This window comes from Drosophila kikkawai, chromosome 2L, assembly GCF_030179895.1.
Source record: "Drosophila kikkawai strain 14028-0561.14 chromosome 2L, DkikHiC1v2, whole genome shotgun sequence".
Lineage (NCBI taxonomy): Eukaryota > Metazoa > Arthropoda > Insecta > Diptera > Drosophilidae > Drosophila > Drosophila kikkawai.
Genome location: NC_091728.1, coordinates 26881373 through 27025551, shown reverse-complemented (window position 1 = coordinate 27025551; position 144179 = coordinate 26881373). Strand labels below are relative to the sequence as shown.

Genomic DNA, 144179 nt, shown 5'->3' with positions numbered 1-144179 from the left:
AGAGGGATGAAAAAGGTTTCCAACGAGCCTCGTAGCAGCCGGGATCTGAGCCATCATCAAGCCAACCGGTGAGTCCGTTCCGTGAAGCGCCGTCTGGAACCGGCAGGTTTTTGGTACCCATATTTGGGGACATTGATTGGCTCTGCCCCTTCTCAAAAAAACGACGTGGCCGTGGCTCCGAAGGGCCTTCTTTCCTCGGGCTTGCGTCGCCATCAGTTGCCGCGATTCCTGGCCACTCACGCCACCGAAGCCTTTTACGGGTCGCCCATAGTGCCTTCTCGTTGCTGCAATAGAATAAAATAATTATTGTGCTGTTGTTCATGTTAGGTTAATTTATTTGTCTTACTCGAATCGGTTCCGTGTGCTTGTTTCTCCGCGTCTCTTATCTTGGGTCAGGGATTTGTGCAACACGTGTTCTGCAGAATTGAGGAACGGCTTAGAAGAAGAGGATATTCACTGAAGATATACTTACCCATCCCCTTTATTATATATATTTAAAGAAAAGGGAATCTAGAGTACTTCTCCAGCCAGTTTGTGGCTTTTTCCTTAAGCGGACCGCCACTTCTTCTCCGCTGCCGCAGTCTTGGCGCGAGCGCATCCCGGGCTAGGGTGACGTTTCGCCGGGAATGAGTCCATTAGGAACTCAAGTGTACTCTGCCAATGCACAGTGGTTCCGTCAGAGGCCAAAAATCAAAAAAACCAATTTGAAAATATTACAATTAAATTTACACAGTTTGTCTCTAAAATGTCCAATCTACCAAGTTGCAAACCGCTTTTCGCTGGAAACCCAACGGTACATTCTAAAAATAGAATCAAAAGCATGAACACGTGTTCATTTCAACAGCGCATCGGAGCTGTGGTGAAATATTTCGAAGCAAAAGCGCACTTTAAATCTGTCTGGTAACTGTTCAAGTCGATAAATTAATATTATTTAAAATGGATTTTGAAGCTCAAGGTATTTATTTTACTTTATGAAATTAATTTATACTAACTTGATATGAAATTAACAAAATCTAACTTGATATGTGAAACCTATTTGTTTGTACCTGTTTTGTGTGTCTTAAATTTGTTTACCTAAAGTTTTAGTTGTGATCCCCCACGATTCCCAGAAAGGATTTTATTTTTTTTAATTTATTAGAGTTTTAAGATGTTAAATTCGTTAAAGTTAGGTGCGGAAAGTTGCGGATGTAGTTGTAATCGTTAATATTCTAACACGACTTCTTATTTTTTTCAAGGTCAAATTATGCCAGCGCCAATAATCCGGGTTGATAAAAAATCGGGAAAAAATGTTAAAAATAAAAACGTCATCTGAGTACCTCGGGGCACGTATCCTTTAGTGAATACAATATATTTTTTTGATATCGGATGTTTTTGTGGACAGTTAGGATAGGATGTACACCGAAAATAAACTTTTTTTGTGGGGGCTCAGGAGATTCGCTATTACTCGTAAGCATGAAAATATTTTTTAATACAAAAATTAAAAAAAAAATTGTTCAAATGTTGTGTTATTATATGGTATTTAATTCATTAAGCTAATTTTAGCCGTTCCGTCACAACATTTTTTTTAAAAGTAGTGAGTTTTGCACCCAATTAACCTTACCCCCCCTTAAGCTGCGTACGATTGTTGCTGAACAAATTAAACACACAATATATAAGTGAATATTTTTTTTTTACTTTTGGGCACTTATATTTCACTAACGTTCTCATTAAGAGAACAAAAACTTAAAAATTAAAGTTAGGTCTTGGAAAAAAAATAATTTAATAAAAATTTTGTATGGGAGCTATACGATATAGAGATCTGATTTTAACCAAAGTTGGTAGGAATATATAAACCTGTACCAAACATATAATCTGTAAAATTGGTTAAGATATTTTGAAAAACAAAAAAGTTTTTCATACTAAATGTTGATTTTTAACAGATTGTTTCTATGGTAGCTATATGATATAGTCGAGCAATATGGCCAATTTTTTGTGGATATACTTAAAACATTTTTCTAGATTTTTGGTGAAATTTTCATAGCGATAGCACATCTAGAAGTAATTATGGCCGCAGCTCCATACAAGCCGAACCACTGTGCAATGTTAGCCTTAAGTACCTAAAATTTATAACGTATTAAAAGCAAACGCAATGAACAGTGAGTAAAACGTATTTACCTGGGGAGATGGGCCGGCCGTCGAGCCGCCTGGATTAGACTCCGGTCCGCCGGAGATGGGTGGTGCCCCTAGACACACCGGAGGCACCACAGGTTGGGAGGGAGCGTCGTGGCGACTCCATCTATGCCACCATTCCGCAAAAGTCGTCATTTTTTTGGTTTGTTTACATTTATTTGTTAGAGATGTGTTATTTGTTAGTGAGGAGTTTTGTTGAGACGTCCGATTAATCGGTATTTTGTTGTGCGGACTGCGGGCATAGGTTCCTACCCCCCCTGGGCATCCACTGAGCTAGTCCGGCATTGCCCAGGGAATATGCAGTTCCGTAACAAAATGCATTTAATTTGTTGCTTTATTATATTTTTTACTCTTAAGTAAATTGGGTTTAGGACCTAGTTAATAACTAGCCTATCTTGATTAGGGATTGTATAAAAAGTACATCGTCGAACTGCGCATTTGAGCGGAAAAGAAGTACAAAACTAATTCTTTTTCAAAAAGAGCATTAGGAGATTGCGAATTGGAAGCCCGAATCGACCGGCGACTTAAATTAATGTTGACAAGTAATTTGGAATTTCGCTTAATAAATTCTGGTTGGTCCTGTTGAAAGGCAGCCTAGGGGTCCGGTTCGACAAAGGCGGCGGGGAAGAGTCCGGTTTTGGGAGTACGCGCATGCTTGCCCTTGTACCAGCGGTTCTTCTGCTTGCGCTGCACGTAGATTATGTCGCACACATGCAGCTCCAGTTCGATGTCGCTGTTGGGTGGATACGGCACAATGCACCTGAAGCGACTGCAAATACAGAGATCATCAATTTGTCACCCATCTCCTTAGTATCTCGATGAAATCTTACCTTTCCCTTGTGCAGTAGGCTGACTTGGTGGTGGCACTGGCCTTGATGACTGCCTCGGTGATCACATTGCTGCATTGGACACAGCACATGGCCCGCATCCAGGCTAGATCCGGCTAGCTCTGTCCTCGGGCCGTAGGTTCCCTAACCCTTGCCCGTCACACACACAACAATAAACATCGAGAGTCGACATTTGACAACACTATAACACGCGCGGCTTACATTTAAACACACAAAACCAATTCAATGGCCTCTCACACACACTGCCCTAAATACTCCTCCTGCTGGACTGGAGGCCACATGCTCATCCCTTCCCTACCGTGCAGTCTGTTCGCATGTTCTTTAATGTTTTTCTTTTACAGCTGCCCCTTGACAAACACACACACACAAATTTACCCACTCATTCCCCCGGTTCACCCTCTACCTCCCAAATTAAATTCTATTCCATGTTCATGTTTTCTATTTCAGCTTATATTTATGTTAACAATCATTATTTTTAAATTTTTGTATTCTTGATGCCAAGTATGGTTTGCTTTTGAATTATATGTTGATTTCTTGTGTATATATATTTAATTGTTCATTTCATACGGTGCACTTTGTAAATTAACCAAATTCCCACTGTAAAGATATGCCGACCTACCCGTAAGAGCTCTCAAGGGGGTTTCGCGGGGAAAAATATTCATATATAGAAGACAAGAGAAATAAATATGCCACACAAAATTTCACCAACAAAAATTATACACTGGTTGTTTGCACACCAATTAAATAAATAAATAAATCTGGCAAGAACATAAATTAACATAAATAAATAAATAAATATGGACAAATAACAAAAATATAAATAAATAAATGAATATGCCCAAATAAAAAAATAAATAAATAAATAAATAAAAGTTGATAAATAAATACGCAATTAAATACTATATCCACAATGAATATTGGAATAAAATATTAATTAAAAATTGTTGCGAATAAATATATCTATAAAAAAATATTTGATGAAAAATACACAGAAAAAAAATATCTACACACTGAAACTGGACCTAAAACTATACAAAAAAAATTCTGAAGCCTTCTGGCTCCCGGTGCCGCCACTTGGGAGGCGTGTCGGGCTTCCACGACGAAAGAAACGAAGAAAGGTCTACTCTATAGGCCCTCTTGCAACATGAAAAGTACTGGAGACCGCTCTAGGGGCACCTATGCCTCCAAATTAAATTGTCGGTTTCGCCGCCGTTGGGGTTAGGGCATGCCTATATCTTGAAGTCCCTCCAATCCTCAAGAATCCTCAAAAACTGGGCCAGGTCCGTTTAATGACCTGGCCAATCTCGTCCTGCGAGGACTGGGTCTGGTCGAGTCTGGAAACGAGAGCCATTGGGTGAAAACTTCATCTCCGGACCACGACGACTCACCTTTCGGTTTCCTCGATCCGGCTTCCCGTCCTCGCTTCCTTTCTTGTCCCTGGGTTGGTGGTTGGAGTTAGGTTTAGAGTTGCACTAATCTCGTTTTTTTAAAAAAAAAGTTGTTTTATTTAATATATAATATTAAATTTTCCGCGCACCCGCGAAAATTTTCAAATTTTCGGCCGTACGCACTGCGCCTATTCGCTCCCGCTGAACCGATTTAATCAGATAATCCCCTCTCTTCGGAACGGGGTGGCATCCCTGTCAGATATTGCTTACGTCGTTACACGATATATCGGCAGGCACCGCTTAGCTCTACCCCGATTATTTTAAGTGGCCATAACAATATGTAATAGATATATACATATACAGCTTTTATATCATTTGGCTGCATACTCAAAACCGGTGGATATAGGAAATATGCTACTTTGTGCCATATACCAATATTAGGAAACCATATGTCGTCAGTATTTTTAATAAATTGTTCCTTTAAATCTAAAATAACTGGTATTTCATCAATGGTTGGCTGATATAGATATTTAATTTTGAAAATTCATGGCAGCACATAGCACAGCGAAGGAGCACTGCAAAGCTGAAGTTTTTTAAAAACTATTTCGAAATTTTCGCACATTTCAACAACCGCTTTTATAATATTTATATTATTGTGCAATAATCTCAGGCTTTGCTCGTTCTGCATCAAAAAGGTGTTCATTTCACCCCAATTGTCAATAATCTTAATATAAAATAGTTGGAGTTCCAACGTGTTGGGCATTGACTTTTAAGCGAAGTGGTAAGCTGATGCTGCAAATTAGATTTTTTGAAATATTTAACCACTTTTTTACATGAATCCAACACATCTGCGAGCTCTGTGGTGGCAGAAAATGACTTGTCCAAAACGTTGTTCAGCAAGTGGCTGCTGCAGTTTAATCGGGTGTTGTTTTTCAAGGCTTTCAATATGTTTGTTCCTCTATCGGTAATGAATTTAATTTTTTCAATATTTGAAATATTGAATTCATTGAATAAACTTTTTAGTTTTCTTAGGATATTCTCGCCTGTTGATCTTTCAAAATCCATCGACTTCATTCCCAAAACCAGGTCGAAGAATTTAAAATTCTTCTGGTAGTGGAATGTTACTCCCAAATAGTTACGCTTGATGTAGTTGTCCGACCACATGTCAATTGTTACTGACGCGTAACCACTGTTGACAATCTTATTAATTTCGGTCTTAAATCCCTTCTTCTTTTCATTAGCGCATTTCGAGACTTTCCGAGAAATGGTAGTTGGATCTGGTAGCATGTCCTCTACGCCGACGTGCTCCCCGTAAGTTGCGCCAATTTTAACAAAAAACTTTACTAGTTTAACAAAACCAGAACCGCGGACTGCTAAAAATGGCCAACAGTCTTCTGTTATCCAATTTGCGCATTTTTCAATGGCCTCGGTTTTGTCCAACGGACAAACAGTTTTTAAACTTTGTGATAGTTTTATGTTTTTGCAGCAGCTGTGTCTATTTAAATTTAAGGCCAATAGGTTGCATATGTCCTCTAATATTATTATTTCATTGGCAGTAAATGGCAGAGGGGCATGTGCACTTTTGAAATCGCTTTGTTTGTTTGAATAATACGCTGTATCATAAAGTAAAAGCTGTTCCATCTAGTTGGCGTTTCCTGCAATAAGCTAAGCGGTTTTTCGGTTTCTTGGGCTTTTCTAAATTTTGCGTATGCAATACAGCTTTTCTTAAAATATGTGACGGTGGTCTTACATATTGAAAATAAGTTTGCCAAGCTCAAATTCTTGTTTTCAATTTTCAGACCGTCATGCACAACAAGATTCAATGTGTGTGCAAAACATGGCAAGTTACGAATCTTCAAAATTTCACATGCTTTTAGCATTGAGCTTGCGTTATCGGTCACAATGCACACTGTTTTGTCCAAAACATTGAATTGCTCTTAGACACCTTTCGAAGTGTCAGCAATATTTTCTGCCGAATGATTCGTCTCGTCTTTTAATTTTTCTGTGCTGAGTGACGCTGTTCGAAACTGAAAGCAATCTATAAAATGGCAAGTCACAGTTAAAAAGGAATCATTTGCGCATGATGTCCAGCAATCGCATGTCATTGCAATACTAGTTGTTTCCTTCAGTTTGGTTTTTAGGGTTAGAACAGCCTCGTCAAATATACCCTTCACCAGCACATCTCTTGCTGGGAATTTTGTACCTTGGGTCAAGGATTTAAGAGTACTCGATAAAACCTTAATTTTCAACTATATTGAAGGGTTGAACATCCTTTGCGATCAACTTGGCTAATGCACGATCGATGTCCCTTTTCCGTCTAGAGTTGGAATCATAAGTAATTGCTCGCTTGAAGTACGAAGAGATCGTGTGCATGCTCGATCTGGTGCTGCTGCTTGATGATGCAGGTAAATTTGAGTCATCTGCTGGTTCGGCAACAGCGCCATCGATGCCTGGATGAAATCATTTTAAATGATCTCTTAAATTTGACGTGTTGCCGCTCGTCTTGTACTCGTTTCCGCAATTCAGACACTTCGCCAGTTTCTTGTCGTCCGATCGCTTAAAATACTTCCACACCTTCGATATCCCTTTCTTTCGCTTAAGGGCTTCTTCCGAGTCAGCGCTGCTGCATTCACACGCTACTTCGACGTCGCTGCTGGGAGTAGAGCTGCGTCGTTTTGCTTTAATTGAAAAAAAACACGTGTTCAATACTTAGAATAAAACTTACAAATACGCTTGCACTTACCTTTTTCAACAATTGTTAGGAACATGTTATAACATATGTTCCGCTTTCCACTTTCAATTAAATTTTTACTTTCAGCTATACTTTTGCTTTTCACTATATTTTTGGGTTCCACTTTCAACTTTATGTTTTCATTGTGATGTGAGAAGCCGAGTGCAAAACTATCGATAGTTCTAGGCTGCCATCGATGGCGGTGCGATAGTGCCAAACCATCGATAGTGTCGATAGTGCCATCGATAGTTCTCCACCTCTACGTCCCACCAGAAGGGGCACAGCACTATTACTACACCCGAGAGGACCGATTCTGGTACCAGCGAGGGTCGTGGGCGAATCATACGATCTACGAAACCATCCAGGTCGAGGTCCCGTGGCGGCCCCCCGAGAGCACGGGCCAGCGGTTCCGGCGCACCTGGTGACCCACGTACGCACCCGCCGCTGCCACGCCAACCCGGGTGACCGAGGATAACATCCCAAGCCCAGCCCTCGAAGTCACTGCCGACGCCACACTCCCACCAGCGACAACAAGGTCCAGCCCCCTCAGCTCCGCGATGGGCATGTCGCCAGGGACCATCGGTCAGCTCCTAGACCAGATCCCAGCCGAGGTCGAGGAGCTGATCTGGGCCGTTCCAGAGCAGTGGAACCCCGATGGTCTCGTCAGTCTACCCCAGGATACTCCCGGCGAACGGGAGAGGAGCCCAGCGCGCACAAGCCAGGACCCTCCGGAAGGCGAGCGCTATCCGCTTCCGGACGGATGGGAGTACAACCAGCCGGACCGCCACGTTCCTGCCGTCGTGTGGCAGACCATCTCCGCCAGACAAGCCGCCGCCCAGCATACCCGCCAACGTCGCGGGCCGATCGATAAGCGCGACGCGTCGCTTAAGTGCGACCACTGATTTTTTCATTCATCCTCTTCCGTTTCGAGAACTCGCCGAGGACAGACGTGCGTCCGATCGCCGCATTCTCGCCGCCACGCGCAAAACCGAACACGTGCCCGTATCAAAAGGAGAACACACCCCCGACTTGCAACGCCAATCCGTGTTCCGTCGCATCGGAACTACGCCCGCTCGCTTGCTCGCTTGCTCCTCGCCGAACGTCGGCACCGCGAGTGTTTACCACGCGTATTCTCCCCCTTCCCCTCGCGCCAGAACGCGATAACCGCGTCGCCAGCAGCAGCAGGGCCCACCACAAGACAACGAATAATTACAATAAAAGAATATAAAGCTAGAGTGAAATAGATTTGTTCTCATTTCCGTAGTTTTTGGTATCCCTTCTCTCCCCCTTTTCCTTCACCTCGACCGAGACTGACGCTTGTGTCTGTTTCACATTCGCGAGACGAAGTTCTGGTCGAGATTTCCTCCCTTCCTCTGCATGCTCTAACCCAGAAATATAATCCCGTAGCCACCGAGTCCATCCGGAGCAGTAGATTCCCCGTAGCCTCCGAGTCCATCCGGAGCAGTAGATTCCCGTAGCCCGCGAGTCCATCCGGAGCAGTAGATTCCCGTAGCCTCTGAGTCCATCCGGAGCAGTAGATTTCCGTAGACTCCGCGTCCATCCAGAGGAGTAGCCCTGCTTCCCCCCTAGCTCCGATTCCGCTACCGTGAGTCGCTGCGACGACCAGCACGCGTTTTTCGGTAGAAAGCGCCACCTAGCGGGCCGAGCTCTCTCACGACCAGCACGCGTTTTCGGCCGACAACACCACCTAGCGGTCCGAGCCCTCTCACGACCAGCACGCGTTTTCGGCCGACAACACCACCTAGCGGTCCGGGTTGTGAACCCACGATTGGCGTGACCCCCGTCAGAGGGTGCTGTCCCCCGAATTTACGGACGATCGCTGTACCAAATCAACCAAGTCTCACCTCCGCGGTGCGATCGCCCCTGGCCGGCAGACGGCGCTAATCGGGCTCACGGCGTTCACCCACCAGGGGGCGCTAGAGGCAATTTCCCTGAGTTTTGCCACCTGCAAGCCTCATTCGAAGCCTCATTCATTTACCCGACAGGTGGTGCTGAAGGCCCACATTTTCACTGTATGGTTCGCCTCGTTTCTAGGTACTTTGCCACCCCCATACACATTCCTACTACAGGTCCCATCCCTCTATATAAATTTTCTTGTATAGGCTCCTTGGCCCCGACTGAGATTTTATCCCAGCCAGAGAACTACGTGACAATATATAGCAGTGAGAGTATATAGAAGACTATATGCAAAGTTTCATTCAGATAGCTTCAAAACTGAGGGACTAGTTTGCGTAGAAACGGACAGACGGACGGACGGACGGACGGACAGACGGACATGGCTAGATCGACTCGGCTGTTGATGCTGATCAAGAATATATACTTTATATGGTCGGAAAGGTCTCCTTCACTGCGTTGCAAACTTCAGACTGAAATTATAATACCCTGCAAGGGTATAAAAAAAGCTGAAAAAAACGGAATTCAATAAAGAAAAAACTAAGAAAAAACTGATTTTATAAAAACCACTTATTGTTTGTTTAAGGCTAATCTGACGACGAAAATCCGCTGTAACAATTGTGATAGCGGCCAAACTCCATATAAAAAAACGGTGTGAAAAAAGGAAGAAGAAGAACTTTTTGACTCGTCGATTTTTTCGGTACTCTGACGACGAAGATTATACCTGCTAAAATTGAATGGCGTTGCCAGATCAAGAGAGTAAACAGCTGATATGGTGCTATAACAATAATTCATTTTATTTATTCTTACACCCCTAATGGAGGGAAAGTTCAAGGAAAAAAGTGGCATTGATAAGGGCTGTCAAGGCGAAGCCCATTATATGGGATTTAACCCACAAAGGGCATTTTAATGCCATATTAATTAACAAATTTGTTTACAAACAGCTGTCCAGTGTGACCTAAGAAAAGCCTTAACCGCCATAAAAGGTACATTTTCATGGCGTTTCATGGCTTTTCCTTAATTTTTTTTGGTCACACTGGTTACAGAGCAAAATATTCAGCGATTCTGCTAGAACACATGTTACAGCGGATTTTCGTCGTCAGAGTACTAGCCTAGTACTACTAGGCTTTAACTTGGCGGAACACCCGAAAAACCTCGGCACTTGACCAGGGAAGGGTCAGCATTTCTAACGAAACTAATGCCTGTTCCTTAAAGAGGCAGTTTCCGCCACTGTCCCTGTAAATTAGCACTTTATTCCAAAAGCTAACAGTGTCGTCGACATTTTGCATTGGGATTAGTTTTGATGACATCATCATACTGGCGTAACGGCATCATGGAAGACGCGGCAAATTTAGGTGTGAACTTTTGGATGATGGTATTCGATATAATTATATATCGATACACCAAACACATTTAAAACAGCACTTAAAATGTATTAAAATTAAAATTAAAGAAAAGGCGCTCAATTTTCTAAAAAAGCTGGAATTCCCGTTGCCCGCTGTTTTACAAATTTTCCCGCAATCACACTTCAAAAACAGCTGAATTTGACGGGAAAAAAGCGGAAATGACATCACTGGTTGAGAGATGACAATTCGTGGCGTGCTCGACGCACTTGTCGATCGAAGATCTTTTCCTTTGGAAGTGGAAACCGAGCTTCTGATTCTTGGACTAGCGGACTTTGCTGCTGGCAGGGCTCGAGTGGGCCGCGGAGAGGATGGGTCAGATTTGGCTGGGGCAGATATTAAGCTATGCCCTATGACAAGGAAAGCCTGCACTCCGCAAAAAGCAAAAAAGTGGAAGGAAAAAACCGGAAAAACTGTAAGCGCTGTGGAAACAAAACGGCCGAAAAGGCAGTAGATCGCAGAAAATAACGAAAAAAGAACTAAATCGAGCTATAAACACGCGACTGAAACTGAGGGAACAACAACAAAAGAATGCGTATAATTATTTTAGGTTATTCTTTAGGAACTCACAATAATCAGGCCTGCTTCGGTAATCGAAAACGGGAAGATTTTTTCGTTTTCGTTTTTGAAAACGAGAAATTGGAGCTCCCGTAATCGAAAACAAAAGATTTTTTCGATTCGAGTAAATGACTTTTTTTATATGAAATCAGATCTTATTTACAAAAGGAAAAAAATAGTTTACTCAGTGGTCAATTGATGTTTATTCCACACCACCATTTGGAAGGTAGTTATTTTATAAAAAATGTATTTCTGACCCCACCTCAGATTTGACAACAACATTTTTGCGGTGTTCAACAAGTTTTCTCGTTTTGGCGATAGGTCGATAAGTTCACGGCAAAAAGTTATCACCAAGGTTGCCATATTGTTGGTGGAACAAAAAAGCCAGTTAAAAATACTTATAAAATATAAATGAATACATTAATAACTTTAAAGGAGCGCCAAAATGGTTGTTTATAATTAATGCTATTTAATGTAATTACTTAAATGGTCCAAATAATTAACCAAATAATTATTTGAGACCACCGGAATTAAAAGTGTGGCAGCATCTTAGGTGCATAGATTTACTTAACTCTACAATTTTTGCCTTTTTCTGGCTTATAAAAAGCGCAATTGTAAATATAATAGGCAGTACTTTACGTTGTTTGCTTCTTACCAAAAACACAAGTTAGCTGCTTGAGCAGTAAGAAACGATGAGAAAACGAAACATTCCGATAGCAGAAATTTGCCGAAAACCGGAGCAGCTAAAAACGAAAACGGTTTCGTTTTCGCCCAAAACGAAATCGAAAAAATCTTACGATTACCGGAGCAGGCCTGAATATCGTAAAAAATTATGTAGAAAAAAAAACACCAAAATAGTTTAAAAATGGATACAGGTGGCCAGTGAAGATAGCAATACTTTAAATTTAAGGAACCGCACAAAAAAAATACAACTGTGTTACCCGCCAACAAAAAATATAAAAGAAATAGCTAAAAGATTGGCTTGACCAATAAAAGCTAGCTGGAGTATAAAATAGGTAAAAAGCTAAACAATTTCAGCTAATTTAAAATGTTGTTCCCGGAATTATTTTTATTTATGTCGTGGGTGCAAGATATTTTCCCGTTAGCACTGTGTCACCGTTCTTTGCCTGTTCGGAACGTATAGGTACAGGACCTGTACTACAGATGTTTGTGCACGCTTTACGAGCAAAGAGGAGATAAAGAAAATTGCAATGTATGAGGGCTGAAAGAGCTCCAAAATAATGAGAAGTCTTCATTCGTTGAGTTTTTGTAAGAAACTAGCTTATTTCATTCCAATCCTAGCTTATATAGCTAACATGAGAATGTATTTTGATCTTAGTTTTAGACCCACGCATCGGACAGTTCCCGATCGTGAGAAATATTTTAAGTACGATAAGGGTGCAAACAGTCACCCCGAAAGAACATATCTTAAACAAACCCAGACCGCTCACAGGAGGTCATATTTCGGGTTACTTGTTACATAGGTTCAAGTGGCGGTTTCTTATAGCTATGCACACAAGTGCTAGACAGTGCACTGCGGCAGGGACCTAATTGCTAACAGATGCGTTCTTATCTATATAAACGTGTTAATGTTTGAACAAGGGCCCTTATACTGTCTTCCCACACAGCACATTTGTGAGGAACGTTTGGGATTTTTCACAAATGTGAAACTCGTGTTCCCACACAACGTCAAAGCACATTCAACATCCTAACAGCTGACCGATCAGCTGTGGCCCATGAAAACGTAAACAAAGGCAGTCGAATTGGCAGTTGCAAATTTGAAATGGAGCATTTACCAACTATTTTGGCTGTTGTACAACAGCAAAAGGCACAGATTGCGTCAGAATTTATCCGCACTAAATTTAAATGAATTAAATGACATGGAATTTTAGTTTTTCTAATGGTTTTTCTCTAACAAAGAGCAAATTCCCCGAAGAGTGTCTATAGGTGGTATAGGCATCCAAAATCTTTAAAATAAGGTAGAGGTAGGCGGTTTATATTAAATAGTAACAATTGGGGACATATTGGGGCAAGAATATACAGAAAAAACGCCAACAACTATTTTGGGCATGCTTGTAGCTTTGGCGCCACGTTTTAAATTCCATATCTCATTTGTTCCTCGCCAAGTTTGTTTACATTTTCGTGGTGAATGGTCAAATTAAGAAGAAGAATCAGAGTTGGGAAAATTCGGAACGGCAAAACCTTATGGACCGTTTGTTCAACGGATGTTGAATGTGCTGTAACGTTGTGTGGGAAGACCCTATTAGGCAGACTTAAGAATATATGTATATTCTTATGTCCCTTGAAGGACCTGTGTGACATCCGGCTAGCTCTGTCCTCGGGCCGTAGGTTCCCTAACCCTTGCCCGTCACACACACAACAATAAACATCGAGAGTCGACGTTTGACAACACTATAACACGCGCGGTTTACATTTAAACACACAAAACCAATTCAATGGCCTCACACACACTGCCCTAAATACTCCTCCTGCTGGACTGGAGGCCACATGCTCATCCCTTCCCTACCGTGCAGTCTGTTCGCATGTTCTTTAAGGGGTTATATACAGTTGTGATAGTCGAAAAAATCGATTTTTTTTATTGCTTATTCTTAAAGTATATACTGTTGAGAATACTCTCACAAAAATTAATAACGATCGGAGCATTAGAACCGAAGTTGTAGCTATTTATAGCGCACGACCTGCACGTCGGCCGGAACAAACTTGAAACTTTAAACGCGATTATCTCAGAATCTTGTTTTTTCGAAAGTACCTTTGCGGTGGACACGATTACTAAAAACCTATTAATCCGATCGACACCAAATTTTGACCACTTATTTATTATCTCAAAAACTAGTCCGTGAACGAAGGATTTTAAATTTTTTTAAAAACTTCCTTTTTTAGAGCATAAAAACCGAAAATTTTACCCCTTAAAAAGGACATTTTTTGTTAAAATCGTCGCCATTTTTTTTTAAATCAAAATTTTTACAAATCCTTCGTTCACGGACTAGACAATTCAATATACTAACGAAATGTTTTTGAATTTTTGATTTCTGATGAACCGTTCTCGGGATATGATGTCCACCGCAAGTCACTATCGGAAAAAGAGGGTATTTGAATTCGGCCATAACTTGTTTATTAGTTAATATTTTTTTATAAAAAAAATTTTAATAAGTACCCAGAAAGATGTATTAAACAACCCCGCCAAAACATTTTTAATAAATATTCTTTATGGTGTCAAAAAAAAATCGACAAAACTTCATATTTTTGTGGGGTACAACTGTATATAACCCCTTAATGTTTTTCTTTTACAGCTGCCCCTTGACAAACACACACACACAAATTTACCCACTCATTCCCCCGGTTCACCCTCTACCTCCCAAATTAAATTCTATTCCATGTTCATGTTTTCTATTTCAGCTTATATTTATGTTAACAATCATAATTTTTAAATTTTTGTATTCTTGATGCCAAGTATGGTTTGCTTTTGAATTATATGTTGATTTCTTGTGTATATATATTTAATTGTTCATTTCATACGGTGCACTTTGTAAATTAACCAAATTCCCACTGTAAAGATATGCCGACCTACCCGTAAGAGCTCTCAAGGGGTTTCGCGGGGAAAAATATTCATATATAGAAGACAAGAGAAATAAATATGCCACACAAAATTTCACCAACAAAAATTATACACTGGTTGTTTGCACACCAATTAAATAAATAAATAAATCTGGCAAGAATATAAATTAACATAAATAAATAAATAAATATGGACAAATAACAAAAATATAAATAAATAAATGAATATGCCCAAATAAAAAAATAAATAAATAAATAAATAAAAGTTGATAAATAAATACGCAATTAAATACTATATCCACAATGAATATTGGAATAAAATATTAATTAAAAATTGTTGCGAATAAATATATCTATAAAAAAATATTTGATGAAAAATACACAGAAAAAAAATATCTACACACTGAAACTGGACCTAAAACTATACAAAAAAAATTCTGAAGCCTTCTGGCTCCCGGTGCCGCCACTTGGGAGGCGTGTCGGGCTTCCACGACGAAAGAAACGAAGAAAGGTCTACTCTATAGGCCCTCTTGCAACATGAAAAGTACTGGAGACCGCTCTAGGGGCACCTATGCCTCCAAATTAAATTGTCGGTTTCGCCGCCGTTGGGGTTAGGGCATGCCTATATCTTGAAGTCCCTCCAATCCTCAAGAATCCTCAAAAACTGGGCCAGGTCCGTTTAATGACCTGGCCAATCTCGTCCTGCGAGGACTGGGTCTGGTCGAGTCTGGAAACGAGAGCCATTGGGTGAAAACTTCATCTCCGGACCACGACGACTCACCTTTCGGTTTCCTCGATCCGGCTTCCCGTCCTCGCTTCCTTTCTTGTCCCTGGGTTGGTGGTTGGAGTTAGGTTTAGAGTTGCACTAATCTCGTTTTTTTAAAAAAAAAAGTTGTTTTATTTAATATATAATATTAAATTTTCCGCGCACCCGCGAAAATTTTCAAATTTTCGGCCGTACGCACTGCGCCTATTCGCTCCCGCTGAACCGATTTAATCAGATAATCCCCTCTCTTCGGAACGGGGTGGCATCCCTGTCAGATATTGCTTACGTCGTTACACGATATATCGGCAGGCACCGCTTAGCTCTACCCCGATTATTTTAAGTGGCCATAACAATATGTAATAGATATATACATATACAGCTTTTATATCATTTGGCTGCATACTCAAAACCGGTGGATATAGGAAATATGCTACTTTGTGCCATATACCAATATTAGGAAACCATATGTCGTCAGTATTTTTAATAAATTGTTCCTTTAAATCTAAAATAACTGGTATTTCATCAATGGTTGGCTGATATAGATATTTAATTTTGAAAATTCATGGCAGCACATAGCACAGCGAAGGAGCACTGCAAAGCTGAAGTTTTTTAAAAACTATTTCGAAATTTTCGCACATTTCAACAACCGCTTTTATAATATTTATATTATTGTGCAATAATCTCAGGCTTTGCTCGTTCTGCATCAAAAAGGTGTTCATTTCACCCCAATTGTCAATAATCTTAATATAAAATAGTTGGAGTTCCAACGTGTTGGGCATTGACTTTTAAGCGAAGTGGTAAGCTGATGCTGCAAATTAGATTTTTTGAAATATTTAACCACTTTTTTACATGAATCCAACACATCTGCGAGCTCTGTGGTGGCAGAAAATGACTTGTCCAAAACGTTGTTCAGCAAGTGGCTGCTGCAGTTTAATCGGGTGTTGTTTTTCAAGGCTTTCAATATGTTTGTTCCTCTATCGGTAATGAATTTAATTTTTTCAATATTTGAAATATTGAATTCATTGAATAAACTTTTTAGTTTTCTTAGGATATTCTCGCCTGTTGATCTTTCAAAATCCATCGACTTCATTCCCAAAACCAGGTCGAAGAATTTAAAATTCTTCTGGTAGTGGAATGTTACTCCCAAATAGTTACGCTTGATGTAGTTGTCCGACCACATGTCAATTTTTACTGACGCGTAACCACTGTTGACAATCTTATTAATTTCGGTCTTAAATCCCTTCTTCTTTTCATTAGCGCATTTCGAGACTTTCCGAGAAATGGTAGTTGGATCTGGTAGCATGTCCTCTACGCCGACGTGCTCCCCGTAAGTTGCGCCAATTTTAACAAAAAACTTTACTAGTTTAACAAAACCAGAACCGCGGACTGCTAAAAATGGCCAACAGTCTTCTGTTATCCAATTTGCGCATTTTTCAATGGCCTCGGTTTTGTCCAACGGACAAACAGTTTTTAAACTTTGTGATAGTTTTATGTTTTTGCAGCAGCTGTGTCTATTTAAATTTAAGGCCAATAGGTTGCATATGTCCTCTAATATTATTATTTCATTGGCAGTAAATGGCAGAGGGGCATGTGCACTTTTGAAATCGCTTTGTTTGTTTGAATAATACGCTGTATCATAAAGTAAAAGCTGTTCCATCTAGTTGGCGTTTCCTGCAATAAGCTAAGCGGTTTTTCGGTTTCTTGGGCTTTTCTAAATTTTGCGTATGCAATACAGCTTTTCTTAAAATATGTGACGGTGATCTTACATATTGAAAATAAGTTTGCCAAGCTCAAATTCTTGTTTTCAATTTTCAGACCGTCTTGCACAACAAGATTCAATGTGTGTGCAAAACATGGCAAGTTACGAATCTTCAAAATTTCACATGCTTTTAGCATTGAGCTTGCGTTATCGGTCACAATGCACACTGTTTTGTCCAAAACATTGAATTGCTCTTAGACACCTTTCAAAGTGTCAGCAATATTTTCTGCCGAATGATTCGTCTCGTCTTTTAATTTTTCTGTGCTGAGTGACGCTGTTCGAAACTGAAAGCAATCTATAAAATGGCAAGTCACAGTTAAAAAGGAATCATTTGCGCATGATGTCCAGCAATCGCATGTCATTGCAATACTAGTTGTTTCCTTCAGTTTGGTTTTTAGGGTTAGAACAGCCTCGTCAAATATACCCTTCACCAGCACATCTCTTGCTGGGAATTTTGTACCTTGGGTCAAGGATTTAAGAGTACTCCATAAAACCTTAATTTTCAACTATATTGAAGGGTTGAACATCCTTTGCGATCAACTTGGCTAATGCACGATCGATGTCCCTTTTCCGTCTAGAGTTGGAATCATAAGTAATTGCTCGCTTGAAGTACGAAGAGATCGAGTGCATGCTCGATCTGGTGCTGCTGCTTGATGATGCAGGTAAATTTGAGTCATCTGCTGGTTCGGCAACAGCGCCATCGATGCCTGGATGAAATCATTTTAAATGATCTCTTAAATTTGACGTGTTGCCGCTCGTCTTGTACTCGTTTCCGCAATTCAGACACTTCGCCAGTTTCTTGTCGTCCGATCGCTTAAAATACTTCCACACCTTCGATATCCCTTTCTTTCGCTTAAGGGCTTCTTCCGAGTCAGCGCTGCTGCATTCACACGCTACTTCGACGTCGCTGCTGGGAGTAGAGCTGCGTCGTTTTGCTTTAATTGAAAAAAAACACGTGTTCAATACTTAGAATAAAACTTACAAATACGCTTGCACTTACCTTTTTCAACAATTGTTAGGAACATGTTATAACATATGTTCCGCTTTCCACTTTCAATTAAATTTTTACTTTCAGCTATACTTTTGCTTTTCACTATATTTTTGGGTTCCACTTTCAACTTTATGTTTTCTTTGTGATGTGAGAAGCCGAGTGCAAAACTATCGATAGTGCTAGACTGCCATCGATGGCGGTGCGATAGTGCCAAACCATCGATAGTGTCGATAGTGCCATCGATAGTTCTCCACCTCTACGTCCCACCAGAAGGGGCACAGCACTATTACTACACCCGAGAGGACCGATTCTGGTACCAGCGAGGGTCGTGGGCGAATCATACGATCTACGAAACCATCCAGGTCGAGGTCCCGTGGCGGCCCCCCGAGAGCACGGGCCAGCGGTTCCGGCGCACCTGGTGACCCACGTACGCACCCGCCGCTGCCACGCCAACCCGGGTGACCGAGGATAACATCCCAAGCCCAGCCCTCGAAGTCACTGCCGACGCCACACTCCCACCAGCGACAACAAGGTCCAGCCCCCTCAGCTCCGCGATGGGCATGTCGCCAGGGACCATCGGTCAGCTCCTAGACCAGATCCCAGCCGAGGTCGAGGAGCTGATCTGGGCCGTTCCAGAGCAGTGGAACCCCGATGGTCTCGTCAGTCTACCCCAGGATACTCCCGGCGAACGGGAGAGGAGCCCAGCGCGCACAAGCCAGGACCCTCCGGAAGGCGAGCGCTATCCGCTTCCGGACGGATGGGAGTACAACCAGCCGGACCGCCACGTTCCTGCCGTCGTGTGGCAGACCATCTCCGCCAGACAAGCCGCCGCCCAGCATACCCGCCAACGTCGCGGGCCGATCGATAAGCGCGACGCGTCGCTTAAGTGCGACCACTGATTTTTTCATTCATCCTCTTCCGTTTCGAGAACTCGCCGAGGACAGACGTGCGTCCGATCGCCGCATTCTCGCCGCCACGCGCAAAACCGAACACGTGCCCGTATCAAAAGGAGAACACACCCCCGACTTGCAACGCCAATCCGTGTTCCGTCGCATCGGAACTACGCCCGCTCGCTTGCTCGCTTGCTCCTCGCCGAACGTCGGCACCGCGAGTGTTTACCACGCGTATTCTCCCCCTTCCCCTCGCGCCAGAACGCGATAACCGCGTCGCCAGCAGCAGCAGGGCCCACCACAAGACAACGAATAATTACAATAAAAGAATATAAAGCTAGAGTGAAATAGATTTGTTCTCATTTCCGTAGTTTTTGGTATCCCTTCTCTCCCCCTTTTCCTTCACCTCGACCGAGACTGACGCTTGTGTCTGTTTCACATTCGCGAGACGAAGTTCTGGTCGAGATTTCCTCCCTTCCTCTGCATGCTCTAACCCAGAAATATAATCCCGTAGCCACCGAGTCCATCCGGAGCAGTAGATTCCCCGTAGCCTCCGAGTCCATCCGGAGCAGTAGATTCCCGTAGCCCGCGAGTCCATCCGGAGCAGTAGATTCCCGTAGCCTCTGAGTCCATCCGGAGCAGTAGATTTCCGTAGACTCCGCGTCCATCCAGAGGAGTAGCCCTGCTTCCCCCCTAGCTCCGATTCCGCTACCGTGAGTCGCTGCGACGACCAGCACGCGTTTTTCGGTAGAAAGCGCCACCTAGCGGGCCGAGCTCTCTCACGACCAGCACGCGTTTTCGGCCGACAACACCACCTAGCGGTCCGAGCCCTCTCACGACCAGCACGCGTTTTCGGCCGACAACACCACCTAGCGGTCCGGGTTGTGAACCCACGATTGGCGTGACCCCCGTCAGAGGGTGCTGTCCCCCGAATTTACGGACGATCGCTGTACCAAATCAACCAAGTCTCACCTCCGCGGTGCGATCGCCCCTGGCCGGCAGACGGCGCTAATCGGGCTCACGGCGTTCACCCACCAGGGGGCGCTAGAGGCAATTTCCCTGAGTTTTGCCACCTGCAAGCCTCATTCGAAGCCTCATTCATTTACCCGACAGGTGGTGCTGAAGGCCCACATTTTCACTGTATGGTTCGCCTCGTTTCTAGGTACTTTGCCACCCCCATACACATTCCTACTACAGGTCCCATCCCTCTATATAAATTTTCTTGTATAGGCTCCTTGGCCCCGACTGAGATTTTATCCCAGCCAGAGAACTACGTGACAATATATAGCAGTGAGAGTATATAGAAGACTATATGCAAAGTTTCATTCAGATAGCTTCAAAACTGAGGGACTAGTTTGCGTAGAAACGGACAGACGGACGGACGGACAGACGGACATGGCTAGATCGACTCGGCTGTTGATGCTGATCAAGAATATATACTTTATATGGTCGGAAAGGTCTCCTTCACTGCGTTGCAAACTTCTGACTGAAATTATAATACCCTGCAAGGGTATAAAAAAAGCTGAAAAAAACGGAATTCAATAAAGAAAAAACTAAGAAAAAACTGATTTTATAAAAACCACTTATTGTTTGTTTAAGGCTAATCTGACGACGAAAATCCGCTGTAACAATTGTGATAGCGGCCAAACTCCATATAAAAAAACGGTGTGAAAAAAGGAAGAAGAAGAACTTTTTGACTCGTCGATTTTTTCGGTACTCTGACGACGAAGATTATACCTGCTAAAATTGAATGGCGTTGCCAGATCAAGAGAGTAAACAGCTGATATGGTGCTATAACAATAATTCATTTTATTTATTCTTACACCCCTAATGGAGGGAAAGTTCAAGGAAAAAAGTGGCATTGATAAGGGCTGTCAAGGCGAAGCCCATTATATGGGATTTAACCCACAAAGGGCATTTTAATGCCATATTAATTAACAAATTTGTTTACAAACAGCTGTCCAGTGTGACCTAAGAAAAGCCTTAACCGCCATAAAAGGTACATTTTCATGGCGTTTCATGGCTTTTCCTTAATTTTTTTTGGTCACACTGGTTACAGAGCAAAATATTCAGCGATTCTGCTAGAACACATGTTACAGCGGATTTTCGTCGTCAGAGTACTAGCCTAGTACTACTAGGCTTTAACTTGGCGGAACACCCGAAAAACCTCGGCACTTGACCAGGGAAGGGTCAGCATTTCTAACGAAACTAATGCCTGTTCCTTAAAGAGGCAGTTTCCGCCACTTTCCCTGTAAATTAGCACTTTATTCCAAAAGCTAACAGTGTCGTCGACATTTTGCATTGGGATTAGTTTTGATGACATCATCATACTGGCGTAACGGCATCATGGAAGACGCGGCAAATTTAGGTGTGAACTTTTGGATGATGGTATTCGATATAATTATATATCGATACACCAAACACATTTAAAACAGCACTTAAAATGTATTAAAATTAAAATTAAAGAAAAGGCGCTCAATTTTCTAAAAAAGCTGGAATTCCCGTTGCCCGCTGTTTTACAAATTTTCCCGCAATCACACTTCAAAAACAGCTGAATTTGACGGGAAAAAAGCGGATATGACATCACTGGTTGAGAGATGACAATTCGTGGCGTGCTCGACGCACTTGTCGATCGAAGATCTTTTCCTTTGGAAGTGGAAACCGAGCTTCTGATTCTTGGACTAGCGGACTTTGCTGCTGGCAGGGCTCGAGTGGGCCGCGGAGAAGATGGGTCAGATTTGGCTGGGGCAGATATTAAGCTATGCCCTATGACAAGGAAAGCCTGCACTCCGCAAAAAGCAAAAAAGTGGAAGGAAAAAACCGGAAAAACTGTAAGCGCTGTGGAAACAAAACGGCCGAAAAGGCAGTAGATCGCAGAAAATAACGAAAAAAGAACTAAATCTAGCTATAAACACGCGACTGAAACTGAGGGAACAACAACAAAAGAATGCGTATAATTATTTTAGGTTATTCTTTAGGAACTCACAATAATCAGGCCTGCTTCGGTAATCGAAAACGGGAAGATTTTTTCGTTTTTGAAAACGAGAAATTGGAGCTCCCGTAATCGAAAACAAAAGATTTTTTCGATTCGAGTAAATGACTTTTTTTATATGAAATCAGATCTTATTTACAAAAGGAAAAAAATAGTTTACTCAGTGGTCTATTGATGTTTATTCCACACCACCATTTGGAAGGTAGTTATTTTATAAAAAATGTATTTCAGATTTGACAACAACATTTTTGCGGTGTTCAACAAGTTTTCTCGTTTTGGCGATAGGTCGATAAGTTCACGGCAAAAAGTTATCACCAAGGTTGCCATATTGTTGGTGGAACAAAAAAACCAGTTAAAAATACTTATAAAATATAAATGAATACATTAATAACTTTAAAGGAGCGCCAAAATGGTTGTTTATAATTAATGCTATTTAATGTAATTACTTAAATGGTCCAAATAATTAACCAAATAATTATTTGAGACCACCGGAATTAAAAGTGTGGCAGCATCTTAGGTGCATAGATTTACTTAACTCTACAATTTTTGCCTTTTTCTGGCTTATAAAAAGCGCAATTGTAAATATAATAGGCAGTACTTTACGTTGTTTGCTTTTTACCAAAAACACAAGTTAGCTGCTTGAGCAGTAAGAAACGATGAGAAAACGAAACATTCCGATAGCAGAAATTTGCCGAAAACCGGAGCAGCTAAAAACGAAAACGGTTTCGTTTTCGCCCAAAACGAAATCGAAAAAATCTTACGATTACCGGAGCAGGCCTGAATATCGTAAAAAATTATGTGGAAAAAAAAACACCAAAATAGTTTAAAAATGGATACAGGTGGCCAGTGAAGATAGCAATACTTTAAATTTAAGGAACCGCACAAAAAAAAATACAACTGTGTTACCCGCCAACAAAAAATATAAAAGAAATAGCTAAAAGATTGGCTTGACCAATAAAAGCTAGCTGGAGTATAAAATAGGTAAAAAGCTAAACAATTTCAGCTAATTTAAAATGTTGTTCCCGGAATTATTTTTATTTATGTCGTGGGTGCAAGATATTTTCCCGTTAGCACTGTGTCACCGTTCTTTGCCTGTTCGGAACGTATAGGTACAGGACCTGTACTACAGATGTTTGTGCACGCTTTACGAGCAAAGAGGAGATAAAGAAAATTGCAATGTATGAGGGCTGAAAGAGCTCCAAAATAATGAGAAGTCTTCATTCGTTGAGTTTTTGTAAGAAACTAGCTTATTTCATTCCAATCCTAGCTTATATAGCTAACATGAGAATGTATTTTGATCTTAGTTTTAGACCCACGCATCGGACAGTTCCCGATCGTGAGAAATATTTTAAGTACGATAAGGGTGCAAACAGTCACCCCGAAAGAACATATCTTAAACAAACCCAGACCGCTCACAGGAGGTCATATTTCGGGTTACTTGTTACATAGGTTCAAGTGGCGGTTTCTTATAGCTATGCACACAAGTGCTAGACAGTGCACTGCGGCAGGGACCTAATTGCTAACAGATGCGTTCTTATCTATATAAACGTGTTAATGTTTGAACAAGGGCCCTTATACTGTCTTCCCACACAGCACATTTGTGAGGAACGTTTGGGATTTTTCACAAATGTGAAACTCGTGTTCCCACACAACGTCAAAGCACATTCAACATCCTAACAGCTGACCGATCAGCTGTGGCCCATGAAAACGTAAACAAAGGCAGTCGAATTGGCAGTTGCAAATTTGAAATGGAGCATTTACCAACTATTTTGGCTGTTGTACAACAGCAAAAGGCACAGATTGCGTCAGAATTTATCCGCACTAAATTTAAATGAATTAAATGACATGGAATTTTAGTTTTTCTAATGGTTTTTCTCTAACAAAGAGCAAATTCCCCGAAGAGTGTCTATAGGTGGTATAGGCATCCAAAATCTTTAAAATAAGGTAGAGGTAGGCGGTTTATATTAAATAGTAACAATTGGGGACATATTGGGGCAAGAATATACAGAAAAAACGCCAACAACTATTTTGGGCATGCTTGTAGCTTTGGCGCCACGTTTTAAATTCCATATCTCATTTGTTCCTCGCCAAGTTTGTTTACATTTTCGTGGTGAATGGTCAAATTAAGAAGAAGAATCAGAGTTGCACCGAAAAACTATCGCCTAACTATCGCCAAACAAACCGTGTTTAGATTTTAATGTTGATCTAACGGCGGTCCATTTGGGAAAATTCGGAACGGCAAAACCTTATGGACAGTTTGTTCAACGGACTTAAGGGGGTCTTCTCATTCAAAAGCTGTTTTTTGGACCCTTTTTAAAAAAATTCTTATTTGAAAAAGCAAAGAATAATTGAAAACTTTTTTTATTTATTGTATTCAAAAATGTTCAAAGTAACTAAAAAAGTTGTTCTTGCCTCGATACGAGGGTTGTTCAAAGAGTAATGAGACTTCAAACTTGGTGGTCGAAAAAAAAGGTGTCGTCCTGGCGGCCACGATTCAGGGTTTCCAGAGCGTCCGAAATGAAAAATAAAAACGGGGTTATAATCAGAATAGATGTCATTTTCGGCTGACGGAACAGATTTTTTTAAAAAATTTTTTAAACAAAATGGCGGCCATTCAAAAAAAAATTCGATTTCGGGCGTTTTTTTTGTAGTTTAGTGTAAAAAAAAATAGAAAAAAAAAATTTTTTTTAAATCTGTTCCGTCAGCCGAAAATGGTGACAATTCTGCGTCGATTGCACTTTGTTTCATGAAAATCGGTTAAGTTGAACTGGAGATATCATGGCCGCCAGTTCGAAAAACGTGGTTTCGAGATAAACGCGTTTGAAGTTTGAAAAAAGCTCATTTTGCATAGATCTTGCTTCACAAAAAAGGCTGTATCTTCTAAAGTATTTCGAATTTCTAAAAATCCTTTTGGGGACATATACACACCATCCCAAGCTATAAATAAATGCAAAAAAAAAAAAATCGAAAAAAAAAAGTTGCCCAATGAGAAGACCCCCTTAAGAATATATGTATATGTAATAGATATATACATATACAGCTTTTATATCATTTGGCTGCATACTCAAAACCGGTGGATATAGGAAATATGCTACTTTGTGCCATATACCAATATTAGGAAACCATATGTCGTCAGTATTTTTAATAATTTGTTCCTTTAAATCTAAAATAACTGGTATTTCATCAATGGTTGGCTGATATAGATTTTTAATTTTGAAAATTCATGGCAGCACATAGCACAGCGAAGGAGCACTGCAAAGCTGAAGTTTTTTAAAAACTATTTCGAAATTTTCGCACATTTCAACAACCGCTTTTATAATATTTATATTATTGTGCAATAATCTCAGGCTTTGCTCGTTCTGCATCAAAAAGGTGTTCATTTCACCCCAATTGTCAATAATTGATCTTAATATAAAATAGTTGGAGTTCCAACGTGTTGGGCATTGACTTTTAAGCGAAGTGGTAAGCTGATGCTGCAAATTAGATTTTTTGAAATATTTAACCACTTTTTTACATGAATCCAACACATCTGCGAGCTCTGTGGTGGCAGAAAATGACTTGTCCAAAACGTTGTTCAGCAAGTGGCTGCTACAGTTTAATCGGGTGTTGTTTTTCAAGGCTTTCAATATGTTTGTTCCTCTATCGGTAATGAATTTAATTTTTTCAATATTTGAAATATTGAATTCATTGAATAAACTTTTTAGTTTTCTTAGGATATTCTCGCCTGTTGATCTTTCAAAATCCATCGACTTCATTCCCAAAACCAGGTCGAAGAATTTAAAATTCTTCTGGTAGTGGAATGTTACTCCCAAATAGTTACTTCAACACGTTGCAACAAGTACGGCAGAAAACGAATTCTTTTATTATAGTGTTGTCCGGCTTTATTATTTCTGTCAGAATGTTCCAAATAAAACTTCGTCCCTTGCGCTGGCCAGATAAGGTATAGTTTCCATTTTGTATGCTGTCAGCAACGCTCTCTGTCGATTCCATATTTACTTTATTTAGGCAACAGATTAAACTGCAAATAGTTATGCACGTACGTCCGAGACTCTGCTAAATTTCGTCAGACTGAACCGAACCACTCGGTATGAGCAAATTAAAACCGGTGTGACCAAACGGTATGATTGCGATCGGCCTGAATGGAAGCAGCAGTCTCGATCATTCTTTGTTGCTCACACAACGCGTACGATCAAACAAAATCATTCCCAAGTCAAGAGTGATCGGAAATGAATGTTCGCTTCGATTATGCTGGCTAACGATCATTCAATTTTGTTGATACAAAGTTTTGCGTCACAAAAATTTCGAGTCAATAATCGGGTATGATCGAAAAAATTTTGATCGTTGCAGCTGTCTAATATGTATGCTTGTGAAGCTTTAGATTTAGCCGTTCAGCGAAGAATAGCGCGAGGCTAGACAATATACCACCCTAGTCAAAATTTTTTTCACAACACACAATTATTTGCACATCCCAACTTCTTTTAGTTTTTATTCTTGTTGTTGTTGATTAATTTCCATGAAATAAATGGCATCGCCTAGCTTGATCTATGCTAAAGTAACACAGAAAGAAATGCGAAAGATAGCAGTTCATAGGACAGAGCTAAAAGCAAAAGAAAAAAGCTTATCAGTTGTCGAAAGTATTTACGCCCGTTTTATTCGCGTCAAAGTAATTTAACAACACTTAGTTTGATTTATATCAGCTTAATATCTAATTTTAACTAAAGATTTCTTTAATTTTATAAAAATACATTAGTAATATTTAGTTACACCACCTTTGGCATCAATGACAGCTTGTAGTCTTTAGGTATTGACCTTACCAAAGTTCGGGCAAATTCAAGGGTCAATGTTGACCAAATTTTTTTCTTTTTTTATCAATGGTTCTTTCATTTTTATTATATTAGCTCTGGGCTTTGTGGAGGCCAAGGAAGAACCGTCTGATTAATGTCGCTCAAAAATTTGGTCGGTACCCTACTCTTGCGGCATGGAACATTGTCCTACTGAAGAATCCATTCATAAATAGGAAAAGTCTAATACCTGACATAAAAGCATGGGTATTGAGGATTCCAACGTATCCGTTCTGGTTTAAAGTTCCTTCTATCGGTACGAGGTCTCCGAATCCATAATGGGAAAGGCATCCCCAGAAAATGACTGTGCCACCACCAAACCTATTGATTGGCTGGGCTGCCAAATGCTATTGGTTTTTCTTCAAATGCATAAAATGATGGCTGTAGGACAACTAGCCTCATTCGTCCATTAAACATCAAACCAAAAGTAAAGAGGCTTCTTAATATATTCCAAAGCAAATTTAAGGCGTTTTGTTCGGTTGGTGGGTGTGATGTCAATCACTTTACGGACAACATATGTATGTATTGAAATCAGCTTCTTTTAGCCTGCGACGAATTGTAGAATCGCTTATTTGTTTACCAATTATATTTTTGCAATTTTTACTGGACTTGCACTTGGATTGTTCACTACAACTCCTATTATGTGCCTGCATTGTCTTTGGTCCAACACAGGTTTTCAGACTGATCTTTTCTTAGTTTTTAAAGTGCCAGCTGTACCGATCTAGACATATCTGCGCGAAATTTTATACAATTTAGCGATTTTAGATGCAGAGATTCTGGCTTTAAACTTAGTAACACTTTCAGCCCGGAGCTCAAGGGTTAACTCCCTTGTTTTAGGCATATTGTTTGGATAACTGTAATTAGTTCAATTAAATTTTCATTGAATTAAATTTATTAGAGCAAACAAACCGCCACTTGTCGCTGCAAACCAAATACTAATGACGAAATTGCATTGTGAAAATAATTTTGACGCACCGATAACGTGTGCAAATATAATACTTCTGAATTTATTTTTTTTGCTTTTAATGGGATGTTTAGATTTGTTAATATTTTTCGTTTTTAATATGTTCAAAAATAAAACACTGAAAATAAATTGTTGTTTGTGAGTGTGTGGGTAAAGTTTTATTAAAAAATTGGTTTTAATTTGGGTGGCTGAAGTTTGTTCGATGTTTTTTTTGGATATGAATATTTGTAAATATTTTGTTAAATATATATGAAAGAAAAAAAAAAATCATTTGTGTGTGTTTTTTTTCTTTTTGTGTGGATTAATTTTTGTATTTGGGAGTATATATCTATATGTACGTAAAGGCTTTGTTTTATATATTATTAATATAATAATATAATTTGGAAAGCAAGTTGCAGTTGTGTAAATATGTGACATGGAATGTGAACTTAAGGCTGTAAAAAAATATATATTATACTGTCACATAGTTCTCTGGCCGGGATAGAATCTCAGTCGGGGCCAAGGAACCTATACAAGAAAATGTATATACAGGGATGGGACCTGTAGTAGGAATGTGTATGGGGGTGGCAAAGTACCTAGAAACGAGGCTAACCGTACGTAGAACCGTAAGAATTGCGTCGCAGACTGCGCATCCGGGCGCAGCACTACGTTGTTTAGTGCCAAGAGCGACTGCACGGACTCACCTGTATGGCTGATGGTGAAAATTGGGGTGCATGGCATAACGCCCAGTGTCATAGCGCCCACGGGCCCCAGAATTTGGTGCGTTACAATATATATATATGTATATACACTTGGACACCAGCGGATCAGAGCACGACGAAGTAGGGGGCCGATATTGGTAAAGTACTTTTCCACTTTAAAAAAAGTAGGAATTTAACGTGGCTGGCCGTGTATAAATGTATGCCTATAAATATGTCGGCGAGTTGGTTGCTAAGTGCAAATTTGGAATGCTTGTTGTCATGGCAACAGAATTATTCGGCATTCTCAGGTATTGGTAGCCCTGTCGGTGTCGCTGGCGCGCAGGCGCAATGACAGTTGAGTCGGTAACAGGACAAGGACAGAAGACTGTCTGTTACTGAGTGAGGTCTGTTCGTCTGTCGCAACAATAGGAGAGAGTGAGAGAGACAGCTTGAGATTGCCTAGGATTGACGTCTGAGTGAAAATTAAGAAAAGGTGAAAGGGCTACAGGTAAAGTGACGTGAGGACAGATTGGATTAGACAGCGCAGGCGAACAGAATTCGCTGGCTCGACTACGGTTGAACTAAATAACGGTTATCTCCGACAAATACATATTTTTCACTTTTCACTGTCACTTTGAACTTTTATCGGAAACGCCTTGAAAAAAAAAAATGGCGACCACGGACGAATGAACTTTGCACTTTCGTACTTATCTTTGGAAAATTCCGTAATGGGGCGCTGGAAGGATCAGGATAGATCCGGCTCGAATAAGCATGAAATGGAGTGGGCGTAGTAAATCCAAAATAGGTTCGTTTTCTTCGGAAGATGGTCGGCAGCTGCTGGAATTGTTGGCGGAAGATATCCCACGAAGTAGAGGCGAGGGGGGTAGCTTCACAGAATTCAGTTTTATTTATTTCACTTCTATTTTAATACTAACTTATGTCTAAAGGTAGGGCTGCAGGGACCGCGGAGTGGTCAATTTTGCCGGCTGGAGAGTAGCAAGAGAGAAGGAAGACGAGAAGACAAGAGCAGCGAACGAGCGTGAGTGAAAGCTTGAGCGCAAGTGCTGGCCGCTTACACTGCCGCTCAGAACTTCTCGCTCTTCTGAAGTGAACAACTAGAAAAAACAGAGTGGTTAACTAGAGGTCAACGTATAGGTTAACGGAACATAATATGTTCTTTTTATCATATTATGATAAAAAGAACGATATCATAGTACTGTACAAAATATACACGGCTACCGCCATGTCAGTACACATGTATAGATCGGACCAGTTAAATTTGGATATTAAGATATTTAGCCTTTGAAAGTTTGCTTTACAAAAGCAGTGAACTTTATTGGCTAAGCGATCAGATTTATTCTCTACGACAGTCCCCGATGGTCACTTCGAATGTAGGATGGTAAGGGTCTTCAGAAAGCGTCTATAAATCTTGTTAACTTTACACCTACAGGATCGGAGACGAAACACAGATCTAGTAAGTGATTTAATGAATTATGGCTCCAGGTACATTGAAGTATCCTAGATTTACTAGTTGGTTTCTATCTGAAAGGATGTTGGAAACGGCCTGAATTGCCGAAAGGTGTTTCCAATAAATAGGCTCTTCTGCAGATATATGGATAGCACTACCTGAATATGATAGTTTTACACAGATAAATTTAATACCTGAGAGATCGTCAATTAGAACCAGTTCGGAGATAAGGCTAGAGTCAACGGCAATTAATTAAATAATTAATATACAAATAAAGACGTTATTTGAAATCAAGAAAGAATGGCAATGTATTCCAAATTGTAATATAGTTTCTACGATTTTACCGATCAAAATTCGTAGGTACTAGTTGCAATATATATTTATTAGGAAAATAGCAAATGACTGCAATGTAAAGCCTTACCTCTGACCGAAGAAGAGAGTGGAACTGAAACTTGTAGAGAATTATTAGGCAGAGTGCTTAAGTTAATATTCGGCGAATAACTTAGCAATTTAAGACTTTTGAAGTCCAGGAACGTCTAGATAGCTTCTTGAATCCAGCCCCCAGAGACTTAAACTGAAGATGAGTTTTGCCTCATGAAAGTCCTCATATCGGATTTGATATGTATGCAGTTTGGGCACGTCCAATCCAATCCGACGTGATCTCGTATGGATCCGCGATTCGTGGGCCGATCTGCCCAGGATCGGCGAAGCCAGGGTGGGCGATATTGTCGCTGAGCCAACAATAGACAATGGATTACTTCAACACGCCGTTTTTTACTTATTTTACCCACGTAATCCTAACTACAACGTGAACTGGCCAACGAAGAACTCACCAGATCAAATTGTGTTAAATAGATCGAGGAGACACTTATCTTAAACTATGAGATATTGGCATATGAGAAATTACATTTTTCCACTTTTTCATTTTTGGCTTGTGTTTTGCCCTGTATATGAGCAAGTACATCTACCGATGCAAGGTCAAGGGCAAGCCGTAAAACAAATATTGTTTTTAGTGGAGGAACAGCGGTAAGGGTCTTTGGTAACGCAGCATTGCCAACTTAGTGATGCTGAAAACATCGATGCATCGAGCATCGATGTTTTTTTTAGCAATGTTTTCCGATGTTTTTTTTGATACCGATTTTAAGTTATGGTCTATTTTGAAAACATCGTCGGGCATCGACATCGATGTTTTCTGTCGAACTTGCACTATTGCCAACTTCGGCCAGTGAACCGGACCTTTTTTGACCCTGTTCAGTTGATACTATTTGTTTATAGGGTCTTCCCACACAACATTAAAGCGCATTCAACATCCGTTGAACAAACGCTCCATAAGGTTTTGCCGTTCCGAATTTTCCAAAATGGACCGGCGTTAGTTCAACATTAAAATCTAACCACGGTTTGTTTGGCTATAGTTTTTCGGTGCAACTCTGATTCTTCTTCTTAATTTGACCATTCACCACGAAAATGTAAACAAACTTGGCGAGGAACAAATGAGATATGGAATTTAAAACGTGGCGCCAAAGCTACAAGCATGCCCAAAATAGTTCTTGGCGTTTTTTCTGTATATTTTTTTATTTTTATTTATTTATTTTTTTTTCGCGCGGGGTCCCGCTTCCACCTCCCGCCCAACCGACCGAGGGGCGCAGCCGCGTGACGTACGGCACGAATCGCGAACTAGATAGACGCGGTAAATGAAAGAAGAAAAGAACGAGGAAACGTTACGAGAGTACACAAATAAAATTTACTAAGAAAAAAATATAATTTATTAATATATATATATAAGTAAAGTAAAAGTAAAAACGCATGCAAAATAAATATAAAAAAGTATAATATTATGTAACTAACTAATAACTACGATAAATAAATAAAAACGCATGCAAAATAAATATTAAAAAATTAATATAATGTAACTAAATACTACGATAAATAAATAAAAACGCATGCAAAATTAGATTAAGGTGATACATTACGAGCTAACTCAACAAGTATTAAAGTTTTTAGTACGGAAGGGCTGTCACTACGAGTTATAATGTCAGAGAGGCGGTTGTAATCCGTACATAAAACCCTAAAGGGTTCATGTACTTCAAACTCCCGCCTACAGTGATTTACAAATAAAGGGATTAGGGTTCTAGATGTTAGTCGGGGAACGTGGAAGTTAAGCTGCCCTAAAAGAAAGGGGCTATCAACATCACCGTTTATTAGGTTATGAAGGAATACGACACCAAGCATCGTTCTACGGTTAGCTAGGGAGGGTAAGTTAATTAATAGGAGTCTACTTGAATACGACGGTAGCCTCTCATCAGCATCCCAAGGTAGGCCACGGAGGGCGAAAAGTAAAAAGTTCTTTTGTACAGATTCAATACGGTTAATATGGATTCCGAATTGAGGACTCCAGACGCATGAACCATACTCCAATTTAGGGCGAACTAACGAAGTAAAAAGGGTCTTCGTTATATAAGGGAAATCGAATTCCTTCGACCACCTCTTAATAAAACCGAGCATGCCTTTGGCTTTATTAACCATGCACGAAATATGTTCAGAGAACGAAAGTTTAGGGTCTAAGCGAACGCCTAAATCATCAACAAGAGATATTCTGTCAAGAGCGCAATCATTTAGCATATATGTGGCAGACTGGGGAGTGACACGTGAAAATGTCATCAGCTTGCATTTAGAGCTATTGAGATGTAATAAATTAGCACGACACCATGCTTGAAAGTTATTAAGATCCGATTGCAGGTCTGACTGGCAAGAGCTGTCCTTATACTGCAAGCATAGCTTAACGTCATCAGCGTACATAAGTACTCTAGAATTCGTTAAAACCAGCGGGAGGTTATTGATAAACAATGTAAATAGCAGCGGGCCGAGGTGGCTACCCTGTGGGACGCCAGAAGTGACTCTGAGGAATTTGGATAAAGCATTTTTAAACAGAACCTTTTGAATTCTGTTACTCAAATAGCTCAAAATCCATTTAAGAAGATCGACAGGAAACCCGATTAAGTCAAGCTTCCTTACAAGAAGAGAGTGATTAACCGAGTCAAAAGCTTTACTGAAGTCTGTGTAAATCACGTCGGTTTGTAAGTTACGTTGGAAACCTCTAATAATGAAGGAGGTGAATTCCAGAAGATTTGTAGTGGTCGATCTTCGCCTCATAAAACCATGCTGACATGGTGAAATTACGGATCTGCATAAATGCTGCAAGTGGGGAGTAATTACATTCTCGAAAAGTTTTGGAATTGCCGACAACTTAGAGATTCCTCTATAGTTGCTGGCGTCCGATTTGCTACCTTTTTTGTGGAGAGGAATGATAAATGATTCCTTCCAAATAAGGGGAAATTCTGAGGTTCTAAAGATAAGGTAAACAATTTCAGAAGGGGTTTGCACAGAGCTCCGGCACAATACCTGAGCACGCAGCCTGGTATTCCATCGGGACCCGGTGAGTAAACTGGTTTTACACGATGAAGATCCGAACTAAGGGCCCCAATATGTCCCCAATTGTTACTATTTAATATAAACCGCCTACCCCTACCTTATATTAAAGAATTTGGGTGCCTATTTAATTCATTTAAATTAATAGTTGGTAAATGCTCCATTTCAAATTTGCAACTGCCAATTCGACAGCCTTTGTTTAAGCCTAGTACTCTGACGAGAAAAAACCGCTGTATAAATTTAGACAGCGGCCAAACTCCATATAAAAAAAAACGGTGTCGAAAAAAAAAGAAGAAGAACTTTTAGACACGTCGTTTTTTTCGGTACTCTGACGACGAAAATGAAGCCTGCGAAAATTGAATGGCGTTGCCAGATCAAGATAGTAAACAGCTGATATCGCGCTGTCTAAATAATTCATTTGATTTATTTAGACACCCCTAATGGAGGGAAAGTTGAAAGAAAAAGGTGGCATTGATAGGAGCTGTCAAGGGGAAGCCCATAATATGGAATTTAACCTACAAAGGACATTTTAATGCCATATTTATTAATATTTTTAATATTTTTTTTGAATATTTGTTTACAAACAGCTGTCCAGTGTGACCAAAGAAAATCCTTAAACGCCATAAAAAGTACATTTTCATGGCATTTCAGGAGTTTCCTTAATTTTTTTTGGTCACACTAGCTCGGTAGCGAAAAAAACAGCGATTCCGCTGTGTAATTTAGACAACGGGTTTTTCTCGTCAGAGTACTAGGCTTTACGTTTTCATGAGCCACAGCTGATCGATCAGCTGTTCGGATGTTAAATGTGCTTTAATGTTGTGTGGGAACACGAGTTTCACATTTGTGAAAAATCCCAAACGTTCCTCACAAATGTGCTGTGTGGGAAGACAGTATAAGAAGTCTGTCGACCAAAAGCTGATTTTTTTTGCGCTTTGGCGACTCGTTCTACAGCTTCATTCTATTAAATTGAGTGTCCAGCGCAGAGAATAGGCCATTCTCTTTGTGAAAATGGACCATAAGCTCATTAAAGTTAAAGACAAATTATTCCACTTTAAAATAATATGTTGGGGGTTATGTTCGTGGATAAATATAAGGGCCTAATACATAAGTAAACCGTACGCGACACACGCGTTAGAAAAGGAGAACACCAGACTTGAACTTAAGCGACATACGTTTATTCAGTTTGATGGCTTGCGAAGGAGTGAACATAGGACGAGGATAATAAAGAGACCATACTTCATTATACTACAAATGGAAATGGATCATCGGTTATCGAATATGAAACGTTCAGCTTGCATACTTTAACATAATATGTTAAATTTTATCAACAGTTTTAGGTCAAGCTTTTGCTCAATCTGCATAAGACCTAAGCAAATTAGCTTTTACTAAAACTTTAGCCTTCTGAAACTCCGTATCTTTCGATTACGGGTTAGTATGACAAGGTTTTTTTAGGTTTAGGTTTTATATCCGTACGAATCGGCCATACTGCCAAGTCAGCTTATTTATTTATTTACTTGAATTAAAAGTTTCAAACAGCTTAGGTAAATTTTATATTTTTTTCCTAAAATAAATGTATGCCCTGAAGCAGTCGCATCCTGTATGTATTGGCGTTTATATTATTTAAGTCCTAGATGGTCACGTAGTGACCGGTAGCAATTTTCGATCAACTTCCTATCCTTTTTTTATAATATGTTTTGAGGGTGAAATTAACCCTGAAGCGCCAGTTGGTAGTTAGTTACCCGGTAGCTTTCGAACTCACTGAGAAAATATGGTAGTCCGTTGACGCAATGGTATTGAAGGACAAGCACATGCGCAGTTAGGAAAACATGGTGAAGACCTAATGCGCGTTTATACATCTCATATATTGCATTCATATGTATGTACATATGTATGTGTGAATACTTCCATACATAAATACGAAGCGGCTGAAGTTTTAATCATTGAACAGAAATGGATTTGCAGTTTTATGTTAATAAATAAAATCGAATTTATGATGAGTGATCTTGTAGATCCATATGTATATCTAAAGCAACCGTACAAAATGTAAATTACAATAAGGCATAAAAAAGCTCGCAAATACTTCACTCTCAATCGAAAAACAAATTGAACAATTGCTTGAACATCTTAAGAACAGTGCTTCCAAAGCAAACGGTGCAATGGACATGTTGCCGAAAGGACAATCTGAATTAAATGGTTGGTAAATAATGTTTATGTATATGCGTATATGTACATATGTATGTATGTAACAAAAGCAATCTTAAGACTACGAAAAATAAGTTGTTGATATGGTTGTCAATTGGATTGTTTTGGTGAGACCGTTACTGTTATGGGATTGGGATATTTATATGTATGTACACACATACAGCTCAGTTGGCATGTCTGAAACAAATTTTATTGAAACATATTGATCAATTGTATATTATTCCATTAATTTATAAAAATTAAAAACTAGAAAACTGCTTCATTTCCCCGAAAGTTATTGGCACAGTTGGCAAATAGTAAATTATTCTGTACAAATTTGATCGATCTGTTAACTTTTTCCTTCTGGAAAGCCTTGTTATCTTTATTTAGAAAATGCTTGTTGATAAAATGTTAACTTAAAATTTTCGAAGTGCCTATTTTCTAAGCCAAAGAAGCTTATTTTACCAAAATGATGGACAAACAAAAGTAAATTACCAAATCTCAACGGAAAATAATTTTGTATTTACATAATCAGGGCAAATCGTATGCTGAGGATTGAAGAAATGATGATTAGAACATGTTTTACCATTTACTTGGCTGCACTTTCCTGCTTTGGGCAGGAAGACAATCCGAGAGGTTCTCCATTGGATAGGGATATAGCCCGTGCTTGAACAAGCTGTATATATTGCGTAGAGCCATGGGGTGATCACTTCCTTGGTCGCCTGCAGCATGGCTGGGAATATTCCATCTAGTCCTGATTCTTTTATTCTCGCAAAGAAGTCTATAGCCCAGTTGATTCTACTAGAGGATATTAGATCTTTTGGGAGATGCTCTTCTCCAGTTGCTAGGTCCTGGTGCTTATTCGCATCGGGTACCTCAGTGCATCCTAGGAAATGCGCAAGAATTAGTGCTGTTAGGGCCTCTTCGCTGCCCTCAGTCCACTGTCCGTCGTCGCGTTTGAACTGACTCTGACAACAAAAGCGTTTAGCCTATTCAAAGGAATATTTAAGCAAGCTAGTTGACTTTTTAAACAATATTATCCTTTCTAATGACAAAATAAATCCAATATTTTCCAATTGGATGGCCCCAAAACTATACGGAGAAAGCCCAGTACGGAACCCAAAAAAAGAAACTCGTAGTGTCTGTGAAACATAGTGGTAGAATCGTTATTGAGTGGGGCTACATGTGCGCTAATGGTGCCGGAGAACTTGCATTCATAGACGGCAAAATGGACAAAAAAAATTTGTTAAAATATCTTGAAGATGTATCTTAAAAAAAGAGCCGAAAAGTTTAACTACCAGTCACATTCACTTTTCAGCACGATAATACGGTTCATTTTAGGCGTATGTATGAGGCTGGTAAATTTTGAGAAGTATACTTTTTTATATCCACCACGATCTCCAGATTCAATCCCCATCGAAGATTTTTGTGAAGAATTGGACAGAAGGCTAAACAGCGCAATATATCAACAAAGGTCGAGGTATGGTAAAGGTCGAACTTATAGGGGGGTGGCTTAAAATAGGAATGGGAACCACCCAAAATGCATGTGCATACAATCAGCAGTCGAGCCGACCTGAGCAAGCCCGTCTTGCCGTTCCTAAGTAAAAGTTTAAGGTACGTACATATGTATGTATGTATTCTATTCATATGTATCTTTATTTATCACGCCCAAATCATGCGACTACCGCCACCGTGCTTAATTGTTTTTTTATTCGGTGCTATGGTGAAGCTCTGAATTCGGTTGTTTCCAAACATATTCGTCTGCGAAAATAACTTCATTCCACAGTCACCGACTATCTCTCTTCGAGTGCGGACGTCAGTGCCTATTCTACGATCAGTGGTCTCTATTGCCAATTCCTTTTTCTAACCGTTCTTTTTTGTTCATTCGAGCCCGCGTACTTGTGTAATACTTCACAGTTAAGTCACACGTAGTTGTTACCATGGCCCCTGGGCCTCCCAATCTTGGGGACAATCGCTTTGCAAGCTTTAGCGTGAGTCCCAAAGCCAAGAAAAAACGCTCATACGTAAAGTTTTCTGAGGAATTCCCTGAACTCCCCGAAACCACCCAGCAAAACCCCAGATTCGTAATAATCGCCTCCAAAAACCCAGATAAGCCTCTTACTGATTTTTCATGCTTCGCAGTGCACCCAAAAACGTTCACTTCGTATTCAAGTTCTCCAGAACAGTCGATGGAATCACTAAACTGCTAGGGCACACAGCAAAACATTGCAAAAACCCCGCCACATGCGTGACATGTAATCTTGTTCCTCACCTCCCCGAACCTTTCACTCGCACTTTCTGCGCAAACTGTAACGGCGATCATTTCGCCTCTTCATCCCAATGCCCACAATACCAAAACCAGAGGGAGCTCCTCCGAATAAAAACTACAAAAAAATGTAGTAGGCGAGAAGCTCGCATAATACAAAAACAACAACAACCCAAACCCAATACCAACTTTTCATCCTCCAATGCTGCTATCGCAGCAACCCATCATACAACAAAAACAACAAACTCAAAAACAACAGTGAGTTGCGATAAGCAGGAAGCTCCCCAAGTGCATGGCAAAGTGCACAACAATTCGCCCAGCGTTTCGCTCGGCAATTCTGCTAGCTGTTCAATCAGCCAGGCAGACCAATCGGTAACCACGGCACCTTCTTCCTCATACAAAAAAGTACCAACATACGAAGCATCAAAAACAACAAGCGAAAAAACTCGTGCTATTTTATTAGATGCACAAGAACTTATACAATCTACTCAAGACGACACAACTCTTTCTCTTTACAACTCGAATACCCCTCTACGTAACACAACTGAAGACTCGGATACGTCAATGGAAAGTCTCGACTCATAGTCGGACTTTTTACCATTGACATCCCCTTGCTAACATAAAACACATCTCTCGTTACTTTCAATGTCTATTAATATAAATGGTATTTTTAACAACTTTAACGAACTGAGTCTTCTTATCAGAGACCTCTCACCAGATGTACTACGTTTGCAAGAAACCCATTTACCTCACACTTTGAAGAACTTTATCTGCCCCAAGGCATATACTGGCTACTTCTACAACTTGCCACATAACACATCGGCCAAGCAAGGCGCCGGTGTGCTCATTAAAGAACACATTCCCCATACACATACGGTTATAAACTCGAACATTCTCTGTTCCGCTTTACAGATGAACCTTGGGAGGCCGCTAACTGTAGCATTCCTCAGACAAAAAAGGTACCACACACACCATGGTGGAATCAAACCAAACAAAACATGTATGTCGACTTCATCCCTAATTAATTATAAAAAATCCAATGCAAAATTTAAAAAAGCTGTACTTTCGGCAAAGCGAAATAGTCCCGAGAAATTCACGTCTCGAATTTCACCTCTATCTTCCACTAAGAAAGTGTGGACCGATATCAAGCGTTTAGCAGGCGTTCCTACCATGTCTATAAAATTTATTAACTCTGCCTCAGGTCTTTTGACCTGCCCCCAAAGTATCGCCAATGAAATTGGCCTTACTTGGTCAAACTACTCAAGAGACTGTAATTTTTCAGCTGAATATATACAGCAAAAACTCCTCTATTTGAATAGAAACTATGAACCAAATTCGTTATCAGCTTCCGCAAAATAGTTGGACCAAAACTTCACCCTAACGGAAATAGAATCTGCACTAGCTACGGCCAAAGGGAAAAGCCCGGGAGCGGATAGAATATCCTACCCAATGTTAAAACATATCCCCATATGCCTCAATCGAAAACTACTCGAAATATACAACAATATGCTGCAGTCTGGTTCCTACCCACATACATGGAGGTCCTCCATTATTATTCCAATAAGCAAGCCGAACAAAGAACCTAATGAAATAAATTGTCCCGATTTCTCTTCATTCATGCCTAAGTAAAACTATTGAAAAAATAATAGCCAGCAGGTTGATATGGTTTATAGCCCGTCATAACTTAATCTTCCATAACCAGGTAGCATTCAAGCAGAAACACTCCACAATAGACGTCTTGTTGCGTATCCAACACTTCGCGTCGAACGCTCTTTCCACAAGGAATCATGTCTCCATCTTGGCGACTGATTTCGAAAAAGCCTTCGATCGCTTGGGGTTACATGTAGTGCTTTGTAGACTCGAGCGATGGGGCATCGGTCCAAGGCTTTATAACCTTGTAAAGGCCTTTATGACCAACCGCTTGGTTCGAGTCAACAACATCACTTCCGAAACGCACAATTTATATAACGGCATCCCACAAGGCTCTCCACTGTCAGTAGTGCTCTTCATGATAGCGTTCGAAAAAAGCACACCGCGATTTGTAAACGCAAAAGAAGACGACTCATTTGACACTACGACAGATTGACGACGGTTTTGTAAATGTGATGTCATTAGTTTGACAGCATTTTTTGAGAATTTGAACTGAGTTTCTAATTTTGCACATAGGACATTATGATTAACGGTGTCAAAGGCTTTACTATAGTCAAGTAGTACAAGAAGCGTCACATTGGAGTTGTCAGCATATTCTCGTATATCATTTGATATTTTTAAAATTGCCGAAGTGCAGCTGCAGTGTTTCCTAAATCCTGATTGGTTATTATTCAGTAAAGCGTTATCATGGATGAACGAGTTAATTTGAGATGCCATTATATTCTCAAAGGCCTTTGATAGATACGGAAGAATAGAAATGGGCCTATGTTCTTTGTTTGCCTTCGGAACAGGGATAATTTTTTTTGCTATTTTCCAACGGTCTGGAAACGTGGAAGTTGTAAAGGCCGTGTTAAATATATATTTTATGTATTACAGGATTTTTGGTAACAATACTTTTATATATTTAGGATTAATGCCGTCAAGTCCAACTGCGTCTGATTTGATTTAAGAATATTGACGAGCACTTCACACTGATTGACACAAACAAATCTAAATCTACTATCACAGAGGTTTCGAGGTACTGATCTCAGGTACATATTGTTTTCGCAGATTTCAGGTACATTGCATTTCGACAGACTTGTGTTTAATTCCTCTATGTCAACATCCTGTTCGGGCGCTGCTGGTTTCCTGCCTATTCCTAATGACTTTATTTCTTTCCAAGTTTGTGAGGTGGATGCTGTTGTTTGGAATCTACTACTATAAAAGTTTGTCTTTGTAGAGTCAATTAGTTTGGTCACCGTCTTTCTCAGTAATTTAAATCGTCCATAGTGTTCTGGCGTCCTATACCACTTTTGGTATGCGTCATTTCGGGATTTGATTGCTAGCTTAATGTCAATATTAAACCAAGATTTGACGCAATGTTTGATCACTTTGGTTATGACCGGAACAAAGTTTTCGTATAAATAGCTGATGTTGTTTTGAAACTGTGCAAGTTGCTGGTCTACTGTTGGTGATACGAAAATATTATTCCAGTTGCACTTATCAGATTCAGTCATAAGCAAGCCATAGTCAAGGTTCTTAAAGTCTCTAAATACTATCGATTCGTCATTGAGGTAAAAGTTGTAGGTCAAATATATAAGGTCATGTTTTGAGAACGAAGGCACGATGAGTTGGTCAAACAGACATACTTTTTTAACGTCAGAGACAAAGAAGACATCTAACAAAGAACTGCAAGTTCTGCTGAAATGTGTTGGAAACACAGAGTTTACCAAGTGCATGCCTATGGATTCGAATTCATTTTTAAGATGTGTTTCCCTCAGCATGTTGCAATTCAGATCTCCCGCTATTATAATGTCTGCATAATTTAGCGATATATCTCATAGCAAACTAATTATTTCATTATAAGTAATACCTATCACATCGTTGGCGCTAAATGCATCCAATAAGAATTTTACTTGATGCAAATTTATTGCTAAAGGAAGGAATCATTTATCATTCCTCTCCACAAAAAAGGTAGCAAATCGGACGCCAGCAACTATAGAGGAATCTCTAAGTTGTCGGCAATTCCAAAACTTTTCGAGAATGTAATTACTCCCCACTTGCAGCATTTATGCAGATCCGTAATTTCACCATGTCAGCATGGTTTTATGAGGCGAAGATCGACCACTACAAATCTTCTGGAACTCACCTCTTTCGTTATTAGAGGTTTCCAACGTAACTTTCAAACTGACGTGATTTACACAGACTTCAGTAAAGCCTTTGACTCGGTTAATCACTCTCTTCTTGTAAGGAAGCTTGACTTAATCGGGTTTCCTGTCGATCTACTTAAATGGATTTTGAGCTATTTGAGTGACAGAACTCAAAAGGTTCTGTTTAAAAATGCTCTATCCAAATTCCTCAGAGTCACTTCTGGCGTCCCGCAGGGTAGCCACCTCGGCCCGCTGCTATTTACATTGTTTATCAATGACCTCCCGCTGGTTCTAACGAATTCTAGAGTACTTATGTACGCTGATGACGTTAAGCTATGCTTGCAGTATAAGGACAGCTCTTGCCAGTCAGACCTGCAATCGGATCTTAATAACTTTCAAGCATGGTGTCGTGCTAATTTATTACATCTCAACAGCTCTAAATGCAAGCTGATGACATTTTCACGTGTCACTCCCCAGTTTGCCACTTATATGCTAAATGATTGTGCTCTTGAAAGAATATCTCTTGTTGATGATTTAGGCGTTCGCTTAGACCCTAAACTTTCGTTCTCTGAACATATTTCGTGCACGGTTAATAAGGCCAGAGGCATGCTAGGTTTTATTAAGAGGTGGTCGAAGGAATTCGATTCCCCTTATATAACGAAGACCCTTTTTACTTCATTAGTTCGCCCTATATTGGAGTATGGTTCATGCGTCTGGAGTCCTCAATTCGGAATCCATATTAACCGTATTGAATCTGTACAAAAGAACTTTTTACTTTTCGCCCTCCGTGGCCTACCTTGGGATGCTGATGAGAGGCTACCGTCCTATACAAGTAGACTCCTATTAATTAACTTACCCTCCCTAGCTAACCGTAGAACAATGCTTGGTGTCGTATTCCTTCATAACCTTATAAATGGTGTGGTTGAGAGCCCCTTTCTTTTAGGGCAGCTTAACTTCCACGTTCCCCGACTAACATCTAGAACCCTTATCCCTTTAGTAGTAAATCACTGTAGGCGGGAGTTTGAAGTACATGAACCCTTTAGGGTTTTATGTACGGATTACAACCGCCTCTCTGATATTATAATTCGTAGCGATAACCCTTCTATATTAAAAACCTTAATACTTGTAGAGTTAGCTCGTAGTGTAGCACCGTAGTCTAATTTTGCATGCGTTTCTTTTTATTTTACCTATTTATTTATTCTTGCATGACTTGTAGTAGTTATCTCGTAGAGTAGCACTTATTTTGCATGCGTTTTTCTTTTTTTTTTTTTTTTTTTTTTTTTTTTTTTATTTTTTATATTTTGTTTATTTATTAAATTATGGTTATGGTTATATATTTTTATTATTAGATCATTATTTTGCATGTGTTTTTATTTATTTATATATTTATAGTTTATTATATTATCTCCTAATGTTTCCTCGTACATTTCGTCTGTCCTTCTAACGCGTCTATCTAGTTCGCGATTCGTGCCGTACGTCACACGGCTGCGCCCCTCGGTCGGTTGGGCGGGAGGTGGAAGCGGGACCCCGCGCGAAAAAAAAAAAAAAAAAAAAAAAAAAAAAAAAAATATATTCTATCTGACTATTATCCGGATACTTACATACGAACTTTGTCTTTAATTTTTTAGACACAAAAATTGCTTTGAGCGTTTATGTGGCAAATTTTAAGGCCAGATCTCTGGTTTGCCAGTATGCGCAGCAAGGTATGGCTATGGGATACAACTACACTGCCTTCCATTTCAAATATATAAGAAAAATTACTTGTTGCACAGATATTATACATAAATTAAGGCATTGGAAACATACTGGAAAGGACACAAAGAAAACATAGCGACCTACATTAATTTAAATCTAATAATAATTATAGTTATGAGTAAACATAGCAGATACAAAATTGAGTGAAGCGTCTTAATCTCGAAATGTGCTCTTATCGGTGCCGCCAGCATCGTTGATTAGCTCAGAAAGCTCGTGTGAGCTTTGCACATATCGAGGTTCCCCTCCGTCGCTCAGCTTCACGTACACCACACCACGTCGTGTAAAAACACCTGTGAGTTGGTTGTGCTTTTTGCATCGCATGGCCTCTTTAAATATATCGTAGTTGTGTTTCGTCAGCTGCTCATTTACATATATTAGAGCAGGCGAATCAAACCCGATCAGCTGCAGGCTTAGTTGTTTGTAGTTGTTTCGCCGGTATGCCCCTATTGCTCACAGTAGCTCCGCATTGGCGAGCACGTGCTCGAATTTTATAATTATGACCGGCTCTACAAATGTTTGACCCGATCGACGTGGCCGTGTGCGGAAAACGGACCTTACAGGAGGAGGCGGAGTTAAGTTCAGCGAGAAGCACAGCTTGTGGTATAGCGTCTTTAAGTTTTCGCCTTCGACCTGTGGGACACCATGCCAACGCAAATTGGTTGCGACCGCAGCTTCCTCTTCTGCGATGCATTTGGCTACCAGCCTTGCGTCCAAGTCCACGACTTGCTGCTTCAACTGTCCTACTAGGCCACTGGCAGAGCCCTTTGCTGACAATTGGCTCCCCAATTCCTGGACCCTTTGCTGCAGCTCGTCTACCTTCTTTACTTCATTCTCCATTTGAGTGACTCTTTGAGTGAGGTTATCCATGCTGCCATCGCCTGGAACTTCTCCTGAAGGTTGCAGAGAACGCGTGCCTCACTTTCCCGCAGCTCCTTGGAAAGGATATCCTTTGAGTCGATGTGGCATCGGGCGCTTTCAACTCCGTGTTGGAACGCTCTCGCAGTCTCTTAGCAGATGACATGTTGTTGTTGTTTTGTAGATTGAGTGCTTTTGTTGAATTGAGTGATATTATAGTGTTTCGGATTCGCGCTTATTGCTTTGTGTTTTGGTTGAGTGTTTTAATAGTTTTGTTTTTGTAAAGTGCCGGTGTAGTTTGTTTTCTACTCTTTAACGTTTGTGTTATTGATTTTGGTTTGGTTTTAAAGAAATTAAGTTTTGTCAACTTTTAAGAAGACACACTGTCTTAAATGCACAAAATACTTATATTTCACGACTTTATGGAGCTATGTGCTGAAACTCAGCAATAGAATTGGTGTCTTGGTAGTGATATTTTAAGTTTTGTGCGGAGGTCGAAATTTCACGTCTTTCTCTTTGCAACATAGCCGCCCAATTTGGGACAGACGCTACGTGGAGGGTTTTTCTTAATGGTTGCCTGGGATGTGTGTATCCAGCAGGATCTCAAGGGACTCTTTCGCTGACTGCGCCAATATTTCTTCATGGTTGCGTATAGTGCTTTTTTGTATTCTAATTCCTTGTACGGTCACCTGTGTTTGGTTCCGTAATTGTTTTAAAAGCTACCACGTTTTTTTCTTCTGGAGTACGTGAGTCTGCATGACTCCTTGTACGCGATGTTAAGAATGCTCGTTATGTCCCCGACGAGTTTTTAACTTTTAACCTCCCCTCACAACTCATTCACTATGTGTGAATATCGTTAGAGTCACACCCTTCTAAGGGTGTTTCAGATAAATTTGCACGACGGTCGGCATTATTGCTGGGTTTTGTAGGGTGGCTGTTCGTCAATATGTGTGGTTCGTCAATGACAAAGTAGTCCAATAGTTTATGGTATCATCGAGTTCGTCCACGAGGACATCGTTTAGCTCGGCCTTTCTGATGTCATAAGGGACCTTGTGGTTGGATTTTCTCAGCTTTTCAAAGCATCGTTTAAGTATGGCTGACTCGTTTTTATATCCCGTTTTTCCATGTTTTTCACCACCAGAGTGAGTCAGCATATTGAATATCTTTGAAAATAAACAACCGATTTTAAAGTTTATTTAATTTGGCTCTTTAAAAATTCTACAGACTAATTTTTGAAAACAATATCAATCAAGTAGCCGATTTTATTTGACACACAAAATGTGCCCTTTTTGCTGCATTTCCATGACTTTTTCTAGTGTCTCATGTGGTATAGCGATGATTTCTGCACGAATATTAGCCATGATCTCGTCAATGGTTTGAGGCTTGCTGGCGTAAACTTCGCTTTACAAATAGCCCCACAAAAGGAAGTCCGGAGGTGTTAAATCTGGAAATCTGGGTCCGATCTGTTTAGCCTTTTTTGAGTCAACACAACTGAACGACTATTTTCAATGTAAAGCGTCACTATTTTAGAGCGTTCTTTTGGAGTAAAGCGATCCATGATTAAAATTCTGCTGAAACGAGCTTTTCTACTCAAATTAATTGATTCACTTATGACAAAGTTATTCGATATTTAAATACCCACATAAAAGATGGCGCACCCTGTACTTATGATGTCCGGGAAAGGAGCTGACGCTAGTTGCACTACGCCATCAGCGTATGCTACTGCTTTTACTTACATACTGTTGAGCTATTTCAATATGTGGTTCAGATATATAAGCCAAAGTACGGCGACAAGACTCCTCCCTGAGTGCAACCGAGTTCGGCTATGATCGTCCGACTCGTGAGCACCTATCCACTCTCGGATGCCTCTCTCAATACTCATTAAGTTGTGAGAGCACAGTATGGATTCGGCGTTCACGATATTGAACGTACTTTCTATGTCTAAGAAGGTTGCCATCGCGTATTATTTGTACTTAAGTGATTTCTCGACATTTCTTACCACTTCATGAAGTGTTGTGTCCTTTATGTCTTCTATAATTAAATTGTTGTTTTCGTGCCTCCTTGTAAGGCGTCCATTCTTTAGAGACATAACTTATGTTGATATTCATACTCCTTGATCAACCATTGTGGATACTGCTTCTTTGAAATTGATACCTTACATATCTCATTGAAGGCGTTGTTTACATTGTGGGCGTTGCGTCTCGGCTCCGTTTTGCACACCGGTACCGATATCTCCAAAAAAATGTTCCTATGGTCTGATAAGGAATGTTGCAGCGACACATTCCAATTCTCGGGTGTTCTACGATTAAGGTGAGATCTAACACCTCCTCCCACCCTTGAACAACCGCCGTGCTCGGAAATACAAAGGTTGGTCAGCAGCTTGGTGGAGTCGGATCGTCATGGGCCATGTACGCTAATATAATTAGCATTCCTGTCCCGCTTTTACGAACCTGGCAACTGCTAGGTCCGATTTACTATGACTGAAACAGAGAATAGAGTTAAAATGAGTCTTAATTACTATACATGATCTCGTCCTACCCTTCGAGTATGTGTATAGTAAAGCTTATCCCGGCTCGATAGACCAGAGACTTGCTCGTCCCTAGGCCATAGTTCTTGAAGATAGATCGTCAAATTATCAGAAGCGTGAGACCTGCGCTTCAAATGAATTTGCACTATTGATGACATCGATGTTTTTCTGCGTGGAGTCAGGCGACTTGTCGATGATCATGTCATCCAACAACTTGTTCGTGTCATCTACCTCCTCTAGTAATTCGTCGGGTTCGGCTAAGAAGATCTCGATCTTGGCCCTTCTGATACCGTATCGGATTTTGTGCTCGTGTATGAGATGTAGAAATGGCTGACTTCGTCTTCATTTTCTTTTTCGCCCTTAGGATGGCCCAGTCCTCTGTACGGATGTCTGGATTCTGCGCTCTCATATATTTGACCACCCTTGCATGGTCTGACCAACCTAATCCTAAGGCCGTACCCAATGGTGCTAGTTTTAGCAACACACCTTTCCTGGAAGCTACTCGAGAACCCGTTGTTGCACCTAATTATACGGTGCCCCCTCACTATGTCGAAGGTCCAGAGTCAAAGCAAGGGATAGGATCACCCTGCATGGCAACCAACCTGTCGTTTAGCGTGTCGGCCATCTTGGTCTTAGCTTCCTCTCACTTCTCCGACAGCTAACGACCGTCATCAATCAGAGGCATAAGCCATCTGATTTTTTCGAACTTAATGTAACAGCGTATCGTTTTTGCCGCTGTTGATGTCAACTGCGGTGGTGCCCAACTGATCCACACCTTGCGTTTAGACTTGGGGAGTGCTGGTACTAGTGGCCCCTTTTGGATTTTGACTGAACGTTGATGACCGGACTTGGCATCAGCAGCTCTTCTTCGTCAATATCCTATGTTGGTTGAGATTCTAAGCCCTGCCTAGGCATTAGCAGCTTCTTACCGTCCATCTCTGAACATTTTTGGGGTTAGCCTTCCTACAAGGTACGAAGTACGGCGTTGATAATTCATTATTATACATGATCGCCCGCTTTGCTCTGCCTGGCGAGCGGGTCAGAAGGGCGATGTGGACTTGAAGAAGCCGAAGTCTTCGCCCCAAGGCCACGGCAAGGCATCTCTCGATGCCCGGCCATGAGAAGGCTCCGTAATATCGCAGCTGGTTTTAACCATTAGCTGTGGAAGTCATCACTGACTTAAGGGGAGGCGTGCTTAAGAGTTGCCTAGGACCGCCCGACTACCAATAGTCAGCATCCCCGATCGAACTCGACCGAGGACCTGCTTTCATACGCAATCGGTGCACACAGTTAGGGCAGATGACGCGGTCATCTGTTCCCCCTTATAAAAGTTTCCAGTGTTAATATCCGGCTTGCGAAAGTTAACTTTCTATCTTTTTCTTAATACCCTAAATATAATACCTAATTATTCTTTTATCTATTTTCATTTTTTATTCTATTCCTTTTACACAATAGAAAAGGATGCTGAACTTTCACCGACGGAGACACATTTATCACCACTTGAGCCAACACAATATATTCAGCGACAGCATCAACAGATTAATCAGCATATGATTGATTCGCAGATTTCAGTGAGCAGTGGGGCATCCGCTCAGACGGCATTCTTTCAGTCCCTCACTAATTCACCCTCACATTACTCTGGGGGAGAACAATTGCAACACACCAGCGATTCGATTTTATCAGTTAACTCTCTAGAAATTGAAGGTGCTATAAATGCTATAAGCTTGCAAAGGCCAATGGAGCTAATGAATGCTAAAATATCTGCCGCGTTCAGCATAGCCGATGTGGCTGAGATTTTGCAATCGCAACATGTCATCATCACCGGTGGACGCTCTCCTGACGGATGCCCGTTAATCACCTTTCCGGATAACAATAATTTTAATTTTTTAGAGGATGCCGACTATAAAAAAATTATTCATTATCTAACATCAGTACCATCGTAAGTATTTATGGCACTGCTCGCAAGTGATTTAATTATATAATATTAATTATATATATAACTGTCATTTATTTAAATATCAATATTGTTATAATAATTGCAATTGCTTATTTACTTGTTACTATTTGCATATATTCGCATCTAGTTTGATGTTTACCATGAGTTTGTTTACTATATCCAATCTTCAAGCTCACACACACACCAAAAAAGCAGCATACAAAGGTAGTTAAAAGTATTTACACAAATGCACAATTATTTGCACATCCCAACTTCTTTCAGTTGTTATTCTTGTTCTTGTTGACCAATTTTCATAATTTTGTTTTTTATCACTGTTGAGAAATAGATAGGTCATTTTCATTGCTTCTTTACTTGTTATTAATTTCATATAATCGCACCTAGTTAATTGCGCATCACTGTATTGTTTACTTTATGAAAGCTTAAAGCTCACACGCATAGCCGAAAATGCAGCAGTCTATGTATTAGCGCATCACGCGATCTTTGCATTTTTGTTCTTTTCTGCACGCTGTTCTTCGCCAGTTCAATTGCTTCTGTATACTTGACCGCAACCGCACGCAAAATCGCTTATACTGGCATGACACTGCCGCATTAATTAGAGATTTGACAGCACTATAGCGTTTTACACAAGTGCGAGCAAGACGACTATATGGCGCTCTAATGCATTAGAATAATGCATTAGCTACTTCATTGCCGCGATAATCGATAGATCTACATATTATATACTAGATACTCGATAACAAAATACGGGTTTAATGAAGAAAATTGTAATTGAAAAATGTATTAGCCAGCTCATTGACAGTATGATCTCACAATGAGAATTTTATTTTTATATCATTTCGCTTGTTTTTTGAACTGAAAATATATTAGAAAATTAGCAAAAATAATATGTTTTGCGGTAGCAAGGTTCTTGCGCTGTAAAATTAATTAAAATTATATTTTTTGTAATAATTTAAAAAATTTTAAGCATTTTAGGTTAAAAACACAAATTTAAAGGATTCTGCATTTATTTATGCAAGAATATTTCGACGAGGAATTCAGAAATTCATAATAATACGCCGCGAATGGCGGCCGTTTTTTTGGTTTAAGCCTAGTACTCTGACGAGAAAAATCCGCTGTATAAATTTAGACAGCGGCCAAACTCCATATAAAAAAAACGGTGTCGAAAAAAGAAGAAGAAGAACTTTTAGCCACGTCGTTTTTTCCGGTACTCTGACGACGAAAGATCAAGATCAAGACAGCTGATATCTCGCTGTCTAAATAATTCATTTGATTTATTTAGACACCCTTAATGGAGGGAAAGTTGAAGGAAAAAGGTGGCATTGATAGGGGCTGTCAAGGGGAAGCCCATAATATGGAATTTAACCCACAAAGGACATTTTAATGCCATATTTTTAATATTTTTTATTGAATATTTGTTTACAAACAGCTGTCCAGTGTGACCAAAGAAAATCCTTAAACGCCATAATAAGTACATTTTCATGGCATTTCAGGATTTTCATTAATTTTTTTTTGGTCACACTAGCTCGGTAGCGAAATAAACAGCGATTCCGCTGTCTAATTTAGACAGCGGGTTTTTCTCGTCAGAGTACTAGGCTTTACCTTTTACGGTCGGTGTGACCGTAGTCGTATTACCAAAATAATCCAAGCAAAATCCAAGCCAAATTACACAAAATTACACATATAGTGGTCTCTTTCAAGGTTCTAATGAAGTAGTTAATTAATGAAAACTGCATTAGAGTATCATATGGGCATTACCATGATAAAGTTCATGGATTTGACTGGGATGTCTCCAGCAACCTTCGAGTTGCTGCAAAATCGCAGCGTTTGGACTTTTGTAGGAAAAATCAGCTAACTCATTACGAAATAACATTATTATATAATAATTTTAGCGAATTACAACAGCCACGATTCGGCTCATTTTGAGATGAGGATGTTGCCAGAAATTCAGACGAATTTTGTAAAGAAAGTTTCCGTGTAAATAAAAGCGCATTCAACATTCTGGTTCAAGGGCTTCCAAATCTTCGCAAGCAAGATACTCATTTCCGGTTATCTATTCCTTTGGAGAAGTGAATTGGGATTGGATTATACGCCTTGGGTTTTCAAATAAAAATTTTGAATCGTAGAAAGTTTTTATAATCCATTTTGTATGCAATTATGTACAATTCGGTTAATTCGGTGCAAAAATGGCCACTTTTCAAAATTATTGTGGCGGAACGGCTAAAGTTAGCTTAATAAATTAAATACCATATAATAACACAACATTTGAATAATTTTTGATAAATTTTGTATTGAAAAATATTTAGAGGTAGAGAAGTTATAGGGAATCTCCCGAGTCGCCTACAAAAAAAGTTGTTTTGCGGTGTACATCCTAACAGTCCACAGGATCATCCGATCTAAAAAAATTATACCTCATTCGTTAAAGGATAAGTGTCCCGAGGTATTCAGGAAGCGTTTTTTTTTTTTAGTTTTTTGTGATTTTTTAGAAAATTTAAAAGTCAAAAACCCGATTTTAGACTAAAAAAAAAACGTTATTTCTTAATTTAAAAATATATAAAAATTAAAAATTAAAAAAAGGCCGACGTGAATACCTGAGAAATTAGTTAAAGAATGTGTGTGCCAAATTTCAAATCGATCGGTCCAGTAGTTTTTCTGTAATCGTGTACACCGATTTGAAAAATTGAATTTTTCAGGAGAGCGCTTTAAACTTTGTGATTCTCATGCATTGAACACCAACCGACCTTCGTTCAACTCCGCATAACTTCGTCAATTTTCCTATGATCGATGTAAAACTTGGACACAATATTCTTAAGATGTTGAACTTTCAAAATAAAAAATAAAAAAAAAAAATTACGATAAAAAAAATTAAATACCTTACCAACGCAGTGAAAAATACCTTTCCGACCCTATAAAGTATATATATATATATATATTCTTGATCAGCATCAACAGCCGAGTCGATCTAGCCATGTCCGTCTGTCCGTCCGTCCGTCTGTCCGTTTCTACGCAAACTAGTCCCTCAGTTTTAAAACTATCTAAATGAAACTTTGCATATAGTCTTCTATATACTATCACTGCTATATATGTCGGAACGGGCCGGATCGGACGACTATATCATATAGCTGCCATACAAATGTTGGATATATTTTTAGAAAAAAAATTATAACTTTGCTGTTTTTCAACATTTTTGCATAATTTTTTAGATAGGGTCATTTTATTATTATTTTAGAATTTCGGTAAAAATTTTATGAAAATCGGTCGACTATATGATATAGAGAAATAAATAAATAATAAAAAATAAATAAATAAATCGAGAAATAAATAAGAAGAAAATTATAGCTTCGTTGTTTTTCAACGTATGTTTATCTACTCTGAGATATAAGCTTTTTTTATTATTCTAAAATTTTGGTATACATTTTTTAAAAATCGGACAACTATATCATATAGCTGCCATAGAAGCGATCGGTAAATGTATAAAATATGTAAAGCTGGGATTGTAAAACTCTAACTGTCAAACTGTAAACATAATAAGTATAGGTAAAATGTAATGAAACTCTGTTTTGTGAGTGTTTTCAGCATTTAAATCTATAATATAAACATCGAAACCAATCTGCAAGGGTATACAAACTTCGGCGTGCCGAAGTTAGCTTCCTTTATTGTTTTTTTTTTTTTTGATTACTGAAATCAGATTCCTTGCATAGTATATTTAACATAAATTTTAAATATGTCTTGTCTTAGGATTAACTTTTTTTTTTTATAGATTACAGGATGCCGACCTTGGTTTTCAGCTTATTGTGGATCGACGAAAAGACAGGTGGACTTCCATAAAAACTGTTTTACAGAAAATATCGGTAGTCACCTTTACACTTTATAATTATGACACATGTAATACATTTACATATTTTTAAAGGCCTACTTTCCGGGGATTCTTAATGCTGTATATGTTCTTCGTCCATCTGGATTGTTTCAAAAGGCTTTATCAGAAGTAAGCAGCAAGTTTTCAAAAGAGGACTATAAATTTCGTCTTGTGATTTGCTCTACTCTTTCTGACTTACACGAATTAGTCGACATCAATCAATTAACCCCAGATATGGGTGGTAATTTAATCTATTCCCATCATGAATGGATACAACAAAGAATGGTAAATATTTAATAAAGCATGCTGTACCAGTAAGAAAAATAACACTTACTATATAAATTTACAGTAGTGTTCTAAGGCCGAGGCCAAGAAGTATTTACAATTCAATTACATATACTATAACAAAAAATATATCAAACTTTGGCGCACAGAAGTTTGTAAACCCTTGCAGTTTAGAAGTGAATATTAAAGAATCAATCCATTTTCGTCAAACTAACTGGAGATATATGAAAGATATATATAATAATTTGGGTTTCGATAAACTTTGAAAAACATTTATTTTAAATCGTAAAAAATACTAAATTTTACTTTAAAATTTTCAAAATATGCCGAAAAAAGACGAAGTAATATTAAGTTGCATTTACCTATACATATTATATTTACAGTTTTACACTGCCAGCTTAATATTTTTTCGCTACATCTACTGATCGTTCCTATGGCAGCTTTATGATATAGTCGTCGGCTTTTCATAAAATTTAAACCAAAATTTTAAAATAGGATATGCTCATATTTCAGAGTAGATGAAAATTTGTTGAAAATCAAAGTAATAATTTGTATACCCCTGCACGGTATTATAATTTAAGTCCGAAATTTGCAACGCAGTGAAGAGCCATTTCCGAATCTTCTTTATCAGCATCAACAGGCGAGTCGATCTAGCCATAACTGTCGCGACGGTCCGTTTCTATGTCATCTAGTTTCTCAGTTTTCAAATTACTCTCACTAGTCATAGAAAATAACAAAAAATTTTAAAAGAAAAAAATATATTCTCGCGGTACGGACTCACAGAGTGAGGAATGACTTACCCTCGTAGAAGCATCTTCTGCATTAATGAAACGCATGGTAATTATGTTATAGTAGTTCGTTGCAAATCAGATCACGGACCTCTCGGGGCCACGCATAGGCCAATATGGCCCTTAGTTTTCCGGGAAATTTCTGGATGGCCCTAGAGACTATTTGTGCGGTTTTCATGGTCCTTGAAGATCAAGGTGTTTTTGCCTGGCTTCCTCCTGGGGGCATCTTCTGGCGATGCCAGAACCGGAAAGTCTTCCCCTTGTTAGGGTCGGACATTTGCAAATGAGATGCTCCAAGGCTTCGGTTGCCTCGGATTCATCACATTTCCGGTATTTGGCGTTCTCACTTGACTGCATATGCAGCAGACAGGCAGTGATCTGTTAGAATTCCCACTAATATTCTGCAATCCTTCCGTGGAAGAACCAGCACATTATGGCTGAGATTCTCGGAAAGTGAATCAAATAAGAACAAAGGCGAACAAAGCGTCTATGAATACTTAAAAGAATAAGTTTGTGAAATACAAGGAGATAAAATTGACAATGAAAATAAGCTATTGTGTTGGAACTGCAGAAGATACGGTCATAAATATTGTGATATTCTCAGAAAATGCGAAAACACCACATTGTCAGGAAAACCGGGTATAATAACACCAACAATTATGGCGTTGCCGTTTGCTCGCCGTTGCCTTTTGCTGGCAGGCATCTCCTTCACCATGTGGGCAGATCCGCCCGTTGAGACTATGTGAGGATGTTTGGCCTAGTGTGGTCAACCCTGTTTGATTCTCCAGGCCCAGGCTAAAATGCCCTTCTCCTCTTGGGAGAGATTGGCCTTGTCCTGAAGCCTTGGACCTTGGGGGCAGCCTTTTACTGCGCCTTCGCCTTCATTCCCTCGCTCGACCGTTTTGGCCCGTCCCTGAGCAGGCAGCTGCTGTGGAGTGAGCTGCAAGCTCTCCTGGCCCATGTATGTATTGACGGCGCACTGACTGACTGCTTCCGTCATATCAGAGGTGTGACCGCTGGCGACTCGCGGAGAGGATTGCTCCCCGCCTTGCCCGCTGATGGTAGAAGTCACGCCTTCCACCGACATTTAGGCTGATATCCCAGCCACGGTTGACTTTTTTGGTTCGTCCATACAGAATAAACTGGTACTTCCGACTTCCGATTTTAGCCTCCCAACCATGGCTAAAGGTTCATTTCATCCTGATTTTTGGGCGGAAGCCTTAGCTTGGAACTGTATTATCGCGGACATAGCAAGCAGAAATGCATTACCCGTTGTCCGGGATAATACCGTGCCCATTGCCCAGACGGCGCCTTCGTGAAGCGTTCAGCTAAAGGATTTTTGCAAGCTAAAAGTTAAGATTACTGCTACCTGGGTTATTTTAACAATGTTTTCAACAACAAAAAGAACAAGTGATTTGTCTCACTAAGGATCTTTCTGCAATGAAACGACAACTTCCTTTCGGTTTACCAGAGTAAAGCTTATCAAAGTAATGGATTTTTGTATTGTGGAGAAATCTCAAAATAGTTTTTTTCTTTCAAAAGACAGTGAGTAGCTTACGTATACGAGGCTGCTCTGCCTTAGTAAGAGCAATTTCAAAAACAATATAAGCTGAAAAAAGTACTAGACATGAGTGATATAGATATATTATATATATATGTATAATATATATTTTTATTGATGTACTTATTTACTTATAAACTTTTCTTTTTACTGTATTCTTCTTTAACAGTCGTTAGAAAAGTTCTCAGGCTTAACGCACAAGGTCTCTGGAGAATTAGATTCATTTTTACAAGCCATACACGATACAGAACTTCCAAATTCTGTGGAAACGACGAGACAGCTGTTAGACAATCAATCCATCGACTATGATCGGTTAAAGGTGATTTTATGTTTTATTTTTACGATTATATTACTTACTTACTTATTTTTAGATAGAAATACTTGCGGCAGCTGAACACGGAGAAACACTTCTTAATAATATTAAATCAATTCAAGAATTTAAGGAATTCTCTGAGCGTACCGGCAATATTAGCGCAATTGAAAGGTATGTAAATATACATAGGATTATATTGTGAGTGAATAAATTAAGTTCTGACTGAGTATTTAAGTTTTTATTAAGTTTTTATTAATTTTATTACAGGTCAAGCAATTAAAAGTACCTTTTATAAGCCCGATTTCCAAACCAGTAGCAAAGCATTTGTTGGGTATAATAATCTACATAGGAATATGAGAGGTTGAGATAAGAGCTTGATTTGATTGCCTGAAGAAAGGGTTGTTGATAATATATCAAAATATAGATTTTAACGATATATATATATATATATATATATATATATATATATATATATATATATATATATATATATATCGTAATTTTTTGTCTGTCCAAATATCGAAATTGCGATAATTTTAATTTCGGTTTAAAGCGTTTTCATGAGGACATTTTATTGGATTTAATTAACGAATAAAACCGCTTTTTTGGTTTGATTATCTACTACTATTTTCTATCAAAATTCAAATAAGTCAAGGCAACCTATAGAATGCGAGTAAAAAATCTAAATTTATATTATATATAAAAAGATACATATTTACTCGCATTCTATAGGTTGTCTTGACTTATTTGAATTTTGACAGAAAATAGTAGTAGATAATCAAACCAAAAAAGCGGTTTTATTCGTTTAATAAATCCAATAAAATGTCCTCATGAAAACGCTTTAAACCGAAATTAAAGAATACAATGAACAATAGATTCAATGAATATTTAAAATTAGTTCCATATAAGATTTAATTCTCAGAATTATTTTTTCATCACAGAAATGTTGAAAATTTTGGGAGTTTCAACTTTGGCGTCGAATTCCAAAGACATGGGCAATGGTCCACGATTGGGACTATTTTTTAGTAGTGCCGTGATGTATTGAGAGTAGGTCCTACCGAAAATAATAAAAGTAAGTCCAATTATATAGGCCACGTAATTTAAAATGTCGGCAAACATCGGTTTTTTGTATTCATAGGTATACCGCGGAACCTGTAGGTGATGGAAAATAATTTTGTATGGGACTTTTACTCAGGAGCACCCAAATATTATGGAAAACTTGAAATGGTTCGTGGAAATTTTTGGCTGTGTACCTGTGTAATTAATGAATACGGGGAAAAATGTGTATATAAATAACAAGTTCAAAAATATTAATTATATATATCGAGATCATGAGATCTAAACTGATAGTTTAGCCTGTAGAACTGTAGTTAATACGTTTGTGGGCAGCGTGTAGACAGAAATTATTTGAACGTAAAAATATTGAAAAAAATAGCAAAATAAAAAACACGGAATGGCAAAAAAAAAATGTATTTCTCGAAAAGTCACACGCTAACCTCCCACCCAACCGACCGAGAGGGGGTAGTGTGACGTACGGTAGGAATCACTAACTAGATATACGCGTTAGAAAGACAGAAGATAAAAGAACGAGGAAATTTAAAAATTAGTTAATATATCACTAATTAAGGTTTAAGGTTTTAAGGGAAGGCTATCACTAAATACAATGATATCAAAGAGCCTTTGCAATCTGCACGTAATACCGTTACCGTCCTACCTACAACCTCACAGTTTATAAGGTAATTAATAAATACAACTCCAAGCTCCGTTCTACGGTTAGCTATGGAAGGTTCGGTCAGGTTAGTCCGGACGGCCCTCGAGGGGCAACACATAGCTATCCGGGGAAATTCCTGGATGGACCTAGAGACTATTAATGCGGGTTTCGAGATCCTTAAAAATCAAGATGTGTTTCGTAAAGGCAAGGAGTTCGCCTGGCTTCTTCCTGGATGCATCTTCTAGCGATGCCAGAACTGGAGAGCCTAGGTGTCTCATTCTTGCCCTCGTTAGGGCCGGACATTTGCAAATGAGATGCTCCAAGGTTTCGGTTGCCTCGGATTCATCACATTTCCGGCATTTGGCGTTGTCGGTAATACCCAGCTTGACTGCATGAGCAGACAGGCAGTGACCTCTTAGAATACCCACTTACATTCTGCAGTCACGTAGTGAGATTTTTTGCAGGTTGTGGGATTACTTCTCCACCTGCTTTTTGCGCTTGCGTCAGCCCGTATCTCTAGCTCGCTTTGGAGTGTTCTTAGGGAGACAGGGACATTATCTGCTCTTTCACTTGCCAGTCCGACGCCTTCTTTTGCAAGTTCCTCCGCGGTCTCGTTACCGTCTATGCCTTGGTGGCTGGGAATCCAGTATACATACATATGGATTATGTTTAATTGTAATTGTTTATATTTGTGTTTTAGTTTTGGTATAGAATTAGTAAGAATAAATAATAGTAATAAAAGTTTAAGAATTTAATTTTATATTCATATGTATGAAAAAAAATCATCAACATTGCATTGATGAATCTTCAACATTTTATTCATATTCAATTCATAAACATTTCATCAACAATTCATCGATGAAATGTTGATGAATTGCTGTTGATGACCGCCTAGGACATGCCCATGTTAAATTCATCAACAGTTTGTATGGCAATTTATCGATGAATCAGCAACAACACCCCTTCGGCTACTTATGAAACGTTGATAAAATGTTGATGAATGGTACTGCAGGGTAATTAGAAGCGACTTATACATGGACGATCTTATGACAGGAGTCAATACAATAGAAGACGCAATAAATATGATATACAAATTGTATATTGAAGATATCGAGTTTGTCAAAACATTGGGTCTTCAATGGGAGCCCCAACCAGATGAGTTTAAATTTAGCGTCAACAAAGCGGTTATAAAAAAGAATACAAACGTACTGTGTTGTCCACGTTATCTAAAATTTATTATCCCTTAGGGTGGTTAGGTTAGCTCCAGTAACCATTAATGGAAAACTTTTTGTGCAGAAACTCTGGCTTTTTGAGAATAGCTGAGATCAGGACTTATCTGATGATAATGCCCATCTTTTATTATTTAAAAACATTAGTATACCAAGTTGGATTCAAAGCAATTTAAATTCGAGTGTTGAACTACACGGATTTGACGACTCATCGGAAAGGCGTATGCTGGAATAGTCTATGCTAAGGTAGGAAATTCAATTATAATACTGGCTTCCAAAAGCAGAGTAAATCCGATTAAAAATAGGTGAAAAATCCCAAATAAATTAGAAGTCTTCATCTGCTGAGTTTTTGTAACAAACTTTTTTATTTCATTCCAATCCTAGCTTATATAGCTAACATGAGAATGTACATTTAGACATTAGTTCTAGACCCACGCATCGGACAGTTCCCGATCGTGGGAAATATTTTAAGTGCGATAAGTGTGCACACAGGCAACCGATAGCACATATCTTGAACAAACCCAGACCGCTCACAGGAGGTCATATTTCGGGTTGCTTGTATTACACAGGCCCAAGTGGCGGGTTTACTTAAAGATATACAAGTACAGTGCAGAGATTTAATGCGTGACATATGCATCTTATCTATATTTGTGTTCATGCGTGAACAATAGGAAAACAATTCCGAAGCTAGAATTGTGTGCAGCACATTTACTTAATAAACTTGTTCAAAAAATCAAAGAATCTATAACCAATGGATTCAAAATATCCGCATGGAGTGATTCCACAATAACTTTAGCCTGGATTGGAAGCGGACAAAGGAAAGTGAAATTTCAGATCTATAATCTATTGAAAAATTATTCATGCATCCACAAACTATAAAGGGCAATATGCTACATTTTAAGATTTATTAATATAAAATCAAAAGGTATATATTATCCGTGCTTCTTAACCATCACAGAATTAAAATATGCAAAATAAATAATTGTAAAAAATTAGAAGAAATTCCAATTTAATCCTAAGCCTAACAGAACGCTTTACAATATAGAAATCAAAATGAATTTAAAAATGGTAAGTTAGCATCCATTTATAGATAAGGATAGAATTAAGAGAGTTGGTGGAAGATTGCAAAATTATAAAACCAATTTTTAAGTAAAACACCCAATTATTCTCGACAAAGGGCAAATTGCTGCATTGATTATAAAAAATGATCGTAAGGAAACCTTACATGGTGAAATAAAGGTAATGAGAACTTATATCCAAAGAAAATATTGGATATTTGGACTAAGAAATTCTTTAAAAAAAATTTAACGAATGATATCGAGAAATCACAGTACAACAGGTAATGGGAAATCTTCCAAGTATAGGGTAACAATGTCATGCCCATTTTTAAATACAGGTGTCAATTAAGCAGACCTTATCATATCAAATGTTCGAAAAATAAAGGTCAAAATGTTTACAAAGGATATACAGCTAACAACAAAAGCAGGAACTAGACAAAAAACCACTATCCATAGTTAGCCATTGAACATTTTAAAAAAGAGAAATGAGGATCGAAAATATGACAGCTATAATTCAAGAAAGTTATTACATCTATTAAGAGTCCATAAAATTCTTTATGGTGACAAAGCAGTTGACCAGTTTAATTGAGTGTGAGGAGGCCTCACAACCAGGGGCAGTTTTTGGTAGTGTTTAAGATCATTTCCATTTCATAGTATTTAAGTTCATTTCAATTATGTAGTATTTAAGCTCATTTCTCCTTAGCACGTAAGAACATCTACATTTAGTATTAAACATTAGGACGTAAGCGACGAATACTAAGACCCACGAAGGGCACACTAATTAGGGACTAAGTTTAAGAGAAACGCGCTCGAGATTTAAGAGAAAAACAACGAAGAGACGACGAGCGGCCGAACACACACACGAGCGGCCACGGCCGAAGGAAACAACGAGCGGCCGAGAGCGGCCGAACATACACACGAAGCCGGCAGCCGATCGAGCCGAAGAACGGCCAGCCGAACCGTCTTCGGCAAACACCCGAAGGCAAGGCCCGATCAGCCGAAGCATGGCGTCGGCACACACGACAGGGCCCGAGCAGCAGATCGGCGGCCATGACACCAGCCGAAGTCACCCGAAGCTCACCCGAAGCTTCCCGAAGTCGGGAGTAAAACGACGCCACCGATCGCCGACGGCCTATAAAAGGGCCTCGACAAGCCGAGCCCGGCCTCTTCTCTCGGAATACCAGCAACAGACCAGACGTGCCACGGAGCTACAGGAATACATCGGAATAAAACCACGCCGCCGGCCACGTGCCCAAAAATGGAGTTGGAGTAAACTATTGGTGAGCTGGCCAAGGGCCAACCCCTGCGGGGAGAACTCGGAGTGCGATAGGGAACAGCTAGAATTAGGGAACAGCTAGGTTTGCCAACAGTGTAAAAATAAACTCTGGACATATAATTGAACTCAACAGCGGAATATTATTTACCCTCTCGGCGCCCCATTACTTCTGGAGAGCAAGGGCCACCGGCACATGGCCAGCGTGGCCGGCAACCCTTCGCTTCTCCTTTCTTAGAGGAGGGGCCGGTACCCCGGCATGCGGGATCGGCCTTCTTCCTGGTTAGGCATCCACATTCTCTCTGCCAAGGCGGCGAAGCGGTACTCGGCCTGCGGGACCGTCTCTCCGTTTTGGAGCCCTTTTCCCCGACACCCAGGGCGACCGGCACATGGTTTTGCGTGGCTGGTGGCCCTCACCCGGATCCCGTTTTGTTCGGGCATATCGGGGAAACTGGATCTCGGCTTGCGGGACCGGTCTCCTCCGATTTCCGGACGATTTCCCACCTCACTTGGACCCCGTTTTGTTCGGACATATCGGGGAAACTGGATCTCGGCTTGCGGGACCAGTCTCCTCCGATTCCGGGCGGCCCCATCTCACCCAGAGGCGGCGGGGCGGTACTCGGCCTGCGGGACCGACTCGCCGTTTCGACATCCCTTCTCGGGAATCCAGGGCGGCCGGCACATGGCACTGCGTGGCCGGCAGCTCTCATTTCGGGCCGCTCATTCGAAGATCAGGGAACATCGGTACCCCGGATTTGCGGGATCGCTCCGACTTCGGAAGATGCGCCTTCGTCCCGGATCTGGCAATCGGACTACGGCTTGCGGAGCCGGTTGCCCGGATTTCGGGAGTTTTCCTGACCATCGCCTCCCCCTTTTCGCACCCAAATAAACATACCGGCCTTCGGGCCCGTCCTTTCTCCTGCCTGTCTCCGTAAAATTATAAATATTTTCTGTAGAGGACTCCTGGGCCGACTGAGTTATTATCCTGGCCATAGCATCCTTACATGAGGATTGGTTTTGTTTCGGGGTTTGCTTTTGCCTTTGCATCGAAGCCTACGATTCCCAACGGGTCTAAGCTTAGATTGAAGGTAAAGTACCAAGATAATTAGCAACAGTTAGCTAGTGGTCTGATTTATTATATTTTAAGATTATTGATTGACTTAAATCATGACCGTCTTAATACCTATATTATTAGGCCTAGTTAATTAAAAGCGGAAATAACGAAGATAAAAGAAAGTTTATCTGAGACACTAGTATTACCAAGAAAAATAACTAGTACAGAGCTGAAAGCTGACACCAAACACCTTAAACAACTGTAGACAGTGGCAGACTCAGAAAAGCGTTTGAGAAGGGTATTGGCCATGGAGTGATGCTAATGACCTGGCATGTGAGCTTAACACTCAAATCAGGTAGACCAGCTAATTGTGTATATAGACGAATGTTAGATACTAGCTCGTTTTAGGTTGATTAGACACTAAAAGCACTCGGCTCTTACGGTTCATGCAAATGCTAAAGCAAGAATTCAATGTGAAAATTCAAAAATGGATTTAATCGACTTGCCAGAGGAAGGAATTAAAAAAGTTTGGAATATCAACTCAACAAATGAAGAAGTCGCTTTTATTAAACACTCCTATAAGTCGCAGATTACAAAAATCAGCATCGATAAAATAAACTTGGAGTGAAATAAAGAAATAGGAATAGGAAGGAAAGTATGAACGCCGGGACTGGATTTTAACATAGAGGAACTGAACACAAGACTGTCAAAATGACATGAACCATGAAATCTGCGAAAACAATATGTACCTGAGAACAGTACCACAAAATTTCTGTGATGGTAGATTCAGATTTGCTTTTTTTATTTACTTTATTTACTATTATTTACTATCCTTTATTTACTATTACAAACATAACATTTAAGACTAGAACTATATAACACAGGGTACGAAGACTGCGGTTTGGTTGGTGGGAAGGTGCAACAGTGTCAGTGTAGAGGGCCATGTCGCGCGGTACCGCCGCTAGGCATTGCTTCTCGCAAGATACAGGCCACCTACTCCGCAAGTGCCCTTCTCTCGTTCTTCAGGGTCCTCAGGGTTTTCATGACGCTTGCCACGAGCATGGCTGTCGCGTCCCAGGCTTCCTGGTTGGCCAGAATGGTGGAAACCAGGTTGTCTACTGCGATGGCCATGGCCTCCTCCAGCTCTTGCCGCTCATGGTTGAAGCGATGGCATACGCAGAGGACATGGTGCGCGGTCTCTTCCACCCCTGTCCCGCATTCCGGGCAGTGGTCCTCAGTGTCGTGACCGAAACGCTTGAGATCCGTGTCCGAGAAGCGCCGGCGTCAGGTAGAAGTCCACTTCTCCGTGCTTCCGACTAATCCACCTCTTGATGTCTGGAATCAGGCGGTGAGTCCACAGGCCTTTGGTAGATCGGTCCTACCTGTCCTGCCACCTGGCAACGCTTCTGCTCCTGGCGCTGCTCGTCGCCTCGCTCCTGGGACGCATTGGAGGCGGGCTTTCTGGACTTCCTGCACTAGTTCACCTAACGGCACCTGCCCTGCAATGACCAGGGCCGCTTCGTCGGAGACCGTCCTGAAGGCGCACGCTACTCTTAAGGCGCATTAGCGATAATTTCCTTCCGCGCCCCTCACGTAGCTTTTGACTTCTGCAACCTCCGCCCAAACTGGGTCTGCATAGATAAGTTGCGAAGTGACGACACTCGTGAGCAAGTTCCTCTTGCATTGCTTAGGGCATCTGGTATTTAGCAGGATTCTGGAGAGAGATCTAGCGGTTTCACTGGCCCTTTCATGAATGTACTCCAGATGCTCTCTAAAGCAGAGACGTGTATCCAGGATGACGCCCAGGTCCCTTATCGGGCGCTGCGAGGATCTCCACCGTTTCCACGAGCTTCCTGCGTAAGATCAGTACTGCTTCCAACCTATGCGAGATCAGTTCTAGGCCAGCGACTGCAAGCCAGGACTCGACCGCACGGATTGCGCTGTTTGCCGCTAAATCTGCCTCTGCAAGCTCCTTCGCTACGACCATCGCCGACTATGGTGGTGTTGGCGGTTAGTGGAAGGTTTAGGAAGGACCTCGTGCGTTCAGGTGCCCATGGTGATGTCCAGGATTAGAGTCCTCTCGCTGAAATAGCTGCGGATAACCCTCAGTAGGTAACCGGTGATGTTGTCCATTTCGATAGCGTCCAGGGTCTATTTCCGTTTCCGGAAGCCGAACTGGTTTGTCGAGAGTCCGCCAGCGCGCTCCATTGCAGCATCCAGCCTTGAAACAATCACCTTCTCGAAGAATTTCCCGATTGTGTCCAGCAGACAGATGGGTCTGTACGACGACGCCTCTCCCGTGGGCTTCCCTGGCTTAGAGAGACGAAGGAGCTTCTGTCGCTTCCATGGCTCTGGGAACGTGCCTTCCGCCAGGCACTGGTTGAAGGTCTCGGCGATCACTTTGGGATGCAGGGAGGGCAACATTTTGGTCGCCCTGTTAGGGATCGAGTCGGGACCTGCCGCCTTCTTATTGTTGAGGGTCCTCGCAGACACTAGTATTTCCTGCTCCGAGACCGGGCATATCTTCAAGCCTTGTGGCTCGCTGAGCACCGCCACCTCTGCGTCCAGGTCGCGCACTATCTGCATCAGCAGGTCCTGCGCCGCCCTACAATGATTCAGGTTCAACTGAATCAATTGCATGGCGCGTTATAGGGGCCGGCTCCACTGCTGCTGCGACTCCTGGCATCTATTGCCGCCTGCCTGGTGCCTCGTGTTGTTCGACTTTGTGACCCTTTTCCTCGCATCTTATGCAGCACCTACTCCGGTCAGTCGCGCTTCTACAGTTGGATGCCAGGTGACCTGCCTCGAGGCACCGATAGCATCTTGGGGGCCCGTCCGTTCCCTTATCGAGCAGGAAGTCCAGCCTATGCGCAGTGTTCCTCTCTTCAGCACCGCCTTAGCCAGGCGGCATGGGAGACTTATTACTGCCGCACCTTGACGTTGGCCTTGTCCAGGTTCTATTTCTCGGCGTATTGTATTGTATTATTAGGGCGTCCAGCTCTCGGATCTCGAGTCCAGACACCTTTGAGTACTCTGACATGGCTCGAACCTCCTCCGAGTCGTCAAGAACCCGGTCCTGAAAGCTGGCTATCTTCCCTTCTGGTGACCATGGCCAGGACTTCGTTGTTTCCTTTTCGCGGCAATGACGACTGCGTCCGGGCGGGACCGAGAAGGAGCCTCGTTTTTCTTTCGCCTCTTTTTCATTGTGAAAGTTCTTCAGGCGCTTCCCTCTGTTATTGGGCCTTTAGGTACTGGGTAGAGATGGGTTAGGTAGCTTGGGTTTGGTCACGTTTGCCGTTGGAGTCCGGTTGGAGGGGGATCTGTCCGGCCTAGCGGCTCCAGCCGGCGTGGGGCACGCCGCTGTTCCTTCGTGCTCGCGCTGGTCACCCTTGCTTGCGGTTTCTCTGAGTTGGGCGGATCACGCTGGGGCTCCGTTCGTGTTGCGCCGTCCTTACTCCAGACTTTGGGGGTCTTTTGCTCCATGTCTTGGTCTTTGAGTACTCTCGGCAGCTTCCCTCGACTGCCCTGCAGCACGGTTCGCGTGGGGGCATGCCACAACCCACTCACAGCGCGTATTCCGCGGGAGCGCCTCCGCGGCGCAACCGTACTCGGCGACTTTACACACACGGCTCCATTTAGATATGTTTGTGTCAATCAGTGTAAAGTGCTTGCCAATATACTTAAAATCATGATACAATTATAATTCTATCAGGCTTAAAAAAAAAATCAAACGCAGTTGGACTTGACAATATTAACCCCAAATTTAGAAAAGTATTGGTACTAAAAATTTATTCACTACGTCCCCCATCGACCTAATATCTAATCGACCTAATCATAGTGATTGAACGTGTTTCTCCTAAAAAATATAAAAAAAAAATTTTTCAAATAATTATATTCTGTTTTCCGATTGAAAATTAGTTCTTCCTAAATAGTGTCTTTGTGTGTGTGTGTTTTGGACAACTTCGTGTGCTTTTGCCTCTCGCTTTGCGCTTGGGCAAGCGGGAGGGTCGATTATGGAAAATTTTATTAAATTTCAAGCGATGCGAAAGGTAGCTGGAGCGGACCCGGGAGAAATTCGAAGGGACTTAGCTGCCTTCTTTGACAGGTTGTCAGATATCAATGCCACAAGTACATGTTTTCCCGCTACTGAGATGACTAGCAACTGCTCGTCTCAAGCTGAGCTAGAAGCCATGTCTGATCCAGGCAAGAAGAATCCTCTCCCCAGTAACGCGCTGTCTAATTTACACGCAGCCCAAGCTCTGGATGCCATAAAGTTCACAACACTCCCTCAGTGGAGAGGAGCCACTCCTGGGGACGTTGCAAACACACAGGACACATAGAACCACAATGCAATAACCCCATGTTCTGTTGGGTATGCGGACGAGACAACATATGGACAATCCACTGCTGCAAGAGAAAAGAGGGAACCGTAAGAGGCGCTGGGAGGCCGGTGGTACTCCCAGTGCCAGCGCAAAATTACCACCAAAGACGATGATTAAGTTCGACGGTCGAAGGATCATCGCCCAAGTACGAGTAGCAGGCATGCCAGTTGAAGGAATACTCGACACAGGGGCAACAAGAAGCTTCATTGGCGAGAAGCTTGCAGACAAACCCCGGAAATATGGCGAAGTCCAACCGAAAGACAGACGAAGCAGACGGAACAACAACGGTAGCCACAGAAGAGGTGCTTCTAAAAACAGAAGTCGGAGAAAACGAGGAGGTGTAACTCTGCTGATACTAAACGAAGTCATCGGAGGCGCACTACTAGGGATAGATTTCTTGGCGCAGTGTAACACGACATTGCAGATCGATGAACTACTACAACAAGATCTAATAGAACCCTCACACTCGGCCTACAGCACGTCAGTAGTACTCGTAAAGAAGAACAATCAGTGGAGACTGTGCACGGCAGTTACCGCGGATGGATCATATCCTTAACCTTAATTCGGAAAAATGCCAGTTCTTTCAAGACAAGTTGAAGTACCTGGGACACGCACGAGGAATACACACAGACCCTGACAAGGTAGCCGCCACAATGCGGTGCCCTGTCAACGTCGTACATTTGTTATGTGGCTATTGACAGAGTGCCGTCGAACCGACTACACAGACAGTCGCATCACCCAAACAGGGTATCACCAAGCCTACTCCCCGCACACTCGTCGCGGAGTCGCATCACTCACACAGAGTGCCGTCAAGCCGATTAAAATTAAATACATATTATGTACATACTTTTATATATTACTTTATCTTTCTGATTGAAATTAAAAGCACAAAAAACTGACAATTTAAAATTTGGTCCATTAAAAACATCCTTGGCGTTTCGCTGTTTCGCAGTGTTTAAGCAGATCGCCGCAAAAGTGACTTCTGTATTTTTCACGTGCAAGTTCCTTAATTTTTGTTAAATTTCTTGAAAAATGTAACATATGTAGGTTTTTTTATTTATATTGACGCCGCTTGCCTGATCACGGGGATATGCCTTCTTAACACTCCGTTAACCGCCTCTCAAATAGCGATAACAAAGGACAACGTTGGTTGTGAACGTGTGCGTGTGTGGTTTTATTCTGAAATACATAAGTTAACTTAACCTGCAATACAGTTTTTCTTAGCTTACATACCGCAGTTTCTCTTTCCTCTCTCTGTGATGGCGCAAATCGGTGTAAATTCATCCGCCAATTCTAAGCTTGCATTTGCCTAAATTAGTGTGCCCGATTACATTCATTCCGAAATCCTGACACAATAAATACTGACTCCTTTACGGCCCTACTGAAACCTGGCTAACTATCGATAGCCCTAATTCGTTCCGCGACATCCCCGCCCCCGTGAAGCGAAGCTTTCACCACGTCCAGGACAGCTAGCTTCGAAGCGGGACGCATTATCGTCTTGGCTCGATCGTTAGTCCGCACCGCCGCTCGACGAGGCACTCCATCTCTTCCGGTGAACACCGCTTCCACGACGCCTCGCTTCCACTCTCTTCGTGGTATGGCCGGATCACATATGTACACCAGATCCCCTCGACGAATGGGCTCGACGTGTTGGCACCATCTCTCCCTGCGTACAAGAGTCGCCAGGTACTCATGCACCCATCGCTTCCAGAATCGATCCCTCATCATCCTCGCTATGCGCCACTGCTTCCTGGTAGCGCATCTCTCGGACTCCTGTCCGTTATCCTTGGGTAGATCTGGAACATCGGGCACTCCCTTTAGCAGATCGTTGCAGTTGCTCACCACCTTGCGTAGCAGCCTCCGTGAGTTCGTAATCCAGAACTTCTGCCGGATCGCTCCGATAGTTGCCTCCGTATTTAGGTGGCACATCCTCTCGTGGTGATGCTACACAATCATTTCCGCCAGTGCCTCCGTGTGAGACAGTATGATCGGCCGTCGCGCGCTGTATGGGGCACACGCCGCGTCGTCGATCCTTCCGCTGGCTCGCATTACTTCGCCCTCGTCGAAGTGTGGGGACAACCCGTACAGTCGGCTGCCCTTGGCGGCCTTTCCTTGGTTGTCCTCAGCAAACGCTTCTCGCTGCGACTGCCTTATCAGTGCGCGCTCTGCCTCGGCGCACTCCATCGACGTCAGCCCGTGATCCTCTCGATCGCAACGTAGTCCACGGCACCGTCGAATATATCTGAGCACCCACGCGGTGCTCCTCACCAGTCGGTTGTAGCTCGAGAATCTCTGCACAGATTTAAAATTTGTCATGACCAGAGCAAACTCACATTTCATTTCTTCCTCATCTGGCATCGGGGGGATCCAATCCTCACCCGATCTCGGCCAGCTCTCCTCCGGTCCTCGTAGGAATGCGGGACCGCTTAACCACCGCGACCCGATACTTAGGTCCACGGGATCCATCTCCATTGGGACATCTCTGTGGATTCTAAGATTTCCACCACCCGGTTTCCGACGAACTGCTTGTATCTCCGGTGGGTGCTGCTTATCCAGTGCAGCACAGTCTTAGAATCTGTCTATAGTACGCAGTCGCTGATCGCCACACCGTGCTCCTGCTTGACGGTGTCCATCAGTCTCGTACGCAATACTGCCGCTTGAAGTTCCAGACGGGGAATAGACATTGTCCTCATCGGAGCGCACTTCGTCTTGGAACATATGAAATGCGCCTGCACGTCTCCGCTCTCATATGTGGCCCGCCAATAGGCCGCTGCTGCAAACGCTGACTGGCTGGAATCCACGAAGATGTGCAGCTGTAGTGCCCGCACTCGTCCAGCGCCGAAATAGTAGCGTGGACATCGGAATTCTTCCTTGCCGCCAGCTCTCAAAGGGCGCGGCTAACTCTTCTGACAGCTGCTCGTCCCAGCCGACTCCTCTCCGCCAAATCTTTCGCATCAATATCTTGGCGGTGACCATATAGCAGCTCAAAAACCCCATCGGGTCGAACGTGGACATGACCAGGCTCAGGAACTCCCTCTTCGTGGGGACGCGTTCCCCTGTCATCACGCTCCAAATCAAAACCAGCATTCTCATGTGTTTCTCTCACCCGTGTCGAGACAGCGATGGCTTCTGCTTCACTGGCAAAACTGTCGACGTAGTCGTCCACGTAGTGATACTCGTTGATCGCCAGGACTGCTCGCGGATCCGTGCTGCTGTACTCCGAAGCATTTACGGTCTTCACATAATCCGCCGAGCATGGTGAGCAGGCAGCTCCGAACGTCATCACCTGTCATCTGATATATGTCGGGATCCCGACGATCGTCTCCGTTTATCCACAGGAACCTCTAAGCGCATCTGTCCTGTGGTCGCATCAATACCTCATGAAACATCTTGATGTCTGCACAAACCTCAACTGCTCCTTCCCGGAAATGGAAGAGTACCGCTGGGAGGGGCTTGTAGCGCTGTAGGCCTTTCATCAGCGCCGAATTCAGTGACACGCCTTTCACCTTGGCAGCCGCGTCGAAGACCAGCCGGATTTTTCCAGGCTTGTTCGGGTTTTCCACCCCGAAGTGCGGCAGGTACCATACCTTGCCTTCCTGGGACCTCTGGACTTCCTGGGGCTCCAGTCGTCGTGCGTAGCCTTTCTTTACGTAATCATCCATAATTCTGTCGTAGGCCCGCGCGAAGTCCACATCGCGCTTCATATTCCGCTCAATGTTGACGAGTCTCTTGAGTGCCATACTGTAGCTCTCTGGCAGTCTCACCTCGTCGTCTCTCCATAGGAGCCCAGTCTCATATCGTTGACCAACTCGTTTAGTCGTCTCCTCCAGGATACTCAGGGCCCGTGCAACGCTGCCATCTGCGACTGACGGCGCCGGCTTCACTCCGCCAGCTGCGAGTGGCTGTGCCGGCTTCATTCCGAAATTCTCGATCTCGAAATAATTGCTGACCATCTTCTCCAGAAGATTATCCTGAGGCACGGCTAGGAGGCACGATCTCTGAAGCAGTGAACACGCCTTTCCCTTCACCGGTCCATATACCACCCATCCAAGTGCGGTGGCTTCTGCGTATGGCGCTCCAGATCCGTAGCTTCTGGTTCTGAGGGGTATTCCAAGATGCGCATGATCCAGTCCAATTAGGATCCTTGGCGCCGCATTGCTGTACGGCCTTACAGGCAGGCGCGCATTCGCCTTCACTTCCCGACGCAAGCTGTGCATCGGTTCAAATTGGCTACTCCGTAAACGTTCTTTAGCCCATGGCGCTTGGGTTTGCCCGCTGCACTGATCTGCAGGCTAACCATCCTTGTATGCTCTTTGGCGGACTTTCCGCCAAACCACTGCACATTCAGTTGTCGACTCTCACCCTTTAGGTTCAGGCTGCGGATGAGTTCGTCGTCGATGAGCGTAACAGAAGGGTCGTCTGTGCGTAGGTGTCTACCTGCGTATTCTCCCCGTACAACGTCTGCGTCCATCTGCGACTGGCGGCCGTCTGGGATGTCCAGCTGGTTCATGGAGTAGGTAGTGATGCCTCATCCGGCATCCGTAGACGTTGCATTCGCGGCCGTTCTTGCAGAACCGGGCCATGTGTCCATACTCCAGACACGAAAAACATAACCTCAACTTCCTCGCGGACTCGATCCGCATCGTCGAAGAAGCGTGGTTGAATTCCTTGCAATCTTTGATCTCGTGTTGTCCCTCACACATGGGGCAACGTTTGGGGCGGTCTGCATACCGCTCCTCCTCGGGGACGCTATTCGCGTGCAACACCCGTCGCTTCGGGTGCTCCTTGATTCCGACGTCCGACGTCCAGTGCACACCAATTTAGCGAATTCATGAAGCCACTCGCTCAGGTGCACCACTGTCGAGTATGGCTGTATCGCAGCCGCGTGCTTCGCCCAGTCCAGCCTTTTGCTCACAGGTAACTTGGCGACCAGGTCCTCCATCAGGGTGGGGTTACCCAGGTGCTGGTTGCCCGTCGTGGTGGACTGCAGGAACGCTGCCAGGTTGCTCACCCTTGTGGCGTACGGCACGATCCTTGCAATATTAGCCTCCAGGATTGGCTGCACATCGCGCACGCTCTCCAGTTGGCTACGGATCAGTAGCTCTGGTCGTCCATTCCGGAATCGTAGCTGCTCCATAACAGCTTGCACATTTCTGGGGTGGATAAGCAGCGACTTCACTGCTGCTCTGGCTTCACCCTTCAGGGATTTCACTAGCCTCTGATTATTCTCCAATTCTGTACACTGGTAAGCTGCCGTTGTCTCCGTGAACGCACACAGGAATATTGGCCATTCCTCTGGCTGACCTTCAAACTCGAGAAGATCAGGCAATCTTCGTGGCGTCCACCCAGGTATGCTCGTTGTCGCCGCTCCATATGATAGGGGCGATGGCATAGATACCTCCAAATTGTGTGTTGGCTCCCGTGGCGGCTGAACGTAACCTAATTCAGGCTGCGCCGTGGCGGTAACACAAAATGCGGAGAATAGCTCACTGTTGTTGTTGCACAGGTCCGTGTGACAGGTTGCCCGTTTGCCCAATGGCCGCCGAGCATCGGCGCCAAGTTTCCACTCAATTGTGGCGGCAAATTTGCACTCAATTGTGCCGGCAACTGCTCATCCAAAGATGGCGGTTGCAGATTGTCACTCATCTGCCTGGGCAGGCTCTCACTCGAGCCCTGCCGTGGTGCTGCTCTCATACGTGTCAGCATTCCACTCGAACATGCCGCTTCACTGACAGCTTTTCCACTTAAATATGGCGGTGTATTCGCCGCACCGCTCACTCCAACGCCGCGTGTCCCGAACGGAATCCCTGGCGGCCTCTGCTTGCCCTTCATTTGCCCTTGCCTTCACCAGCTCCGACTCTAGGTGTGCGATCCTTTCCATTAGGGCCGCCACTTGTACAGTTGTGGAGTCCGTAATCTGCCCCTTTGCTGCGGGCCGCAGATTACTTGCCGATTCACTGGCAGCTTTTCCACTTTCCTTCGGAGTCTGTGGCCGCTGTCGATCACCAGCTGCACTCGCAGAGCTGGCCGCTTTGCCAGTTGCTGTGGTCGTGGGTGTCGCAGTTGCGGGTGCACCCGAGGCTTCCAGCCTGGGGCTCCGCCGGGGCGAATGCTGTGTAGACATCTCGCAGAGTGCGAATAAAAGAAAATGACGCCGCTTGCCCGATCACGGGGTTATGCCTTCTTAGCGATAACAAAGGACAACGTTGGTTGTGAACGTGTGCGTGTGTGGTTTTATTCTGAAATACATAAGTTAACTTAACCTGCAATACAGTTTTCCTTAGCTTACATACCGCAGTTTCTCTTCCCTCTCTCTGTGATGGCGCAAATCGGTGTAAATTCATCCGGCAATTCTAAGCTTGCATTTGCCTAAATTAGTGTGCCCGATTACATTCATTCCGAAATCCTGACACAATAAATACTGACTCCTTTACGGCCCTACTGAAACCTGGCTAACTATCGATAGCCCTAATTCGTTCCGCGACATATATAATTATATCATGCTTTGAATACGTACAAATGTCAAATTCTACAGAATAGAAATGCCCATATATTAGGTTACGTACATATATGTATATTAATTTTAATGTAAACATGATGATTTTCGATTTTACCCTAGACTTCTTGTTCAACTAGAGGAAACAGAAAGACGTTTCGACGATTTTTGGCAGGCACACTGGGAATCTCTACAACAATGTTTGCATCTTCGGATATTCGAGCAAGATTTCCATGAAATACAGGTATAAGTTCCATAGCAAATACTTTTTTTCTTAATAATCTATCTTACAATTTAAGAACATATTTGATGGACATATGCAGTCAATATCTGAGATGACAGAAATTGGAGAGAGCGCCGAACGTGCCTCGGAACTTTTGAAATTAGCAAATGATCATTATAAAGTTTTTCAAGATGACACGCGACGGGCACATAAAGTATTATTGCTTGGACAAACTCTAATTAAATCACAAAAAATATATCCGTGGATAGTTGTTCAACCAAAGTGCGACGAAATAAATCGTGTTTGTGCATTAATCGAATTGCATCTTTGTAAAAGGTTAGATACCTTAGCTAAGAACCATGAACTAATGGAAAGAGTAGATAGCGTAAGTCGTCAAACTATTTTTACACTTGTTCAACAAAACTAAGTCGGCATGTTTATTTTAGGCTAACCAGTGGTGTGCCAATGGCGTAGAGCTTTTAGCATCCCAAAATATGGAAAAAAGCTCAGCCTCTGCAGACCTGGCCAAGCTACTGGATTTCATTGCTTCTGCATCTGATTTTAAATTATCAAGTCCAAAGGAATTCAAACAAATTTTTTTAGAAAGCACAACTCCAGAAACTAAGGCTTTAGTATCACAGGTAAGTAAATTTTTTTTTTTGTTATGTAAAGTTCGGTACGTTGAGGTAAATCAGTAAGAGGGAGCGCAGTTTTAAAGGGTCGTACGGAGGGAGTAATGTACTGGAAAATTATATAGCGCTAGGTGCAAAAAAAAAAAAACAGACTAGTCTTTCAAATATTTAAATTTTTTAATGTTCTAGTTTCCACTCGGAAGTGAATTTGAATTTGCGGATTTCCCTTTAACATAAGCGAATTTCCCTTGTTGATTTATGGATATTTCGTTAAATTTCCTCTTGGTACCTTTTGTTCCCAAAGAATATCAGCTGGCCGGTATAGGCAAACGCGATTGTTTTGCCTGAGTTTTGTTAAATAGCCCCCTTTTAGTTAGTATTTGTATTTATTAGTATTTTTATACCCAACGCAGTGAAGAAGACCTTTCCGACCCTATAAAGTATATATATTCTTGATCAGCATCAACAGCCAAGTCGATCTAGCCATGTCCGTCTGTCCGTCTGTCCGTCCGTCCGTCCATCTGTACGCAAACAAGTCCCTCAGTTTTAAAGCTATCTGAATGAAACTTTGCATATAGTCTTCTATATACTCTCACTGCTATATATGTTGGATCGGACGACTATATCATATAGCTGCCATACAAATTTTCGATACATTTTTAGAAAAAATATTATAACTTGACTGCTTTTCAAAATTTTTGCATCATTTTTGGGATATGGCCATTTTTATATTATTTCAGAATTTTGGTAAAAATTTTATGAAAATCGGACGACTATATCTTATAGCTGCCATAGGAACGATCAGGAAATTAATAGGAACAAAATTTTAACTTTCGTGCTTTTTAACGTATTTTCATCTACTCTGAGATTCTAGAACTTTGGTATAAATTTCATAAAAATCGGACAACTATGTATATCATATACCTGCCATAAAAACGATCGGTAGATGTACAGAAAATGTAAAACTGGGAATGTAAAACTGTAACTGTCAAACTGTAAACATTATAAGTATAGGTAAAATGTAATGAAGTAATATCTGCAAGGGTATACAAACTTCGGCGTGCCGAAGTTAGCTTCCTTTCTTGTTTTTTTTGTGTGAAATTGTGTCGGTATTTTGGTATATTTCACCCTGAGTTGTTTCGGTTTTTTGCTTTGCAATGCCAGAGTCGCAGCTGGACGCAGCCGATCCAAACGGATTCTGATTCAGGAAAGATACACGCAGTGCGTAGTCATAGTGCAGTTGCCGACTCTAGGTTCAGAAGTTATAGACAACTTTAGCCAAAAAAAGGTGAAAATAATGGACACCTGGCAGGTAGCGATTTACCTCTACAAGCCCACATAAATTATTCTTTTTTTTTAATTTGGATAAGAGTTAATGAATGTACCTGTCATTAAAAGAAATCAAGACCATTGGTTATTTAGTTTTTGTGCAATTATACCTGAAAGTCGACTAATTTACCTATTGTTTGTTGTATGACGCATACACGGAAAACAATTTCGACTTTGAATGCTCATATCTTCCACAAAAAAAATCTGAAATTTTGTTTGGTTGGAGATTCGGAATCCTTGGAAAATTTGTCGAATTTGTATGGTTTAAAACGATTTTGTGATTATGAATTTTCCTATTTTTTATCATCTGGGGTAGAAATTCGCCAAGTTTTCGTGTGCAATCTATATGCCAAATGCAAGAAATATCGAATATAAGAATGTAATGGTGACAACTCAAACTCGAGATGCTCTTTGTGAACTTTTTTGCTTAAGCATTTTTTCAAGTCATTCAATTCGCTCGGCGTTGCGTCACATATGAAACATTTACTAGTAGAGGTTTCAGTTAAAGCACTACAAACTTTCCCATCAACCACTGTTAACTGTTAACGATGTGTAATTGTAATACTTTTGTTTAGTGCTTTACATATATATGGCTCCAGAACAAAAATTTTACTTTTAAAATATTTTGCTTCATCTAAGACCAATTGCGTTGTTTCTTTTTGAAATGTAGATGACGGTCGAGGATTTTTCCAAATTACTTTGTGTTTCGTGGGAAAATTTTCTTGCGTAACTTGTTCCAGTGGTACATATGAAGTCACAAGCAAATTCGAATCATCAATGTTATTGTTTAATGCTTTCTGTTTATATTCGGAATGTCCAGAAGTGCCGTCAAATTCCCAATTACCAATTAAAATCAAGTCAGTAACGCTATTACCACCAGTGCACTCAAGGACATCAGCTTGAAGTTTTACAATTCGCAACGCCGTGTGATCCAACCAACTTTGCAGCCCAACTTCGGCTTCGGATTCGCTGACTCCGATATTTTTTGGATAAGTTAATGCCTTGGCAGCCAGAAGTTTTTCATAGCTTGGTAGTAAATTAAAGGAAGTCCTACTATTAAGAAAACTACGACAAAGCAAATATTAATGTTTACTTATATTTGTATCAAGGTAGAGTGACAAAACTTCGTCCACATTAAATTCGGTAACCGTTGGTTGAGATGAGTTGCATTAGTCGTGTTACATTATATTAGCCATATTTTCGTCAGTTTTTTACAGCTCAGAAATTTTACATCGTTATATCCGGTTGGAAGCTTCCATAAAATCTGTTTTTGGTCGTCCACGGTAAAAACTTTAAGATGTATATGGAGCACAGCTTAACAGAATTTATTTCTTTTTCCTTAATCCAATCAAATTGACTTTAACAAAAACTACAATCCTTTTGCATATGTATACAAGTCGCTTTGCTAGTTCACCCATGTCAGCAATAAAGCCGTTTTTTTAGATGTTCGCTTCTAGGTCTACAATCAATGTTTGTTTTCTTTCTAATGCGCTTCCCTTTTCGTCGCACCATAAATTGAAAATATAAAATCGTGAAAACACACACTTATAAGCAGAACCTATTCAAGTTTAATGCAAGGGAATATACAAAAAATAAAAACTATTAATAAATAAACAAATAGTTTTGGAAATAGAGCAACAGCACAACAAGTAACTAAACGAGAAAGCTAACCCTGAAAAGGTTAAGGGGGGTAAGGTTGATTCGGTGCAAAACGGGCCACTTAAGTTATAGGGAATCTCTCGAGTCCCCTCCAAATCATCATCCCCTTCCAATCATCCGATATCAAAAAAGTATATTGCATTTGTTAATGGATAAATGTCTCGAGGGACTCACGTAGCGTTTTTATTTGTTAAATTTGTTCGGATTTCTTATCAAAATTACAGGAAAAGCCCCCGATTTTAAACTACAAATATAGTAAAATTTAAAACAAAAATTAGAATAAGTAAAAAAAGTTATAAGTCAAATTTCAACCCGATTGGTCCAGTAAATTGTAAGTTAAGTTTTAAAAATGACATTTTTCAGGAGAGCGCTTTAATCTTTATGATGCTTATACATCGAACACCAAACAAAGTCCGTTTAACTACCCATAACATCGTTAATTTTGCTATGAGCGATGTAAAATTTTGACACAATAATTTTAAGATATTGGCATAGCTTGCAAATAACTGTCGACAGTTTTTTTCTTGTGCTCTCGTTGCGAGCACAACCGAACAAGTTCATACTCTCTCGCTCTCGCTCTGAGCAAGGGAGTTCTGCTGTCTTCATTTCTGTTTTCTGTTTAGCGCTTTTCGTTGAGTTCTTTTTACTTCGGTCGTTCAATGAGCAGTGCGTAAAGAGCGGGACGAGAAACGCTCGTACACAGAGCGCCAGCAAAAGACCAATTGACCGAACAACTCAGCGCAAACTGTCTTCACCTTTACTTTCGTTGTTGTTGCAATTAATATATTTCGTCTGCAAAACGAACGCTTGTGAATGTATACAATCACATATGCAAAGAAATAATACAATTTGATTAATAGAACAATTTAATTTTATTTTCAAATATTTTTGTTAACAAGTGTCATTTAGATTCCATATTCCATATAACAAAATGCTTTTCTTCACTGACCACGGTCTTGGAACAACAGAAACAACACAGAATAGAAAAAAACGAGTGCTCTCTGAGTCTTTTCGTAAAGAGTGAGAGAAAGACACTTATTTGCAGACAACTTGAAACTGTCGACAGTTATTTGCAAGCTCTGCATATTGGGCAGAAATTTTTTTAAACATTTGTTACCATAAAAGCCCGACAAACACATTGGCATACATAGGCAATGTATGATTCCGGATTTCGAAGACGTTGACTTTCGAATCCTATGTCACGGCTCGCACCACCGCCGTGTCTCCAAGGAAACGAGAGATGCTGTCCCTCATGGACTCGGCGCACTCCGAGCCACCTTCGGCTACCTCAAGGAGCAAATATCCTCTAGCTGTCCGACGCACCTTGTTATATAACTTGTGCCACCTGATCGGAGACCGTCCTTAACGCACTGCAGATGCGAAGAGCGGCCAGACGGTGTGCAGCATACAGCATGGTCGCTCAAGCTGCACTCGCCAGTAGGTGGTGATGACGTCAAACGTTGACATAGCCTTTCTAAAGCCGTATTGGGAATCAGAGAGGCCGCCTACCGCTGCGATGGCTCTCTTCAGTCTCGAAATTATAAGGTATTCCAGCACCTTGTCGGCCCAGTCTATCAGACATATGGCTCTGATGGTCATCCAACGGCTTTTCCGGTTTTGGCAGCAGGACAAGTCCCTGCTATTTCCACCTTGAGGGATAGAGCCCTTCTCAAATGCATTTCCCGAACAGCACCACAAAAAATCTGAGAAAAATCGCTAGATTGAGCGACCTGTTGGGAACACAGTCCGGGCCTGGCGCCTTCGCCACCTTAATCCTTGCCGCCACTACTAGAACGGGTAAGTGCCAGTCCCTGTGGCAAGCTCAGAGTTAGTCATCCTGGCCGTCTACCGGCCTTGGTGACTAGTGTCCTTTCTTTTAAGCTGCTCGCACTTGAAGTAATTCGCTGGGTTATGGCATGCTGTCGCCTTATGCCCTAATTGTCCACATTTAAAACAGGCCTTGCTTCTATCTACGGAGCTTTGGCACCTGAAACACTGGTGTTGAGGATTGAGCTCGTTGATCCTGCACCTAGTCCATCCGACCTTCACCTTGCCGAGTTTGTTGAATGCTCCTGCCAAGCCAGTAGGGACCGTAAAAGTTGCGACCTGGCTTCCTGTGGCCAGGGCGCATATTCCATTAATGATCACCGATTTAGGCGGGATGTTAGCCAGCTTGACAAGCGCATCCTCTAACTCCTCTTTAGTGGCCAGCTCGTCCAGATCCCATACCCGTGAAGAGACCTGGGGCGTCACCGTACGGATTGTGGCCCCAGCTCCCAGGGCTTTGCCAATTCTCTCCCTGAAGCCGCTGGCTTGGACCTGCGAGTTGAGCTTCATCTCCAGCAAAAGCTCTCCTTTTGCTGTCTTTCTAACTCTTGAGACGCTATAGCCGACTTCTTCCATCCTGGCATCCTGGGCACGAGTAACCAATCCGAGCACTTCACTGTAAAACGTCTCTGGAGGAGGGCTTATGATCAGCGCATCCTTTCTATGTCTTGTATGCCACTCACGCTGACCTGCTCTAGCATGGTCGCCTTTCTGCCACATCCAAAGATGCCCTCGGCGTTCCTACTCGGGTTTGATGGTTGGAGGCTACGCGCAATGGGGCGTTAATAGTCATTTCCCGGACCTCGGGGAGGTTCTAGCAGATTTATCAATGCTGTACGGAGTCCAGACTTGGGCTCTCTGACACCCACGATCCACAGTATCCGCTATCCGGCTGTGTGGGGGCCTTCCCTCCGGGTGACGTATCAGAGCTTCTTCATCCCTTGGGTTTAATATTATTATTTTTTTATCATGTACTATAACAAAAAATAAGTAATATATTCAGGCCTGTTCTAGTTTCCACTCGGAAGTGAATTTAATAACATTTACTGATTTCTCTTTACATAAGCGATTTCCCCTTGTTGATTTAGGGACTTTTTGTTAAATTTCCCCTTGGTCCCTTTTGTTCCCAAGAAATATCAGCTGTTTTGCTTACCTGCGTTTTGTTAATAGGGGGCTAATTGAATTTTAGACGCTCTAGCGTCCAACCAAAGTACGTTAATGGGTTACTAGTTCATATTTGAAATTTCAATCATCTGTTTTCGGCGCAGTACTGGAAATGTTCGATAATAAGTATAGAAAACTCAGGCGGATGTCAGCTGTTTTGTCCGTCCCAATTCACCCTTTGTGTAGCCTCTAACAATATCATAAAATTTTCCATAAATAAGATGAAAATCTCATCCTGCACTTGATTGTTGTGCTTAATTAATTTACTTTTTTTTTTAATTTTAAACAATCGTTGTACTAATTAAATTAAAGGGAAATCCGCAAATGTTATCAAATTCACTTCCAAGTGGAATCGAGAACAGGCCTGATAAATCAAGGGTGTTAGTATTAGCTAATTCAATTATGCAATAATGTTCCCAAAACCTCAACTCTAGCGCGTCTATAGAAACATTTATATTCATATATATGAGCTGTGCTCCACAAATAATTCAAGACATCATATACCTTTTTTTTTCCGTTACTTAGCTGCCGTAGGAATGATATGCCAATTTATAATTTAAAAAAAAAAACTGGTTGTTATATCTACAAGTTTTTTGCAACTCCAGTAATCTTTAAGAAAGGGTTCGGTTCAATTGTAAGCTTTATCAAACTTCGGAGTCGCGGAGTTTTTATACCCTTGCAGGGCATTATAATTTAAGTCTGAAGTTAGTATTTCCAGCCCTATAAAGTATGTACATTCTTGATCAGCATCTACAGCCGAGTCGATCTAGTCCCTCTGTTTTAAAACTATCTAAATGCAACTATGTCGGAACGAGACGGATCGGACAACTATAACATATAGCTACCAAAGAAACGATCGATTAATATTTGTAAAAAAATGTTAATTTAATTTTATAGAAACAATCGATAGATGTACAGAAAAATGTAAATCTGCGAGTGCAAAACTGTAACTGTCAAACTGTAAATATAATAGAATTAGGTGAAATGTATACATTAATTATATACATTTAATTATAATTAAACGTTGTTTTGTGTGTGTTTTCAGCATACATATATAGCTTTTTTATACGATTAAACTTTCTTGTATTCTTATTTTATCAAAACCAAAATTTTAAATGCTGTGTATAGGTATACAACTTTTATATATATCCTTTCATTTTTTTCTATTAGTTTGAGGAGAATGAAAAGATTCTTAATGATTCAATTGCAAACGGCAAGGGTATACAAACTTCGGCGTGCCGAAACTAGCTTCCTTTCTTGTTTTCTCTTGTTTTGTATTCAAGTTGCGTAACTACCTATTCTATAAATTCGTTTAGGTACTACAACGAATTGACGATGTATCTTTAATGTGCGATAAGCGTATAGCCAGTCTCAAAAAGTTAACATTGAAACCACCGCGGCCTGTACAGCAGGTTACCCCGGAACCGGCTGTACCTCTGCAACCCCTCGGAGGCGCTCCTCATTTTATGCTTAAGCCAATTAAGGTAAGATTGTTAATTCAAAAAATTACTCTTGTTCGCTGTTTAGTTATATACAATTTATTTAGCTGTTTTTTTTTATTTAAAGATGATGAAGAAAGGTTAGGAAATAAAAAAAAAACAACGATAAGCATGTATGTAAGATAAGTTGTCTTTCGGCCAAGCGCATACTTACTGCTGAGTCCTAAAATTACTGTTTATCTCTTATGCTCCACTTTCTGCTTCCGGTGGATCGATTACATATTTATTGTACAATTACCGTTCTCTAAACTCAAGCGAATGCATTCTTTTATGTTGGGTGAGTTAGTTCTTTAAGTATGTAGTTCATTTAAAATAATATTTTGAGATTTATAAAATATAGTAGCTTTAACTAACGACTGTAAAAAATACTCCCGAAAACGACTTAGTTATTATATATTTATAACCAATGTGGTCTTGGCGTGATACGATTTATTATTATTAAAACTAAGTACAGGAGCGGTAGTCTTAAATCATCACAAAGGAGTATGAAGTACTCATATCGTGCATCCGGGAACAAGATAACTAAGGAAAAGTCTTATCGACGCAAATATCAAGTCTTGTATATAGAATGATGATGAAGAATGCTGCAACGTTGTGAAAGGCAACTTTATGATATAGTCGTCTGATTTTCATAAAATTTCCGACCCTATTAAGCATAAACAGCCGAGTTTTTTTTTATAAAAATCGGGTTTAATTTTATAAATATCAGACGACTATGTCACATAACTGACTTAGGAACGATATTTCGAATACTCAGAAAAAAATTGAAAGCTGTAAATATAAGCCTGAAAATAAAATATGTGATAGGTTAGCTTATGAAAGTTGACATTACTTTGTTTTTTTTCCAGCATGTATAAATATTTATTTATTTACTAGTAAGCCCGGCAAACTCCGGTACGCCGCCTTCGGCTAATTATCCGTTTAATTGAAGTGCTCTTTGGTAAACCACATTTTTTGTGATGTGTTGTGGTTTATGGAATTATCTAGGGACCAAATAGCCCCTGGGATGTTAAAATCACCAAGAACTACTAAGTGGTCCCTATCCGAAATTCTTTTAGAGACCAACTGAATAGCGGAAAGATGGTTTCAATTAATAGGAAGTTCCGAGAATGGAGGAATGTAGGAACATGTCTGATAGGTCGATCTAGCTGGTATACTGTGAACACAGCTTGAAAAACTTCTGAGCTCAGAATAGTCCGTTCCTGGTAGGGAACTGGGGCTCTGAGAGGACAACTGTTGGGACCCTCCAGTGGACAAACAGATTTGGGCAACACCGGGAGCACCGTGTCTCCCGAGAGATATTCGGATACGGAATCTTTTCTAGCACTCGACGATCTCCGGATTCTTGAAATTTGTCCTGAGGTCGAAGGCTATGTCGAGGGAGGCTGCTGTTGAGAGCCTGCCACGCTGGTTGGAATCCGCCTAGATGATGCATACCAGTTGATCTTCGTGTGTTCACGCGTTGTCTCAATCGGGCATTTTCCCCTACTACATTCAATGGCGGATCCACAATTTTAAAAACTGATTGAATGCAATTAAATGATATTTAATTTAATTTTTGTTTATACCGCTGGGTAGTTTTTTTTTCACACTTCCTGTTAGCTTTATCTCCTGTAGAAAACTACTCTCGCCTTAAATTCAAAAATAAATAAATCAATACATTTATGTAAGTAAGTTAATTACTTTTTTTTACAAATTTTTAACTTTTTTTTTTAAATAGAATTCATATATATTTGGTTGCTCTAGTTTTATATTTGGTCTTCTCCTGAGTGCTTGCCTTGCGAAGGTCCTCAGGCCAAACATGGATCAGGATAACTGCTGTGTGTATGGTATTAAAATATGTTTTAGATAAAAAAAAGCTGTGTGGTTTGTTTTTTATATAAGCTTATAAGACATGGCAAACTCTCACTTATTTAACGCTGTTCCTCCTACAATATAAAAAGAAAAAGTAAATAAAAAGCGCTCGAAAATTGTCTTCTGTAGCTACCCCTTAAGTTGGGCTTATAAAAATATCAGATATAACTAAATCTTTCCAATAAAGAAGAACTTAAATTAAATTTTAGAAAATTTGTTAAAAGCACCTCGGCCAGGAAAGTGAACGTGCCTATAATAGAACCCAATAGCCAAACAAGAATAATTCCAGCAAAGTTAGACATTCCTAGGGTGACTGGACCAATGTCCTCTTGACTACCGGACATAGTGCTCTCGACTTGTTGTTGTATTTTTAAGTTTAAGTTACCGGCTACGACACGATATTCCCAGTATTTGTCGAATCCGGACGAGTGCCAATTGTAAATTAGTGAGTTGAACTGTCCTAGGAGTGGCCAAAGTCTCGGCACAAAAGCTACTGTGTACTGATAATAAAGATCATCCCTCATAATAATTAGCTGATCAATTGCTTGTGGGCCCAAGTAGTCCCCGATGGCAAAGTGACCTGCGAGATCATTGACATATAAGAGAATTCTTTTTAGTAGAGATTCTTCTTACCGAAGGGCAGACGTTCAACAGCAAAGCCAATGCTCACTCGCTGATCCTCTGCAAATCGAAGAAGCTCTTCATCCCCATAGATGTGAAAATTGTTTAACAAGTCATGGACTAAAGGCTGCGAAATAAATTTCGTAAGTTATATATGTATATATTAGAACCTTAAGTGTAAAAGAGCTCACGTCATCAGAACCACGTATGGCTGACACCCATGCCTCAGAATTGGCGGCCCATTGTAATTGGTGAGAGCGTAAACGTTGCACAGTGTCAGCCGCTTCGTCCAAGCTGGGAATGGTTAATATACTGGCAAGGCCGCCCCCATATATGCTGGTAATAATTAAGTCGTTAAGAAAACAAGCAAAAAGGAGCACACGGACTGTAATTGAATGTGCTTTGCTATTTCCAGATTGTGATATTAAAAGTTTATAGGTAGTTGACATTCCGAATTTCGCACAGTTCCACCATCCAACGCGTTCGCTTGGTGTCAAGTACAGTTGCTGCTCGCTCCTATATGCTAGAATCAAACCCACTGTTTCTATACATAAACATAAAAACACCGCAGACCAAAGAGTTGCTTGAAAAGGTTCCAGTGGGATATACCAACCAGCTAGTCGCATCGGTATAGGAACTAGGCATGTTATGCCGGATCGTACGAGGTACATGGAGAGATCTAGGTATCTGTAGTCCTCGAACCACGAGTACATAGCTCCAATGCAGACATCTGCTTTGTTTTTAATGATCATACCTAGTGCACCATCCCCAGAGATATTTGGATAAATGGTACCCCAGTCGTTGGCGTCAGCTATAATAGGAAAATAAGTAAATAAGAAATTTATTTTTAGTTTTGTATTTCAATTATGTATGTAGCCAAAGATATATATATGTATATATACATATGTATACTATAATAATGATGTGTTTAAACTAAAATATAAAATTAATGCAAAAATAAGTAAAATAATAATAATAATACAATTAATTTTCCTTTCACACTAACGATGTGGGACGTACACCTGCTGACCAAAACGAACACCGGACACATGGTCAAAATACATGGGAATTCCTGATCTGCCAATAAGTTTTTATACCTAATACCTATATTTTAAAACCGATTTTGTCGGATCGCTACCGCGCTGGAAGCAGTGATTAGGGGTGTTGCTTCTGAATGCATTCTTTCAGTTGATAAAACTCGCACCAATATGTCGCGCTATCGTAATTGTATTTGCCAACATTTACTTCTTCCGCTAAGATTGCTCTCTTACATCGGTACACCACAATTGTTGCAGTTTCTCTTAGCTGCAAGCTGTCTTTTTTTAAGAGGAGGCACGATCGGTTGTTTCTATTAGAGTTATTCATCCAGTGGCACTCAACCTACCACCTATGAAGCATATAGGGGACGCCTCAGGGACCCACAATTAACGCATCTTGTCGAAAGCTTAATGGCCTGAAATTGAGGTGGTTTATGTGCGCGACAACCATCGTAGTACACGGTTGGAAGCTCAGTGGTACTCAACTGTGAATGCAGGATGTCTTTTATGTGACCTACATTCGATTGCTCCCTGTATGGGGTGGTGATTTTTAGAAATCCGCCCCGGTTGCAAATGCAAGCGCACCAATCTGAAGTTCGGCTGGACAATTAAGCGCCTTAAAGAGATCGAGACGGGGCACCTATATTTCACGTATATTTATTTACTATGTTTTTTAAAAATGGTTTTAAATTTTGTGAAGATCGGATTACTTTATACAATATCATAAGTCAAGTCAAAAAGCCAATTTGTATGAGAAAACAAATGAACAAAAGTTCAGAGCTTTTAAATATATTCATTTTCAGTCTCTCATGTTATAGGGTCTTCCCACACAACATTAAAGCACATTCAACATCCGTTGAACAAATGTTCCATAAGGTTTTGCCGTTCCGAATTTTCCCAAATGGACCGGCGTTAGTTCAACAAAAATCTAATAGGGTCTTCCCACACAACATTAAAGCGCATTCAACATCCGTTGAACAAATGCTCCATAAGGTTTTGCCGTTCCGAATTTTCCCAAATGGCCCGGCGTTAGTTCAGCATTAAAATCTAACCACGGTTTGTTTGGCGATAGTTAGGCGATAGTTCTTCGGTGCAACTCTGATTCTTCTTCTTAATTTGACCATTCACCACGAAAATGTAAACAAACTTGGCGAGGAACAAATGAGATATGAAATTTAAAATGTGGCGCCAAAGCTACAAGAATGCCCAAAATAGTTGTTGGCGTTTTTTTTGTATATTCTTGCCCCAATACGTCCCCAATTGTTACTATTTAATATAAACCGCCTACCTCTACCTTATTTTAAAGATTTTGAATGCCTATACCACCTATAGACACTCTTCGGGGAATTTGCTCTTTGTTAGAGAAAAATCATTAGAAAAACTAAAATTCCATGTCATTTAATTCATTTAAATTTAGTGCGGATAAATTCTGACGCAATCTGTGCCTTTTGCTGTTGTACAACAGCCAAAATAGTTGGTAAATGCTCCATTTCAAATTTGCAACTGCCAATTCGACTGCCTTTGTTTACGTTTTCATGGGCTACAGCTGATCGGTCAGCTGTTAGGATGTTGAATGTGCTTTGACGTTGTGTGGGAACACGAGTTTCACATTTGTGAAAAATCCCAAACGTTCCTCACAAATGTGCTGTGTGGGAAGACAGTATTAGGGTTATTTATTGCATTTGTCCCAAATCCATATTTTTAGTGATCTTATTGCTAACTAGAAGGGTATTAAAACTTCGCCGCTACAGAAAAAGCCTGTTTTCCTTATTTATTTATTTTAAGTTAATATTATTTTAAAGTTAATCATGCCTGCTCCGGTAATCGAAAGCGGCAAGATTTTTTCGTTTTCGTTTTTGAAAACAAGAATTGGTGCTCCGGTTATCGAAAGCGAAAGAGTTTTTCGATTTGAATGAAAAGTAAATGGCTTTTTTATATAAAATCAGATCTTATTTACAAAAGGAACAAAATAGGTTACTCAGTGGTCTATTGATATTACTTCCACACCACCACAAGAGCATTCTGGCAGGTAATTATTTTATAAAAAATTTATTTCTGACCCCACCTCAGATTTGACAACAAAATTTTGTTCAACAAGAATTCTCGTTTTCGCGATAGGTCGATAAGTTCATCACAAAGAGTTATCGCCAAGGTTGCAATATTGTCGGTGGAATAACACAGTCAGTTAAAAACACGTATAAAATATAAATGAATACATTAATAACTTTAAAGGAGAGCCAAAATTGTTGTTTGTAAATAATGCTATTTAATTTGATTGCTTAAATGGTCAAAGTTGACCAAATAATTAATTGAGATCACCGTAATTAAAACTGTGAAAAATGTGGCAGCATCTTAAATGCCTAAATTTGCTTAACTCCATAATTGTTTGCCTTTTCCCGGCTTTAAAATAAGCAATCGCAAATATAAAAGGCAGTTCTTCACGTTGTCTGCTTTTTACCAAAAGAACAAGTCAAGTGCTTGAGCAATAAGAAACGAAGAGAAAACGAAACATTCCGATAGCAAAAATTTTTCGAAAACTGGAGCAGCTAAAAACAAAATCGTACGATTTCGCCCAAAACGAAAACGAAAAAATTTTACGATTACCGGAGCAGGCCTGAATATTATTTTTTGCTTGTTTTGTTAATTAGATAGATAGTGAGTTTAATCAAACCGAATATTGGACGACTTTGCCCTAATTCTGTCATACTGTCAACGATCGAAAAATACACATTTTTTCGATATTGACATGTATTGTTTACCATAAGTAGGATTTTGTACAGATTCAAACATAAGATGTCTACAATGCGCTTTTACGCAAAGACATGCAGGCCTGCTCCGGTAATCGTAAAATTTTTTCGATTTCGTTTTGGGCAAAACGAACCGTTTTCGTTTTTAGCTGCTCCGGTTTTCGGCAAATTTCTGCTATCGGAATGTTTCGTTTTCTCATCGTTTCTCACTGCTCAAGCAGCTAACTTGTGTTGTTGGTAATAAGCAAACAACGTAAAGTACTGCCTATTATATTTACAATTTCCCTTTTTCTAAGCAAGAAAAAGGCAAAAAATTGTCGATTTAAGCAAATCTAGGCACCTAAGATGCTACCACACTTTTCACAGTTTTAATTCCGGTGGTCTCAAATAATTATTTGGTTAATTTGGACCATTTAAGTAATAAAATTAAATAGCATTATTTATAAACAACCATTTTGGCGGTCCTTTAAAGTTATTAATGAATTCATTTATATTTTATAAGTATTGTAACTGGCTGTTTCGTTCCACCAACAATATGGCAACCTTGGCGATAACTTTTTGCGGCGATCTTATCGACCTATCGCCAAACCGAGAAAACTGGTTAAACACGGCAAAAATTTTGTTGTCAAATCTGAGGTGGGGTCAGAAAATTTTTTTTTATTAAATAACTACCTGCCAGAATGATCTTATGGTGGTGTGGAATAAACATCAATAGACCACTGAGTAAACTATTTTTTTCCTTTTGTAAATAAGACCTAATTTCATATAAAAAAAAGCCATTTACTTTTCATTCCGGCCAGAAAAAGGTGCCCGTGTTTCAAATCGAAGGAATCTTTCGTTTTCGATTACCGGAGCACCAATTTCTCGTTTTCAAAAACGAAAACGAAAAAATCTTGCCGTTTTCGATTACCGGAGCAGGCCTGATGTTTTTCAAACGTTTAAAAAAAATTAGTAAATAATATAACACAAATAAATATAGTTATGTTTGAGGTTTATTGATTATTTACTTACATGTGTCGATTTGAACTCTGCAGTTATATCGTTCACAGAAAGTTAAGACAATGCGAGTTTCAGTACCATCGATATAGACATTCCTGAGATCTGAATCCTCTGGTACATTTATATCGCGAGCATTGGCGTTAGTGCTCTGTGGATGTAGAAGGTCAAAGGATTAAGTTTTCAGTTTGTCCATTTTGCCTTTTTATATTCCTTAATCCTAAATTCCCTTCTTAAACCATTCTTTCTACCGATTATATTTTTTTCAGCGGCTATAAAGTAGGTATATAAAAGCCGCAAACTAGTCCCTTAATTTTAATGCTATCTGAATACAAGTTTGCAGATATTCTTCTTAATATTCTCACTAGTGTATAAGTCGGAACGGGCGGAATTAGACTAATTATCATAAAAGTGTCATAAAAACGACCAAAGAAATTTTAGAACAAAATTATAAGTAATCATGTTTTTCAACATATTTTCTTCTAGTTTAAGATATGACATTATTTCAGAAAACGCTATCATATGACATATACATAGCTTCCATAGGAATCAGCTGTGAACGTAAAACTGTTACTGAAAACCTGTAAATGTAATATATAATGTGTTGATACTGAGTCCTACCTTTTCCGCCCACTTACATATCTTGTTTCCATGATCGAGCTGAGGGTCGATAATTATGCTTATGTCATCCGCATAAGCTGTACCCTTTGTCTATTCTTCCTCCGAAGTGAACGGAAGTGTTTTTTTCTTGCGGTCTCGACTTGTGCAGAATTTGCCTTAAAAGCCACCGGGACTTATTAACATTTCATATTTGGTGTTTTTAATAGTTCCCGTTTACTTCGCGTGTGCATGCAACTTTTCTACAGTAGTAAGTCACTAAAATGTCTTCTGATATGGTCTGCTTCTCAAAAACATGTAAGACAAGAATGGAAGCTAACTTCGGCACGCCGAAGTTTGTATACCCTTGCAGTTTGCAATTGGATCAATAAGAAATGAGCTATTCTAGCTAAACTAATAGAAAAAATAAAAGGAAATATATAAAAGTAGTATATTTAAACATAGCATATAATAATTTGGCTTTGATATTTATATTATAAATTTAAATACTGAAAACACGTAAAAATCGTTGTTTCATTACACTTTACCTATACGTATTTTGTTTACAGTTTGAGAATTAAAGTTTTACATTTTCTCTACATCTACCGATCGTTTCTATGGCAGTTATATGATATAGTCGTCCGATTTTCATAAAATTAAAAGCGAAGTTGGCCATATCCCCAAGATGATAAAAATATTTTTCTAAAAATTTTTCGATCATTTGTATGGCAGCTATGATATAGTCGTCTGATCCGGCCCGTTCCGACATATATAGCAGTGAGAGTATTCAGAAGACTATATGAAAAGTTTCATTCAAATTTCTTTAAAACTGAGGGATTAGTTTGCGTAGAAACGGACAGGTGGACAAACGGACATGGTAAGATTGACTCGGCTGTTGATGCTGATTAAGAATATATATACTTTATAGGGGTTTACTGCGCTGAAAACTTCTGACTGAAATTATAAGGCATAGCGACATAAGTCCGCGCGACATATCTCCGCCGAACTAGAAACGACATATCTCCGCGCGGAGTTATGTCACTTTAAAACGACATAGCTCCGCGCGGAGATATGTCGTTTCTAGTTCGGCGGAGATATGTCGTTTTAAAGCGACATAACTCCGCGCGAAAATACAGTGACGAACTTAATTTTTGGCACAGTTAGCATGTCTGACTTTGGAACCCTTTTTTCCATTAAACATAGCAATATTTACATTAAACAATTTTTATATAAATATATTGATCAATTTCCAACTAAATGAACTTAATTTTATCCTTGTATATCATTCCAATAATTTATAATTTTTTTTTTTTTTTTTTTTTTTTTTTTTTTTTTGATATATTTTCGCCGGAAACGTTCAGTGCCATCTAAACTTTACCTGGCGTTTAAGAGGTTTTGTAATATGGTACATATTCCTATGGACCTAGACTACCTTTATAAAAATTAAAAAACTGTCACATTTCCCTGAACAAAATTATTGGCACACCGAACTAGTGATGCTGAAAACATCGATGCATCGAGCATCAAGGTTTTTTATAGCGATGTTTCCGATGTTTTCGATATTTTTGTTGATATCGATGTTAACCGATGCATCGATGTTTGACGAAACATCGGTCTCTGATTCAACAATATTTAATATTTATTTATGAGTCTATGGATAAATGGGCCTATGGATAACATCATACAAATTTTTAACTCCGCCGGAAAAAAAGCGACATAAGTCCGCCCGAAAAATGTACCGGGCGGAGATATGTCGTCGGACTTATGTCGCTATGCCACCCCGACCCAGTCCCAGAGTAGAACGCTAGAGGATTATGCCCCCTCGTCCTGGTTTGCGGCTGTCCGGTAGGGAAGATACCGATAGTTCCGCCAGAAGATAGGTTATTCGGACTCGAAAGTCATCCACGAGGGGATGTGTCCGGACTTGAAAGTCAACAGACCCCCGTTATTGTTGGACTCGGAAGTCAACAGAACAAAGTTGATGTCGGATTCGAAGCACAGAGAGACTTGTTGTTGGACTCGAAAGTCAACACAGAAAATTGTTCTTGGACTCAAAAGTCAGCACAGAAAATGGTTGTTGGACTCGAAATCAGCACGAAGAAGTTGTCGTTGGACTCCAAAGTCAGCAGAGGTTCGGACTTGAAAGTCGGCGCGGAGATTCGGACTCGAGAGTCAACAGAGCAGTTCGGACTCCAAAGTCAGCAGAGTTTCGGACTCGAGAGTCGGCCATTGGGCTCGAAAGTCATCACAGAGAGATTCTAACTACGATTTATTTATAGGAAAAAGTGACTTCGCTGCTAACTACTGAGGAGCTTAACTCGACCCAATCGCAGTCGGCTGCTAAGTGAATTCTCCAGTGTCGTGGCCCGCTTTATATAAGCCCTGACGATGTTTCAGTGTGCCCAGAGTCTTGTGCGGATCCTGCCCTAATAGTGTGGCCAGCCTCCGATCGGTCCAGTGGGACCCTCAGCTCATTCAATTCCAATGTTTTTCATAATATCGCCGATCCATTTTTCTATATCGCTAATGTTCCTATTCCTATTTTATTCTAGTTCTTACTAATAGTCATTTGTGCCCGTATACGTGTCACAAACTAGGCTATCAACGAAAAAACATTTTTTTTAACATTATTTACTGATTTACGATTTACTGATGACATGCCCATGTTAATTTCATCAGTAATTTGTATGGACTGTTATCGATCATCAACAGCACCGACCTATATGTTGATGAGGTATTTTTGGAAATCGACTTTTTAACACCTGTAAGTTATGTCCTCTACTCTCATGGTACCAGTTGGGTAAATGTGCAGTTATGTAATCATGTATTAAGTAATATACGAGACATCGTTTATTAAGAATCCCACAATGGAGTATACTCCACTGTAGTTTTTTACTCGTCATAAAAGCGGCCCAGTTCGAACAGAGAACTTAACGTAATTTTATTCTAATCGAATAATAGGGTCTCCTACACCTTTTAAACTCTATATTATAATTTAATATTATAATAATCTTACTTGTTTAATAACGGTGTATGGAGGGTAGTTGAACCCAGCAATTGTGACTTCGCGTCCCTTCAAATCCTGAAGTTTGTCCGGGAAAAGAGATTTTCCATCCTGAAATCTTTGTTCGGAGACATAGTATCTATCAAGAAGTCTTAGCTGCGCTGGATTTTCTGCTCTGGGTCCCACATATTTGTTGGTCTTAATGTCGAAAACAGTACCGGTTGCATAGTCTCGTACAACAAAAAGAAGGTTTGCTTGGTCTGAAATAAATTAAAGAAAGGCGGTGAAGAAAGGGAGGACTATAATAATTACCCTCGAAAAACGTTCTTTTGCTCAGCTCTTCTTTGAACTCGTTTGCATTATATGCGAAAACGAATTTGTTATATAAGGATCGCCATATTGAATACATTGAAGCCTTGGTAAAAGCATCCACAAAACGGATAATATCAGGACCAAATACAACAAATGCCTGACCAATGACAATACGATCAAACGATTTACATAAAGTTATACAACAAAATAATATAACGTTTTACCTGACAGTGTGTAACCTCAATGGATATTGTAATTTTAAGCAGAAGCTCATTACCATTTTCGTCTTGCAAGTTATCCTCCTTTAATCCTGCATTCACCACATCCCGATCAAATGCTTCGCTTAATGATTTTATATTTATTAATACTAAACTTGTATATTGTTCAATTTGTTGGAGTTGGATCACAAATTTCTCATTTAAAAAGATGCAGACTGTACTTTCATTCAGATGTCTTCCAACTAAATAGGATACTAAGATTAACCGCATTCCTAAAAGAATTTTAATACTTACTTATAGCAGTTATAACAAGAGACCAACCTTGGTCGATTAAAAGCATTTTGATTTTACAATGCCGTAGTTTGATATTGAAACTACCACCTTCAATTTGAAAGTGAAGCCTAAATGCGGTCTAAGAATTATACCAACGTCAATTTTGGATTCCTTAGCAAACAAATTAGCCAATGGAATAATTGACAAGTAAACAGCTTTAAAAATTCTTCTGTTGTATTAAATTCTTAAACAGTATATATATACATATACTGCATATGTTGTGCCTTTGAGTTAAGAATAAATGCACTTAGAGAATTTCATGAATCCAAGTTAAGGAATAAATCTAAGTACATATAAAATTTATCCCGAAACTGAAATAAACTAAAAACTGTAATTCTGAAAGTATGCAAAATAAACTTTTAAAAATCAACAAAGTTAGAATTCCGGAGATAGCTATTTATAGTTTCGTTTTTCGGCCAGTTCTGATTTATCTATTTACCAAAAATTTTTATATTTTCATCTTATTGGAAAAATGTTTAATACTTTGTGGAATATTATTTATCACACCCCTGCAGACTATTAAAATTTTAGTCAGAAGTTTGCAACGCAGTAAAGAATATATTTCCGACCCTATATAGTATATATATTCTTAATTAGCATAAACAGCCGACTCTTCAGCAAACTAGAAATCGGTGATCCGGTTTTCGAAATCGAACGATTTTTTAATTTAAAAAGCGGGCACCTTTTTCTGTCCGGAATAAAAACTATGGCTTTTTTATATGAAATCAAATCTTATTTACTAAAAGAGAAAAATAATTTACTCAGTGGTCTATTAATGTTTATAAAATAACTACGTGCCAGAATGATCCTATGGTGGTGTGGAATAAACATCAATAGACCACTGAGTAAACTATTTTTTAAATAAGATCTGATTTCATATTAAAAAAAAACAATTTACTTTTCATTCCGGCCAAAAAAAGGTGCTTGTTTTTCAAATCTTCAAAATCTTCCGTTTTCGGAAACCGGAGCACCGATTTCATCAAAAACGAAACGTTATAATGGTTATTATATTAGATATTTCAAATCTAAAATATATACAACTTTTATAAATTTGTTCTATTAATTTAAACAATTGCAAACTGCTTGGGTATACAAACTTCGGCGTTCCGCAGTTAGCTTTCTTTCTTGTTATTCATGGTTAACTAAATCTTTATAAATCTAACAGAAAATTAATTAATTAAATTTGACTAAAAAATAAATCCTAACCATATTAATTCGTTTTAAAGTTATTAATTAATGCCACAGAAAATGATCGTTGGCCGCATAATGCGTTATAGCTAAGATTTTGGTGCCACCTACGAAAAATGTATGACATTTCAAACGCATTAACAAACTCCATCTGAACCCTCCCCGACGCACTATGGGGTTTTTGACCAGTTTTTGTGGCATTAATTAATAACTCGGTCAGTTTTGGAGATATCGACATGAAACTTTACCAATCATCATTATTTGATCCTAGCCACATAAAGTATGAAAATCGTTCGGATCAGGAAACTATTTCCTATAGCTCCCATAGGAACGATCGGGTAAAAGTAAAGATAAATTAAAGAAATTTTGGGAGCTTATATTTGTTGCTATTTTAACACGATATAGCAATCGGACATCGCTTTCCCTAGGAACTAAAATATCCAAAAGACCGGAATTCAGTGTTTTTCCATACAAACAGCTACCAAATTGGCGTTGAAAACAGTGAGGTAATCTAAGAAAAATTCAAATTGCACCAATAGTGCGGTCAAGTGCACAATAAGACAAACTGATTTTTGCTCAGAATTGACAACGCTACAACATCCACTTGGACGCAGTGAAAACTAATGCGAACTTCTATTTCAAAACTCTTCCCAAAGTTGAAATTTGTTTCTCAAAATTCAGCTTAAGGTGCATTTATAAAATGACAAAATGTCAGTATAAACACGCACAATTTAAACAATTAATACATTTAACATGTAGTTAAAACCTGTGAAATCAGTGTTCATTAGTTTTTTCCTTTGCAAATGGTGTCTTACACGAATAGTTTAATTTCAAAGATCACTTCCTAAAAATTACAAACTTAGCAGACGCGCTTTCGGATGCAACAGCTCTGTTGCTAACATATGCTGTTAAGTATTAACATTTTGAGTATGAGGGAATAACAGTTCCATGTTTTGTTAATACAATCCCAATATTTTCTTTTTAATTAAAGCACTTTTAAAAAATGATTAAATGCAACATAAAGTGGTCAAAAACCCCATTGTGCGACGATGCCGGCTGGGCACTGCCCCGTCCGCGATAATACAGCAAAGGCTACGGTTCAATTCCTTCTGCCCAAAAAGCCGAAAAATGTGAACCATTAGCCATGGCTGGGAACTGGGTGGTACCCCCGAAAAAGAAACCATTTTGGAGGGTTTAAAGGAAAAAATCAGGGCTGGGATGTTAGCTCAAACGTCGGTGGAAGGCGTCACCGCTACCACCGGCGGGCACGGGGGGGAGGCAATCCTCTCTGCTTGTCGCCAGCGGTTACACGGTCATGTCAGTTGCAACGCTACTTCCGAAAAAACGATTAAGGGGAAGTTGAGCCGCTCACGTGCCATAGTCGATACAGACTCGGACCTTGAGAGCGTGCAGCTCTCCAAAGAGAAGGAAGAAAGACTCACCGAAACCAGGCACCAGCTCCCAGCGCAGGGACGGGCCAAAGCGGTCAAGCGAGGGAATGAAGGCCAAGGCGCTGTACAAGGCTGCCCTCCCCATCAAGAATCGGTTCCAGGAAAAAGCCGCCCTATCCCCAGTGGAGAAGGTAAAGCTTAACTGGGCCGAGGAGAAGATCGCTGAGTGGAGGCTTCACTTCGCCAAACTCCCCCACATGATATCGACAGCCAGATTCGCCAACAAGGTGGAGGAGACGCTTGCCAACAAAAGGCAACGCTCAGCCGAGAGCGCCTGTATGGAAGAAGGCAGGCCCTCCCAAAATGGCGAAAAACCAACAAGACCAACAAGACCCCAAAAGTCAGTGAGGTGACCAAACGACATTTGATCGTGGCACTCATTGACAGAAGCGATGAAGCCGGCAAAATGACCGAGGCGCGGTGAAAGATGGTGCATGCGCGGCTCGTTGAGTCATTGAATGCACGGATGGAGGAATATCCCGAAGCTCCCATGCCCACCTTTGATGGTGGTGGGTGGCTAAATGGTGTCAGAATGGTGTCTAAGTGCATGGATGACCCGACGAGAAAGTGGCTGACGCAAGCGGTCGGCCAGTTGGAGGCGCATGGGAGGGTGCCAAGCTGAAGCTGGTGCACCAGGAGCTATTCCCATCCATTCCAAAGGCGAAGATACTCTTTCCCATCGCAATCCAAGGGGACCTGGCGCTGAAGCTGCTACAGCGTCATAATCCGGTTATACCAACCGCGGACTGGAAGGTTCTGCGACATCACCCATGGAGGGTAGTAAAGTGCAGTCCTCCAGATAAACAAGGAGGCAGAGGACATCCTCTATCCCAGATACGGGAAGGTGGTGTGGGCCATGGGTAGCTTATACCTGCGCCTCAAAAAGCACCATCCCGGGGATAAGGATGCTCACACCCTCAAGGCAGGCTACGTGCTGCATCTTCCGCGGAAGGACTGCAGAATGTTAGTGGGTATTCCGACAACCGACAACGCCAAATGCCGGAAATATGATAGATCCGAGGCAACCGAAACCTTGGAGCATCTCATTTGCAAATGTCCGGCTCTAACGAGGGCAAGAATGAGATACATAGGCTCTCCGGTTTTGGCATCGCTAGAAGATGCCTCCAGGAGGAAGCCAGGCGAGCTCCTTGCCTTTGCGAAAAACACCTTGATATTCAAGGATCATTAAGTACAGCTTTGCTAATTTTGCTAATATATGACTTCAACACATTATTTCCCTTCGTAAAGCTGGTGGAAATTATCAGGTGTTTCCCGTTTACTTAAACTGTAAATGATAACTGGTTCTTCTCAGAAATGCAGCTAGGAACTTATCACGTCGTCACCTCACAACCTCGACCACAAATAAACCTATAGGACGCTCAATACCCCCGAACCTAGGAGTGCATACCACCAGTATGAGCCAGTCTCACTGTTAATAACCTTTGCCAACTGAAGCAAAGAAGTAGTAAGGAATTTTGGCGTCTGGCCAGGAAGCAGATACAGCCAGAGGCTTAGTCTTGCGGAGCACTTCAAACGACCCCTTACGTCAACAACCCAGCTACCGAAATCTCTTATGCACTCCCAATGTATACGGATGATAACTTGGACAGACAGAGAGGTGAGAACGGAGTTTTACAAGCATGCGACGCCTCAGTGTATTCAGATGTCGACAGCGGCCTTCAACTACTTTTGTTTACTGATTGCACCCCTAGTAGCTTTAAGGAAATCATAATATGCTCAATTTCTAACAAAGGAGACACCTTAACAGTTGGCAATTACTGAGGAATATCTCGTCTGAATGCGTCCATAAAACTGCTTGCGTATATGTATACTGCACAGACGGCTTACAGCTAACCGAGTACTCAGCGAGTTCCAGTTCGGTTTACGGAAGAATTGTTTGATGGTTGACAGGTTAATCGTTCTCTCCTCAATCGCAAAGACTTATCTCAGTAAAAATAGTGGATATTTGTGGATCTCAAAGCTTCACTCGAGACGATATACCGTCAAAGCCTCTCAAAACTCTCCGAGTGATTCCAAATAATACAGGTTACAGGACTAAAATGGCACCATCATAGGAACCCTATGGTACTTCTTGCCTTGTATTTTTAATGTAGTTTCAAAATTACGTCCATAGGATGCAAGATCCAAATTTTAGTTGCCCCAAATGACGTCATTTGGAAGCTAGAATTAATTTTGAGTATCTTATGCAAAATAATTTTGCATTATCTGAATTGCGCGATATAAAACACGGCTACGTCGACAAGGCGCATTTATACTCTTCCCTGCTCTGAGGTTTAACTAAAAAAAAAATCAGCTGATTCGGTTTAGCCGTTTTCAAGTTCTAACCGTATTCGAAATAGACAATCCATCGCGGACAAACATCGTGACACGTGATTGATATATATTAGGTATATTAGATATTTTATACCAAAAATATAGTGTTTATGTACGACTTAAAAATAATGCTTATGAAATTTAATCCAAACCAAATAATTATATGCTATGTATAAATATATATATTTTATATATCTCCTGTTAGTTTTTTCATTTATTTGACCAAATTGAGATATTCTTAAAGATTCAATTGCGAACTGCAAGTCTATATAAGCTTCGGCGTGCCCAAGTAAGCTTTCTTTCTTGTTTTATTTAAAAAAAAAAATTAAAAACTGTTGTGAGTTTAAAACTGTATTTAATTGCCAATTGATTAATTAACACAAACAAAAAACGAAAAAAAATTGTGCGAGTTTTCCTGTCGGAAACTTTAACAGGGGTGGTAGATTTGCAATTATCCTGAAGGTTAGATTCAAATCAACTCTAACGAGCATTAAAATATTTTTTTTATAAATAAAGTAACCTATAACCTATATTTAGTAATGCAGTAATACACCTGGAACATCAGAGAATAAAATAAAATTAACATTTGCTTTCTTTCATTATACCCTTGCAGGGTATTATAATTTCAGTCAGAAGTTTGCAACGCAGTGAAGGAAACGTTTCCGACCCTATAAAGTATATATATTCTTGATCAGCATCAACAGCCGAGTCGATCTAGCCATGTCCGTCTGTCCGTATGTCCGTCCGTCTGTCCGTTTCTACGCAAACTAGTCCCTCAGTTTTAAAGCTATCTGAATGAAACTTTGCATATAGTCTTCTATATACTCTCACTGCTATATATGTCGGAACGGGCCGGATCGGACGACTATATCATATAGCTGCCATACAAATGTTCGATAAATTTTTAGAAAAAAAATTATAACTTTGCTGTTTTTTAACATTTTTGTACCATTTTTTAGATATGGCCATTTTATATTATTTCTGAATTTTGGTAAAAATTTTATGCAAATCGGACGACTATATCTTATAGCTGCCATAGAAACGATCGGGAAATTAGTAGGAAACAAATTATAACTTCGTTGTTTTTCAACGTATTTTCGCCTACTCTATTTTAATATTCTAGAATTATGGTATAAATTTCATGAAAATCGGACAACTATATCATAAAGCTGACATAGGAGCGATCGGTAGATGTAGAGAAAATGTAAAGGTGTGAATGTAAAACTGTAACTGTCAAACTGTAAACATAATAAGTATAGGTAAAATGTAATGAAATAATATCTGCAAGGGTATACAAACTTCGAGGTGCCGAAGCTAGCTTCCTTTCTTGTCTTTTTTCTAAATTTATTTTATTGTTGTTAAATTTATAAGTTTATAATAAATTAAGTCATTAGTTAAACTTAAAAAATGTTGGATTTTATTTTAAATACAAATCAAAAAATTACTCATGTTTTCAATAATGCTTTTTAATATTCACACTTAATTTAAGACCGGTGCATTTTATTATTTTTATTTTGATTCTAATTTCTAAAAAATATTCCATGGCAATAACCATTAAATTGTAATTAATTGACTGTTTAACTTAAACTTTTTCAAAAAAGTTGTACCTAGTCATCTAGTACCTGGGTAAATGTACATATTTGGTTCTTGTTATGGATTACCATTGCAAACACATATTTGGATATGTACAAATATATTATTTTCAAATACCTTTATTATGGAACAATTTCTCTTGTCACGTTTTTCTTGATTTCATAAATGAAAAGCCGCTTTTTTCGTTTCATTGTTTCTACAAAGTTTCACTTTCAATTGAACTTTCTGTTAGGGTCGTTTTTTGTCTCTATATACTTTTTACTCGGTCACAAGAGCTGACAGCGCTTTGGCCATTGCACTGTGGGACATATAGAAAAAACAGTTTAATAAAATATAAAAAAAAAGTGTAAAGGTAGGTAAAAAGATAAGTTAAAAAGGTAATTAATATTGAAATCACTTGAAAAAATTTAGCAAATTTTTATAATTTAAAAATGTATTTTTTATAAGAAAATTGTTTCATAAATATCGATATTGAGTATCAAAATAATTCCGCTTTTTGCGATCGAACAATCCTAAGCTGAACGTTTAACTGATCGTCCACAGTGATAGAACCCTTCTTACCCTAATACCTAGGTTCATATATGCTCATTCCCCACTCACCCACACTCTGCGCAGACTTATAGTGGAACAAAGGCTTCTAACTAGGGCTATCTAAAATAATTTCTTGTTGTTTATTTATTTTTGTTTTACGTTCTATAAAATTATTAAAAGATCATCCGAAGAATTAAAACAACACAAAATATATTAAAAATAATATATTAAAAAAATAATATATTAAAAATAATAAATTTGAATTAAAAAGTTGAAAATTGAATTAAATCGCTGATTTAATCTTTCCGCCCCATAGTGCATAGGTTTAATTAATACAAAAATTAAAATTTCATGTCAGACAATATATTATGACACCATTGCAATTCACCAAATTCACCAAACATATTCTTTACATTTAAATTGTTGTCTATAGGCAAGTGCTCCAATAGTATGTTACATGGCCTTGACGGTTCTAATAAACTTCAAAATGACAATTGTTTTAGTATCTGATTATAAAAAAGAAAGTCCGTACGATTTGTAATTCAAGCCAACTTTTCCCAAGCTATGAACTTAACTGTAGATGCGCCAAATAATTATTTATAAAACATAGAGGTTTCGCTGGTTTACCCAGGTTATTATAAACTTGTCTGATCGTCCCAATGCAGCTGTTTGATATAACCCCCGATCCAGGCGGTCTCTACCGGCATATATACTACGTTATAGGAAATGCCTCCTTAATTACGCAGCCAACTTCTTACCAAATTGTAATACCCTCGGTTAGAGCATACAAAAATGTAGGCATTAGCACATTAGTACCGGCCGCTTAGAATAAGAGCATGATAAACACAATTTGAGAGGAGAAAGCGCAACAATAGAAGAGATTACGGTCAATAAACGGTTCACTATAGGCTTAAACCGGCGTTGTAAAGCACAATAATATCAAACAAGTTGCATCAAACTTGTTGAAGGTCAAAACTGGTTGCTGGTTTCGTGGTAAAATAGCAGAGACAGTGCTTTCCATGCTTTCGGTGCAGGAACAACGCCACACGCCGCGCCGTACGCCGCTGTCGGAAAATTCTTCACAGTGAAATGAGCATTCGTTATAGTAAAACAATTATACATACAAACACAGAGATGTTTGATGGCAGCCATAGCCGTGACCCAAAATACAATAATTCTTTAATTCACTTACAACTATAAATAGTTTAAAAATGTAGCTAGTATTTGGAAAAAATGTTGCATACTATACTTTTGTTTTAATTTTAATCAAACGTGAATTACGCTGAAGTCAAATATGCCCATCTCCAAGCTGCCACTGGCCCTAACACAAAAACTGTTGCCCAGCGAGATGTGCGGCCAGGACAGCACTTTAGACTCTAGAAAGTCTGCCAACAGTGCTGATATACCAAAAATGAAGTTGCTCAAGGTTAACTATGTACATCAGTGCAGGGAGGCCATAATAAACAGGTCAAACGAGTCGCCACAGCCTGCCCGACTGAACAACCCCACTCGGTTCGAGAGTCTCTGCAGACAGTTCAGAAGTCCAGCACAGATCGGAACTGCTTGCCAAACCGGTTCTAATATATTGTTGAAGAACTCTAAAAGTCTTTTGGCCCCCCAAGCACAATTAAGAATGAAAACCTGGTCAGCTCAAAAAAGCAATGCCTTGCTTCCAGAGCCAAATGTCGATGATTGTTCCTGTAACAATGCAATTATTAGTGACTGTAATATTTCACATATTTGGAAATATCGAAGCTCTCATTGTGAATTTCTGCATGAGGCCGACGGAATAAAATCACGTTCCGACCGAATCGCGCGGATTGAAAGCACAGAAGTCAATAATACACTTCTGAGACCCGAACCTCCAATTCGGAACTTGAAAGCCCAACAGCATTCAAATCCGTCTATGTCACAATGGATGTCTTTCGATGCGGGACAAGAGAGTAACTCAAGCTCTAAAAAAAAAACAAAGCTAGAGCGAGTTCACATTCGCAAAAAACGGGAGCCACTGCATATAATTAACCGCTTGGTGAATGAAAAAGAACGGTTCAGTCAACATCATAATTCTCAGAGAAATTATCGGGATAAAAGTTATGATTACGGCGTATCAGATGATCGGCACCATAGAGCAAATCCAAAAATCTGGGATGATTCTGGTGTTTGCTCCGATAATTTGAATAACCAGAAGCAAAATAAGCAGTCCAATCTTTCTTATAATGCCGAGCAAACTAATGGAGACAAATCGGAAAGAAATGCTTCTGCCAGGCCAAGAGAAAATCTTACGAGTCAGATAAAGGCAATTGATGGTGACCCAAACGACTTACAGAATTTTTCCAAGAAGAATCTCACCAAGGTGACAACTAACGAACTGATACAAGCCGCTACAGAAAATATAAAGCAGTGTAACATTGAACAAGAGCGCAAGCTAATCAATATGAAAGTAAGGGCAGATGAATGTAAATACAATGGTCTTTGGGTCAGGGAGACGTCTGAAAGCAAAGGGTTCAATGAAATCATTAACTCCTCTAGAACCGATCCCACTGTGTTGTCATCTAACTTGTCTATGCTATCGTCTAACTGTGGAGAATCCTGTCTGGATAATAATTCTCTGTGTGGCTCAGAAAAAGATTGCTGCGAATGTTATGGACAGCAGTATTCAACGTCTCCCTTAAGCTGCCTAGTGAAGGATTGTTGCAACGCCGTTGGAGGTGTGTTCTGGAATAATGCATATAACGAGCTTTCGCCAGCAAAGTCCACCAGCTGTTGCTGTAGCTTATCGAGCTGTGATGAAGATGACTGCTCGTACTTTGAGGGAAGCTCAGGCGACGACTTAAATTCCGAAACTGTACGACTGGAAAGCAGCTTATCCGAAGATCTAAAACGAAACCAAAAGGTAATGCAAGAGGTAGGAGCCGTGGCTGGTAGTAACATATAAAGCACAAAAATAATTACATTTCTCTAATAAAAGGGGGAAGTCGAGGTAACTCCCACAGCCCATCGTAAAAGCCTTCCGCTTGCTTCTATTTTTCTCTTTTTTCCTTCGCATCATTGGTTTGTGAATTTCCTTTAAAATTTGAACATTACATGTAAGCCGATAGCAATTTCCACATTTGGAATCGGAAAATCTATTAAATTTCTTTTTATCTTTGTATATCGAACATCATATGTATGTATATAACAATTATATACAACAAAAAAAGGAAGGTAACTTTGTGTAGGCGAAGTTAGGATATCCAATTGAATGTTGTGACATAGTAACCTTACAAAATACAAATTACAAGTAATTAAATAAGTTTAGTTTTCGGGACTAAGCTGTAAAATCTATAACTTTGAAACTAAACACTTCTTAATGCGTTCCGAATAAGAAACTAATTAAATAAGAAACGAACCTCATTTCAGCATGCCGAACAATTACATCACTAAGAAACGATCCATTGTAATAATTTGTGCTTGATCAATCTTAAAAGATTATTTTAAAATCACATAAAATAACTATACCTCAAGTTTGAAATAGCTAACGTCGTATATCTTAAAAATTAAATATGCTGTAAAATATGTATTGCATACATATACATATTATATTTATTTTTAAAACGAGCTAATGCCAAATTCTCATTATAAATTTACAAAAGCACAGTTACTGTTTTTCATTTATACTTTGACATCTTTATATACATGCCATCTAAATGATATATTCATGCGATTAAAATGTAATGACTAATTCTGAGACTCTATAAAGTATATATATTCTTTCAATTCCTCAGAAATTCTGTTTTATTTTTATGAAAATCGGAGCACCTTATCATATAACATATTTAGCTACCTTAGTAGATGTAGAAAAAAATGGAAATATAAAACTATGTATTACTGTAAGTTGTTCTTACATACAATTTTGTTCAGCATTTATATATATTTATAATTTATATTATATTATATTTTTCAAGTCTGAAATATAGTTTTATTATACCAGTTAATATATTTTTTTAAACTTTATTAAAACCAAATAATTCAATGATATGTATAACAAAAAAGGAAGCTAACTTCGGCACGCCGAAGTTTGTATACCCTTGCAGATATTATTTCATTACATTTTACCTATACTTATTATGTTTACACTTTGACAGTTACAGTTTTGCATTCCCAGCTTTAGATTTTCTCTACATCTACCGATCGTTTCTATGGCAGCTATATGATATAGTTGTCTGATTTTCAAAACATTTAAAACGAAAATCTGAAATAATATAAAATGTCTATATCTTAAAAATGATGTAAAAATGTTAAAAAACAGCCAAGTTATAAATTTTGTTCTAAATGAGCTATATGATATAGTCGTCCGATCCGGCCCGTTCCGACATATATAGCAGTGAGAGTATATAGAAGACTATATGCAAGGTTTCATTCAGATAGCTTTAAAACTGAGGGACTAGTTTGAGTAGAAACAGACGCACATGGCTAGATCGACTCGGCTTTTGCTGATCAAGAATATATATACTTTAGAGGGGCGGAAATGCCTCATTCACTGCGTTGCAAACTTCTGACTGAAATTATAGTACCTTGCAAGGGTATAAATATATATTTAGAGCTATATTTATATCTATATAGATATAACTAAAATTTAGTGTGAATTCCTAACAAAGGCTTTTACGTTCCTAATACCATATGTACCATTTAATAAGAAAAGAAAACTAGTTTTCGGAGATTCTATAAAATTCAATAAGCCGTAGAACATGTTAACGGTAATAAAACTACTTTTATACAATCAGTGGCCCAGTTTTGACTTAACTGGAAATCCGGTTTTGAAGGCCAGCCCAAACTTCAGCTCTAGCTTTGAAGTGTTTTCTATTTCGCCAGTAACTACATTCTTCTCTAGAAAAACATAAATGAGCTTTTTAAGATAACCTAACGAAGACCTCTTTTGTGTTAAATCTAAAAAAACGGAAACAAGTTAACTATTCTTTTCACATTATAGTTATAAAGTTTACCATAGCATATCATACTATATCATTGCATTTAGTCTGATGAGTCTGACGTGTCCGAAAAACTTCTTTAAAAAACTTCTTGAGAAAATTTGTATACTAGTTTAAAAATAAACGGAGTCAGTTCCTAACGAGGTTAGATAAAAGTGACAACCGACAGTTTAAAATATATATTCAAAATAAACAAATATAACAAATAGTTTGGCATGCTGCTATAAGTCTTTAATTCCAACACTACTCATAAAACAAACGGGATAAAGTTGCCAAATTTAATCCCAGGTAGGCGTGATTAAAGGCTAATCCCTGTTGCTCAATTTCAGTATGAACACGATTAATTTTTTCCATCCCAAAAGATCAACCATTTGTATGTACATATACAAAAATCAAACTTAAGCCAATTTTATTCAAGACAAAAAATACATTTACATCGTATTTCCTGCCTTCTCTTATAAGATCCAGCATGGATTCGTTTGCCTTGCACGCCAATGTTTGTGTACTCTTGCAGTTGGCAAATTGGATAATTAAAAATCTGTTCATTTTGGTCAAATTAATAAAAAAAAATGGATTTCTGTGGGAAGACCTTATACCAAAAAATGTCAAAATCTCTAAGTACATACATATAAAACAAGAAAGGAAGCTAACTTCGGCACTCCGAAGTTTGTATACCCTTGCAGATATTATTTTATTACATTTTACCTATACTTATTATGTTTACAGTTTGACAGTTACAGTTTTACATTCACACCTTTACATTTTCTCTACATCTACCGATCGTTTATATGGCAGCTATATGATATAGTTGTCCGATTTTTATGAAATTTATACCAAAATTCTAGAATAATAAAATAAGCTTATATCCCGGAGTAGATGGAAAAACGTTGAAAAACAACGAAGTTATAGTTTTTTTCCTATTAATTTCCCGATCGTTCCAATGGCAGCTACTACATGCAAAGTTTCATTCAGATAGCTTTAAAACTGAGGGACTAGTTTGCGTAGAAACAGACAGACAGACAGACGGACAGACGGACATGGCTAGATCGACTCGGCTGTTGATGCTGATCAAGAATATATATACTTTATAGGATCGGAAACGTCTCCATCACTGCGTTGCAAACTTCTGACTGAAATTATAATACCCTGCAAGGGTATAAAAATATGTTAATTCCCGGTAAAATTAAAACACAAACTAATAGCACAAAGGACTCTAAAGGGTTCGTGTAGTTCAAGGGATGTTCTACAGTGGGGCAAAAATAAGTATATAATGGATCTAGTGTTATGTCGCGGTACGTATAATTAAGCTGAACCAACAGTCTCAGCACTTTCCACGTCTCCGCGGATTAGGTCATAAATGAATGTAATACCTAGAATGGCTATCCGGTTAGATAAAGAGGGTAAGTTAATTAGTAGGTGTCTACTAGTATACACCGGTAACCTCTGGAGAGATGAGATGGCCGACAACTCAGAGATTGCTCTATAGTTATTGGACTACATAGCATACAAATTAGATTTTTTATACCCTTGCAGGGTATTATAATTTCAGTCAGAAGTTTGCAACGCAGTGAAGGAGACGTTTCCGACCCTATAAAGTATATATATTCTTGATCAGCATCAACAGCCGAGTCGATCTAGCCATGTCCGTCTGTCCGTCTGTCCGTCTGTCCGTCTGTCCGTCTGTCCGTCTGTCTGTCTGTCTGTTTCTACGCAAACTAGTCCCTCAGTTTTAAAGCTATCTGAATGAAACTTTGCATATAGTCTTCTATATGCTCTCACTGCTATATATGTCGGAACGGGCCGGATCGGACGACTATATCATATAGCTGCCATACAAATGTTCGATATATTTGAAGAAAAAAAAATTATAACTTGGCTGTTTATCAACATTTTTGCACCATTTTTTAGATATGGCCATTTTATCTTATTTCAGAATTTCAGTAAAAATTTTATGAAAATCGGACGACTATATGATATAGCTGCCATAGGAACGGTCGAGAAATAAATAGGAAAAAAAATTATAGTTTCGTTGTTTTTCAACGTATGTATGTTTATCTACTCTGAGATATAAGCTTTTTTTATTATTCTAGAATTATGGTATAAATTTCATAAAAATCGGACAAATATATCACATAGCTGCCATATAAACCGATCGGTAGATGTAGAGAAAATGTAAAACTGGGAATGTAAAACTGTAACTGTCAAACTGTAAATATAATAGGTATACGTAAAATGTAATGAAACTCTGTTTTGTGAGTGTTTTCAGAATTTAAATCTATAATATAAACATCGAAACCAATCTGCAAGGGTATACAAACTTCGGCGTGCCGAAGTTAGCTTCCTTTCTTGTTATTTTTAAGGCGACTCAACCATGGAGGCTTATTCGATATAACGAAACACATTTAGTAAAAAATTAATTCATAGCAATGCTAAAAATATCCAAAGTATCACCCATATCAGTACATATGTATCGATCAAACAGAGGAATTTTTTGGCTGGAACATCAGATAATTCTGTAAATCAGTTCCAATGTCGATAGTCACACTTGATTAGAATCTTCGGGTTGCGGCAGCGGCGCCACCCTACCTGAACTTAAATCCCCAAGAACTCCCTGTCCGAAAGTCTATTGAAAAGGAATTCAACATCGTTGCACTCCTCGAAAGTTATTAATTCAGACGTGCGAGTGAAGTTACTGCTATGAGGACGCCTTCCCCACATCTGATACTAATAAGAATATAAGACTATATATTTATTCATTCAGAGCGCCTAGTTCGCGAGCAGACAGACGGACATGTGTAGATCGACTTTACTGTTGATGCTGAAGAATATATATACTTAATAGGGTCGGAAAATTAGAATATCCTGCATATGTATAACATATTCTTTAAGATAATGTTTTACACATAAAATACACGTAATACCTATCTATATGCCAAGGGTCATTTACTTTTAGGTTAGAATGCAGCGCGGATGGTATCTTCCTAGATTACCCTCAAAGTACCTTAGTAAAATAGTATATACTATTTACAAAAGTTCACTTGTATACTTATATATCATATTATATTATTTTTTAAGTCGCCAGTAAATTCAGCTTACTGACCCCAACGTGAACATAGTATTTAAACCGATCGAATATATTATATTATATATACATATTTATGTAATTACAAAGATTTATTTTATTAAATGTGTTTACGGGAGTTCGTGATGTGCAATTCTTAGTTAAAATTAAACAAAGTAGTGTAGTGACACATACATAAATACATTCAGTATTTATCAATAAATGAGCTCTGGGGCATTTGATTTTAAAATTTTTAATGATAACAAATTAAAATATATTAACCATTTTATTGTACATTTATTTTCAGACTAACTGTGCGCATAATCTTAGGCTTATGAATAAAGAAGGAGTTTCTCTATTGACAGCCTCGACAGATAACGCCGACCAAAGTCATAATCAAGAGGTAAATGTTTAGATATTCCTCATTGTCAATATTGAATCCGAATTTTATAATACATTTTTGATTTACATAAAATTCATTGAAAACGTCCTAGCCCGATATCATAATGAAAAGGTAAGGGTCCCTTGCTGAAATGAACACAATCTGTTGAGATTTGTTTGAGAACCGTGCACAAAGGCACTAGTTATCAGAAATACTCCGTCTTATAGTACGGCACGGAGAAGCTGAAACACCATCGCAAAGCACGGCGAAGGAGCGAAAGGCAAATAGCTTGGAACCGCCTTTCGTGAGCGCCCTTTTAAAGGCATGTAAAGAGACACGCAATCAAAATACTAGAAAAGGACATGGCACTAGGAGATTATGGGAGGGCACACCTTTAGTATTTCCAGAGCTGGGCGTGAGAAAGAATAAACAATTTAATAAAACAGGCTGTTCTCAACTGCTTGCCTCTCGCTGTCTCATGCATGCAGTTTCTTCACATATATCTAATTATGGGTCTCGCCATGAACAATATTGTGCGGAAAAGTCGAATCTAGGAGTTTAAAGAGCAAATACAGTTAATTTAATTAAATAGCTAGAAGCAAATACAATATTTTGGAAATGGGGCTATTATATTAATTTGCTAGGAAGAAGAAGGTCCTGCCTGAGGCAATTAGTAAAAATATAAATAAGGAAGCCGTAGGATATCAAGATTAAAATGGGACAGGTCCACACAGGCCTTGCCGATTTCGTAAATCTCACAGGTAAAATTTACTATAGAGCCCATATCTCCATTGCTGTCACATTGAGGCGACTTGGAACTATCCAAGTACCTCGCAAGTCTACAAATTGAACTGGGACGATGATAGAATTAGGTATACCACATTTTTTGAATTTTTAATTAAATAATTTTTAATTTTTACATAGAATTTAAGTAATATTCTTTATTTCTCATTTTAATACATATAAAAAAATTTTTATTTCAGGATCTTGAGTCATTGCGTCTTAAACGGGGTCATGTGCTAACAGAGCTTTTGGAGACGGAGCGAATCTACGTAAATGAAATGAGTTCTATCTTACTGGTAATTATATTCCGTTTTACATTTATGGTTTCTCTAAGCCCATTGCTTATAGAACTATGCTATAATATTTCATACGAATCTGAAAAGTATTGATGATGAATTACTTTTATTTTTATCTAAAAGATATTACAAAATGATAATATACAGTCCTGCTCCGGTAATCGAAAACGGCAAGAATTTTTCGTTTTCGTTTTTGAAAACGAGAAATTGGTGCTCCGGTAATCGAAATCGAAAGATTTTTTCGATTTGAAAAACGGGCACCTTTTTCTGGCCGGAATGAAAAGTAAATGGCTTTTTTTATATGAAATCAGATCTTATATATAAAAGGAAAAAAATAGTTTACTCAGTGGTCTATTGATGTTTATTCCACACCACCACAAGATCATTCTGGCAGGTAGTTATTTTATAAAAAATTTATTTCTGACCCCACCTCACATTTGACAACAAAATTTTTGCCGTGTTCAACCAGTTTTCTCGGTTTGGCGATAGGTCGATAAGTTCACCGCAAAAAGTTATAAGGTTGCCATATTGTTGGTGGAACGAAACATCCAGTTAAAAATACTTATAAAATATAAATGAATTCATTAATAACTTTAAAGAACCGCCAAAATGGTTGTTTATAAATAATGCTATTTAATTGTACTACTTAAATAGTCCAAATTAACCAAATAATTATTTGAGACCACCGGAATTAAAACTGTGAAAAGTGTGGCAGCATCTTAGGTGCCTAGATTTTGCCTTTTTCTGGCTTAGAAAAAGGGCAATTGTAAATATAATAGGCAGTACTTTACGTTGTTTGCTTATTACCAACAACACAAGTTAGCTGCTTGAGCAGTGAGAAACGATGAGAAAACGAAACATTCCGATAGCAGAAATTTGCCGAAAACCGGAGCAGCTAAAACGAAAACGGTTCGTTTTCGCCCAAAACGAAATCGAAAAAATTTTACGATTACCGGAGCAGGCCTGATAAATTATAAAATAGTCAAGAGTAGCTATATACTATTTTCTTGGTCTTTTGTTGGGTTAAGATAAAGCGCGCACACTGGCGGCGGAAAGTGGAGCTGATAAGCGTGCTTCCTCGCTTGATAAAACAAACGCTCTGGTTGTATGAGAGCGCGCATACTAATAGCGGAGTTCAGCTTATCAGCTCTCAGCTCCTCTCCACTCTGATCAGCCAAGCATGTTTGTTTTTTTCTGCAGCTGATTTCTGGAGTGTTATGATTATGATCTGGATAAATGTGACATCGCATGAACTAGGATATTTTGGAAATATTGAAAAAGAAAACATTTTTTTAAAAACAATTAATTTCTCATTACAATTCAGCGTAAGCTTCAGCTCTCTGCGTGCGCGGCTATACAAAAGCTCAGTTCGCTGATAAGCTCTCCGCGAATAAGCTCGCTTATCAGCTCAGTCGTCGACGGCTGACGGCTTATCCGCTCTCTTAAACAAACACACTACACCCGGCCCTCGCTTAACACGGGGGTTACGTTCCTAAGCGTGTTAAAAGAGGTCTGTGAGCAAATTTGAAACCGTGTAAGACCGAGTCGTGCTAAAAGAGGCCGTGTTAAGCGAGGGCCAGGTGTACTTGCATGAGAGCGCGCACACTGCCGTCAGCTCCGCTTTCCGCCGCCAATGTGCGCGCGGCCACTACGAGCTGAAAGCGGAGCTGACGGCTGAGAGCTTATCCGCGGAAAGCTTATCAGCGAGCGGAGCTTTTTGCAGCCGCGCACACTGCGAGCTGAAGCTGATGTTGATTTGTAATTGTTTTTCAAGCGATACGTTTAAAAAAAAAACATATGTTAATTCTTTAATATTTTTAAAATATCCTTGTTAATGCGATGACATATTTATTTAGATCATCATGGCATTTAAATTTTCGAATTCGGACCACCCAGTTCTCCAGAATATGGTTGACAAAGTACGTTTTTTTAGTGTACTTTGGCACCCTGTATCTCGGAAAGTTGACAATATTTTTATTTTAATAAATATTAAAAAAATTCTTCATACTTTTCTATATAACTGGACAGAAATTTAAATTTCTGTTACTTAAGCGCTAATTAGGGCAATTTTTTAAAGAATAGTCTAAAAAATCAGCTCGCGTCAGCTGCTAAAAATATCAAACAGAGCGGAGCAGAGCTGACCTTATCAGCTTTCAGCTCCGCTCTCAGTGTGCGCGCTCTCATACAAGTAGTGTGTTTGTTTCAGAGAGCTGATAAGCCGTCAGCCGTCAGCTCCGCTTTCAGCTCGTAGTGTGCGCGCGGCCTAAGAGTTCCTACCCGATTCAACGGAGAATACAAGGGACGGTCTTTTCCGCTTATTCGGATACAGAGTTCTTTCTAGTAATTGATTTCAGAATTTTTGAGTTCAATCCTGTTTCCAATGCAGACTGATTATGCCCATATGCAGGGCTGGATTTACACTAAGTGCTCTCGGTGCTTAGGCACAGGGCGGCAAATATTTGGGGGCGGCAAAATTTGAAACGAAAATCGAAAATTTTTTGTCATAGAAAAATTTGTTGTAACAAAGGTGGTAATATCTGTTCTTGAATGCTTTGGCCTTGATATTGCAAATTGTCGAAGTCAGTCGTATGATAATGCCAACAATATGTCAGGAATGTACTCAGGTTTACAAGCAAAAGTCAAAGAAATCAACGATCTTGCGGAACACGCTTCTTGTGCTGGTCATTCGATGAATTTGGTTGGAATTCACGCAGTGGAAAGTACTTTCGAAGCAGCATCTTATTTTAACACAGTCCAAGCATTGTACAATTTCTTTACTGCATCTACACATCGCTGGAATATTCTTCAAACTCATGCAGGAGAGAAAATAGCTTTGAAATCATTGTCTACAACAAGATGGTCAGCTCGTCACGAAGTAGTAAAGGTGCTCAACAAGTACTATGGTGATATAATTGAAACTTTAATTACCATTGAAGAAGACATCACTGAGAACGCAATCACAAGGCAAAACGCAAAAGGACTTCGCATCCAACTTGAACGATTGGAAACAACATTCATGCAAATTCTTTGGCATTTTTTACTTGCGAGATTCGATGCTGTTAGCCGAAGGTTGCAAAAGGTTGACATCAGCTTACCTGATGTGATTGATGACTATCGTGGACTGATCAAAGTAGTAGCTGATACACGAATGGAATTCGACGTTTATGAAAATAAAGCGTTAGAAATCTCAGAAAGTCAAGAGTACCAGACAACTGTGTCTAGAAGAAGAAGAAGAAAGTTGCAGGCCGATGAATAGCGTGATGGAGATGTTCAATTGCCAGGAAGGGATAATTTTCGAATCAATACTTTTAATGTCATTCTTGACAATCTCGATTCTGAATTGCGAAGAAGATGCCAAGCATATGAAAAAATTCAGGAACATTTTTCAGTTATCACTCAATTTGGCGATTTGAATTCCTGCGAAATTCGTAAAAAGTCGGAACATCTAAGAACAATTTATACCTTAGATCTCGAACCTTCATATTTCTTTTTTGGGTAGTGGATCTTGACGACGGTTAAACAATGCAAAACAAAATGACCACACTTTGCCTTAATTAACACATTCAATCGAAAAATTGAGCATTTTTCTAAACGAATAATTAAATTTATACCTAACTCTGTAATAATTAAATAATAGGGTGCACTCTTGTAAATTCAACGAAAACGATTATAAACATTTATAATCATCTCGTATGTTGACTTCAAGTTTTATTTCCTTGTAAAAAGCCTCATGTAATTATTCCCTGACTTATGAAACAATAAATAAGTTGAAAATGAATGTCTTGAATCAATTTCATCTGCTAATAGTATACCTAACGATTTCATTGACACTTTATTTAGGTATAATTTAAAATAAATAATAAAGGCGGCATTTCATACAGCGCCCAGGGCGGCATTTAACAGAAATCCGGCCCTGCCCATATGATACACTAATGCAGTTTTCATTAATTAGCTACTTCATTAGAACCTTGAAAGAGACCACTATATGTGTCATATCAGCATTATACTGGCATGACACTGCCTCATTAATTAGAGACTTCATTAAAGATTTGACAGCGCTATAGCGTTTTACACAAGTGCGAGCAAGACGACTATATGGCGCTCTAATGCATTAGAATAATGCATTAGCTACTTCATTGCCGCGATAATCGATAGATCTACATAAAATATACTAGATACTCGATAACAAAATACGGGTTTAATGAAGAAAATTGTAATTGAAAATTGTATTAGCCAGCTCATTGACAGTATGGTCTCACAATGAGAATATTATTTTTATATCATTTCGCTGGTTTTTTGAACTGAAAAAATATTAGAAAATTAGGAAAAATAATATGTTTTGCGAGGGCAAGGTTCTTACGCTGTAAAATTAATTAAAAAATTTTTTTGGTAATAATTTAAAAAAAATTAAGCATTTTAGGTTAAAAACACAAATTTAAAGGATTCTGCATTTATTTATGCAAGAATACTTCGACGAGGAATTCAGAAATTCATAGTAATACGCCTTGAATGGCGGCCGTTTTTTTTTTGTTTACCTTTTACGGTCGGTGTGACCGTAGTCGTATTACCAAAATAATCCAAGCAAAATTCAAGCGAAATTACACAAAATTACACATATAGTGGTCTCTTTCAAGGTTCTAATGAAGTAGCTAATTAATGAAAACTGCATTAGTGTATCATATGGGCATTACCAATTTTATCAATTTCTCCCGATAATTTGGTCCTGAAAAGTTTGTATTTCTAACAAATACTTCTAATATCAGACATTCAAAATGGCCGAAGTGCGCTTCTTTGATGGACACCAGCTTCGATTAAGTAGTTGTTGGATGTTTTTTTGTTGCACAACACTATGAAGACTGTATTATAGAGAGACGCCTCAAGTAATTTATGGGTGTTAAAAGGCAATGTATTTTGATTTTATGCATGAGATCGTTGACCAATAAGCAATCGAATGCCTGAGATATTTACATCGTGGAATAACGCGCTGCAGTTTTCTTGATGCTCAAAGGCGGTGCGAATTTCTGATGTTATTCTGTTAACTTAGGAGGCATTTTTTGAACAATTTGGACAGGCCTAAACGTATTGGTCTGTAAGATAACGAAATCGTGTGGACTTTTCCGGGCTTTGGAATCATTATGATAATAGACTTTTTCCATTATTTGGGTAGTAGCTGAGACTTATGCCTCAGTAGCGTAGTATGGAAGTTCAATTATATTTTCTGGAGTTGTAGGCCTCGGCCTGGAGCCTTTTTCGTTTTAAGCTCCCTGATAAATGTTTCGGCTCTGTCTTTCTCACTACGGTCCTAGCATCCTGTTGAATTTCCTATCAGGGCGACGGTGTCAATCGGAGAGCTTAGATTTGGGAGAGCCCTCCATAAGTGATGGTTTGTATTGGTTGGCGAGAGGTTCTCTATATATTTTAGTTGAGCATTTTCAGCATCTTGCTTCGAAGCCTGGTTCAGTTTACGTGTGGCTTTTTTAAGACGTTGCTTTAAGCCTGGCGATCTGCTGGTCTGCCACGCCCGTCTCAGAACCTTTTTTTCCTAGAGCAAGTTGTTCTATTTTCAGCCCAATATATGTCAGCTTCGATATTGGGCTGGGAGGTTAGCCACCACACAGCCACACAGCCCATTTTCCCTTCCAACCCTTACGCGAATAAATAAGCTAATTAAAAGTCTAGTACTGTGAGAACGAAAATCCGGTGTCACAATTGTGATAGCACAATCGCTATATATTTTGCTCGGTAACCAGTGTGAGCAAAGAAATTAAGGAAAAGCCTTGAAACGCCATGAAAAAAGTCATACTAAACAGCTGTTTGTAAACAAAATTTTATTGTTGTTTCTTTTTTTTGTAACTCCGCTGCAAAAGCCTCCCGACATTGTTAATAAATATGGCATTAAAATGCCCTTTGTGGGTTAAATGGGTTATGAGCATCGCCTTGACCGCACTTATCAAAGCCACTTTCTCCTCGCGTGCATGTCGTTATGACAGTACCCGCAAAAACGACGAGAGAAAATGTTCTTCTTCTTCCTTTTCTCTTGCGTTTTTTTTAGATAAAGTTTGGCCGCTGTCACAATTGTGATTTTTCAAATTTAAAGCACTCCATATCTCAATACTCTACCATCTCCCTCAGTTACATAGTACCCTTGTGAAACAAATAATTAACCTATAAGAGGGTGGGTCTTCCCACAGAGCGTTAAACCGCATTCACCGTCCGTTGAACAAACTGCCCATAAGGTTTTGCCGTTCTAAAATTTCTCATTTTGTACCGCGTTAGGCGATAGTTTTTCGGTGGAACTCTGATTTCTTCTTCTTAACAGTGAACATTTGACCATTCACTACGAAAATGTAAGCAAAGTTGGGGAGGAACAATTGAAATGTGGTGCCAAAGCTACAAGCCCCAAAATGTTCTCAACTGCTACTATTAAGAAGTCTACTTCTACTTTATTTTTATAAATTTTGCGAAACTCTACCACCATGCACACCCTTCGGTGCATTTGCTCTTACCAGCTTATAGATACATACATATACCTACGGCTGGATCCTAATCCCCAGGCTTCTTTCTTAGTTAGCACTAAGTTTTAATTTCCTGTGACCACCCAGAAATATGATATAAAAACCTGGTTGACAACCACTTTAATCCGAGGGGTCTGAGCTCTGTAGAGCTCACATAGAAATTTCAAATACAGAAGACTTTTTAAAAAAATATATCCATTTAATCATGTTTTTATTTCAGGGTTACTGCGATCGAATTAAATCCGAGGAGCTCGCCCATCTCACGCCTCCGAGTCTACAGGGAAAAGAAGATATTTTGTTTGGTAATCTACATGAGCTTTTCACTTTCCACAATCAAATTTTTCTCAAAGATCTCGAAAACTGCATTTCAACAACTGAGCTCGTCGCACTTTGTTTTGTTCAAAGGGTAAACATTACATATACATTCATGTGAAACTATAGATTAACATTATTTTTTTTAGCGTGATACATTTTATCACCTATACTCGTTCTATTGTCAAAACATCCCTCGCTCTGAGCGATTACGCGAAACGCTTGTAGATACACACTTTTTTTTCCAAGATTGTCAAAAACGTCTTGGTCATAAATTACCGCTAGCTGCGTATTTACTCAAACCAGTTCAAAGGATCACAAAATACCAGTTACTTTTGAAGGACTTGCTTCGCTTCAGCGATAGTGGGAACTGCACCAAGGAGCTTCAAAAGGCGCTTGACTGTATGTTAATTGTTTTAAAGTGTGTCAACGACTCAATGCACCAAGTTGCAATAACAGGATTTCCGGTAGGAAGATATTCTAATAAATAAGTTTGCCATGCAACTGACAACTGATATTTTTCAGGCCGATATAGCGGAGCAGGGTGAGCTTTTGATGCAGGACTCATTTCAAGTTTGGTCAGAATCGAAAAAGGATATACGTCTTCGCATAAAACCTCAACAGCGACACATATTTCTCTATCAGAAATCTATGCTATTTTGTAAGCTAACTTCAAAACCAGGTCACAACAAAAGCACCTACCAATTTAAACATCATGTTAAGGTAATGAAAACTATTCGGTACAAAATATATATTGATAAACTGCTTTTCGGCAGATGTCACTTATTGGGCTTACAGAGACTGTGCGAAGTGATACCAAACGCTTTGAAATATGGACCCAGGGGCGTCAGGAAGTACATATCCTACAAGCACCGACACAAAACGTAAAAAAACAATGGGTTGCGGAAATCAAACGTGTTTTACTCAACCAGCTAGAGGAGCTTAAAGGCGAAAAGATAAAGCAATACAGCTTAAATCACCAGGGTCTTAGGCAGACCACTTCTTGGGACACCACAAATACTATTCTTGATACCCCAAACCGTGCTCTAAGATCTGATGCATCTTCAGAGACTAACAAAAGAAATTCAAACTCCAGTAGTATTGATTTTGAACCTACTACCTCTAGTAATAGCGTGAATGACCTATCAAACAAGGATCAACTGGAAAATTGTGGCTGGAGTTCTGACTGCTCAAATAGTGAAGATGAACTTTCTCTTACCGAAGAAAATAACAGCCCTGTAAGTATGATTAACCAAAGTATAACCTATAAAATGTAAGCCAAATAAATACAAACAATAAAGGAAGCTAACTTCCGGATGTCGAGTTTTGTATACCCTTGCAGTTTGTAATTGGAGTATACCAAATGGAACAATTTTTTTTAAATGAACTCCCTGATAAAATTAAAAATCAATTATTTTAACTCGTATAAAGTTACTATTGTATGTACAGTTTACTACATATACAGATCATTCCTATGGCAACTATATTTGATATAGTTTTTTTTTAATTAACCTAAGTTTTAAAATAATAAATTTTCTAGCATTTTGCTCATTTCTCAGAGTAGATGTAAATATGTTGAAAATCAACAAAGTTATAATTTTTTCTCAAAAAAATGTTAGATTTTTGGTAGTTATATGATATAATATATACTATTAAAACGGAAATTTCAGTACGCATTAAAATAATAAAAAACTGTAGAGAGAAAACGATTTTTTCTGATAAAAGCCTTAACATATAACTTTTTATTAGCTCTTTCATTCCTGCAAATATTGATTTTAGGTCATTTTTAAGATTATTGCAAAATTCAAATGATTTGTACGAGACAAAAACGGAAGTGGTTTTTGAGGTCGACCAATTCTATCGCTTGTTTTAATCAACTAATTTTAAACTTTAAGCACTGATGCCTTTTAAAATTTTTTTTTAACAAGAAAGGAAGATAACTTCGGCACTTCGACGTTTATATACCCTTGGAGTTTGCAATTGGAATCGCTTCTGTTTGCGAAAGTTTTTCTGTGCACCTCTGATTTCTTCTTCTTAACAGTGATCATTTGACTATTCACTACGAAAATGTAAACAAAGGTGGCGAGGAACAAATGAAATATGGAATTTAAAATGTGGCGCCAAAGCTACAAACATGCCCAAGATAGTTGTTGGTGTTTTTCACTCTTCGGGGCATATGCTCTTTGTTAGAGAAAAATCATTAGAGAAACTCAAATTCCTCGTCATCTAATTTATTTTAATTTAGTGCGGATAAAATCTGACGCAATCTGTGGTTTGGTGTTTGTTAAACAGCCTAAATAGTTGACAAACTATTCATTTTACTCCCCCATCAGCCGCTTCAGCCATCTTTGTTTACGTTTCGAAAGGGGCAAGGCTGATCGATCAGCTGTAATTGGATGCGGATTCAGATGCAAGGTTCTGTGGGAACACGAGTTTCAAATCTGCGAAAAATCCCTATTGCTTCACTCAGATACACTAAGTGGGAAGATAGTATTACTGCCTAATAAACTTATGGCTAAAATTAATACCCTGCAAAGGAATACAAAAAATTAGTACGAAGCGAGTTGCAGGAATTCAATGCTACAATTTCAATTTCTACATTCTAGACTCCTAAATCGTTATCTTATTTATTAAGCTTTGATTGTTCTGATTAAATTATTTATATTGGACTTATATATGTGTATGTAACTAACTATATAATGCATTATTTTTTTAAAACAGGGCAGTAAATTTATAGCCCTTGCGGATTATACAGCTATGGGACATTCAGAAGTCTCGTTGCGTGAAGGGGATACTATTGAACTGCTAAAAGTGGGGTGTGCCGGATGGTGGTATGTTCGAGTCCTAGGTAAATAAAAGACATTTAACCGAGTTATATATTATTTTTTATTTAATTTTATATTTATAAAAGACAATAAAATACAGTACAATTACATAACATTTTTGATCTATTGCAGATTCCTGTGCAGAAGGTTGGGCTCCAGGTGCTTATACACAATCTATCAACCGCAAATCTTCACAGTAATTTAATTCTTATAAGCCAAATTTAATTTTAAAATAATTAGATGTGTTAATTACTTAGGTCATTTTAAGTCGCCAGATTAAATTGTATAAATTAATATATATTAATAAATGTAATATAACTAAATAATATAATATAATGTTCCTCCCAACCCACCGAGGGGCGCATCCGAGTGACATACGGCACGAGCGCGACCTGGATAGACACATTAGAAAGAAAGAAGATAAAAGAATGAGGAAAAGTTAAAAATTTTTATTACACTACGAGCTAATTCTAAAAGAATTATGAAGTAGTTCTATGGCTGGGGTGAAGCTCAGTCACGCCAAGATATCTATATAGAAAATTTTATAAATATAGGACAAGGGTTTTCGATGAACAGTGGGCTGACGTGAGATGGAGGGTTACCGGGTTACCAAGTAGGAAACTGCTTTTGGTATTTGGTGAAGAGAGAAAGGGCCAGCGGCCTCGAGGAGACCGAGGAGGACCTATTATGGGGACACTTTTCTAGGGCAGGGTCTTCAAGCTAGGTCCTAGGCATCCGCCAGGTGGGATCACAGCCGGCAATCGCTTTCGGCCCAAACTATGCGGCCAGCTGAGCCTGGCCACGGGCAAGTATCGGATTACGAAATATATATATATTAGCGTGGGTGACCATTTTGTTCATTTGTGGATATAAAACACAGGAAAGCTTTTTATTTCAACATCGGTTCGAGAATTTGTTTATTAAAAATGAGGTTATGTTTTCGGCACATTTCTAGTTTGGGTTTTTTCCTTTGCAATGTTTGGGGTTACTTCACCCAGGTGAAATTTTGCATCTAGCCTATTCTGAGATGATACCGCATCGAGGCCAACCGAGATTTTATGTGCACGTGGTTTTTGCCGTTGCTATTTTACCTATTTTTATTTTAAATATAAATGTACATAGACGAAGAGAAGAGGATGATACACTCCCGCGGGACTGCCGCAAAGCAATACTACGCGATTGCTGGCGGTCGTGCTTCTACCTGTGTAGAAACCTGGAAACATTCATGTCCTGTGATGAAGTGCGTTGTGTAGAAGTTCAAAGTCTAGTGCTTGTACTATCCCAACTCTCTTGTCATCGTGAAATAGCGCTGCTCATCTGGGTTCCACTACCCGATTTGTCAGTCCTGCTGCTTATGAGAACTGCTTCCGTCTTGTGCTCGGCAAGCGAGAGCCCGTTGTCCGCTAGCCAGAACATTAGCATGTCGATCGCATGACTGCACTTCGTAGAAACGTTAGCCAGGTGCTTCTCTACAGTGAGCAGCCTTCAGGCAGAGTCAGCCTCAGTATACCGTCATACATGACGTTCCATAGGATTGAGCCAAGGACTGATCCTTGGGGTACTCCTCCTGTCACTTGGTGCCCCTGGTTCCCGGCGTACAGCAAGACGCGGTCTTTGAAATAGTCGGCTATCAGCTGTACGAGGTATCCGGGTACCGCCACGCTGAAGTGCTAGGGACTAGGCTCCAGTTTGCAGAATTACAAGCGTTTTTGACGTTGAGGGTGCATACAAGGCAGAATTTCTTGGTGCCTCTCTGCCATCTTTCGCCTTCAATCGCATTTGCTGCCAGCCACGTTACCTCGCGGATTGCATCGATAGTGCTGCGCATCTTCTGGAACCCATGCTGGTTGTTAGATAGGACTCCGCGCTCTTCGATTTCGATTTCCAGTTTGTTGCATATAATTCGCTCGAATAATTTCCCCAGCGTATTCAGCATGCAGAGGATGAAGATGGTTCATCGTCCAATTTCCACGGCTTCGGAATGAGCACGAGCCTTTGCTGCTTCCAGGCTCTTGGAAAATCCCGTTCGACGATGCATTTGTTGTAAACCTCCGCGAACAGCTTTTGGGTGAGACTTCACTATGGCATGCAGAGCTGCATTTGGAATGCCATCTGGTCCAGGGGCCTTGGAGGATTTGCAGCTGGCTGGCGCGCTCATGACCTCCTCTTCACCAATGGGGGAACCGAACCCCAGTTACGTTGGGTAGCATTAGGGGCGGCTGAGCTGGGAACAGTTTGGTGACTATTGCTCCCAAATAATTTGTTTAAACAATTAAACCTTTCTTTAATTTCTGAAAGGTTTAATGTATTTCTACAAACTCCTTTAATAGTTAAAACGCAAAAACCACCCTTATAATTATGAGAGGGAGAGCACAAGATAGTCGGTTTTGACAAGATTGTCGAATGAGAGCTTCGTCTCGGTAGAAGACATAGTTGGCACCTTGATTGAACGTTAAAGACCGTGGTCTTTTGATGACCTCTGGTACTGCAGTTAAGTGACACTCAAGAAAATTACATTTCTTGTTATATCCAACTCCAGTGATCAGAAGCCGTAAGTTACTATACGGAGAGCAGCAGGGAAAATATATTTAAACTCTCATTTAAATATATTTTCCTGCTGCTGCCCGTATAGTAAATTACGATTCTGAAATACCAAACTTAGTTGGTTTCTGGATTTAGAACCTTGTTTCTCCCTCTCCCCTTTGTTCCCCCACGGTCGCTAATTACAAGCTTGACACCTCCATCCGCGTGGTCTGCGACATCCGATTCTTGGTTCTGCGAAGTTATTTACATTTTGTCGACCTGTGTTATATTTACAGTCTTGCAGTACAGGTAAAGCTCTTGCTCGTGCCTCCAATAATAACTACGCTGCGTTTTGGTCCACATCCTCTCTTTCCTGGTTGTGACTGCGCACCATCCTGAATCTTTGAGAAAAGCAAGGGTAGCTGCAATCTTTAGCTTCTTTATTTCTCCCAGCTATTGTTGGACAGTGATAAAGCATGTGCTCTGATGTCTCCTGCTCCACTGCACTATGGGGAATTTGCCAGCCGCTTCAGTTTGTTTATTTGAGATGAGACACTGCTGAACGATCAGCTGTATTCGGATGTCGGATGCAGATGTGCCTCTATGGGAACAAGAGTTCCACGTGCGAAATATCCCAACTGTTTCACACAGATTCTTTTAGTGGGAAGGCACTATTACATCTATATCCCCCCTTAATTCCAAGTACAGTACAGTACATAAATTAACGGTTTGTCCGGAAAAATCAGGTTGAAGATTAGAGTCGAAATGCACCAAATATGATTTTGTTAGCAAAATTAAGGAAAATTGAAAACTATCTGCTCCAAATTTAGCGGTAGTGATAGAGCACGACTTGGGAAAGAAATGTAGTGCTGATACAGTCGCCGACTATTACATGTGAACAAGCCATAAGTAAGAAAAAAGGAAAGGAGGAACGGCACAAATTCGCAAAGGAACATATATGTAACTCGGACAATTTTCTTCTGGAATGATGTTATCTTTGCAGATGAAAGCAAATGAATTTATTTGGCTCTGATGGGAGGCAATATATGTGGCGGAGGCCATGTCATAGTTTGGGCCTGTATGGCGGCCATTTTTATGGTATTTAGTCATTTTATCAAACTTTTAAAAAAATTAACCTATCCACTGTTAAAGTCGGCTGTTGTGGCCCAAATGCATGTGCTTAAGAATAGCTATTTTTATTCTGTTACTTAGAAAGTGAAAAACTTAAAAGTAGAACCAATTTTTGATTAAAGTTTTGATGGAGACCAATCGTACTGGTAATTATTATGTGTTGTGTGTACTAATATATTTTTCTAAGTGTTCCTCTAAGGACATTTTTTTGAAAAAATATTTAACTTTAAAGTGACCTATAAAAAATATATGTCTTTGTATTCCGATATATGTTGTAAAGGCATTCATTCTTAATAAAAGACAATTTGTCTCAATGTGCACAAATCCGCACAATCTGCGTAATTTAATTTTTTTTGGCATGTGTCTTTGGGCTTTCATACGCTGAGCTCTATGAAGTATGGCGAACGGAGCTGGACCAATTTTACCAAGGAAAAACAATTCTTGATTTTGTTTTGTAAGGAAGTTCGACGGCTGGGGTAAGCCTCAGTCACGTCCAAGGTCCTCTTTAACAGAAAAATTTGTAAAGATGTGGGACAAAGTGTTTTGACGGACGGCAAACTGACATGAGATGGTAATGGTCAGTTACCGGGATACGCAGCCAGAAAAATGGCTGATTCGGTCTCTGCAATAGAGCGAAATATTCGTCGGAGCGCGTTTTGGGTCGGGCCCATAGCAATCGCTAGAAGGAGACCGAAAGAGGGGTCGATTTTGGGGACCACCGTTTCCTAGGGCAGAGTTTATGGCCTAAGATCTAGGCATTTTGGGCAAATATTCTACGAAATTCATGGCCAGCGTGGCGGTGGGTCGTTCCCTCGCGAGCTGGACTCGATCGGAGTCGAAGATTTTACTTGAGAAAGCTTTTCTGGAATTTATTTAATTTTTCTCAATTCTAAATTTCTCTGCATTTTATTTTTCTCAGTGTGGGCCGTGGTTAGATAATCCGCGAGAGCAGGAATATATTTTTGAATAAAATTTACTTAGGTCTCATTATAAAAGTTCGGAGGAGCAATTTCTCCCAGTGTAGGCCATCCCCCGCAAGCACCAAAGGAAAATTATAAATACATCCGAGTTTATGTTTAATTAGTTTTCAGTTTCATTATTTATTTATTTTTACTTGAGTTGTATTTTCTTCAAAATGTTTATTTTTCAGTTTTCATTGGGTTTTATTTTTATTTAAATCAAGTTGTATTTTTCCAAAATTTCTCTCTTTTAGTTTTCGTTTTGGTTTTATTTGAATAATAAAGTTTGCAGGGAATTTTAACAAAAAAATATGGTTAGATGTCGGGGCATTATTTCTAGCCTACTCTAGCGAAAACCGCATCCTGGCCATCGAGAAATTTCTATTTACACCGGTACCCGCTGGCCAAAATGCGATCCTCCTATACACTCACCCGTCTCCGTTTTTCCGCACACACACACGTGCCTGCCGGTGGCTGCTGCTTCCGCCACGTCCTCGCCGTCCGCTTCCAAAAGAATTTGCCTCCTTGGCCGTCGAGAAAAATCAAACTCCGCTGCACGTCACTGGCTGCCTCACGATCGTTGGGGCACTTGGTATAAATTGTCACTGTCAATAGGCACTTTTCTGCACTCGTTGGTCGCAAGAAAAAAATATAACTCCGTCGCTTGGAAAAACACTCCCGTTTTGGCTTCGCTGTGAAAAGAACTCCGTCGTCCGCTCGCACGTCTCTTCGATTTCGTCGCCTCCGCAAAAGTAAATCAGACCACGCGGCTTTGCCAAATTTTCGGCCGCGCCGGTAACTTTCCGTTGCTCATTGCATTGCGGTGCATCAGCTTCCCTCTCGCTCTCTCCTGTTGGCGCGTGCCAATTTTCGGGGGTTGTTTTGCGCTCGATCGTATGCTCGCTCTCTGTTGCTCTCATACGGCGCTAACTCCGTGGCCACTTATTCGTGGTGAATAGCTCTCTCTGCTCTCCGCGTGTAGATGTGTGTGTGTGTGTGTGCGGGGTCTAGAGATGTGAGAACGGGGAACCAAAGATAACTACAAACTCTTTTCTATGCTTAACTTTTGTACAGCTTATAAATGACTATATTATTCTATTAAAGTATACGTTGCCCATTTTATAAAGAATGTATACGAAAATGATTATATCTACAATGAATTATTTATACAAAGCTTAAGGTTACAAAAGGAGAAGTGAATAAAGTATTTTACAAGAGATTATTTAAATATTGACAAAGAGAGTAATTGGGCGTTTGCCGGTTTGTTTTTGTTGTTTTTCGCTGCTCGCTGCGGTGGCTCTCCATGAGCGTTGGCGGCGGTTGTTTTGCCGTCGGCTGTTGTTGTTGTCGCTGCCGGCTCCTGATCGCCGTTGTTGTTGGCTTGGTGAGCTGTTGATGACGTGGCCGTTGTTGATGACGTAGCTGCGGTTGTTTTTGCTGGCTACGGGCGCGAAGTATTGTTTTCGCTGGTCGCGCTGGCCGTTGCCATTGCCGCTGCTGTTGGCCGCTGTTCTGGCCGTTTTGTTGTGGCCGACGTTGATGACGTCGACGTTGGTGACGTGGCGGCCGTCGTTGTTGTTGACGGCGAGAGCGCGCTGTTGTTGTGGCCGCTGCTCGGGCCGGTGTTGAGGCCGCTGGCCGCTGTTTTCTGACGTCGCTGTTGATGACGTGGCCGTTGTTCTGGCTGATGTTGTTGCCGTCGGCTGCTGGCGCGGGTGGCCGGTGTTAAGGCTGATGTTGGTGCCGCCGCCAGTATTGGTGGGGAGTCAGACGACTCCTCACATCCTCCCCTTACTTCGGGGTGCGCTGAGAGATGGTGACCACGTTCCCCTTGCTGAAATGGACCCTGAATTCCACTGGGCCCGCGTAGTACAGGAATTTCCTGCTCACTCGCCTGTTCGCTGCCTCCTGTGGTTGGACGCGCTCGACCACAGAGCGTGGGATCCGTCCTCCCGGGATCCGGATACGCCAATGTCGTGGCGGCAGGACCCAGTCCTCATCGGCAGTGGGATACTCCTCCTTCTCCTCGGCTGCGGGGGTGGCAGGCGGACCCTTGCTCGGCACCGGTGTAGGGCGGTTGCGTTGTTCAGCTCGCTCTCGGCGGGCCTTAGCGAGACAGTCCTTATCGTACTGCACAAACCAGGGATCGGGGGGCAGCTCGCTCGCGCTGCGCTTGGGTTTCGGCTTTGGCTTCAGGCCGCATATCACCCCGGACGCGAAGAAAATGGTGCGTCGGGCAACGTCGGCCGGGTCGAAGTCCGACATGCTGCTGGCCCGCCGGTGTCTCTCGTAGGTGGGGCCCACGTCGTCGTCCTCCTGGCTGCCGTCGGCGTCGGCTGCGCTCCCGTTGCTGCCCTTGCTGCTAGGGCCTGTGGCGACTACGTCGTTGTTGTCGCTGCTCCCGTCCGGTCGACCGTGGCGGTTCTCCTCGGGTGTCGCCGACCTCGAGGTCCCCACGGCCGACGCGAACACCACCCGGCGACGTGCGACTGGCACCCTGTTGGGCACCGCCGCGGCTGCGCCGGCGTGGCTAACTGCGCGCTGGAGATCGGGCAGTGGTCTACGGCCCGCTAAAATCTCGTCAGCGTGCTCCATCGCCTCGCTGAAGGCCTCCCAATCGATGTCCTTGGGCAGGAATCCCTCGGCTGGATATCCCAGCACCACGTCATCCGTGCGGGGGACTTCCACGGTGGCCGCGGCTGATGTCGCTGCGCGCCACAAACGGCCAGGCTTGTTCGATGCCATTGTCTCTGTAGAGGGAGAAAAACAAAGGTTTATTAGCTCGCGGTTGTGATGATTACTAACTAAGGTTTTAAGGAAAGTTAGTAATAAGGGCAAAGATTCGCTGTGCTGGCACTGGGAGCGTTGAGTTTCCACTAGGGAAAGTGGGACGTTGGGAAGGCGCACCCTCCAGCAAGTGGCCCCACTGACTCAATTGTTGGCTCCTGTATCAGTGTTCCTAGGTGGCTCTTGCCTCGGCCGGATCGAGCGTGACTCGTCGGCTTCTTTGGAGCAAGTTGGTTGCTGTTTTGCCGTCTTCATACGGACTTCCGCGACTGCTGCTGCGTGGCTGTCGCCGTGTGTTCTCCCGCTGTCCGCGGGTATCCTTGTCTTCTGCGTCTCTGCTGCTGCTGCTCCGCTGCTCAGGGGTTTAGCGCTCCTCGATCGCTAAACTTGCTCCGTAATCGGTGTGTCTTCTACGTGGTCCAGTCTGCTGGGCACCAGATTCTGTGTTTCTGGCTCGTTGACTGCTTCCTTCAAGTCCCCAAGGGCTGCTGTTCGACGTTGCCGGCTGTGAAGATGCTGCAAGCGCACTATGGTGGGAGAGAAAAATTTGATTACTTTGTAAGGGCCTTCATATTTGGGAGCGAGCTTGGCGGCAAAGTTATCCGCCGCCTTAGACAAATGATGCTGCTTTACAAAGACCAGTGATCCTAGGGTTGGCCTCCATGATCGTCGTCTGAGATCATAATGCTTGCGCTGTTCCAACGACGCCCGTTGAGTGTTCTCTCGAACCACCTTGAAAATATCCCGCAGCAATTCCGCCTTTGCTTCTGGTGAATGTGGCGCTTGGCTTGGTCCTGGAGTCACTTCATCATACAAGGCTCCTGGGAGTCGTGGCTCTCGGCCTTGAACGATGAACGCCGGACTAAATCCGGTGGAGTCGGAGACGCTGCTATTTATCGCCAGGTTCAACTCGGGCAGGAGTTCGTCCCAAGTCGTCTGCTTGTCCTCGATATACTGGGCGACCATTGTTTTAATGGTTCGATTGGCCCTCTCTGTCGGGTTCTGCTGCGGGGTATATGGCGCTGTGTACTGGATCTCCATCCCTGCCTGTTTACAAAAGGATTTAAATGAACGACTCGTAAACTGTGTCCCATTGTCACAGACAAAAGTGCGAGGAACTCCGAAGTGATTTAAAATCCTCTCCCTAAAGGATTTTTCGAGATGTGCTGAGGTGACTTTTCTAAGTGGGACCAGCTCGACCCACTTCGAGAACGCGTCGAAAAATACGAGCAACATTGTATTCCCACCTTTTGATCGCGGAAGAGGCCCAATAAAATCGGCGCAGACAGTATCGAATGGCTCACTCACCTGCCTGGTAAACATTTTACCCGCTGGCTTGGCTTGACTAACTTTGAATCGCTGACAAGTGTCGCACTTGCGAACGTACCTGGAAATATCGCGAAAGAGGCCCGGCCAGTAGTATCTCTGGGCGATCCGGGCGGTTGTCTTCCTGATTCCGAGGTGTCCTGCCGTGGGCTGGTCATGGCATTCCGCCAGTACTCGCTGCCGGTGTTCCTTGGCCACACACAGTTTCCATGGCACGGAGTCTTCGTCGTCGGGTCGAGATCCGATGTGTCTATACAGCTGCTGGTTCTCATATACGTAGTCCGGGTAATCCTCAGGTCTGTCCTGTACAAGCTTCACCATCCGCTGGTACCATGCACTCTCCGGCTTATCCTCCTGGATCATCTGTAGTACCTCCAAAGGCTGTCGAGAAAGTGCATCCGCGACGACGTTCTGGCTCCCGCGTCTATAGGTGACATCGAACTGGTACTGCTGGAGCTCTAGCGCCCAGCGCGCTACACGGCCGGTGGGATTCTCAATCGAGTTGAGCCACTTCAGAGCGAGATGATCGGTTATCACCTCAAATCGATATCCTTCCAAGTAACATCTGAGCTTCCTGATGGCCCATATGATAGCCAGACACTCCTTTTCCGTGGCGGAATAGTTCTCCTCTGCAGCGATGAGGCGTCTGCTGGCAAATGCGATGACTCGTTCTTCCCCTTGGATTGTCTGGGTTAACACTGCTCCGAGGCCGATGTCGCTGGCGTCCGTTTGTAACACGAACTTCTCGTTGAAATCCGGGCAGGCAAGAACCGGTGCCTCCGTCAGTTTACTCTTCAGGTCATCGAACGCATCCTGCTGCTCCTTCTCCCATTGCCACTTCTTGCCCTTCTTGAGCAGTAGAGACATGGGCTGCACGACGCTAGCAAAGTTTGGTACGAATCGCCGATACCAAGACGAGATACCCAAACACCTCCTAAGCTCCTTGCACGTGGTCGGTGGACTCAGTTGCCGTACTGCTGAGATCTTTTCGGGGTCGGTGTGAATTCCCTCCTCGCTGATAACATGTCCCAAGTATACCAGGCTGCGCTTAAAGAAGCTGCACTTCTTTGCGTTGAGGCGAAGGTTCGCCTTTCGTAGCCGTCGGAATACTTCTCGCAGATGCTGTACGTGCTCGTCCAGAGTGCGTCCGATGATGATGATATCATCTAAATACGCAAACGCGTTGGGCTCCATGTCCGGTCCTATGACGCTGTCGAGCGCCCGCTGGAATGTGGCTGGTGCTGAGTGGAGGCCAAACGGCATCACTTTCCAGTGGTACAGACCCCTCCCGGGGACTGTAAAGGCTGTGCACTCGCGACTAGACTCGGCTACAGGAATTTGCCAATATCCGCTCTTCAGATCGAGCGTCGATATGTATTTGGCATGGCGCAGGCGTTCCAAGATGTGTGTTATCCTTGGCAGCGGGTATGCATCTGGAATGGAGTGAGCATTTAATTGGCGAAAATCCACGCAAAGTCGCATCTCTCCAGACTTCTTGCCCACGAGTACGATCGGGGCGCTGTGGGGACTCCGTGAGGGCTCTATACAGTCGTTGCGCAGCAGCTCGTCGATCTGCTCATCAATAATCCTCTGCATCGCGGGATTCTTCGGAAAGTATCTCTGTTTGATGGGCTTGTCATCCCGCATCGTGATCGTGTGTTCCGCGATATTCGACACTCCTGTCAATCCGTCGAATTTAGCCAATTCCTCCTGTAGAAACTGGTTCACCCATGGCTCCAAGTCTGCGTGCTCCGTGTTTTCGGTGATGACAGCTAGCGCGCCTCCAGCGTCAGATCGAGGCTCCGGGATGGCTGGTGAAGGGGCTCGCCTTTCCGCTACGGGTTCCACTGCCGGCTCCACTGGCCTGGTGGCTTGTCTTCGTCGAAACGGATTGTTTCGCACGGCGTTGTCATCCCGAGGCCCTAAGACGCTGCTGGTCGGGGCATCTTGGGTCTCCTGATCTGGTTCGTTGCTGGCTGGTGTGGCTTCTACGGCTTCAATGGGGTCTGCTGCTTTCGGAGTGAACGCGTTTGTCAAAACCGACGGCGTAGCTAAGTTGTAGGTGGGGCTAGTTAACACGAAAGGGCTCAGCTGCAGTGATGCGCGGCCACATTGGATACTGGCAGATACGCCACAGAGGAAGTCTATGCCTAAGAGCACGTCTTCCATGATCGACGGCAGAACTAGTAGAGGAAAAGTCACCCTACGTTGGTCCAACTGGACTTTGGCGACTAGAGACGTTGTGATCTCCTTGCGGGAGCCTTCAGCCAGGCTGACGTGAGTGCGTACCGACCGTACGTTATGTGTTGTCCCTACGAGTTGGACCACTCGTTCACTCACAAAGCTCCTGCTAGCTCCGGTGTCTATAGTCGCGCTGAACTTCTGCCCCTCGATCTGCACCTGCGCGATGATCCGACCAGCCTGCACCTGTAATATCTCTCCTAATTCCGGGGATTCCTGAAGGCAGTCTCCGTCCGCTCCCCGAGTGGGCGAAGACTCCTCTCGTTTCCCGGCTGTGTGCGTCTGCAACACTCGACTGTGCGTATTCCCCGACGCCCACAATCCCAACAGAAAAGAACTCTGGGATTGCGGCACGTTGCCTGCTGGTGGCCCTCTTGAGCACAATTCCTACACGCAAACCTGAAATTTGTGATCGTTGACAGATTCCCTACTCGAGGACCCTGTGGGGTCGTAGCTGGGATGGGTGGTCGCCCGACTGTTCGCGAGAAATTTTGTTGAACTGCTGGTGGCTCGTATCCGCTCCTCCTTGGCGCGGGTTGTGGCTCGGCTACCATCCTGGCATGGCTTCCAGTGCTCCGGTCCCGAGTGACCTCGAAATTGACCGCCAAACTGGTGAGTTGCTCCAATGTGGTAAAGTCGTGCCTCCTGGCGTACATCTGGTACTCCGGTTGGAGGTTCTCGTAGATGCGCTCCAGCTCTTGTTCCGCGCTGTATCCCGCTCGGTGCATCAACAGTTTGATGTTGACGAGATATTGCTTGAACGTCTCCCCTCGACGCTGATCCCTAGTGCGGATCTCATCCTCGAGTCGCTGGAAATACCTCGGCGGCAAGAAGAAATCCAAAAACGCCTTTTTGAACTTCGTCCATGATTCTCCTAGCAGCTGGCTCGTCCGGAACCAGTGCTCGGCCGTGTCCGTCAAAAGGCCAGGGATGGCCTGCGGCATCTTCTCCACGTCGACTTCGTAGGCCGTTGCTCGTTCCTCGAGATGCTGGATGAAGGTGATGGGATCCGTGGTGCCATCGAAAGTTATTCCCCAGTTCCTGAGTTTCTCCGACAGTGTCGCTGCCGACATCTCCGCCTTCTTTGGAAGAGTCTCACGCCTGGCCGGGAGGGTCTCCACGTCTCTGGCCACGTCGGCGGTAACTCTGCCCTCCAGTACCGGCACTTGCAGTTGCGCGGGACCCGGTGGGTGTGGTTGTGGACTCGGCGATCGTTGTTTCCTATCCGCTAGAGTGGCGTTGATTTCCGCCTCACATTCCTGTAGTCGTTCGATGACTTCCAGCACGTGATCATCTTGATTGTTGAAGGCAGCCAGCCGGCTCCGCATTTCCTCCACGGTTCCGGTTGCTTCCAAGGAAAACTCCTTCAAAATCGCCTCCAATTCCCGCTTCCGCAGATACGCGATCCAGCGTGCGCCCATATTGCTGTGAAAAATTACTCAACTGGCAAACGACAAGGGAAAAAAAATTCGAAAGGTCGAGAGAAATATTTCAGACGAGGGTCAAGCGACGGTTGAGTTGATTAACTTCAGTGAAATATTTGATTTTTATTTTTCACACAAAAATCACCAAATGCCCACGTGCAACTAGGTTAAACTCGAATTTGATGTAACACGGCGATTTAATGTTACTGCTCTCCTCGACGGGGATTAAATTTATTCGACGACGATGTAAGCTTGTAGAATTTCCACGACGATGAGTCAAATTAGGCGACGGCGATGTAAATTTAATTCGACGATGATGCAAAGTTTTATTCCACGATGCTTTAAATTTTATTCGACGGTGATCGCGACTTAGTAAAATTGGTACGACGATGGCTTTTATTTCCGTTGAAAACTGCGACTGTGCGTGTTGACTCGACGGCGGTTGAAAAGAGAAGACCCTCCGATGCGTATCTGCAGGCTGTATTCGATCGCCGCTGGTGTGAGAGAGACGACGATGAGAGTGAAGGGTGAAAACAAAATGGCTGCGCTGTGGGGAATTTGGGTTAGCTTTTCCCTGCCTCGTGCTTTCGAAATTCTCGCGACCTGACTTGGCTACCTAGAGGGCTTTTCGCTCTCGCTCTCTCTCTCCTTTTTTTTTTTTTTTTTTTTTTTCCCTTCCCTCTTTGCTTTCTTTGCTCGATTCTATTTCTTGGCTCACGTGTGTTTCTGGTCACGTGATCAAATAACCTCTCGTTTTAGGTTGTGATCTTTTCACGGCTGGGGGTATAAAAATTTTCGCTGCGTGTGCCACGAGTTTCTTAGAGTGGGTATACTTTTTGGTTAAGTTCTCCCGATTTTTGCCATGTGTTTTGAAAAAAAAAATTTAAGTTTTTTTTTTTCGATTTTGAGGTTATATAAAATGCCCGGTATATATTCTTGTCGATATATATATATATATTCACGTAGTTTTCTGCCCTAGAAATTTTTGGTGTCCCTCGACATCCGGCTCTCCATACGTTCCGACTTAGAAAATTTTTCTCTAAGTGGCGGAACCGAAAATTTTTCAAACTTGACGTATCCGAATGGGTCTTTAGGCCATATTTTCGACGTCTAAAGTTCGTAAACCCCATGTCCCTGTTCGGGCGCCATTCTGTAAGGAAGTTCGACGGCTGGGGTAAGCCTCAGTCACGTCCAAGGTCCTCTTTAACAGAAAAATTTGTAAAGATGTGGGACAAAGTGTTTTGACGGACGGCAAACTGACATGAGATGGTAATGGTCAGTTACCGGGATACGCAGCCAGAAAAATGGCTGATTCGGTCTCTGCAATAGAGCGAAATATTCGTCGGAGCGCGTTTTGGGTCGGGCCCATAGCAATCGCTAGAAGGAGACCGAAAGAGGGGTCGATTTTGGGGACCACCGTTTCCTAGGGCAGAGTTTATGGCCTAAGATCTAGGCATTTTGGGCAAATATTCTACGAAATTCATGGCCAGCGTGGCGGTGGGTCGTTCCCTCGCGAGCTGGACTCGATCGGAGTCGAAGATTTTACTTGAGAAAGCTTTTCTGGAATTTATTTAATTTTTCTCAATTCTAAATTTCTCTGCATTTTATTTTTCTCAGTGTGGGCCGTGGTTAGATAATCCGCGAGAGCAGGAATATATTTTTGAATAAAATTTACTTAGGTCTCATTATAAAAGTTCGGAGGAGCAATTTCTCCCAGTGTAGGCCATCCCCCGCAAGCACCAAAGGAAAATTATAAATACATCCGAGTTTATGTTTAATTAGTTTTCAGTTTCATTATTTATTTATTTTTACTTGAGTTGTATTTTCTTCAAAATGTTTATTTTTCAGTTTTCATTGGGTTTTATTTTTATTTAAATCAAGTTGTATTTTTCCAAAATTTCTCTCTTTTAGTTTTCGTTTTGGTTTTATTTGAATAATAAAGTTTGCAGGGAATTTTAACAAAAAAATATGGTTAGATGTCGGGGCATTATTTCTAGCCTACTCTAGCGAAAACCGCATCCTGGCCATCGAGAAATTTCTATTTACACCGGTACCCGCTGGCCAAAATGCGATCCTCCTATACACTCACCCGTCTCCGTTTTTCCGCACACACACACGTGCCTGCCGGTGGCTGCTGCTTCCGCCACGTCCTCGCCGTCCGCTTCCAAAAGAATTTGCCTCCTTGGCCGTCGAGAAAAATCAAACTCCGCTGCACGTCACTGGCTGCCTCACGATCGTTGGGGCACTTGGTATAAATTGTCACTGTCAATAGGCACTTTTCTGCACTCGTTGGTCGCAAGAAAAAAATATAACTCCGTCGCTTGGAAAAACACTCCCGTTTTGGCTTCGCTGTGAAAAGAACTCCGTCGTCCGCTCGCACGTCTCTTCGATTTCGTCGCCTCCGCAAAAGTAAATCAGACCACGCGGCTTTGCCAAATTTTCGGCCGCGCCGGTAACTTTCCGTTGCTCATTGCATTGCGGTGCATCAGCTTCCCTCTCGCTCTCTCCTGTTGGCGCGTGCCAATTTTCGGGGGTTGTTTTGCGCTCGATCGTATGCTCGCTCTCTGTTGCTCTCATACGGCGCTAACTCCGTGGCCACTTATTCGTGGTGAATAGCTCTCTCTGCTCTCCGCGTGTAGATGTGTGTGTGTGTGTGTGCGGGGTCTAGAGATGTGAGAACGGGGAACCAAAGATAACTACAAACTCTTTTCTATGCTTAACTTTTGTACAGCTTATAAATGACTATATTATTCTATTAAAGTATACGTTGCCCATTTTATAAAGAATGTATACGAAAATGATTATATCTACAATGAATTATTTATACAAAGCTTAAGGTTACAAAAGGAGAAGTGAATAAAGTATTTTACAAGAGATTATTTAAATATTGACAAAGAGAGTAATTGGGCGTTTGCCGGTTTGTTTTTGTTGTTTTTCGCTGCTCGCTGCGGTGGCTCTCCATGAGCGTTGGCGGCGGTTGTTTTGCCGTCGGCTGTTGTTGTTGTCGCTGCCGGCTCCTGATCGCCGTTGTTGTTGGCTTGGTGAGCTGTTGATGACGTGGCCGTTGTTGATGACGTAGCTGCGGTTGTTTTTGCTGGCTACGGGCGCGAAGTATTGTTTTCGCTGGTCGCGCTGGCCGTTGCCATTGCCGCTGCTGTTGGCCGCTGTTCTGGCCGTTTTGTTGTGGCCGACGTTGATGACGTCGACGTTGGTGACGTGGCGGCCGTCGTTGTTGTTGACGGCGAGAGCGCGCTGTTGTTGTGGCCGCTGCTCGGGCCGGTGTTGAGGCCGCTGGCCGCTGTTTTCTGACGTCGCTGTTGATGACGTGGCCGTTGTTCTGGCTGATGTTGTTGCCGTCGGCTGCTGGCGCGGGTGGCCGGTGTTAAGGCTGATGTTGGTGCCGCCGCCAGTATTGGTGGGGAGTCAGACGACTCCTCACAGTTTTCAAGTTAATTACATTAAAATATAAATATGTCAAATCATTTTACCTATTTAAAAGGCAAAAGCAAAAGTACCAAATGGAAGTTATTAGCGAATTTGAGGGCCTGGGTCTCTTTTATGACTAAATTGAATATGACCATTACGTTTTTTATTTTATATCTGACGAAGAGCTTAAAAATGCAGACAATGTATTTTTTTATTATGTTTATAAAATATATTGTTTGCTATAAAAGAAAAAATCACTTTATTCACTTAAAAAAAAATAAAAATATCGTTAAGCGAGGGCGGAACCATGCCCATTTTTCCAAAAAAAAACATTTCTTATTAAGTCCATAACTATTGTAGGAATTTAATATTCAATACAATGTTTTATTTGTGGGATTTGGTTTAAACATATGTGCTTAGATTAGTTTTACAATGGTCTTTTCTTTTACTTTTTACGAGCTCTTATTTCACGACTTCCTCTTTTCTGTCTCGACGATCTAGTGATGACAAAACATGGCATCTTCCATTTTCTTAATTCTGCTTATTCTAACTATCGAGAATTACTTTAATATCGTCCTGACCTCGCGTTGCCAGATAGCTTAAACCGCTTCGAGTGTGCCCCGAATGAAACCCGCCTGTTTCAAATCCTACATTCGGCCCTCCTGACTGTTCATTTGCCTCGAATGGACCTGACCATGGCTTCATAAATTCAGAAACTGTTGATGTTTTAAACGGACCCTCTGTATCTCCAATGCGTTCTACCTCATATCTTCCATGCTCCTTTACAGCAACTATCTTGTATGGCCCTAAGAATTTTCCCTTAAGCTTTAATCCGACTCCGTACTGGGTTCTCTTTATCGCCACTAGGTCATTGATTTTGTAAACTCGTTCTTGTTTTCTTTTTGAATCAAACGATTTCTTGTTTTCGTCCTGTACCGCCTTTATGTTGTCTCTTGCTGTTTGACGATACTTCTCCCTTTCTTCATCCAGCTCTTTCACTATGAGCTCCTGCATTAAATCTCTCAGTTCGGTGAAATCAGTCAGTCGCATCTCCACTCCTGTTAAAAGCTTGAACGGCGTGATCTTTGTGCTTCTCGGCTCAGTGCTATTGATAATCTGCTGAACTCTTCCGACGTATTTATACCATGCAAACGGGCTTTCATAACTTAACTTTGCCAGCATTGGTACAACGATCTTGTGGATCCTTTCGACTTGGCCATTCCCGCGCGGTACGCCTGTTGCTATCAGCAGATGCTGAATGTTGTTCGACTCGCAATACTCCTTGAATGCTAGAGAGGTAAAAGCTGTGCCTCTGTCGCTTACTATGCGAAACGGGTTACCAAAGTGTGCAGCTTGTTTTTCCAGGCAAGTTAAGACTTCTTCGACACCAGTGCTACGAGTTGGGTAGAGCCACACATACTTAGAAAAGCCATCAACTATGACAAGGATATGATTGTAGCGTTTGGTCGTCATCTCCATTGGCCCGACGTGATCGATGTGGTATGTGACAAATGGTAGCTCACCTTTGTCAATAGGAGTTAAAAACCCTTCCCTTTTTCCTGCTTTGGCATTTACGATTATGCATCTGATGCAACTTTCGACAATTCGCTCTGTCTTTTCTTTCAACTTGGGAATGAAGTAGGACTTTTCGATGAGGTCCTGTGTCTTTTTGGTTGAGAAATGTCCTTGATTATGAGCGTTTTGGATTATTTCGTTTTCCATGACTGAGGGTACAACAAGTAGTTCGCGATTTGGGTCTTTGAAAAGAACGTCGTTTTGGATGTAGAAATCCTGGTAAGCATCCTTTTCCACAAGGCTCCTAACTGCTTGAGTCCATTCATCCTTAACTTGAGCTTCCTTTAAACGATGTGTTGCAGAGTCCGATAAGAAATGACACAAAGCTCGGCTCAGAGCATCAGCATGTTTCATTTTAGTCCCTGAACGATGCTCAATCTTGTAGTTGAAATCCTGCAAATACAACGCCCACCGTGCGACGCGAAGAGGAACTTCCTTCTTGTTCATTGTCATCTTGAATGCGTTACAGTCCGTGACGATTGTAAACTTTATGCCCAAAACATAAACACGCCACTTGACTAGAGCTCCAATAATAGCCAACACCTCTAGCTCGTACGAATCGTATTTTTCTTCAAATGGTGAAGTTTTGCGGCTCATGTATTGAACTGGGTGAAAGGAACTGTCTTCTGGATCTTTCTGCAATAAAACAGCGCCGAAACCGTGCTTAGAAGCATCTGTGTGAATTTCTGTTTGTAAATTTGGATTGTACAGCTTCAGGACTGGTTCACTGATGAGAGCAGTCTTCAGCTTTTCAAACGCCAATCGTTGTTTCTCCCCGAATTCATACTTAAAATCACCTCTCAGCAAATCCGACAAGGGCCTGGCAATGGAAGCGTATCCGTTAATGAATTTTCGAAAATAGGACGTCAGACCTAGGAATCTCTGTATACCTTTCTTGTCTCGCGGTTCGGGAAATTCTTTCACGGCTTGTATTTTCTCGGGACCTGGAGTGATGGCTCCACTCTGAATTATGTAGCCTAAAAACTGCACTCTGTTGCTCAGTATTTGACATTTACTCCAGTTGATACGCAAACCGTTTCTAGAAGCGACCTCTAACACATCTTTTAACTTAGCAAGTCCTTCTTTAATATCCTGGCTGGGAATAATTACGTCGTCCATGTAAACAACGACAACATTGGTAGCAATGAGCTCTCTTAGAACTGCCATGATAAATCTGGTGAAAACCGCAGGCGAATTCGATATGCCAAACGGAACATAAAGGAATTCGAACTGTCCTGACTGAGTTACAAATGAGGTATACTTTCGAGAACCTGGTTCAATGGGAACGTGGAAGAAACCGTTGGTTAGATCCAAAGTGGTGAATATTTTGGATCCTTGCAGCTTGTCCAGAACGGTCTCCATATGAGCCATAGGGAAATTGTCTCGTATAATCTTTTCGTTTAGCTTCCGATAGTCACAACATAGACGCTTCTTTCCGTTTTTCTTGGATACCAAAACTACTGGCGACGCATATTCCGAGGTACTCGGTTGGATTATCTTCTCTGAAAGCCACTCCTTAACTTGATCGTCCACTGTTTTCTGGTCACAGACAGGTAAGCGCCGTGGATGCTGATAAACAGGTATCTCGTCCTTCAGAATGATTTTCATTTGTACTGGTGCGTCTACATTGCGTTCGGCTACGTACTCCTCAATCAAATTCTTGACCTCGACCACCTGAGATTGATCTAAATGCGACAAATCAACTTGACCTGAAACTGCCACCTGTTCTGCACACATGCCCCTAAACTCTTGTAAAAACTCGGTATCTATGTTGCTCTGCTCTTCATCGATACTTCTGGATGCGTTTCGACGCAAAAACTCGGTGCCTTCCTTAGTAACTTTCATGTCCACAATATCAAGAATAGTTCTGCCTAAAATAGCGTCAAAACCCATGTCTTCTTCCGGAACTACGTGGAACTCTACTTCCATTTCGATGTTGTCTATTTTAACTGGTAGGATTATACTTCCAAACGTCAATACCTGACTCTCGCTTATTCCAGTCAAGCATTTCTCTCTTCCAGTGAGAAGTTTGCTGCCTATCTTGAGGAAAATGTTCCTGCGCATCAAGCATAGATCTGCACCTGTGTCGACGAGTCCTTTAAATTGAACAACGGGATGCTTTACAACTTTTAGTTTAAGGCCGGAAGCTGTAAACTCGCTTTTTGGTTTCGTGGCTGCGCTCTCCAAGTGAATAGCATTAGTGTTACTCTCTTGCTTTACCTCGAGTTCGGCCTTGCACTGTGCAGCACGATGACCTGGCTGTCCGCAACGATAGCAATTGAAATTGTCCTTCTTCTTGCAATCCTTTTTTAAGTGGGACGGATCTCCGCACTTAAAGCATTTTCGCACAAACTCGGGTTTTGAGACAAAACCTTTTGATCCTTCCGTTTCAGCTGTACGCTGCTCATTCTTGAATGATCCCTTATAAGTGCCACGAACTTTCTTGTAGACTTCGATCTGCTCCTTCAGATCCCTTATAGTTTTGGCCTGGTATAACATGATCTTGTTTGCCTTCGCATCTGGCACTCCCTTCACGAAGTATTCAATTAAACTCTCTTCGTCTAAATTGACTGGCTTAGCAATTTCCATCAACGCATACAAATATTCCTGAAGAGTTTCTCCTTTTGCTTGCACCCGCTGACCTAGCTTGCGATGCACCTCAGCCGACGATATTTTAACTGCAAATTCCCTGCGCAAAGCTGTTTTGAGAGAATCCCAATTGCGAATATTAACCTAACTGCGAATGAACGATTTAGCAGCTCCACTGAGCAACTGTTTAGAGTAAATAAATAGTTGAAGCTGATTCCACTCAACGGTTAAAGCACATTCTTCTAACTCTTGAATCCAATGGTCAACATCTGGGCTACCTGTTCCTGCAAAAGTTGTTACACTGCCTTCTACATCTTTAAGAGTGAACATAGAACGGCTTTTCGGCATTTCCGGCATTGTACGATCGAGAGCGGTAGCTACAGATTCGATTTCTGAATCGCTGTTTTCATCCTCATCACGAATATTAAAGTGAGCAAGAAGCCTATCCTGTAAATCGCGCTTTCTACCGGTTGTGACTAAATTCAACTCTCCTAGCTTCGCGCGCAAATCTTCGCATCTCATAACCATTATTTCTTCGAGCTGCATTTTGAAATGTTTACAATAATTGATATTAGCTTAACAATAACAATATGTTTTTTCAAGATTTTAAGAATTTCTTACGTTTCAGTTGTTCTTACGTTCAGTTCTGTTCAAATTTTATACATACAGTCTGCTTAACACTGCTTCTCAGCCACTTCCAATTAGATCTTCTTAGCCTTAACGTTTTGCACCTCTTCCGATGCACTGCTTTCGAGACTGCTTGACCGCCTGTCTCGCCTTCCACCAGTTACTTGCCAACTGCTTGACCGCCAAAATCTGCTTGCTCCAGTTAGCGTCACTTTTTGTGCTTGTCGCTGCTTGTCCGCCTGTGCCCTTCCGCGATGATCTGCCTGCTCCAGATTCACCTCCGTTGTCTCTGCTTGTCCGCCTGTGCTCTTCCACGATGATCTGCCTCTGCCGTCACCTCGCCTCTGCCTTTCCAGTCCCTGCCTCACGCTCCTGACTTGCTCCGCTCGCCTCTGCCTTACGCTGCTCCCAACGTCTTCCACAGATCAGCCTTTGCAAACTTCAGTTTTCCGTGACCGGCCCGATCTCAGACTGCCGCTCTGACGATAATTGACGCACTGCCTCTGGACTTCAGCCGCTACTTCCACATGCGTCTCCTTTGCGTGTCTTCTAGCTCGTCTCAAAAGCGCTCACACATTCACAATGTTGCTCTCCAGCGTTGCCTCGTTTCACAAACTGCCTCGTTTCAGTTGCAATTTCACCACACTTCGCAATTTTTGTTCATCTGTAGTTGTGTGTGAAAACGCACTTCAGCACTCTCCAATTGTCTGGCACTTGATGTTTGGGTTAAATCCCGGTTGAGCCCCCAAATTGTAGGAATTTAATATTCAATACAGTGTTTTATTTGTGGGATTTGGTTTAAACATAAGTGCTTAGATTAGTTTTACAATGGTCTTTTCTTTTACTTTTTACGAGCTCTTATTTCACGACTTCCTCTTTTCTGTCTCGACGATCTAGTGATGACAAAACATGGCATCTTCCATTTTCTTAATTCTGCTTATTCTAACTATCGAGAATTACTTTAATATCGTCCTGACCTCGCGTTGCCAGATAGCTTAAACCGCTTCGAGTGTGCCGCGAAGGAAACCCGCCTGTTTCAAATCCTACACTATAATAAAAAAAACGTTTCACAATATATTACTTAGTTTAAAAGTTATTAATTAATACCATAAAAATGGCCAAATTCCCCATAGTGCACTGGATCCTTGCAACTTCTACAGTTGATGTTATGGGGCAGCCCCATTTTCATTGTGTGCGATCCAATCGCCCAATAGCCTATGGAGGCTACTGTGATCCTGCTGATATCCTTCTTACTTAGGGACATCAGTTCTTTTGTACGATTTTGTCGAAGTTCGGCATAATAACTTAATTCTTCTGTGTTGGCTGATACTTGGCCATTCCCTATGGGCCTTGGTTCTGGAAAACCAATGGATCCTTGACTGTACAGCGTTTAGCGCTAATGGTAATCTTGTAATACTGTTGCATTTAGCTGATTATCTGATAGCCGCTTGGCTATCCCTAGAGAGGCCTTATTAGAGGCCGGAACGCTTCCGTGTTTACCTTCTTAAAAGCCTCATATCTGCGCAAGGAATTTGGACTTATCCTCAACGTCGCAGGTATCAGCTTTACAGTCAGCCTCATTCTTGGCTACCTTGCCTAGGATGAAACGGGTTCTATTGGCCCTCGTCGGCCTTTTCTGTTGTGTCATTGGCTTGAGATACCGCGCCCTGCCTGGCCTCCCCGAGGGCGGCGTCTGGGAAATGGGCACTGTATTATCCCGGATACGGGTTATGCATCGCTGCCTGCCCCGTCCACGATTATACAGTGTCTAGCAAAGGCTACTGTTAAATTCCTTCTGCCCAAAATGGCTGGTGGTGCCTGGCGGCACGCATAAAATGCAAATGTGTGGCGCCACGAATAAGAAACCATTCTGGAAGGTACGAAAGGTGAAACCGGGGCTGGGATGTCATCCAAAACGTCGGTGGAAGGCGTGACCACTATCACCGGCGTGCACGGGGGGAAGCAATAATCTCTGCGTGTCGCCAGCGGTTACACCTCTGATGTGACGGGAGCAGGTCATGTAGCAACGCTACTGCAACGACAAACGACGCAGGGAAAATTAAGCCGCTTACGTGCCATAGTCGATACAGACTCGGACCTTGAGAGCGTGCAGCTCTCCAAAGAGAAGGAAGAAAGTCTTCTCCACTCACCGAAACCAGACACCAGCTCCCAGCGCAGGGACGGGCCAAAGCGGTCAAGCGAGGGAATGAAGGCCAAGGCGCCAGGAAAAAGCCGCCCAATCCCCAGAGGAGAAGGTAAAGCTTACCTGGGCCGAGGAGAAGATCGCTGAGGGGAGGCTTCATTTCTCCAAACTCCCCCACTTGAGATCGACGGGCGGATTCGCCAACAAAAGGCAACGCTCAGCCGAGAGCGCCTGTATGGACGCACCGGGGAGCAAGCGGCAACGCGGGCCTAAAGAGGCAGGCCCTCCCCAAATGGCGAAAAAGCCCAAAAAGACCGCAAAAGTTAGTGAGGCGACAAAACAACATTTGATCGTGGCACTCATTGACAGAAGCGATGAAGCCGGCAAGATGACCGAGGCGCGGTGGAAGATGGTGCATGCGCCGCTCCTTGAGTCATTGTTTGCACTGATGGAGGAAGATCCCGAAGCTATGGAGCAAGGATCCGTCGAAATAGCTTTGGTCCAGGAGCCATGGATCGCCTCAGGCAAGGCCATCGCCGGACTAAAGTCCGCAAATTACAATTTGCTCCATCCACTAACGGTAAGCAGGACCAGAACCGCCATACTTGTACGGAAGGGTCTACACGCTAACCTTATGTCTCACGACAGCTCTAATGATCTGACCGTGGTAATGCTAGACAGCGGAAAAAGCACCACTGTGTATGGGGGAGCCCCGACATAGCCCCCGGCAGAGGTAAGTCACTCTTAGACACTTTACTTTTAACTAACCAAAGTATAGCAATCGTGGGAGAAGAACACAACTTCGTAGGTCCCACCTCCTGGGACGTGCTAGATCTAACTCTTGTAAGGGGACAGGCTAATTTGGTACCAGAATGGAGAGTCCTTGAGAGACCATCCTTTTCAGATCATAAGTACATACGGTTCTTTTTTTTTTTTCTTTTTTTTTCGCGCGGGGTCCCGCTTCCACCTCCCGCCCAACCGACCGAGGGGCGCAGCCGCGTGACGTACGGCACGAATCGCGACCTAGATAGACGCGGTGAATGAAGGAAGAAAAGAACGAGGAAACGGTAGGAGAGTACAAAAATAAAATTTAATAAGAAAAAATATATAATATAATAAAATATATATATAAGTAAAAACGCATGCAAAATAAATATAAAACAAGAAAGGAAGCTAACTTCGGCATACCGAAGTTTGTATACCCTTGCAGATTGGTTTTGATATTTATAGTATTAATTAAAATTTACTTATTTTGTTTGCAGTTTGACAGTTACAGTTTTACATTCCCAGCTTTACATTTTCCATACATTTATCAATCGCTTGTATGGCAGCTATATGATATAGTTGTCCGATTTTCATAAAATTTATACGAAAATGCTGAAATAATAAAATAAGCTTATATCTTAGAGTAGATGAAAATACATTGAAAAACAACGAAGTTATAATTTTTTTCTATTAATTTCCTGATCGTTCCTATGGCAGCTATAAGATATAGTGGTCAGATTTTCATAAAATTTTTACCAAAATTCTGAAGGATTATAAAATGGCCATATCCCAAAATTGATGCAAAACTGTTGAAAAACCTCCAAGTTATAATTTTTTTTCCAAAAATTTATCGAACATTTGTATGGCAGCTATATGATATAGTCGTCCGATCGGGCCCGTTCCGACATATATAGCAGTGAGAGTACATAGAAGACTATGTGCAAAGTTTCATTCAGATAACTTTAAAACTGAGGGACTAGTTTGCGTAGAAACAGACAGACGGACAGACGGACAGACAGACAGACGGACATGGCTAGATCGACTCGGCTGTTGATGCTGATCAAGAATATATATACTTTTTTGGGTCGGAAACGTCTCCTTCACTGCGTTGCAAACTTCTGACTGAAATTATAATACCCTGCAAGGGTATAAAAAAAATATATGATGTAACTAACTAATAACTACGATAAATAAATAAAAACGCATGCAAAATAAATATTAAAAAAATAATATAATGTAACTAAATAATAACTACGATAAATAAATAAGAACGCATGCAAAATTAGACTAAGGTGATACATTACGAGCTAACTCAACAAGTATTAAAGTTTTTGGTATGGAAGGGCTATCACTACGAATAATAATGTCAGAGAGGCGGTTGTAATCCGTACATAAAACCCTGAAGGGTTCATGTACTTCAAACTCCCGCTTACAGTGATTACTACTAAAGGGATAAGGGTTCTAGATGTTAGTCGAGGAACGTGGAAATTGAGCTGCCCTAAGAGATAGGGGCCTTCAACATCATCGTTTATTAAGTTGTTAAGAAATACGACACCGAGCATCGTTCTACGGTTAGCTAGGGAGGGTAAGTTAATTAATCGCAGTCTACTAGTATAGGACGGTAGCCTCTCATCAGCATCCCAAGGTATGCCACGGTGGGCGAAAAGTAAAAAGTTCTTTTGTACA

General features: G+C 40.8%; 5 protein-coding genes and 1 long non-coding RNA gene across 8 annotated transcripts in view; 1 reads left to right on the top strand and 5 right to left on the bottom strand.

Moving 5' to 3' along the window:
• Positions 1-648, bottom strand: part of LOC108075593 (uncharacterized) — a 1072-nt gene extending 424 nt beyond the window's left edge. The window contains exons 1-3 of the mRNA XM_017168127.3: positions 473-648; positions 347-416; positions 1-284 (exon numbers count right to left, since the gene is read on the bottom strand). The exon at positions 1-284 is cut by the window's left edge and continues 36 nt beyond it. Of these exons, the coding sequence (XP_017023616.1) occupies positions 1-284; positions 347-416; positions 473-476 (358 nt within the window). The 5' untranslated portion in view covers positions 477-648. The remainder of the gene's footprint in view (positions 285-346; positions 417-472) is intronic.
• Positions 649-1652: 1004 nt separating this feature from the next.
• On the bottom strand, positions 1653-2372 carry LOC121502411 (uncharacterized). The gene is made up of 2 exons (XR_011445679.1): positions 2155-2372; positions 1653-2096 (listed from the first exon to the last, which is right to left on the bottom strand). It is a non-coding gene; the product is annotated as an uncharacterized lncRNA (long non-coding RNA).
• A 209-nt stretch (positions 2373-2581) lies between these two features.
• LOC138927846 (E3 ubiquitin-protein ligase SH3RF1-like) lies at positions 2582-3096 on the bottom strand. Its single transcript, XM_070283349.1, has 2 exons — positions 3000-3096; positions 2582-2938 (listed from the first exon to the last, which is right to left on the bottom strand). Exons 1-2 carry the CDS (start codon positions 3086-3088, stop codon positions 2764-2766), a joined length of 264 nt encoding a protein of 87 aa, XP_070139450.1. The 5' UTR covers positions 3089-3096; the 3' UTR covers positions 2582-2763.
• Positions 3097-35505: 32409 nt separating this feature from the next.
• LOC108083304 (guanine nucleotide exchange factor DBS) lies at positions 35506-119276 on the top strand. Of its 2 annotated transcripts, XM_041775686.2 has the most exons (18): positions 35506-35557; positions 48183-48666; positions 52442-52532; positions 52592-52822; positions 55341-55490; positions 55543-55655; positions 72811-72931; positions 72987-73295; positions 73357-73551; positions 80838-81005; positions 108172-108267; positions 109230-109325; positions 116061-116246; positions 116302-116619; positions 116678-116875; positions 116929-117390; positions 118874-119000; positions 119110-119276. In XM_041775686.2, the coding sequence occupies exons 1-18, from the start codon at positions 35521-35523 to the stop codon at positions 119175-119177; spliced, it is 3450 nt and encodes a 1149-aa protein (XP_041631620.1). In that variant the 5' UTR covers positions 35506-35520; the 3' UTR covers positions 119178-119276. The 2 variants fall into 2 exon arrangements, with proteins under 2 accessions (XP_041631620.1, XP_041631623.1); XM_041775689.2 differs by lacking the exons at positions 35506-35557; positions 48183-48666; positions 52442-52532; ... (5 more) ...; positions 73357-73551; positions 80838-81005 and adding an exon at positions 101103-102729 and having other exon boundaries at positions 119110-119274.
• Positions 76719-80125, bottom strand: LOC138927881 (uncharacterized). Of its 2 annotated transcripts, none has more exons than XM_070283221.1 (2): positions 80026-80125; positions 76719-79331 (listed from the first exon to the last, which is right to left on the bottom strand). In XM_070283221.1, exon 2 carries the CDS (start codon positions 79075-79077, stop codon positions 78376-78378), a length of 702 nt encoding a protein of 233 aa, XP_070139322.1. In that variant the 5' UTR covers positions 79078-79331; positions 80026-80125; the 3' UTR covers positions 76719-78375. The 2 variants fall into 2 exon arrangements, with proteins under 2 accessions (XP_070139322.1, XP_070139323.1); XM_070283222.1 differs by having other exon boundaries at positions 76719-79297; positions 80026-80098.
• Positions 82856-92400, bottom strand: Ir41a (Ionotropic receptor 41a). The gene is made up of 6 exons (XM_017169259.2): positions 92189-92400; positions 91889-92136; positions 88291-88426; positions 83687-84306; positions 83508-83622; positions 82856-83454 (listed from the first exon to the last, which is right to left on the bottom strand). The coding sequence occupies exons 1-6, from the start codon at positions 92283-92285 to the stop codon at positions 83033-83035; spliced, it is 1638 nt and encodes a 545-aa protein (XP_017024748.2). The 5' UTR covers positions 92286-92400; the 3' UTR covers positions 82856-83032.
• Positions 119277-144179: the final 24903 nt, after the last annotated feature.

Excerpts from the sequence above, each read along its gene's own strand:
- LOC138927846 (XM_070283349.1), bottom strand. The coding sequence starts at position 3,088 with ATGTGCTGTGTCCAATGCAGCAATGTGATCACCGAGGCAGTCATCAAG. Across the intron at positions 2,939-2,999 it reads GCCTACTGCACAAGGGAAAG|TCGCTTCAGGTGCATTGTGC; the intron begins GTAAGATTTCAT and ends CTGTATTTGCAG.
- LOC108083304 (XM_041775686.2), top strand. The coding sequence starts at position 35,521 with ATGGACATGTTGCCGAAAGGACAATCTGAATTAAATG. Across the intron at positions 52,533-52,591 it reads CTGTTTTACAGAAAATATCG|GCCTACTTTCCGGGGATTCT; the intron begins GTAGTCACCTTT and ends ATATTTTTAAAG. Across the intron at positions 108,268-109,229 it reads ACCAAAGTCATAATCAAGAG|GATCTTGAGTCATTGCGTCT; the intron begins GTAAATGTTTAG and ends TTTTTATTTCAG.
- Ir41a (XM_017169259.2), bottom strand. The coding sequence starts at position 92,285 with ATGTATTCAATATGGCGATCCTTATATAACAAATTCGTTTTCGCATAT. Across the intron at positions 88,427-91,888 it reads CATACACCGTTATTAAACAA|AGCACTAACGCCAATGCTCG; the intron begins GTAAGATTATTA and ends CTACATCCACAG. Across the intron at positions 83,455-83,507 it reads TGTTGAACGTCTGCCCTTCG|GTCACTTTGCCATCGGGGAC; the intron begins GTAAGAAGAATC and ends ATGATCTCGCAG.
- LOC138927881 (XM_070283221.1), bottom strand. The coding sequence starts at position 79,077 with ATGTGGCAGAAAGGCGACCATGCTAGAGCAGGTCAGCGTGAGTGGCAT.